This window comes from Ahaetulla prasina, chromosome 1, assembly GCF_028640845.1.
Source record: "Ahaetulla prasina isolate Xishuangbanna chromosome 1, ASM2864084v1, whole genome shotgun sequence".
NCBI classification, from domain to species: Eukaryota; Metazoa; Chordata; class Lepidosauria; order Squamata; family Colubridae; genus Ahaetulla; species Ahaetulla prasina.
In genome coordinates, this window is record NC_080539.1 from 30,042,930 (window position 1) to 30,187,108 (window position 144,179).

The 144,179-nt window shown below is 40.6% G+C and overlaps 1 protein-coding gene across 1 annotated transcript; it reads right to left on the minus strand.

The window, feature by feature from the left end:
- Positions 1 to 10,331: 10,331 nt before the first annotated feature.
- Positions 10,332 to 118,116, minus strand: DNMT3A (DNA methyltransferase 3 alpha). The gene is made up of 23 exons (XM_058164692.1): positions 117,879 to 118,116; positions 102,131 to 102,238; positions 81,872 to 82,130; positions 75,051 to 75,097; positions 70,518 to 70,664; positions 62,669 to 62,701; positions 32,257 to 32,469; positions 30,960 to 31,118; positions 28,068 to 28,175; positions 26,774 to 26,930; positions 26,336 to 26,485; positions 24,910 to 24,954; positions 24,363 to 24,442; positions 23,764 to 23,876; positions 21,694 to 21,877; positions 21,250 to 21,334; positions 21,013 to 21,158; positions 20,813 to 20,903; positions 19,881 to 20,029; positions 17,180 to 17,265; positions 15,168 to 15,237; positions 14,690 to 14,808; positions 10,332 to 14,018 (listed from the first exon to the last, which is right to left on the minus strand). Exons 1-23 carry the CDS (start codon positions 117,945 to 117,947, stop codon positions 13,877 to 13,879), a joined length of 2,760 nt encoding a protein of 919 aa, XP_058020675.1. The 5' UTR covers positions 117,948 to 118,116; the 3' UTR covers positions 10,332 to 13,876.
- Positions 118,117 to 144,179: the final 26,063 nt, after the last annotated feature.

A 144,179-nucleotide genomic window follows, 5' to 3' on the forward strand; every position in this document is an offset into this window, starting at 1 on the left:
TTATAAACCTAATCTTGCGTAGCTTCTTCTCCAAAAACACTACACTACTAACCAGAGCATATAAAACATTTGCTAGACCAATTCTTGAATACAGCTCGACTGTTTGGAACCCATACCACATTTCTGACATCAATACAATTGAACATGTCCAGAAATATTTTACAAGAAGAGTACTCTACTCCTCCGAATACAACAAAATACCTTATGCCACCAGACTTGAAATCCTGGGTTTAGAAAATTTAGAACTACGCCGCCTTCGACATGACCTGAGTTTAACTCATAGAATCATCTATTACAATGTCCTTCCTGTCAAAGACTACTTCAGCTTCAATTGCAACAATACACGAGCACACAATAGATTTAAGCTTAATGTTAACCGCTCCAATCTTGATTGCAGAAAAGATGACTTCAGTAACAGAGTTGTTAATGCTTGGAATACACTACCTGACTCTGTGTCTCTTCCCAAAATCCCCAAAGCTTCAACCAAAAACTATCTACCATTGACCTCACCCCATTCCTAAGAGGTCTGTAAGGGGCGTGAATAAGAGCACAATCGTGCCTACCATTCCTGTCCTATTGTTTCCTTTCATTATATCCAATTAATATAGTTATTACATACTCATACTCATATATATGCTTATATATTGTATAATTATTTCATGCTTATGCTTATATATACTGTGTGACAAAATAAATAAATAAAATAAATAAATAAATGTTGAACAAGAGTTGGTTCAAATACAACGTTATCTTTATTTTTTGTTTTCTACAACTGTGGTTAATATGGTAGCTTGGCCTGAATTGGAACCAGTTTTGTCACCTGTATTTCAGTGTTGATGGCTTTCTGTTCATTCTATATGAATGAATGAATCTGCATGTCCCAAAGCAATGATAATTTGGTGCTCTTTAGAGAAAGTGGGCAACACGTGAAGCCATTTTTTTATCCTTGTTATCACCTTCAAATCCTTTGCATCTCAGTCTCCCTGACCCTAACACATATAAAAGCAACAGCTGCATACCCCAGATTAAAGTAGACCACAAGCTATTACTCGATAAAATAGAAAAATGTGGGTTAGACAGCACCACCACCAGATGGATTCGTAACTGGCTGACCAACCTCACTCAACATGTAGTCCTCAATGGAACTGTATCTACATGGAGGGAAGTATGCAATGGAGTACCTCAAGGCTCTGTCTTAGGTCCAATACACTTCAATATTGTCATACATGATTTAGATGAGGGGATAGAAGGGGAACTCATCAAATTTGCAGACAACGCCAAGATGGCAGGAATAGCCAACATTCCAGAAGATACAGAAGGATCTTGACAGACTTGAACACTGGGCCCTATCTAAGAAATTGAAATTCAGTGGTGAGAAAAGTAAGGTTCTGCATTTAGGCAAGAAAAACCAAATGCACAGGTATGGAATAAGTGGTACCTGTCTCAATAGTAGTAACTGTGAGAGGGAGTCCTAGTGGACAACCACTAAAGTATGAGTCAGCAGTGTCCTGCAGCTACCAAAAAAGCCAACATAGTCCTAGGCTGCTTTAACAGAGGGATAGAATCAAGATCATATGAAGTGTTAGAATGATTATATAAGGCCTTGGTAAGACCACGCTTGGAATACTGCATCCAGTTTTGGTTGCCACAATATAAAAAAGATGTTGAGACTCTAGAAAGAGTGCAGAGAAGAGCAACAAAGATGATTAGGGGGCTGGAAGCTAAAACATATAAAGAACAGTTGCAGGAATTGTTTATGTCCATTTAATGAAAGGAATGACTGGGGTGACACAATAGAATTACCGTATATACTCGAGTATAAGCCGAGTTTTTCAGCACGTTTTTTGTGCTGAAAAACGTCCCCTCGGCTTATACTCGAGTATATACGGCTTATACTCGAGTTTTTTTTTCTTCTTTTTTTCACATTATACCGGATGGTGCAAACTTGGCGGGCTTTTGCATTAGCGCGGGGAAGCCCTGCCGGTGCAGTGAGAGGGCGGGGGGGGGGAGCCGCCAGCCTTCTCGGCTGAGGGAGGGAGGCTTTCCCTGACCGGTAGCTGCCTCATTTCCCTCCCTCGGCTTATACTCGAGTCCCCAGTTTACCCCAGTTTTTTGGGGTAAAATTGGGGACCTCGGCTTATACTCGGATCGGCTTATATTCGAGTATATACGGTATTCCATATGTAAGGGGCTGTTACAAAGAAGAGGGGGACATCCTATTCTTCAAAGCCCCTGAAGGCAGAACAAGAAGCAATGGATGGAAATTAATCAAAGAGAGAAGCAACTTAGAACTTAAGGAGAAATTTCCTAACAGTAAAAACAATTAGTGGAACAGCTTGCCTTCAAAAGTTGTGGATACCCCAACACTGGAGGTTTTTAAGAAGAGATTGGACAACCATTTGTCTGAAATGGTATAGAATTTCTTGCCTGAGCAGGGGGTTGGACTAGAAGACCTCCAAGGTACCTTCCAACTGTTATTAGTCTGATACATAGTAGCATTACCAGTACATGCCAAAAATGGAATTTCTAAGTTGGGAAAAAGTTTTTTTTATCTTCTGTTCACTTTGCATTATACTGAATTTATTAGATTTGTTATGACCATCCATTCCAGAATCCTCTGTGGCTATTGTTTTTTTTTTCTTGATTATGAATAATTATTCTCAGTAAATTTGTACTGGCTAATTGTCCTTTCAGAGAAAATTTATTTTTGTAAGCCAGAATTTAATAAACAAGACCCTCCAATATCATCACCTACCACTAATGCTAATCATTTTGTGAAAAAAAAATGCTAGAAATTTTAATCCATCCATTTGTGTCATGTCATCCTGCATTGTTCTTATTTCTGGTCATACGAATATTGCCAAAGAAATGGGATGGCTTTTTAAATGAATGAAATAAGAATGTATCAGCTATAGTGCAATGAGTGTCAGTTAGTTCCCAAATTCATTTTGAAATCTTATTGATGATCTTTAAAGTTTTTAGCATTTTAGGTCTACGAAAAATGAATCAAGTTCGTTTCTTGTGTGACAGTTCAGCTGCTAAGATTACCCTTGATCGAAGGCTTACTTAGGTGTTCCTAAATTTTGTTAAGTCATAGACAGGAACTATCTTGATATTTGTATTATGTGCCCTACATGTTTTCTCCTAATAGAAGAAGATACTTCTTAAGGGCAGATAGGCAGAAACAAATAAAAGTAACAGACATGGTAACAGTATTGATACGACAGTATTGCTGTCATGTGGCCCTTTATTTTATTCCACTGCTCTTCTGCCAATGTCGTGGTTTATGCTTTTTCTTTAATTTTATGCTGACCAAGTTTGCCATTTAATTTTAAAACATTTTAAAAGTTCTAACAGTGATTTTGAACTATTTTAAAGAACAGTATGGTATTATTGTTTTAAACTTTTTAATCTTACAGAAAAAAAGAAAGAAGGTTATGGAAAGCATCACCTGTGATATAATGAACCAGCAAAGATGATACAGCTCTATAATGAAGGTTAGAAACTTTTAAATATGCTTCAGAAAGGTCAGGCAGGAGAAAGCTCCAGGAGCCAACAAGGCACAAAAGTGGTATAAACTTGCATTCAAATACAAGGTTTTTTTGTAAAACAGTAGCAGTTGTTGCAATAATTGTTATCATCCTGATAGCACTTTTCAAAATTCAGGGTGTAAAAGTTGTGATAAATCAGGAGAGTTTAGGGGTTAAGAAATTGGATTGGGGATCACAAAGGGGAACAAGAGAAGTACAGGATGATGGCAGAACCAAGAAAGTCTAGTAGTCATTGAAAATGGAATCTTACACTAGAGCACCCTCTCCTGGGCAAAACCTCCCACTGCATCTCAATGCCATTAGTATATTGTAGAAAATATAACTTTTTAACAAATAGAGATAGAAAACATCCTGATCCAGACACTTGCATTCTTAAATCCATTGACTATGCACACAACATGCATGGCTTTTCTTGTTCTGTTTTCTCAGCCAGTAATACTGTACATTTTTCTGCTGCATGCGAGGAATATTAAGCAGAACTGGATTTTGAAAGCTGCCTGTCTATATATATATATACATATATATAAATATAGACAGGCAGCTTTCCTGTCTATAATCTGTCTATATATCTGCCTTGAGTCTTTAATATGATATAGCCCAAAATTCTGCCAGTAAAAATCAAAGTGATTTAATGGCTTATATTCTTGTTTGTTACTTGCTGTTGTATAAAGAGCTGTGATGTCTTGGTATACTTTTCTCAATTTAATAACATTCAGTAGAATGTACCATTAATCTGTTTCTCTGCCTCTGACACGTGCATGTGCACACATATATGCACATGCACCGTCACACAAAGGCATTTTCTATACCTGGTAAATCTAAAGGTAGCTTCAATAGTTAGTCCTTTTTCCTGATCAGCAACAAGGCAGAGGAGACAAACTAGTACCTTGGACAGCGAATGGAATGCTATGCACATTCACAGCATGAAACCTCTGCTTATATAAACTCAGTTCCTGCTGATTACTGGAAATCTCCTTTGCCAGAACCAATTTCCTTTAGTGTTGTGTAAATCCAACCACTATATTACCATGTTGCATGAACCTTTCATATTAAATCATCCTATAGTTTCAGTATGTGAATCCAACAGGTGAACACTGCATTCAAGGCTAAGAATTTTGAGCATTGTAGCACAGCAGTTTTCTTCCCAAACTCATACCATTAGTGCTAATTTAGCATGGTATAAACATTTCAAAATAAGTAAACCTTTCCTCAACTTTCACAAAAATCTTACTAAAGACTAGGGGACAAACGAAAAATATTCCTTGGCCCTGTCTGTCTTCTCAGAATGTAAGGAAACCTAGGATGAATGGAGCTTGCTTGAACAACCATTTGTCTGAAATGTTATAGGGCAGCGATGGCTAACCTTTTCCGGACCGAGTGCCCAAAGCGTGCAAATGCGCATGTGCATCCGAACCCTCAAAATGCAATGCATGTATGCCCCCCCCGCATGCACCCCGCCCCATGGCAGAGATGTAAAAATCAGCTGGCTGGTGGGAGGCGTGTGCACAGGCGCAGTGGAGCTGAACTGAGGCAACAGCTTATGTGCCATCAGAGAGGGCGCTGCGTGCCACCTCTGGCACACATGGCATAGGTTTGAGCAGGGGGTTGGACTAGAAGATCTTCAAGGTCCCTTCCAACTCTGTTATTCTGCTTGTGCCAGACAGCAGTTAGCTCAGATACTGATATACTGCAGTGGATTTCCTTAGAACTTGGGAAGAAATCCAAATATAGTTTACTACTATTTGATATATTTATTCAAGAACCAAAATAGCTGCTGCCTGTACTTTTTATAGAGAAGAGATGAGAAACAAATATTCCCATTGGTTAACGGTGTGTAAATACCATGTTTCCCCAAAAATAAGACCTCCCCCGAAAATAAGACCTCCCTGAAAATATTTAAATGCATGCGCAGCTGGTCCCCACCATTTCCTCTGGTTAGGGTTAGGGAGACAGAGCTGGAAATCAGGTAAGACGGCAAGTGCTTATTTCGGGGTTCAAAAAAATATAAGACAGGGTCTTATTTTCAGGGAAACATGGTATTAAGGGCAATCCTTATGATTTATATATTGATCATCAATTGTGTTGTAAATGTTGTACCTTGATGAACGTATCTTTTCTTTTATGTACACTGAGAGCATATGCACCAAGACAAATTCCTTGTGTGTCCAATCACACTTGGCCAATAAAATTCTATTCTATTCTATTCTATTCTATTAATATTTGGAACAATAAACTCAGGACCCAATTTGTTGTGTTTTGTAATTTTACTGAACTAGCTGGCTAAATTTTAGCATAATGTTATGTGAACTGTACTCTGTGGTTAGTTTGTGGTTCAATAAATTTGTTACTACTGAGTCATGAGTAAGCCTATCAAACAAACACAATTGAAAAACAGCATTAATTGAATTCAGGTAACAGTCTTATTTAGCATGCATAATTAAAAGCTAGGTTATACACTGATGGGAGTATGTGCTATCAAGTCAGTGTTGATTCTCAACAACCATGTAATCTTCTCTGGAGAGCTTATCCCCAGCTTGATCCTTTCGCCAATGAATCTGTAACATATAATTGAGTCCATCCTCTTTTCTTTCCACCTTTCCCAGCATTATAGATTTCCCTAGAGACTTAAGTCTTCTCATAGTACGTGCCATGTATAATTTTAGCCTGGTTGTTCGTGAGTGAGAATTCTGGGTTGATTTGTTTGATGGCCTGTTTGCTTGTTTTCTTGATTATGAGTAATAATGTAATAATGTAGTTGGATACAGGAACATTTTCCGTTTTATAACTGACCAAGAAATTAATGCCCGAAGTTTGAGGAAACTGCTTCTAATGAAGTGAATCCTTTTAGCGCTTTAAAATGTCTTTGTTTTTAGAATCTCATGTACATATTTGTGTAATCGTTCAGCCAAAAGTATTGCAATCTGAAGGGACCCTGAAGGAAATCTGCAATTGACAAATATTGTTCCAAAAAAGCCATTTTGCTATTATGAGACAGGAATGAAATGCAGAGCATAAAATCCCACTTGACAGACAGCCCTTGGGCTTGTTCATTGAAGTATTGGATAAAAGAATTACAGGGCTATTTTAATAGTGTTTCCGCGTACTTTTCAGTTCTTTCATAGTACTGGGCTATGTCCAACTGTAGCCTAACAAAGTGTCCACAATGCGTCTCGTGAAGCAGTTTGCACAATACAAGTAGTCGCCACTTAGTAAACAATTGGTCAGCAGGTGCTAAGTGAAAAATCATGACTACATTTATTTTATTTCAGTTTTCCTTTGTAGTATCAGAAGGATATGGACCTAAACAGCTGAGTGAACTGAAATAACAGAAAAGATTTCTAGAGCAAGATTCACAAGGAGGCCGAGTAAAGGAGCAAATCTTATAGCATGGGTCACTGACCCAGTCTTTGGACCAATACCAATCTGATTTCCACAGAATCGGTCCCTGGTGCCCAAAAGGTTGGGGGCCATTGTCTTATCCCCCCCTCCCGTCCGCCTTTGAAATGCTCTCTGTTGCTGGGATAATTAGCAAGATTTGTATTTATATTCACTGGGGAGAAAGGAATTACAAGAGAGTAAGTAGGTACACAATGCGGCATACACACTCAAAAGAATGCACTGCCAGCAGCTGTTAGGGCCTCTTGATTTACTACAATTCAGATTGTAATGTTGCTGTGGTAAGCAAAATTAAACAAATCATCATGGTTGTTAAGGAGACATCATGGAGACTGCAACGTGATCTTTCCTGCTGGCTTTCCTATTGACTTTGCATCTCAGAAGATCAAGCTATTTTCTAAAGCACCTGTAGGCCAGACAAGGAATAATGAATGGAAACTGAACAAGGAGAGATTTAACCTGAAATAAGAAGAAATTTTCTGACAGTGAGAACAATCAACCAGTGGAACAGAAGTTGCCTTCGAAAGTTGTGAGAGCTTTATCACTTGAGATTTTCAAGAAGAGATTGGATTACCATTTGTCAGAAATGATGTAGGGTCTCCTGCTTGGGCGGGGGTTTGGACTAGATGACCTACAAGGCAGGGGTGAAATCTACTTATCTTCTTTGCTGGTTCGGAAGTGCATGTGCCACGTGTGTGCATCACATGTGCACGCAGACCTTCTGTGCATGCTCAAAACCTGCGCATGCGCAAAAGGTAAAAAACACATTACTTCCTGGTTAAAAACAGTAACGACACCCGGGCGGTTGGGCGGAGCTTTGCTCCACCATCGCTACCAGATCACTGAAACACCAACCATGGGCACTAATGGATCGCTAGATCCAGTCAGAACCAGGAGCATTTCACCCCTGCTACAAGGTCCCTTCCAACTCTGTTAATCTCTTAAAATGGTTGGGAAGGTTGCAAATGGTGCCAACGTGATTGCAGGATGCTGCAATTGTCATAAGTATGAACCAGTTGTCAAGTACCTGGATTGCGAGACCATGAATGTGGGTACACTGACAGTCGTTAGTGTGAGGACCAGTCACAAGATTACTTGTGTGAAATTGATCATTAGGATCTTGTCAATTTCAGGAAGCAGCTATAAGCTGGTAAGAGAGATCTAACCATCTAATTAAGATCACAGAGCTGAGCCCGTTAACTTTCTCTTAACGTTTTAGGGAAACCTATGCTGTGGAGAAAAAAAGAGGTAAATTGTTTAGGCAATCTCCATTCTGTCAGGAGAGGAAAAAAGGCAAAAAAAAAAGTCAGGCACAGAAAGTATACTGACTAATAGTAAACAAGTAACAGATACTGTGAAGATTATTAATGTTGGCACTAGTCAAAGTCACCACTGTAACTGCAAACGGCAGTGTTTGAAGCACTCAGTATTTTATATACTAAAAATTATTTTATATTGTGCAAATCACAGTATAAATTTAATTACTAGCATATATGTTCATAAAATAAAGTGAAATCTTTAAAGTTCTGAGCTTGGTTGTTTGCTTGCAGACACTTTATTACCCAACTAGGCAATATCATCATTGCCCCATTTATGTTACCTTCTTGGGTAACAAAACATCTGCAAGCAATCGGCCAAGCTCAGAGAGCACCAGGTACCCCATAGTTCAACCTTGAGCTACATATATTCTCTTCTGTTGGATAAAAGAAAGTACATTATATATACTAGAAGAAATGAAAGCTGAACTATAATATACAGTAGCTTTAAATTGTTCAGATAGAACAGCTCAGAAAATATTCCTAGTGCATCATTTTTCAGACTCTATATACAATGCCACCCTCATCTTTCTAACACAAGTTCTATTCATAACTACAAATTCAAACTAGGGTTCATTGAACAACAATGAAGAACTACTATTTAACAGGCCATCTAGCTGCGTTCACAGAACTTGCCAGAACCATACTGGCAAAGATCTAGTGGCTGCATTTGTGCATGTTTAGTTATTGCTTCTGTTGGGTTAGTTTCTTTGGAGCTTAGCTTATTGTGCAAACCGTCAGTTTGATTACTTTATGGTCCATTGTGTTGGGCAATCCCCAAACCAGGATTAATTTAATAAGTTAATTGAATTGTGCAAACGCAATCTGTTTTAGAATGCCATTCTAAAGAGGCTTTGAAAAAAAAAGGTGTTGAAAGTATCCTTCTCAGAAATTAAATCCATAACTCTTATGCCTTCATATGAATTCTAGTTTCTCCCCCTACAGCAGCTATAAAAATTAAAGACAGCCACAATATTATTTTAGTTTCAGCTTAGCAACATTACTTCCAGATTTGTTATGTTCTTATTAGAAAATTGTGCACATTTATAATTAAAATGTTATTTCCAAATACATTTGTATTTTGAATTATAGTTTACCACTGTTATGTGCCATCAAGTCAGTGTCAACCCTTAGCAACCATATAGCTTTCCTCCATTATGTACCCATCTTCTATTATCTATTTTTTGTCAGTAGTTTTAACAGCACCTACTAACAGGTTCCTGTCAACGTCATGTATGTTTCCTAGAAGTATATTCCGTAGAGAAGTGCTTCTACAAATGCAGTGAGTAATTTCAAAATAGGAAGCAAACGCTCTAGCATTTTCTGTATTATATGTGACTTTTTATATGAATATAAAAAGTGAACTATATGAATCTGCAGCAATGTTATTTCCCTGTTGTAGTGGATGTTATTTTCCTGTTGATACTGTGTGCTGCCCATTTTATGCAGCTTGGATTCCTCGGGTACTACTTTAATCCCACCAGCACTGCCTCAGAGCACCTATAAACACTCACGGACACAGGGATACAAAAAGCACATGACAGCAGACAGCCTCCTTTTTCTTTTCTTTTTGCACAAAACAGAACATTTATTCAAGTGTTCTCCAGCACAAGTACATCAGCAAGGAGCCTTCCTTATTCGAGTGTTCTGAGCACAAAAGAAAAATGCAAAGGATGGGATGGAGGCGGAACGGACAGACTTTCTAACATCTGCTGCACCATTGACCTTTTTAATTAGTTTATAAAACAGCTATGTCACGAGCAATACTTACACAGAGATACAACAGCCTGCCCATAGGGATGAGGAGGTGGGCCTCCCCAACCCTGGCAAAGCAGAACCATACTCTGAAATGTACATTATTTATTTGTCAATAAATATAGAAGCAATCCTAAAAAAAAGCGTCTGAAAAGATGGGGCATCCCAAAATCATCCAAAAAGAAAAAGAAGAAGAAAAAGACGGAAGGGCTGGGAGAATGGAACTGAAAAAAGGAGAGGAAGGGCATCTGGGTTGAGCTGCATGGAATGTCAGATGGGAGGCGGCTGGAGAGCAGGGAACAGGGCTGAGCTCTTCCCAGGATCTCAACACAGTTTATTCTTCAGCATGAATACATGATTTCCCACAAACAGTAAAGCGTCTCAGCTACTTCAATGTCTAAGCTAAAACACATGAAATCTTTTCCTTTAGGTTTCAAGTACAAAGTTAAAATGCCTTTTTTTTTATAATAATATATAAGAGTAAAATAATAGAGCTCTTTTAAACTTCACTACAAGAAAAAACAAAACAGTCATTGTCCAGACAGCAGACTTAAGTTAATAGACATCTGTAATAAAACTTGTTTAGCACCTTGGTTGTCACCTTGTCCCTCTGCAAATGCCAAAGGAATTCAGGCAATGGGGGCAGGGGCCCGGTTGCTTTGCTTTTCAGTCTAGGGCTGTGCAACCTTGACAAAAGGCTCTTTATAAAAAGATCTGAGTCATACCAGTTTGTAAACTCAGTCTCCCCCCTTGCTCCCCACCACATTGGGAAAACAGCTGGATTCTGTGGTGGGCAGTGAAACAGGCCCAAGGCAAATACATCAGGAACGCTTGAAAGACAACACAAATAAAGGCTTCCCAAGAGGCCACTTCCAGTTTGGGGACAGAACTGGATGGGTGCAGTGCCCTGCTTGAAGAGAGGTTGGACTGTTCAGAACTAAAGTCTACTGGCAGTGCCATGAATGCACTGAGGATCCAGCTAAGCTGACATCCACTGGAACTGACTTTAGGAATTATGTGGCCAGCCCCATGTCTAAACTGAATATGCTGAAAGGAAGACTTTGGGGAGAAAAGGATGTAACTACTAAAGATATACCTTCCCCCCAAATAGATTCTTCTCTGAAGCATACAATTGAAAAACAAAAACAACAACCCATACCCCTTCCCACCGTTTGGGGAGATACCTAGAGCCTCCTCTCCTTCAACCAGCCCTTTGGCTCAGATTACTCTGGCTGGGAACCAGCCAATGACAAACTCACAGGAAGCTGCCTTATTTTCTGAATGATACCATAGATCCCTTAACCTAGTACTGTCAACCCTGAGTGAGAGGATCTCTACAAGGTTTCAGGCAGGAGTTTTTTTCCAGCACCACTTGGAAATGCCCGGGTTTGAATTTTTAAGATCTTCTCCATGGAAAAGATGTACTCTGTCGCTGAGCTACAGTCTCTTCCAATAAATACTTCCCATTTAGCACCAGTGAAACTAGACTACAAGAAACCCAGAGGGAATCTCTCCCCCTAGCTTTGTGGCAAATGGGTTGGGAAGAAAGGCTTGGAAATCCTGTAAGGAAAACCTCCCTTTGAAGAATTTTGCGCAGACAGGCAGTCACCGAACCAACGACCAAGGGGGTCAGAGGAAGAATGGAGTGTGAAGGAGACCGCCTGTCATGGAGGCAACAGGTGGTGGGGGGGCATATTTTGCCAGACAGCCCCGTCCGAAGAAACCACCGTTCTCCCTTCCCCATTCGGCCCTGAGCGAGACCCCAGCACCCTTCACAGTTTGAAGGGAAGTGAGCAGAGGCACCTACCTGCCACCCTAACTCCCCCAAATTTTAGCACCAAGACCAACAGCCTTCAACAGAGACCTTCCTTGTCTGCTGCCAACTGTTTCACCGCTCAAGTGGTTGCGTTGGGGAGTGTTCATGGGAAGGCAGAGGGAGATCTGCTATCTTCCACGAACATTCCCGCCTGCTCCTGAGTTTTGCCTCAGCATCTACTCCATTGCCTCCGAGAGCACCATGGACACAGGGAAGACAGGAGCAGAGGGGAGATGCTGTCCCCTGTGGAGGCACAGATGGAAAAGCTGCTGAGGCAAAAGCTGGTTGGTGGGGGAGTAGGGAAGAGATATCCCCATTAGCACCAAGAACTTTGGACCCTGTTGGGATCAGTCTCTGCAAGCAGAAGGGAGAAGCAGCCTCAAGTCCATGCACTGAGGATTGACCAGAGCCCAATGGTCATCCCTTATACATTGTGCATCACAGACTCATGGTGAAGGTCATTTATCCCCTTGCCCCAAAGAGTAAAGTGCACACAATTACCAAGATATACTCCAGGAAATTTTGGCTCCTCAGCCAGACCTTGCACATGAGAGTTCATCAGGTCCTGGAGAGACTCTCTTCACATGAGAACTGCCCACCTTTATTTTTGCCCCTCTGTACCCTCAACATGTGTGTGTGGGGGGGAGGAGAAAGGTAGCACAGCCAGAGTCTGATCAAGCAAAACAGGAAGTTATAATAATTTGTGTCAGCCACAAATAGAAAGGAGGAGGGGGGGGGAAGGAAGGCAGCAGGTGCTGACCTCCCAACACACAAATCACAAAGGAATGGGGCAGAAGGGTTACTGCAGCACAGGATGGCAGGGGCTCTTCTCTCTCTCTCTGTCTCTCTCTACCTCCCTATCCCCATAGTTATTCTGCAGCTGAATTTGTCTTTTAAAGGGGCAAACGTGGAGAAAAGGAGCAGAACCAAAAGATCTGATCAGGAACCTTACAGCCAGTGAGTTCAGAGATGACCAAAACAAGCACTGCTGGTCCTTGGGTGCCCTCTGCCTCTTGGTCTTGCAGCCAGGTTGGTGATGGGTGGAGCCCCAGGAGGACCCCAGAAAATGCCAATTTCAATAAAGCACCACTAACATTAGGGCCCCTGCCTGGAGCTCTGCAGGGGGAGGGGGGGAGGTTAGCCCCATCTAGCAAGTCCCAAGCCCCTGGCCTGAGGGAGGTTTGCCTTTTCAGGAAGAAAAGTATTATTGCATGCCACCCGGGGCGGAGAATGGTGCCCGTCAGCCTTCTCTCCCTTATAAGATGGGGCTGCAATCAGTTGGAAAAGCTCCCCCCACCATTCCTGCGGGCTAGCATGTGAAGCACCACGGAAGCTGCCTTCAGCCCCACCCTCTGTGGTTGTAGAAGCACCATTTTGAAAGTCAGTTGTACAGTAGTAACAGTACCTTTTATATATAGATATTTCTCTCACATAACTCTCACATATATATAAACTGTAAACAAGAGGTAAGAGCGGCTGTAGGAGCAGGGTGTATCAAGGTCTCCTGTGTGATAGGCACCCAAATACTCTAGTGTGTGGCTTGGGGGGACCAGGTAGGACTGGGAGCTTCCCAGCTTGCGCTGGGCCCAGGAATGGCGCTGATAGACGCAAGGCGGTCCCGTTGCACCTCATTTTGTGCTCCTAAACTGAGCTTGGGCAATAAAGCCCCAAGGCCCATTCAGCTTTGGGCTTGGCTGGAAATTTCTCTTTTGCGGGGCGTCAGTGGACAGCCCACGTTGCTGGGGGCTCAGCCGAGGAGCGGCAGAAACCAAACTAACAGGCAAACCCATCCAGAAAGAGCAGGAAATTAAAGGATTACCAACAGAAAGTGGGATTGGTTGGTTTGATTGGGGCATTTCAAATTGGGGAGAGGATAGGTGAAGTTTTGGGTGATGGGAGCTGCATATGTATGCGGGCTGTCCTCTCCCACCCTCTCACCCACCAGCCATTTCCTCCATTCTGGTGCCACTTCTCTTCTGTTCCTGGGGGTGGTTGTGTTTGAGACTCCTCCTCCGCTTTGCCAGTTTTGTGGTTACGTCTCTTTAAACACAGGCAAAGTACTCCTTTAAGGGGGCGAAGAGATGGCGGATCACTGGCACGCTCCAGGAACGACCCAGCAGTCTCTGCCTTGCCAGGCGGCTCATGTTGGACACATCCGTGTAGTGGACCGGAAAGCCAAAGACTCTGTAAGCACAGGATGCTAAATTAATACTAAGACCCTGACATAAAAGAGCTAACAAAAGGCTGCTGCACTTGAACAAGATTTCATCTGCAATTGTAATGTGTGCTGTTAGGATTGGGGTAAAATAAATGGTTGCTATAATTGCTATTGACCATCAGGAGGTACTAGGTGATTAATTTTGTCCTTACTGAGATTCACTAGCCCCAGCTAGTGTCCATATGCCAAACCCTTTACTGTGTTTTAGCCCTTTAAACTTAGATTAGTACAAAGATGGGGCTGATGAAGTAAAGACAAAACCAGTCCCATAGTGCCTTCTACTGGGCAATAGAAAAAACAGCACTGTTAAAATATAGAAATTCTGTTAAGGGAGGACTCTTGAAGCTTCTAATATGAAGCCCAAATAGCTCCGTTTAGTGTATAAGGCCCAGTCGCTATAAAGTCTGAAAACTCTATAACGCATAAAAACAAATTGTATTGTGCCAATGGAAAAAGGGGAAAAATAGATTGCACGACAAGAGAGGCCCTTCTAAGGGCGAGTGGGGTGTTTATAACCAAACATATAATTAGGTCACAACTAAGCCATATGGGGGACAGGTACAGAAAGGTTATGTGCTGCAAGTTCTTCAACTCATTCTTGAAAGAAGGCAAGCCCAGCCCCCCACACCATTCCCACCTCTCCATCTCGGTGCACCACAGGATGTCCTCCTTCTCATTCATAAAGACAGGGAAATGCTGGTCCTTGCCTTGCTTGATGGAGTTGGAACGTGTGGTGATGGTTCGTACTTTGCTGAACTACATTGGGAAGACAAGATAGACAAACAAAAAGTGATGCCCAGCAGGCATTCATACCATGCATAATAAAGCTACCTCTGAGCTAATTCTTTACATTAGCCTTTGGCTTGTGGGCAGTCTCTGTGCTATTTCCACTGCCTTCCATCAATGTGATGATTATCTCTTCCTAGCCTTAATTTCTGCATAGTATGAAAATGACTGTAAAACCAGGCCTCCTTAAGCTATTGCCAATCAATTGTGGGTTTTGTTTTCTTTCTTTGCCTCTTGAGTTATGAGAAGATGCTCTGTTTGATGTTCTCTTCCCAAACTCTTCCGTGAAGACTTATACATTGAAACTCATTTTGGTTTCTCATGCTCACCTTAGCTATCCGGCCATGTTCCAGACACTCTTGCAATTCCAACTTATCATTCATAGTTGAAGCCAGAGGCCTGTAGGAAAACCAGGTTCACATAATTAGCTCCTAGGAATCTCAGCTCTGAAATTCACTCTGAAAGTTCTCTTTTAAAGTATTTGTACAATAAGAACAGAAAGGGTTAGTTTGGATCATTACTATTTTATGAATCAGGACTACTTTATTGAATCATTTTTCTCAAGCTGAATAAAACTGGACAAATAGTTTTATTGAGGCCAAGAAAGTTCTTAAAATTGTCTGACCCAATTACCCTTTTCCCCAGTCTAGAATAATGTCACACACAAACACAAAACAGACTCCATTGTTTCACACAAGAAACATCACAGTGGCACAGTGGCAAACTAGATTCTTGTCTCACAATTAAGCAATTACAAATTGCTCCACTACCCCCACTCACCCAGGATATGCCAAAATTACTTCCTAGCAATTTCCCTTAATTTAAAAAACCATGGATATAAATGGACAATATTTATGAAGATATTTTTAGCCTGCCTTTATCACCACTTGTGGGTCTTCTAATGACTCATATCCTAATCAAATAAAGACCCTGAGGCAGGTTTTCTCAATGGTGCCCTCCTGCCCCCCCCCCATGCTAAGGGACATGTTACTGTGCCTTTTACTTTGTAAAAACACTTGCTACTGTTGTTACTATAGCATTTTTCTTTTTTTAAAAAGAGGACAAGTCTAACTTCATACTTTCTTCATTCTTGTTCCTCAATCCTTGAATTTCCTTCCTTGCTTTATCATTGTTATTCCATTACTTTTCCCCAGCACTGAAGAGATTAAGTATTTCAAATGGAGCTCATTATTGACTTTTACCTAACAAGTATACTCTTTTGCAAGTTTTCCTGTTTTTACTTCCAATCACATTCAAGCTGTTTGTTTAGTGCCTATATCTCAGTAAGTACAGTGAATCATTTTATTTAGCCATGTCGCTGCTGATTGCTGTTAATAGCTCAATCTCTTGACCACTCTTCAGAAAGCTTCCTCTGTCATTCTTTCTGGACTAGAGTTAGGGTTAGGATTGACCACACTGCTACCTCTATGAAAATTTATCAAAGGGGTAATGAATCAAGCTGTAGAGAGATGCCTGTGCAATACTTCCCCAATTCCCAAATTTTGTAATGTATCATTCCTTTTCCCTGCTGCAAATTTCCTTAATGTCTCCAAGGCACAGGATGTCCCCTTCTAGCTTGTCTTTCACAAGGCAGTAGAAGCAATCCCTTCTGTGATAAGCTTTCAAGGTAGATGACTGATCTGGATCCATCTTCATAAATTGTCATTTACACTTAAGGTTTTTTTTTTACTTGTGCTGTTATCAAAACTGCTCTGAATTGGTCAAAATATGACAGCATACCCACAACACCCATGTAACATATAAATTTTGCTAAATAAATAAATAAATAAAAATAAATAAGTTAGCTGATAAAATATTTGTTCAAACCTACAGAATTATCAGCAAAATATACCGTATTGAAGTTGATTTGAGGCTTGAGAAATCAAGCCTCAAATCAAGCTATCTTACCTAGTTGGGTACTCAAAGTCTACAAGCAAACAACCAAACTCAGAAAACACCAAGAACTCCACAGTTCAATCCTGAACTACAAATATTCTCTTTTATTAAAAATAATAAAACCATAGAAGAATCAAACTCGTGCAAATATAGACACTAGATTAGTGTTTCTCAACCTTATTTATTTTTATTTTTTAAATTTATTTGCCACTCATCTCACCACAAGGTGACCAACCTTAGTAGCTGGCTGGGGAATTCTGGGGATTGAAGTCCACACATGTTAAAGCTATTCAATAGATATGAGAAGGGTAATGAGCGAATCCAGCCAAGCAATTCTTCACACATTAAAGCATCAATAATTGAACAGGTTAACACTTTTAACAAAACAGTGACTCATCTGCTGGTAGTTGGTGCCTGTGTAGATAGCTTATGCTTATTAACTAACCTGTTCATGCCAGGCAGATTTCCCCAGAAGTACCGGGCTCTGTGGGCTGCAGAGACTTCTTTGGCATCGATCATCACTGGATTAGACTGTAAGAAGGAGAGAGGCAAGGGAAGTCACACTATAGGGTATCAGAATGAGACTACCTCTTGGAAGTTTGCAACAGGTGATTCGCCATCTGAACCTTTCCAAGATTTTCCCTGCTCTCAACCTATTCTGTTACTTCAGTCACAGTCCTGGCCATTATGGTTCCTTATAATCAGGGCTACAGCCAGTGGCGAAATTCAGCCGGTTCTATCTGGCTCAGGCGAACCAGTAGCAGCAGAGGCTCCACCCACCCGCACATCACATCCCATTTTTTATTCTCTGCACATGTGCAGAGGGCTCTGCGCGTGCATGGAGGAGGCGCAGGCGCACTCACATTTCTGAATCTGTAGTGAAGGTAAGTAAATTTTACCCCTGGCTACTATTTATCATCCTATGTATCGGGGTGAAATGCTCCCAGTTCGGACTGGATCGCCTGATCCGGTAGCGATGGTGGCGGCTGGTTAGGAGAACTGGTAGCAAAAATCCCCCCCCCCGCAATCATCAGGGTTGTTTTTTTTTACTTTTAAAAGCATTTTTCCCTGCCGAAAAATGCTTTTAAAAGTTAAAAAAAAGCTTCTGATGATCCCGCGGCTCAGCTGGGATCATCAGAGCCTTTTAAAAGCTTTTTTCCACAACCTCTTTGGCCGAAGAGGTTGTAGAAAAAATGCTTTTAAAAGTAAAAAAAAAAAGTTGGCCATGCCCACTCAGTCACATTACCCCCCACCAAGCCACTCACAGAACCAGTAGTAACAAATTTTACATTTCACCGCTGCTATGTATGTATATATATTGGAGTATATTTACATATATATACATACATACATTATACACTGGAGGAAAAATTTTTTAAAAATCCCAGAAGATGCTAATGGCTTCTATATTGTTCTATATACTGTTCTAAGAAAACAACATGAATTTGTACATGTTGTCATCAAATATTAAGCTTATATAAATGAACAGTTTATTATTATTAATAATATTAATATTATTACATAATATTATTACCTTGATGAACGTATCTTTTCTTTTATGTACACTGAGAGCATCACTCTGCTAAACAAATAATTCCCTCAACACTGTCAGACTATTTACTGAATCTGCACTACTATTAATCGTTTCATAGTTCCCATCACCAATCTCTTTCCACTTATGACTGTATGACTATAACTTGTTGCTAGCAATCCTTATGATTTATATTGATATATTGATCATCAATTGTGTTGTAAATGTTGTACCTTGATGAACGTATCTTTTCTTTTATGTACACTGAGAGCATATGCACCAAGACAAATTCCTTGTGTGTCCAATCACACTTGGCCAATAAAATTCTATTCTATTCTATTCTATTCTATTCTATTCTATTGTACCTGAGTAATAGCTTTAATCCCATTCCTTCCCAAATCCAGGGACCATAAGGTTAGGGCTGAATGATTTGGAGAGTGACTGACCAAGCTTACTGTGTAAAATGGTGAGGCGTAATATTCTTTTGAGGACAGTTTGAAGGGCCTCCCCATGTTGTTGTGCCATGTATGCGTATGATCAAAAGATGGGATAAGTGGTTTCATTCCAGAACCAATTGCTGAATGTACTTTCTCTGCGTGTCCATACATTATTCTCCAATGAGATCATACAGTCCTGAACAATGTGGGCTATGAATAGTATGGAGCTTTGTCAGCTGGGAAGGCCCATAAAGCTTAAAATGGATTATGTATTTTGATTCAGTCTTTACACAAGATAATGTGGTTTTGACTTTCTGCATTCATTTAAAAATGTAACTTTTCTAAAAATTTGCCTTCCCTCTTTATCTAGTGGTGTTAGTCTCACTGCAAAGCCCATAATTTTCTCCAGTGGCAGGAAGGACTGCCTAGACCTGGGAGATAAGATGATGTTCTGACCTAAGCTCCCTTAAAAAGCAGGAAGCAGAGTCTTTGTCAAAGCAAAACCTCTTTTATTTACACGACTGTGAATTACTTTCATTCACAGTCATCAAGGCCTGTCCAAACACACCTTATCTCACTTGGCACGTAACTTGTTTCCAAGCGCAGTACAAGGCAAAACTTGGCACAGAGTGTCTCAGAGTCATGGAACAAATGAATTGTTTCCTGCAAAAGACCACTCCCTGTTCACTCCTCTTTTGTTTCCTATGAGAGGGGCCAATTATCTCCAAGGTGTGGTTTTACTCTCAAGTCGACCCTGCTTTCTGAGTTGTTGTTGTCTTCTGGCAGCTCTGCGCATGTGCACACTGGGAACAGGCTCCAGCTGTTCCTCTGCCTCACTGCTGTCTAGCTCCCTCTCTGCCTCTGATGCAGAGCCTTTGTCAGAGCTTTCCTCAACCCCCAGGACTGGCCCATATTCCTCCCCAACCTCCTCACTGTCTGACTCTGCTGCCAGCTCTGCTGGCTGCCGACGGGCCACAACAGATGGCAGTAATGCAGATCTTTGCAGGAGGCAAGGGGAGCGTGTCACTAGAAGTGATGCTGCTTTGTCCAAGACCCATCCCATCTTTTGGGGCCATGGTCCCATTCCCCCATCCACATGGCAGACAAGGCTTGCTCTTCTACCCAGTAATATCCCAAGACTGGCTACGGGGAGAGCCCCTCACCTCACCTCACCTCACCTCTAGGAAGCGAGAGATGTCCCTTTTGTCGCTGACGCCCATGGCCACCACATTTTCAAACAGCCAGAAGAAAGGTCGCTCATCTCCCTCCTTGGGTCTGGCCTCATGAAGGAGACGATAGAATTCAAAGAAGAGTCGCCCTGTGCCCTCTGGGTTAGGAAAGCAAAGGCAGAGACAGGTGGATGCTTGCAAGAGGAATTGAGACGCAGGCCAACAGTTTTTTCTCTTGATAACCATTAAAAATCTGACTTGTAGAGTGTAGGGACTTTTTAAAGCGCCAAAGAGGATCTATCTGCTTCAGATATGACAATAAAAAGTAAAAGCAATGCCCTGATCATAGCTTTAACTTGATTTCTCAGTTGTAAAGGCTGCACATTACTCAATTACATCGATTTCTCATTTATATGACAAAGATGCATTCTGAAGCTCAAGAATTTTACCTCCATGGTTAACTGGCATCTTTTGAAATGCTAAAGTTTTGTTTGTGTAATCTCATTCTGTTTGTGTAATCTCAGCCTATCAGATACTATAAGTACTCAATGTGCTAAGGAGTAACATGCACATGGATTTCTTTTCCAATCTTCAGGGTATCTGAGATAGTAATACGAAAGAGAAATACTGTGTTTCCCCAAAAATAAGACCCTGTCTTATATTTTTTTGAACCCTGAAAGGCTTGGCCCTATTGCACTCACAAGCCCAATTGTGCTTATTATCAGGGGATGTCTTATTTTGGGGGAAACAGGGCATATTTTAATTTCCAGGTACTGTCGAACTATAATTCCCATTAATTGCAATCAACATGTCTATCAACAAAGGATGCTATGAGCTGTAGTTAAGTAGTTTCTGGAGGACCATGGTTCTTACCATGGATCAACTGCTTTAAAATAACATGTCCTGGGTAAACCACAGAAGGGATGGATGGTAGCACTTACCATAAAGGCCTTTCCTGGCCGGATTAACAATGGAGAGGTCGTTGCAGGGGCTCCCTCCAATCACTAAGTCGAAGGGACCCCATTCCTGTATCTGTAACATATGGAGATAATAGTCAGATGCAGGAGGAAAATACATCTGGGGCTCTGCCAGCCTCAGTTACACAAACCAAAGAAAGCCTCCCCATCAAAGCTCCACGTACATGTTTCTGAGTGACATTGCGGACGTCCCCAACATACATGATCTTGCCCTGGTGTCGGACCATCCCGACTGTGATAGAATCTTCACACACCTCAGATGCTATGTATCGATCCACCTGGATGCCCAAATCCTTTAGCACAAGGAGTCCTGGAAAATGAAAACCACACTGTTACTGTTGCTCCCACGTGGCATTCACGGTACCACTTCTTTTCCGATATTAGGAGGGGTCAGAACTCACCTGTGGCAATGCCATCAAAAAGTGACAGCACCCGAATGGGCTTTCTCTTTTCAGCAGGGACTGGGGGGTAAACCTTTGGTGGATCCTGCAAAAAGCAAAGGAGCAGCATGAAATGGTTGGGAGTGTAAGCTGTGGCCACAGTCGCCATAGGGAGATAGCAGAAGATTCCCGAGTTTCCCAAGAGTTGGTGCTCAACAGTAGTAGACCCACTGGCCGACTGGCCTACTAGGGCAGGGGTATGCAAACTTGGCTCTTTTAAGACTTGTGGACTTCAACTCGCAGAGTTGGTCCACAAGTCTTAAAAGAGCCAAGTTTGAAGACCCCTGTACTAGGGAGCTGCAAGCAACAAGAGAAACCTGAGAGTATTTGCAGATTTCTCTTGCCTTCTGATATCAAAAGCTTCTCTTTGTCCCCACCCCCACCTCCACTCCATGCTGAACTCACAAACTCTTGATCATGATTGTTGGCAAAGAACATCTGAAGGCGTGAGGGCCAGTCTTCTCGTCGCCGGAGCAAGCCATAGACACCCTTGTGGCCACACATGTAGCAGTTCCAAGGATCTTCCTTGATAGCTGCCTGAGCAGCCCCAGGACCCACCAATAAGTCCACACACTCTACACAAAAGCATCTGCAAACCAAAATAATTAATGCTAAGTGTGGAATGTGCTCAGCTCAGGATGCAACAGACAAACAATGGCTTTGATTTTAGGTAGTCTGGGCCCTTCTGGAATTCTAGCATATTCTCTTAGTTCCAGAATCACCCAGGCTTTGACTGGCTGAAAATACTGAGAAGTCAAGTCGAGCATACAAGCCACCTCATTCCAAATACATTTCCCCAATCCTTTGTTCTTAAGCCTGCCTTTAAACTGCCATGATCCTAGTTTTCTTTTCCTTTCCTAGGTTATAGGTAAAGGTAAAGGTTCCCCTAGCACATGTGCTAGTCATTCACGACTCTAGGGGGTGGTGCTCATCTCTGTTTCAAAGTTGAAGAGCCAGCGTTGTCCGAAGACGTCTCCGTGGTTATGTGGCCGGCATGACTAAATGCCAAAGGCGCACAGAACACTGTTACCTTCCCACCAAAGATGATCCCTATTTTTCTACTTGCATTTTTTAAGTGCTTTCAAACTGCTAGGTTGGCAGAAGCTGGGACAAGTAATGGGAGCTTCCGCTATTATGCAGCACTAGGGATTCAAACTGCTGAACTGCCAACCTTTCAATCGACAAGCTCAGCGCCTTAGTCAATGAGCCACCATGTCCCTTTTTCCTAAGGTTAGAGTTTTCCATTAATAGAAACTGAAAAGACAGACACAGGCTCTTCCCATGGGCGATTTTCCACAGAAAAGATGCAAAAGTTACATTAATTTTCTCTTGAATGCAAAACCTCAAGGGAGAGGAATTGACTAATGGTGACACTACCCTAAAAAGAGCCATGGGGGGGGGGGAACGGACTGACAGAGATGCAATCTTTGACTCACCTGCAACAATTGTTGTTCCCACACATAAGGACTTCACGGCCACCGCAGCAGATGGTGCAATATGATTGATAGCCATCATCATCATATTGATAGGCGCATTCCAAAAAGCAGTTCTAAGAAAAAAAAGGTGTGAGGGATATTTCTAAGCCCAAGAAATTAAGTTTCTCCCATCATAAAAGTATTTTATAACACGCTAACCACAAGTGTTCTTATCAATCTTATCTTACAGATGTAGAACAGAAAGCAATACAGTAGATGTTGCTAAATACACTCTAGACATCCATAGTGGAGGCAAATGTAGTACTTGCTCTGAGAAAAAAAAATATGTAACCATCAGACAAGAGCTAATCACAGAGCTGTTAACTGCTATGATCAGTTTTTGTCTGACAGGATTACAATTTCCTCCAAGGAAATTTGGAGGGATTTAAATTTTTTTTCTAGTAAGGGGTTTTCTTTCCTTTCCTAGGTTATAGGTAAAGGTAAAGGTTCCCCTAGCACATGTGCTAGTCATTCACGACTCTAGGGGTGGTGCTCATCTCTGTTTCAAAGTTGAAGAGCCAGCGTTGTCCGAAGACGTCTCCGTGGTTATGTGGCGGCATGACTCAATGCCAAAGGCACACAGAATGCTGTTACCTTCCCTTCAAAGATGGTCCCTATTTTTCTACTTGCATTTTTTAAGTGCTTTCAAACTGCTAGGTTGGCAGAAGCTGGGACAAGTAATGGGAGCTTCCGCTATTATGCAGCACTAGGGATTCAAACTGCTGAACTGCCAACCTTTCAATCGACAAGCTCAGCGCCTTAGTCAATGAGCCACCATGTCCCTTTTTCCTAAGGTTAGAGTTTTCCATTAATAGAAACTGAAAAGACAGACACAGGCTCTTCCCATGGGCGATTTTCCACAGAAAAGATGCAAAAGTTACATTAATTTTCTCTTGAATGCAAAACCTCAAGGGAGAGGAATTGACTAATGGTGACACTACCCTAAAAAGAGCCATGGGGGGGGGGGAACGGACTGACAGAGATGCAATCTTTGACTCACCTGCAACAATTGTTGTTCCCACACATAAGGACTTCACGGCCACCGCAGCAGATGGTGCAATATGATTGATAGCCATCATCATCATATTGATAGGCGCATTCCAAAAAGCAGTTCTAAGAAAAAAAAGGTGTGAGGGATATTTCTAAGCCCAAGAAATTAAGTTTCTCCCATCATAAAAGTATTTTATAACACGCTAACCACAAGTGTTCTTATCAATCTTATCTTACAGATGTAGAACAGAAAGCAATACAGTAGATGTTGCTAAATACACTCTAGACATCCATAGTGGAGGCAAATGTAGTACTTGCTCTGAGAAAAAAAAATATGTAACCATCAGACAAGAGCTAATCACAGAGCTGTTAACTGCTATGATCAGTTTTTGTCTGACAGGATTACAATTTCCTCCAAGGAAATTTGGAGGGATTTAAATTTTTTTTCTAGTAAGGGGTTTTCTTTCCTTTTGCCCTAATTGCCTTTGTCCTTTTGTAGTTCTACAGTCTCTACATAACAAGTTGACTGTCCCACCACTCCCGAAGTCACCCTTCCACCTCTATTCTTTCCCCACTGCCAGGTTGCTCCTGTGTCCTGTACATTCTTACCTTGCAGTTTTGGCACATTCCTCCAATGAAGAGAGGGTGTTCCAGGGTGACATTCAGGCTTCCACAGGAAATGCAGATATCTGAGAAGTGGTGTAGTTGTTGAGTGAGGAAAGAAAAGAGATGCATTACCCTGGGCTAGTGAGAAAGGTACCATTCTCTATCCCCTCTGACTCAAATGGCAGCATTCTCCTCTTTCAAAACCACACACAGCAATAGGCTCACTGAGCATGGATCAGCCTGGTCTTTTCCATTAAAGAGATGAGAGCATAGGAAAAGGCCTTTCCTATGCTCAACTATGAAAGTGCTGGGCAGATTTTGGAAAATTGTTATTAATGATTTTATTTGTGATGTTTCAAGCCTACTCAGAGACTACCAACTCTAATGGCAGAAGGCTCCATTTGCTAACTATTGAACTGCAGCTGTGATGATCACCTGGAATTTTAGAGACAAATACTTGCAGCAGAGTAGGGAGGAATCCAATTGGTTGTCATGCCCTATACATAATTTAATATGGGGAAGGACAAAGAATGCATTTGCTTAACCTCACCTTCAATATTCCTGCATTTCTGTCGAACCTCATAAACAAGACGTTCTAAAACAGCAAAAGAATTTGTTAAAATAGGGAATCAAGAAATGCCGCAGGATCAATAAATATAGTTGAAATTGAGGGCAATCAGAAAGGCTTAATCTGTGTCCATGAATCAAAGCCTTAACTTAGCACTTGCGGCAGAAAACCCTGGGGATGCGATATGATGATTTTAGACCTAAGGAATTGCATGAATTCCAATTAGAACAAGTTCTAATATTAAAGATGAAAAAGGGAAGGCAGTTTAGTTCACATCAATAAGACAATAGCTTAACTAGGCACAACTGGCATAATCATACAACATTTGTACAAGGTTAGTGTTAACTTTGATTGCCTTTTTTGTGCCTTGTACATGAATCTTGCTACTGTAATTAACTTATGGTTCTATGTACTGTACAACTTTGACAGTAAATCTATAATCAGGTTAAGTGGGTTGGGTGAACACAGCCAATATTCTGTTAATTTATATTAATTCAATGAGTCCAGTTCTGGAACTAGCAAAAACAAGGGAAAATATTGTCTTTGTGTTATAGAGTTAGACTAAATGTATTCTTGGAGAACGGGAGTCCCATCATTCTCCCCTTTTATCTATTCACATTTTTTTGGGTTCCACCCATTTTTAAATATAATTTTTGGCAAGCTGTATGAGGCCAATACGGAATTTGCCCTCTAGAAAGTTGCTCACCTCTGGTTTAGATCAGGATGAAATTCATGATTTATTTGTAGCGATATAATCCTACCCAAGAGCTACATTTTTATTTTTCTTACAAAGGCATGTTACTGCTTGTTTGTTATAGTCTGGAAACAGACTTCCAGAAAACCTCTGCATTACTATCTAATCATCATGGGATAGCGGCAGCATTTCCCCCTTCTCCTCCCAATATCGAAGTTCTCAAGTTAGAGAATGGATGGTGAGTCTTTTGAGCTTCAGAATGGGTTTTTATGATAATCCAGTGAAAGATAGGAAAAGAGAAGCAAACATGTGGGCTACAACATGGGGAAAGGAGAAGATGGAATTATAAGACTGAGGCATGGGAGAAAAGACCAATTATCCTGATAAGAATGGCATGCACGCGCCCCCCCTCCCCAAAACGGATGAACATAAGGAAGCCCTACACCTTGCTTTATGTAAAATGTGGATTTGTGAAAGGATTTTTTTATACTTCCAATTTTCTCTTTTCTGGGGGGGGGGGGGAACTATAGCATGCCCCAATGGTCCCACAAACAGCAGTAAGAAAGGATGTTGAGAGTTAGAAGTACGTAGTGCTTTTGACTACTTGTCTATCCTCAGATATAGTTTAGGATTTGGAAAAAAAGATAAAGTGGAGATTAGCTGGGATAAGCCAACAACCTCCAAGCTACCTATTCCATTCTGTCCCAGATATACCTCGGGTGCGCTCATCTATGATTTCCTTGACCTTAGGCTTCTCAGCTGTGCTTTTCCTTGGTTTTTTGGCAGGTGGAGGAGGGGCATAGGCAGCAGCTTCTGGTTCCCCCCACATCTCCGTGTAAACTTCTTTGTAGGGATTGCGTTCCTCTGAGATGGCAGAAAGAAGTATATCAGTGTGGCAGCAAGATAAGAAGGGTGGGAAATCAAGCTTTGGGTCTTTTGATCTGGAGGCTTGTCTGTCATCAGACTTTGTGATAGATGACAGTGCGCTAACCTCCAAAGAATTATCTGATTGTTCTTTGTCGTGTGGAATCCTGCTATCAGAATGAACAGGACTCTACCACACCTCAGAAACAAATGAGCCAAAAATACCCGTTATCCTATCTATGGAATAGGGGCTTTGGGGGCTGTGATGATTTAGCTCAATTTCATTACCTTCAGGAGGCTCCAATCCCTTTGGGCCAGATGGCTGGAACCCCCCTAAAGCCCATTCAATCATCTGTTTGTTCTGCATTTCGACCACTTTAGAAGTGTCAGTTTCATCATTCTCTGGACAGGATGGAAAGATCTTGCCTGTTCTGCTGCTGGCCACCTGGAGGGGAGACAGATGGACAGAAGGGTCAACTGATTTTGGAATGACTGGTGTTCAGCTTGTACAGATATTTTTCCTGAGCTCCATAATTTTTGCTTTTTTTTCTCAGAGTAAAGGTCACATCCATAGAATCTTCTTTAATGTAATCCCAACAGATAGATTGGTTCAGATAGGTTAAGCTGAGCGCCTTCCCTGAATTCCATGATCAAAATGGAACTTGAGTTTGGTTTCCTGTTCCTTGTCCAAGACTTTAACTACTATATTACATAAACAGAAATGACGTTCCCCAATCTCCACATATTATATTGGGCTTTCTTATATTCTTTTGAATCAGTGAAGTTATCCAAGACAACACAGGAGTGAAAACAGAATTTTATCTACGTAGGAAGCTATTTTTTCAAAAGCCAGATTGTTCATGTATCCAAAAAATAATTGTTGAGTTTTCCCTCCTTTCTCTTCTCTTCATTTTTATTACCTTCTCTTTTAATGCAGTTTTTCTTGCTTCTATGAACTCTCTCAAATTATTGAATGGCACGTGTTGCATAAGGATAGGTAACGGTAAAGGTTCCCCTGCACATATGTGCTAGTCATTCCTGACTCTAGGGAGCAGTGCTCATCTCCGTTTCAAAGCCAAAGAGCCAGCACTGTCCGAAGACGTCTCCGTGGTCAGGTGGCCAGCATGACTCGACGCCGAAGGCGCACAGAACACTGTTACCTTCCCACCAAAGATGGTCCCTATTTTTCTACTTGCATTTTTTACGTGCTTTCAAACTGCTAGGTTGGCAGAAGCTGGGACAAGTAATGGGAGCTTACCCTGTTACGAGGACTAGGGATTTGAATCGCTGAACTGCTGACCTCCTGATCGACAAGCTCAGCATCTTAGCCACTGAGCCATCGTGTCTGCTTGCATAAGGAAACAGTGAGCAATTCCTAATGAAAAGATATTCCTTTTTCATTCTCTGGGATAGCTAATCTGAGATGAGACAGGGATGATTCTGAAGGTTATTTCTATCCATCTATGAGCGGTCCATCTCATCTCCTGCAGACTTAGATATCCTAATACCACCATAGAAGTTAGTCTCTACAGGGGAAAAGACTGTCAGGGAAACAAGTCCCAACGACAAAGGTAGCACTTACCTGCAGTACTTCATAGATGGCCTTTCGATACATGGGCTGCTTGTTATATGTGGCCTGGTGAAAGGCGCTAGCAAAGGAGCTGAGCGGAAGCAGTTTCTCCACGCAGACCTGCCAGAACAAAGAGATCAGGGAAATAATACCAAGTTCTTTCTTCCCTATGGTTCTCGAAGGCTGGTTCCTCCATAGCCTCACAGAAGGCTTTGAAGTGGGAAACAGAATGGAAGACTGAGCAATAGAATGGAAGACTGAGCATCCTTTTTAAGAGGTTTCATTTATTTAAAAAATGTTTTGGAGTTGTGGATTTAAGGAGAAGGATGGGTATTGCGAAATGTGTACTGCATATACTTAATGCAATTATTTCATCTATCCTGAGCCCGTCGAGCACACACAGCATTCTCAATACTGCAGTCTTTTTCCCTGCCTGTCACACCAGACACGGTCAGATACTCCAAATAAATATTTCTCTCACACGTGTAAAGAAAAGGCAGATTTACCCCAACGCCTCCCTCTTCAGGAAGAAGCAGCTTTTGGGAGACTGCAGGCAGTTCTCTTGGGAAAGATAAAGAAGACAATGGAGGCAGAGAAAAAAGAGAAAGCTGGGACCATTCTCCTTTGGCACAAACTTAAACTTAAAACTTCTACAAAAGTCAAGAAGTTTAAATTCATTAAATCAGAAGGAGAAAAATCTGATTCAATGCTGTTTCTCTTTAAATCTTTGATTAGAATTGTGCTAAATTTAATCTTTGTTTACATATTGTAACTATATTTATTTTCTTCAGTACTGAATTTCTGTCTTCAGGGAATCTGTGTTGAGCTCTTAAAATTAGTTTTAAATTTGTCCGATCCTGTGACTGGCCATAACTTTTATATTTACTTTATATTTTCTGTTGGAACTTTTTAAAAATTCCATTGATTTGCAGTTGCTGGATTCCCAGATAAGAACAGAGCTATACTTTTATCTTTTCCAAAACAGATTATTTCCCACACTTTTTCAACTCAATGGAAATTTGACCCTTCTCTTCCTGGCCGGGGAGACATTTATTCAATATTTAGCTAATGGTTTTCACTAGCCCGATACTAATTCTTAATTCACAAGCTTGAGAAGATTGGGAAGTCAATTGGGTCGACGGGATATCCCATAACAGGGCAGTGGAGAAGCAGAGAAGGGAAGAAAGGGAAGGCAAGTTTGAGAGGACAGAAAGCTTGACTGGTGAGATAATCCACTCTAGCAGTTGATAAGAGGAGGATGGGAGTAAGTGCAGTGGCTACATAGCCTCATGGTCAAGTTACTTCATGGTCTCTGAAGGCTTTGTTTTGGTCAAAACCCAGAACAATAAAGTAAGTTCTAGGTTTTCTTTCTGCCAAACCATGGCTGATCCAGTAATATAGCAAAACAAGAGAACACAACATTTTTGCTTTTTTGGGGAAACAAAACACATTTCTGTTTTACACATCCATAATCATTTTGTTAAACAATCACAGAAATATTTATATTTTCCAGTGTAACATGCAACAACACATCAATAATCTGCAAAACGTATACAAATTAATAACATTCAAAATGTTTACCTTTTATTTTAAATATCTAGGATTTCAAAATATTTTTTTATGGAAACAAAAAAGCTAAAGATAAACCATCTATTTGTAGTGCTGATAAAAGTCAATAACGTCCTATTTGTGTGAGTCAGGGTTCCCTATAATTGCTGCTAAAAATAGAAATATCAATACAAAATAAATGAGGAATGAAAAATGACAGTGGCTGTTTTCAAAATAAAATTTAAATGAATTGTAAAGAGCAAGCAAGTTCATCATTACTTCCTATTAAAATACAGTTCAAATTTCATTTTTTTTATTTCCAGTGGAAAGGTTTTCCTTTATAAAGTTCTATCATCATTTTAATTGATACATACATTAAATGTAATTTTTAAAAGGAAGTAGTGTATTTATTTCTTGCTAGTTCTAACCACAATTAACTCATGTTTTACATTTTAGAGGGATTGCAGTATAGCAAAACTTGCAAATTCTTAGTATATATTGAAACAGTATTATGTTATATTATTATTTTGTAATTGTGGCACCACACATATCACAATTTTAGAAACAACAAAACCTAAAAATACTGCTGATTAATTTGGGACTCAGAAACTGGACTATACTTGCAGTTATGGAACAAAGTGCTGAATAAACAATGGCTGAATTCACACATTGTACTAAACCATAATGTGGTTACTTTCATTCTGGCTTAGCACACTGCATTAATCCAGGAAGCCCAGCTTGTAAACTAAAGCTTATGGCACAGATACACAACTTGAAGCCTCAGAATTGTATACAGTCCTTAACACTCCAAGGAGAGTCCTAAGAGACTCTTTAAGTTGTTAACCGGTTGTACTTTCTAATGTTCTAATAAACAATTGATCAGGCTTCTGAATTCAATGCACTGGTTTTAACCTCTGAAGCACTGTTTTTAATCTGTAGCATCACAGGTATAGGAGTCTATCTACGGTCTGAGACCTGCCTCTAAATAGGAATAAAGAAATGCGAGCGGGCACTCTGTAGTGATGCCAAGATATTATAATATCCAGCTAAAGAAAGTCCTTTTCGCCCCAAAGAAAAACTTCTTCAGTGGACAGTTTTATCTGCTAACTTTTAGCACAAAAATGAGCTGCTGTGCTACTTTCAGCTGAATTTTAAAATGTTTAATAATTATACAAGGATTGCTTTCAGTACTTGAAAGTTGGCATATAAATATTAGAAATAAAACAGATAAAATAATAAAATAAGAGCACAAGAAGGACTTTTCCTACGAAGAAGCAGGTTGGAGGAAGTCTTCCCACCCCCCATCCCTCAGTTTGGGACCTTTTCAGAAAACCCAGCTTGAGCTCAGTCACTTACCACAGAGAACTTCCCATCGCCAAACCACATGACCCAGCGGGTACCTTCAGCAGCTCGGCTCCTGCCAGTCATCCACCAGGAAACAATGCGGCCTGGCCACCAGGAGAATCCACGCAGTTTTCCCCACACCAGCTCCCCAATCCCAAACCCCCGGCCATCCTGCAGTTGAAAAAAAAAATAATAATAAGCAAATTGTTATAGCGACTGGAAAAACTGAAGAGAATCGCACATAAATACTAGCGGTGAAATCTGGCCGGATCTATCCGGTTCGCACAAACTGGTAGGGTCAGCGGCAGGAGGCTTCGCCCAACCACCGAGATGTCATTATGTTCCATTTTTGACCCTCTGCGCATGTACAGAAGAGGTGCGCATGCTCTCATTTCCAAACCGGTAGTGAAGGTAAGTGCATTTCACCACTGATAAAATACCCAATGAAGGCCAGGGTTTCTGCTAAAAGCTCTCATTTTGGATGATTTTTATGAAGGATGCAGCACAGTTGTTAATCCCATATGCATGATTCACAGAGAACATGCTGAAGAACAGAGAAGCCACATACAAATAAGGTGAGTAAGCAAGCTTTGGAAGAAACCTGAATGTGACATAGGAAACTGAAAAGGCAAGGAGATGAGCCTTGAAAAACCATAGGAGGAAAAAGCAGATGGGCAGGTATTTATTTTATTTATTTCTCATTTTTCTGAATCAGAACGAGATTCATCTGCTGGCTTTTCTAATGGTGCCAAAAGCTATTTTTCTGACAGCATCAACAGCTAAGTGAAAAGATCTGGATTTCTCATTAGCCTTCTGACTTTGATATGCTCTTATCTACACTCTAGTCTACAACTAACTGCCATCCTGTTTGTTTACCCACTCCACTTCAGCTTTCCCTACATCCAGACTTTTGCTTCTTTTTATTTCTTCCACATTTTTTTTTCTTTTCCTCTCCTCCTCACAACCCCATTCTTCTCTTCCATTTCCTTGCCCTTCATTATCATCATCATGTGTTCATTCAGGCTCTTCCATCTCTCTGCATTGCATATTCACTGCATCTAATACCTGGCTGTAGCTTCAGTCCATAAAAAGGAATCAGCAGGGGTGGCTTCTTCCACTAACATGGCACTTTTGATGGGTGGCACTTGCTAGCTTTCTTTTCCTTTAATCCAACTAGCAGTAATACAACCACAAATGCCGTTTGGAGACAGGAAAGACTAACTAGGGATGCCTCAAGAACAAGGTTTTCCAGGAGCTTAGAATGGTGGGAAAATAAACTTCTGGGAGCAGAACTCTGTCTCTCATTCACCTCATATTCCGGCTCATCGTCAGTTGACTTCGATATGCTCTTGTCTACAGCATCAGGCCCCACAGGCTCTGGGGTAGTAGCCACACTGGGAGAAGCAGGGTCAGTTGGCTGCTGTGAGGCTGGTGGGCTGGCCTCCTCTTCCTTCTGGGGCTCGCTCCGTGGTGTTTCTTCCACAGCATTCATTCCAGCAATTACCTTAGCTTTCTTTTCAGCCTGCAGAAACAACAGAGTTAAGAAGGTAGTCATGAGTCATGAGAATGTTATTGAATAATTTATTTCTGAGTTAAGTTTTTAAAGTTTTACTCTAATCCTTGATCTCTCAATAATTGTATTTTCATAATGTACTAAACTTGGTTATTGAATTAATCTTATTTTCTCCTTCCTCACAACACACTGAGTAATTAAATAACCAACAGGATTGGCATTACACATTATATTAAGCTGCCAAAACACTTATGTAGGTACAACTACAGGTATTCCTTGATTTACAACCATCCGTTTAGTAACTGTTCAAAGTTACAATGGCACTGGAAAAAAAAAGACTTAGGTTTTCACACTCACGACCACTGTAGCATCCCAATGAGCTGTAATTAAAATTCAGGCACTTAACAACTGACATGTATTTATAATGGTTGCAAGGGTCATGTGATCACCCTTTGTGACCTTCTGACAAGTGAAGTCAATGGGACACAATTGTGTTACTAACTTAATAACTGCAGTGATTCACTGAATAACTGTGGCAAGAAAGGTCATAAAATGGGGCAAAATTCACTTAACTGTTTTGTAGTCGTAAGTCAAGGACTACCTGTACTACGTATTCAAATCTCTGATTATGCATGTTGTGTGAATACAGGCATTATGACAAAAATATAGGTTCACTTAATCCCTCTAAGATTATGGAACACTTTTTTCTAAAGCAAATCTAGATGATTTGAATAATTGCATCGCTTTACATGTACCACATTGATTTTACATGTACCACATAGCACATGATTCTATAAGTACTCTAGAATTGAAGTATATCATATAAACTGCCAGATTTAGATAATGTTTTACCATAATGCAAGCCAACATCTTTCGAACAGGAGAGAATGAATTACATTACATTTTTAATTGATGGACAATTTAAAACAGTCTGCCCAGCCCCCATATCTTCCATATGTCATGTTTCTACTGCGCCATACTTGGCAAGCTTAAAAAAAAATCCGACAGTTGCTTTTACACAATGAAAATGTGTTGAGTATGTTGTGTGAATCCATCCTATATTTTATTGCTGGCTGAGGAATTCTGGGAGTTGAAGTTCATCTATATTAAAGTTGCCAAGTGCGAAAAACACTGGGCTAAAAAAATAACAAGTGCTGCATTTAAATGCCTTTGGAGAGCATCAGTTTATGGAAGTCTAACTCATCTTGCATTTGTCTTCAGAAAAACCAGAATGAAATCATTTGTATTCCCACAGTAAGGGAACTGTGATGGTAGAAGGGAGTGCTGGCTTGTTTCCTGTCTATGGCAGGAAATGAAAAACTTGAATCTATGACTGCCTGGGTGGAGACAGTTTGCCCCACTGGGACAATCCCACATTCCATAACAGAGCAGTACAAGACAGACAGACAAAAGAGTAAAAGCCCTAAAAACAGGAGAAAATCAGGGAGGGCAATCCTACTATGAAAAAAATAAAAATATGCCTTACAGTGTAGGAAAGCAGCTCTAATTATTGAACTACACTGCTTTGTACATAACCATAAAATACGTAAGTCAGTTAATTGCTTTTTCTCTGTTAGGAACATATTTGTGTTTCCATGAGAATGTAGGAGCTGTCAGTATTTTCTGGAATAGATGAATCAAGAATTATATTTGGGCAGTCAGAGACTACACTTAAGAGATTTTCAGTTGGATCAAACACCACAGTAGATGGGGGGGAAATGCAATATAGTCTAAGTTATGTTACACACCTGGCAGAACTATAATTACAGTAGAGAGTATTGGCTAATTAGGCTTTTTTTTTTGCTTTTTTATATTTATGTAAAATATTGCTATACCATCTGTTGTGTCAGACCTCTCATGGCAGCATACATGAAAACACATTTTGTCCAATTTCAAATAAGGCGAATGAAATATAAATATATTAAAACCTGTGAGACAAACCAGAAGCAAGAAAAACACAGAGGAGCATCAGGCTACAATATCATACATTAAACTGGTTTTAAAAAAAACATTCAGAATGTATTTAAGCTGCATTAAGCATATTTTATGGTTATGTTACAGATTTTTTGATTTCCTGCCTCAAAACAACAGGAAACTGATGATTTTCAGCAAACATACTGATGAAATTTGATAGCATAATCTGCATAGTCTCTGGAGGCTGCAAAAAATGATGTTTGAGATCGCAGGATGTCTTGATGCAGGGCTAAAGTGTCACATTAAATCCAAGCTGGGCACCGGGAATCCTGAACTCTGACCTCAGGTAGTGAGTTACATACCTCAGGCAAATTCCAAACAAAAATAACTGTGTAGAAGTAGCTTCTATCACACATTTAGAAATTAGAAATGAGCACAAAACTCTTACTAAATATGTATTATTATGACTATGCTTATCTCCAATTGCACTATTAGGAAGGTTTAACCCTAAAACCACCCCCCTTTTCTCTTTAAGAGATGAATATGTTCCAAGAAAGAGAAGAATGAAATTATCACATCAATGTCTGAAGAGGGAAACAGGCCTGAGCCAAAAGGAAATATTTTTCTTTAAGTTTTTTCATATCTTAAATGTCACAAATATTATAAAGGAAGGATAATTGGAAACTTTCCTATGGATTGCCAAATGTAAATACATCAAATGCTTATCAGTTCTGTTATTTTCCAATTCTTTGGCATCACAGTGGTCTCAAGAAGGATGACAGTAACAAGAGGGCATGGCAGAAATTAGTTCCTGCCTATATACATGCATGCATGTAAGAATTGCAATTAAAACAAACACTTATCTTCTTCACCTGGAGCTGCTCTAAACTGAATAGGATTTCCAGTCATTGCCAAGCATAAATCGCATTTTGAATTATGACCAGAGGTAACTGAACTGGATTTCTGTAGCCCTCATATGAAAATAGCTAAAGTGTTTTCCATACACAGAATAAAATGTTAAAATTAAAGGCATTTTCTTTACCAGACACTACTATATGCACAGGCACAGATGCACATCATATTTGATGACAGAAGCTGATGATCACTGCAACTCATAAATGGTCTAAACTTTTTAAACTGAGACAATGGCATCATCATAAAAATAAAGACACACTTAACAATCCTTATTATCCAAGTAAAATGTCTCCTTCTCTAAACTGACTTACTGATTAATTTTTTTCATTTATTGCATAATTTCTAAGAGTCGTAGTTTTCAGTTTGTACCAAAAGTGCTTTCTTCTGGACTTTCTGTTTTTTCTTTGAAGACGTTTCGCTTCTCATCTAAGAAGCTTCTTCAGCTCTGTTTGTACTTTCAGGTTGTACTTTCAATTCTGAAACATTCTTGCCTTGCATTGGAAAGATCTCTGGCAAAAACATAGCTATAAAAGACCCACAATGCAGACCTGGGGCCAGCATTAAAACATTTCCTCCCCCACCACACTCCCTTCACTGATTTAGATGGGCAATTCCCAGAACGATTAAGGGCAATTTCCAGAGTGATCAGGAGCCTTCTGTAGGTGCACTCAACCAGGAATTCTCTCTCCCCACAAAATATCTAGCATTTCTTTGATACTTTTTAGATGCTAAGTTATGTAAAATACCTCTTGCTTCATTATCTAACTTTTTTCACCAATGGTTTTTTCTATTCTTGCTCTGTTGATTGATTACTTTGAATAGATGCTTTTACAGAGCATTGTGAGCCTGCCTTTGCTTTGCCTTTATCTATACTGGCTAATGACTATTATGTATTGTATTATGATGTTTACTACTTCCCTTAGCAGTAATAAAAGTAATTATCAAAACATTTTAGTTTATTACTTCAGTTACTTTGTGAAGTATTTGCATAAGGAAGGCCTAAAATTTTTATTTTTAGCTTGCCACTTGAAACATAGTCATGGATAAGAGTTCTAGTCATGTATAAATTTTATGAACTAAACAATTTAAAAACGAAGCAGGTCTCTGTAAACATTTTATTTTTAAAAACAGGACCCAGAATTTAAAGTGTACATGGGTGAGAAATACATCCCTGCTTAACTTCCCAGCCAAATACTACTGTATTTGAACAATCAATGAAGCATAAACCAATCAAGTGGACCAGCATAACAACATGCTAAGCTATGAAAAAACCAACCAAATTAAAATTAAACTATCTAAATTGATCTGGTTTAGCCATGTCATGCAAACTAATGCTAGGATTCTTCATTTATTTTAGATACAGGACTTTTTTAAAATAACAAAACATGCATTACAGATTCTACTACTTAATTTTTGAATCATGAATATTTATGATGAATACTCAGGTGGGATCCTTGTGAATTTTCTCCAAGTACAGGATTAAGGAAACATTCCTCCTGAATATTATCATATTTCCTCCCTCAACAGGCATGCAGTTGAACTAATACAAAACAAAATAACGATAAAGGAAAATGGAAGGAGCTCAGAGTGTATTCAGAAAATGTGTCTTGAGCCTCACAAGTACAGTGCCTCTGTGCTGCTCATTAAAACAGCTCACCTTTTTTAGGCTTCTGAACAAAAACAAAATGCAGCTGGTTTAACAACTGCTTTGTGTAACAAGTTGATTCCATAATGCAGTGGCATCTTTTTTTAGTCTCATGAAAAAACAAAAAACAACAACAAAATAATAAAACTCAGGTCACTTTACTGTACAGATAGTCCTCGACTTGTATAACCATTTGTTGTTCTGTTTAGTAATGGAAATTTTGGGCTCAATTATAGCTGTAAGTCAAAGATTACCTGTTACAAATAAAACAACTTTTCCCATGTTGCTGCCAGATTACAAATTCCATCATCCTGAGCTGGTCCTACCAATTGAATGAAGGGTTACGGGACACATCCTTCCTTGTCTCCAGGAAATACAGTGGTGGGTGTTCTAGACCTGAACAGAATGTAGTCTAAAATATCCCCCAAAGTAATGTGCCTGCTTTCTGACATAAGGAATTCTTTGTTTTACACGCAAGAAATTTGAAATGACAAAGGTAAATAAGGATGAGACGTATCTGAAGAAAAGTGATGTTTTAATTGTTTGTATGTTTGTCTCTGAGTTAGGTATCATGGGTGTTGTAGGTAATCCCAAGTGGTTCTGGGGAAGGCTGACCTACAGGAAGAGAAGGAGGTATCAAGGAAGCCCACGGTGTACACTGTGCGCTATTTCTGGGCTGTAGTAGAGAAACATAGTGTCTGACTTTCTGAGAACTGAGCCTCTTCTAAAGTAAATGTGTTTCCGTTGCTTACTTGAAAAGGGGGGGGGATATAAGAGTTCAAGGAAAGATTTATGTGCCTGAGATTAAAAGTATAAAAAATAAAAGAGGGCTTCTGACCTAAAATAGGTCACAATGGGAAATCTCTAATAAAGGTAGATATTCTCTTGAATTCTGAAACTACAAGATTCTGCTGTTACCAGTAGTTTATTGTATTTATTCACTTTTAAGATTGATAAAGCTGCCCAACTGAACCACTGTGATTTTGGGCAGCATGCAGCAGAGAAGTAAACAATCAAAGAAAACCCCCATTTAATGAACAATATTGTAAATGTGAAATATAAAATGGTAACCAAGGAGGTAACAAAAGAATCACAAGGAGAGTCCTGCTCAACTAGCCCAGAATGCCTGGGGGAAGAGTTGGATCTTAACAGCTTTCCTAAAGAGCAGAGGCCTGTGGTATATTTGGGGGGGGGGGAGATCACTCCACATAACAGGCATAAGGTGACAAGATTTAAAAGAAGGAATCTGAAGCATGCCCTCCTAATGTTGCAACAGTTCACAGACATCTCAAAAGGGCTTTTTTCAAAAGGTAACTGAACAGTTTTTTCCTTGAGAGGAAGAAGACGTTCCACTTCTCATCCCAGAAGCTTCATCTGTTCAATAGAAAGCAGTTAGTTTAACTGCTTTAAATGTTTGTTAGTCCAATAGAAAGCAATTAGTTTAACTTTTGGCTGCATTCACATAACAGATTTAACACTGTTGTGGTATCTTCTGAGTCTGCATGATATATGGTAGCACACTAATCCTAAAAATGGGTTCGTTCAACCCATCAAGTTACAAAATATTAATTCAGGTAATATTAACTGTCGTTAGGGGATTCAAAAATTTTTTATTACTGGTTCTGTGGGTGTGACTTGGTTGGTGTGGCATTGCTTCTTGGGCAAGGCTTGGTGGACATGGCAGGGGAAGGATACTGTAAAATCTCCATTCCCTCCCCACTCCAAGGGAAGGATATTGTAAAATCTCCATTCCCTCACAATCAGCTGGGACTTGGGAGGCAGAGAATAGATGGGGGCGGGGCAAATCAGAATAGATGGGGCAGGGGCGGTTCTCTGAACTACTCAAAATTTCCGCTACCAGTTCTCCAGAACTGGTCAGAACCTGCTGAATACCACCTCTGGTTTAGACCCATTAGCTGTTTACCTCTCCTAATTAAGAGTGTTGTCAATGTGTTCATCCACTTATTAATTCTGTGATTCTATCAGTTTCTCATGGCTTGAAATCAAATGGCTTCTGCTAAATCCAAATACTGGTTTTGATCTTTATAACTCTTCAGTTCTTAGGATAATGCTATCTCAACCTGATATATAAAGTTTAACAGTAACTCTTCTTTAGTTATTCCTGTTTTGTGATAGCTACTCAGAAGATAAATGTCTTGGTACCAATACTCAATTCTAGGGAGACTTGTTTAGTACCTATTTTTTTGATAGAAGAGAATATTTATAGCTCAGGGTTGAACTATTGAAATTTATGCTCTTTCTTAGGCAATGTACAGAGACTCTCAATTTTATTCTCCTGATGTCAGAAAATTAGGTGAGGGGCCCTTGGTACTTTCTGAGCTCGTTTTTGTTGCAAACTCTGCAGTGCATTGCATGATATCACAACATCATCAGTACTAGTAGGGAGTGGGATTTGCTCTCAATTTATATTCTTAATGGCTTCCCTGTCAGTTTTGGTAGGAGTGGTCTTGGCTTCGTTTACCATGGTCAAAGTTTCCTAGTTGAAACTAATCTTAAGTCTGTCCATGTGTTGTGAAATTAAAGAATTAAATCATGTCTTCTAACTGCTAGTTGGTGTTCATGATGTTTTCTGCTAGTCTTCTGTTTGTCCTATGTAGTGGCTGTTGCAGTCTTTACATTGTATGTAATGATGTTACTTAGTTTGGTAATGAAACCTGCAAGAAAACAACCAAGCTCAGAGAGCACCAAGGGCCCCTCACCTAATTTTCTGACATCAGGAGAATAAAATCGAGAGTCCCTGTACATTGCCTAAGAAAGGGCATAAATTTTAAAATGAAAAAAATGGTCTGGTTTGTAATCATGCTTCTTTTAAAACGCAAACCCTGTTTAATTTTGTTTATTAAGTTGTACTTTAGTATTCGTCTATTTACCGGTAATTTTTAAATTATTTTACTTGTTGCATTTTGTACTCTATTTTTTTTTTGGTAATTTTAGAATTTTAAAAATAGGAGGAAAAGATTTCTTCTAAAATACTGAAAATGTTTGTGCTTGCCTCCAAGCCAGTGTTTGACTGGTGGCAACTGTCTGGATAAGCCCCTACATATTTTTTTGGGGGGGCGGGGCGAGTAGTTTGCTATTGACTCCTTCCTAGGGCTGAGAGGGAATGATTGGGCCAATGTCACCCAACCAGCTTCATGCTGAAGGAAAGACTAGAACTCATGGTCTTGGTATATAGCTCCGTCAAACCCCAACCATTATTTTAGCATATTATGAAAAACAAGATCACATATTGAGCCAAGGTTAAAAAACATCTTAGGTCCTGGGGACTACACAAATCATCCAAATTTCTTAACAATATGGAGCAATTTTCCACTGCTTCCTTTGGAAATGTTTTTTCCAACTTCATAACTTTCAGCCCTGGAATTTTCCCTTCCAGGTACTAAAAATGTATCCTGTTTAGCTTCTAAACCTGAATAAGGCTGCCCAAATACTTCCATCCAGTGACTCTATTTCTAAAACCACAACTGTATTTTGTTAATCCAGGTTAAAGATTAAGCAAACGATATGAATCTAATCACTCGCCTTCAATGCTTTCTGGGTTTGCACAAGGGAGTTTTTGTTAACTCAATGATTTCTGCATTAAGAAAAAACACTGTTTATATCTTTTGGTTTTGCAAAGCCAGCATGTTGTATGTAGAAACCAGAACAGCGAGTTTGAAAGAAAGACCCAGCTCTAAATCTTTACTGAGTTACAAAGCCTCTTGAGTGGGTCTGGAGCAAAATTCTCTACTTCACATGAACAATGGCTATGATATAATGCTAAAAAGCTACTTCTCTTGAAAACCTCAGAGAAAGGAGCAGGATACAAGTGTCTCCTGGTAAAATCCACTTAAGAATACAAGCACTTGTCCTTGTTTGCTAACTATAAAGCTGGATTTTCAGTCCTTGTACTCTATAGCTAAATCTAAATGGCTCACTCAGTAACACAGTGCCTACAGCCACTGCCCAGTCTTCTCCATGCAACTGATAAAGTCTTAATACACGAGCCTAGGGGATATTGGTAAATATCAGAAAATAACACTGTCAATCGGGTTTTTATTTCAGCATTTAGGAAAGATTCAGAGCTTTCTCTGTTTTCCTTAAAATGTGTGTGTTCCCAATACAGACTAAGCAATTGGGGAAACTGTAACTGTTAATAGTTTCATACATGGTTGAGAAATGTTCTGCTATTTGAGGTGCTGGAGGAGTTTCAAAGAAAAAAAATTCGACATTTTCAGGAATCCTCCTTTCCCTTGAAAACCATGATATTAAAGTGTTCTGACTGTATGTTTATAAAACAGGGTTTATCAGCAGATATCAAAAACACACTCAGCCACTAATGAGGAGGCTTCACTCTACAAGCCAAAGGAACTGGGAAGGAGGAAGGAAAGAAAGTGGTAAAAATGGAAATATTTAAGAGGCACATCTTACTAGTTATACTTCCACTGTTTACCTGTCCCTTAGGCAAGGCAGTAAACAACAGATTAGCTAACAATCAACATGGACACAGATAAAGGGTATTGTCTTTGGTTAAAAGACATTTTTTAAAGAACAAAAGTTTGCCAAACTCCATTTGGCAATGGTAAAAGTGGGATGGCCTTTATATTATGAGAAAATCTCAGAATTTCTTCTTTTAAGATTAAAAATTTCTTCTTTTAAACTGTAAAAGCAGGACCACGTAAAGGATCAATGAGGCTGTAACTTCCATTTCCATTGATATATACTTCACTTGCCATAAGATAGCTATTCCTGGGATGAGCACTCATTATTTTTTGGTCTAATAAGTGCCTATGGAGAAACAATTCCCTGCTTGACAGAAATAAAAAGATGCGAACAGGAACCAAGGGCTGCAGGAAGTGTTATGTTTTGTTTTAAAAGAAATAAACAGAAGGGTTTCTTGCTTATTCTATTACTGACTCTCATTTGGGAGGTCCACAACATGTCCTATTCTCCCATGAGACTGGCCAGGGCTGCAAGATTTTGCCTGTTGGTGGCTTCTTTCAGAGCTTTCGCTAGTCAGTGCTTTTTCACTTAAGCCAGAGGTCTTCAAACTTGGCAGCTTTAAGACTTGTGGACTTAAAGCAGAGCTGGCTGGATAATTCTGGGAGTTGAAGTCCACAAGTCTTAAAGCTGCCAAGTTTGAAGACCTCTGACTTAAGCCATCTGGACTGTTTTATTCAACCACTGACTCAACGGATCTTGTAAGCATTCCTTATTGGCATAATGCTCTTGCTGAAAGGTCACTAACTCCAAATACCCTGACTGCTCTAAGAAGAAGCCAATGTAGGTTCACATAGGGTGGAAGATTCATACTGGATGGTATTTGGAGGCTTCTGAATTATGAAATTAGTTTGTCCTTTTCTATGAATTAAATATATTTTATTCTTTAAAGTCACCCCGACAGGCCTTCTGAAGTTGCTATTTTCTTCCTAATAGTTTCATGGGCTGGTTAACAGTTGTAATAAAAAAATATTTGATTTAAATAGTTTCAAATATCTGCTGCACTAAAAATAATCACCTTATGAACCATCCTTACTATATACTTAGCAAGAACTGACAGTCCTGAAATAGTGAGGAACAGAAGCAAGTACAGGTTATACAATAGCAGACCATGGATTGAAACTCCCTGAAACTTTTGGGTCTTCATGTTATGTGAAGTAGGATTCACTGTGATTTATTTAGGCATGACATATTATGTGAATACATCAGCTTTGTTTTGTTAACCTGAGCCTATGGTTTAGTATGTTGTTCTTCATAATTCCTCTCCAATGAATAGCAAGTGGTCTTTGGAGTTTAAATTGTTCAAAAGAATCTTGAAGAAGTGGAGCAAATGGAGCTTAATCCCTGAGCTGTCGAGAAACAGGAAATGGAACAAGGCTGCAATCTAAAAGCAGCAGGAAGGCTAGAATGGAAGAAAAATAATGCATGCAGGGAGTTTTAGTTGGTTCTCTTTGACCAAAATTTATACCATATAAGCTTGTTGAAAGTATCTTCTAATGGAGCAGGATGGGGAATATCCCATTACTCCAGGACCAGATTGAACAGAAGGCTAAAAAATTTGAGGACTCGCAGTAAAGCATTCAATCGTATTTGCATTATATGAGACCTGGCCAAGATGACAAATGATTTTGCTTCTTGAATACTGGTTTAATTCTAAGCTTCTTGTAATTAGGGAATGTTATTTTTCTTGAATAAGATTTATTTCCAAGTGCAAATGGTTTCTGGTGAGAATGTGCATTGGAAATTCAGGCCCACATTCGAATAGAATAGAATAGAATAGAATAGAATTTTATTGGCCAAGTGTGATTGGACACACAAGGAATTTGTCTTGGTGCATATGCTCTCAGTGTATATAAAAGAAAAGATACCTTCATAAGGTACAACACTTACAACACTTAATGATAGTCATAGGGTACAAATTTAACACTTAATGATGAATCCAAATGCAGTTATGCTTTTACTGTTTTCCTTTAGCCAAAACCTCACACTTTTCCAATCTCAGTGGCCTCTTACTGTATCATATCATGAAGGAGCAGCCTTTTCCTCTGAGGTTTTTAAAGTGCTTGTAGGAAATAAGAAACAGCAGCAGCCTGGCTTCACGACCTTCCCCCCACCCAACTAATATCTACCAAACTGAGAATTTTGCCTCAGCTGTGTTGGGTGGGGAGAAGGGGGATCTGTTCTCCCGCCTCCAATATTCCTTCAAGGCAGACCGCCAGTACCATCTCTCTGCCTTTCTTCAAGTCAGTTCCAGTGCCTGTTTTCCCACCAGCCAGATCTTCACCTCAGCCTCCCTCCACCCAAGTCCACTTCCTCACATAATGCATAGTTGCTTCCAACAAGGGTTGGAGCAAGTGTCGGTCCAGGTAACCTAGCAGAACTATCATGCTGGCTGGGCATTCAAGGGGGCTCAGAGAAGGTTATCAGGAAAAATTCTTCTGTTTTCCTCTTTGTCCTTTCATTTGTCCCCTTTCCTCCCAAGAAAGGCTTTGGGGCCTGGCCAGTTTGGAAAAAGAAAAATGCTTAAGCACAGGGAAGTCTCTAAAATGGAGGGCTGACAGTTTGAAGGGAAGGAAGGAAATAGCTAAGAAGCCCCCATTCTTAAGTGATTGCTTTGTCCCACTATCTATCCCTAAGGAAGAAGGAGCCTTTCTAATCTCAAAGGTGGATTTGACCAAAATATATATATGAAGAGTCTGGAAACAATGAATCTCACTGCACCTTCTCTTGCCTTGCTTTTAAAAACTTTTTATAGAGAGCAGAGGCAAGCAGAGACTGCCTTCCCCCAGTCCTTCTTCCCACCCACAAAAGTTTTTGATGCCAGTTGCAGCCTGCTATCTTATCAAGTGACCAAGGCAGCCTCCCTAAAAAACTAAACAGAAAGACCATTGGCAAATATCGACTTTTTCTCCCCTCCCCTCGGTTTCTTAGTGCAGCCAATACATTCAAGTACTTATTAGCATCTCAGAACTTGACTTTTCCCCTTCTCAAAGATGCTCTCATTAAGTCCACTGCATCCTCTTCCAAAAATAGAACCCAAAGGAGAACTTCTGACCCACTACCCTTGGGGATGCACCCCCACTGCAAAAAAATAAAAAAAATAAAAAAAAATTGTCAAGTCCGACAAAAGTCTGTGCTGGCCAATTGGCCCCATCTTCACCCATATTTTCAATAAATCACTAGAGATGTGTTATGTTCCTTCTTGCTTCAAACGCCTACCATCATCCCAGTGCCAAGAAGCCCACCATCAAGGAACTGAATGACTACAGACCAGTTGCTTTAACATCTGTAGTCATGAAAACCTTTGAAAGGCTAGTGCTTTCCTACCTGAAAACCATCACAGATCCGCTGTTAGACCCCTTGCAATTTGCATACCGAGCAAATAGATCAACAGATGATGCTGTTAATATGGCTCTGCACTACATCCTACAACATCTTGAGTCTCCAAAGACCTATGCAAGGGTCCTTTTTGTAGACTTTAGTTCAGCATTCAATACCATCATTCCAGACATTCTTCTAACTAAGCTAAACCAGCTACAGGTACCGGAACAGACTTGTAAGTGGATCACAAGCTTCCTAACAAACAGGAAGCAGCAGGTGAAGCTAAGCAAGATCACATCAAATACCTGTACAATTAGCACAGGCACCCCCCAAGGCTGTGTGCTCTCCCCACTTCTCTCTGTATACCAATGACTGCATCTCCAATGATCCATCTGTTAAGCTACTGAAGTTCGCAGATGACACAACAGTGATTGGTCTCATTCGAGACAATGACGAATCCGCATATAGACGAGAGGTCGAACGACTAGCCTTGTGGTGCAACCAAAACAATCTGGAACTGAACACACTCAAAACCGTAGAAATGGTGGTAGACTTTAGGAGAAACCCTTCCATACTTCCACCTCTCACAATACTTGACAACACAGTATCAACAGTAGAAACCTTCAAATTTCTGGGTTCTATCATATCGCAAGATCTCAAATGGACAGCTAACATCAAAACATCATTAAAAAGGACAACAAAGAATGTTCTTTCTGCGCCAACTCAGTAAGCTCAAACTGCCCAAGGAGCTGCTGATCCAATTCTACAGAGGAATTATTGAGTCTGTCATTTGCACCTCTATAACTGTCTGGTTCGGTTCTGCAACCCAACAAGAAAAACACAGACTTCAGAGGATAATTAGAACTGCAGAAAAAACAATTGCTACCAACCTGCCTTCCATTGAGGACCTGTATACTGCACGAATCAAGAAGAGGGCCGTGAAAATATTTGCAGATCCCTCGCATCCTGGACATAAACTGTTTCAACCCCTACCCTCAAAACGACGCTATAGAGCACTGCACACCAGAACAACTAGACACAAGAACAGTTTTTTCCTGAAGGCCATCACTCTGCTAAACAAATAATTCCATCAACACTGTCAGACTATTTACTGAATCTGCACTACTATTAATCGTTTCATAGTTCCCATCACCAATCTCTTTCCACTTATGACTGTATGACTATAACTTGTTGCTGGCAATCCTTATGATTTATATTGATATATTGATCATCAATTGTGTTGTAAATGTTGTACCTTGATGAACGTATCTTTTCTTTTATGTACACTGAGAGCATATGCACCAAGACAAATTCCTTGTGTGTCCAATCACACTTGGCCAATAAAATTCTATTCTATTCTATTATTATTCTATTCTATTCTATTCTATTCTTATTTGCCCACATATTATTACAATACAGATTTGTAAGGTTTTTTTGGGGGGTAGGGAACTAGGATCTGTCTTTTGCATGTGTAATTCTATAAAGAAAACCAATAAGCAAACAAAGGCAATATTGAGTATGGTACAATATGTGAGTTCTAAGCCTTAGAAATGAAAACTGGCTGCGTGAATCTGAGCTAGTCATTCTTTCTCAATCCAACCCACATCCCAGAGTTGTGAAGAAAGTAGGAGGCAGGAATATTTGAATTATATATAAAAAGGGGGATAAAAATATTATAATAATATATTAAAGCACTATATTTATTTATTTAGTAAGTACTTTTACTAAATCCAAGCATCAAATTACACCTATCATGTCTCAACTTTCAATTATCATACAGCAGCAGTTATGAAAGTCTTGGCAATCCTATAGACTAAATTATTGGCAAGTGATGGCACTTCTCAATTCCAAACCTTTAGGAATATCTGTAAGAATCTGCTGGAAATCTTCAGAAGATGCCTTCTACTTTCTGCTTTACTGTATGCCTTCCATAAGCAATTACCGTATATACTCGAGTATAAGCCGACCCGAATATAAGCCGAGGCACCTAATTTTACCACAAAAAACTGGGAAAAACTATTGACTCGAGTATAAGCCGAGGGTGGGAAATGAGGCAGCTACTGGTCAATGTAAAAAATAAAGATAGAGCCAAGTAAAATAACATGAATATTTATTTGAACGAAAAACAATAAAAGTGCAAAAGGGGGAAGGAGGATTCCCAGCTCTAAACAAAGGGAAATCCCGGAATGCCAGCGCGAAAGGTGGTGCTCGCGTTCCTCCTCCCTTGCTCAAAAGCCCCAACATGATATTGGAATTGGATGCCATTATATACCTGCTGAGGGATAATTTGAATAACTTGAAAGATATAAAAGCTCTAAACATATTTGTTTAAAAATCTAAAATCTATACTTAAAATAAATGAATATAAAGTAATAAAGTTCTTTAAAGTTGTAATTCACTTTGCTGCTGAAAAGAAAGAAGCTTAACACCTTAAATGGTATTTATTAACTGAAATATCATCAAATCAAATATATAATGAGGTATATTATAATGACCTTTGTTTTCAGAAAGAAGCATGATGGAAGTTTTTCAATAAAGGGGAAATATAGAAAAACTTAGTGTCATGCTCATATATCATCTTTACAGATGTTGTTAACACTATACTATGGCAGCATATGATGGTACAATGTTTCAATCAATTTCAGGATGAAAAACTCATCAATGAGGAGGAGGTATAATTTGTGAACATTTATAGAAGGTGCAAATAGTATCTTTCATTTATAACAGAGCCATGTTTTCTCAAATTTTGTTTATATCCACCTTCCACACAAAAATAAGGGAGGGGAGACCAGTTTGTCTTGATTGGTAGCACTAGGAGCTGTCCATCAACATTCCCAGGTCTCGATCTCTTTTCAATCTATAGGCCCACAGTCATGTACAATCTTTGGCTCAACTACCATGAACTTAAATACAGAGAGTTGTACTTTCGTTTTACCATCTCTTCTTACTCCCATTGCTTACTCTCCTTTTTACCACCGTTCCATCTCCACAACCATCTCCACAACCCCCATCTCAGACACACCAACAACAGCCAAGCCTCCTACAACTGACCCCATTTCATTGGTTTCACAACCCCTAGTGATCACAGAAAAGGAAGTGCAGGACCTATTTCACAGACAAAAGCCAGGAAAAGCTCCAGGCCCAGACAAGATAACTCCTTCTTGCTTAAAAGTCTGTGCTGACCAATTGGCCCCCATCTTCACCCATATTTTCAATAAATCACTAGAGATGTGCTATGTTCCTTCTTGCTTCAAACGCTCTACCATCATCCCAGTGCCGAAGAAGCCCACCATCAAGGAACTGAATGACTACAGACCAGTTGCTTTAACATCTGTAGTCATGAAAACCTTTGAAAGGCTAGTGCTTTCCTACCTGAAAACCATCACAGATCCGCTGTTAGACCCCTTGCAATTTGCATACCGAGCAAATAGATCAACAGATGATGCTGTTAATATGGCTCTGCACTACATCCTACAACATCTTGAGTCTCCAAAGACCTATGCAAGGGTCCTTTTTGTAGACTTTAGTTCAGCATTCAATACCATCATTCCAGACATTCTTCTAACTAAGCTAAACCAGCTACAGATACGGAACAGACTTGTAAGTGGATCACAAGCTTCCTAACAAACAGGAAGCAGCAGGTGAAGCTAAGCAAGATCACATCAAATACCTGTACAATTAGCACAGGGGCCCCCCAAGGCTGTGTGCTCTCCCCACTTCTCTCTGTATACCAATGACTGCATCTCCAATGATCCATCTGTTAAGCTACTGAAGTTCGCAGATGACACAACAGTGATTGGTCTCATTCGAGACAATGACGAATCCGCATATAGACGAGAGGTCGAACGACTAGCCTTGTGGTGCAACCAAAACAATCTGGAACTGAACACACTCAAAACCGTAGAAATGGTGGTAGACTTTAGGAAAACCCTTCCATACTTCCACCTCTCACAATACTTGACAACACAGTATCAACAGTAGAAACCTTCAAATTTCTAGGTTCTATCATATCGCAAGATCTCAAATGGACAGCTAACATCAAAACATCATTAAAAAGGACAACAAAGAATGTTCTTTCTGCGCCAACTCAGTAAGCTCAAACTGCCCAAGGAGCTGCTGATCCAATTCTACAGAGGAATTATTGAGTCTGTCATTTGCACCTCTATAACTGTCTGGTTCGGTTCTGCAACCCAACAAGAAAAACACAGACTTCAGAGGATAATTAGAACTGCAGAAAAAATAATTGCTACCAACCTGCCTTCCATTGAGGACCTGTATACTGCACGAATCAAGAAGAGGGCCGTGAAAATATTTGCAGATCCCTCGCATCCTGGACATAAACTGTTTCAACTCCTACCCTCAAAACGACGCTATAGAGCACTGCACACCAGAACAACTAGACACAAGAACAGTTTTTTCCCGAAGGCCATCACTCTGCTAAACAAATAATTCCATCAACACTGTTAGACTATTTACTGAATCTGCACTACTATTAATCGTTTCATAGTTCCCATCACCAATCTCTTTCCACTTATGACTGTATGACTATAACTTGTTGCTGGCAATCCTTATGATTTATATTGATATATTGACCATCAATTGTGTTGTAAATGTCGTACCTTGATAAACGTATCTTTTCTTTTATGTACACTGAGAGCATATGCACCAAGACAAATTCCTTGTGTGTCCAATCACACTTGGCCAATAAAATTCTATTCTATTCTATTATTATTCTATTCTATTCTATTCTTATTTGCCCACATATTATTACAATACAGATTTGTAAGGTTTTTTTGGGGGGTAGGGAACTAGGATCTGTCTTTTGCATGTGTAATTCTATAAAGAAAACCAATAAGCAAACAAAGGCAATATTGAGTATGGTACAATATGTGAGTTCTAAGCCTTAGAAATGAAAACTGGCTGCGTGAATCTGAGCTAGTCATTCTTTCTCAATCCAACCCACATCCCAGAGTTGTGAAGAAAGTAGGAGGCAGGAATATTTGAATTATATATAAAAAGGGGGATAAAAATATTATAATAATATATTAAAGCACTATATTTATTTATTTAGTAAGTACTTTTACTAAATCCAAGCATCAAATTACACCTATCATGTCTCAACTTTCAATTATCATACAGCAGCAGTTATGAAAGTCTTGGCAATCCTATAGACTAAATTATTGGCAAGTGATGGCACTTCTCAATTCCAAACCTTTAGGAATATCTGTAAGAATCTGCTGGAAATCTTCAGAAGATGCCTTCTACTTTCTGCTTTACTGTATGCCTTCCATAAGCAATTAGTTCAACTTCTGGCTACAGCAACATTTATTTTTCTTAGCAGACCAGCCAGAGGAAATGGGGATGACAGAAAGAGGGGAGAGAGAGGCAGCTCAGGTGTGGATTTGGTCCTGCCCATTTCTGGTATGCACAGAGAAAGCAGCTATCAAATAGGGAGAAACAGCTGCCTACTACTACAATGTAAGGTAGTAGATTTCTGAAGCACAATGGCTTTAACAGGTAACAAATTCATAGCACTGAAATCAAAGCTCTGCATGAATATCTCTGTGGACGAAGTGCAGATGTGAGGAAATTTGGTCTTATAACAAGTATAGGCTGCTACAAGTGAACATTACTGGAGGGAAGAAATATTCTCTCTTCATCACACTGACACCTGATCAGCCTAGCTGGGAGAAAAGCAGAAACGACCAGTGCTCCCAAATACTTCTAACTAGGCTAGTACTTGCACAAACAGTTCATTTGTGTACACTTGGGAATACTTGTGCTCTATCACTTGCAAGACAAGCATCAGCAAGAAGGGGCAGGGGAATACATGCACAAGAGTTTCAGGGCAGTCAGCTTCCCTGAAATTTCATTTCCATTTTCTCTGTGTCAGTGGCTACCTCCTGCTCTGCAAGGGGGCATGAATGAAATGTCATCTTCTGCTTCTTCCCCTTTCAGGGGGATTTAGTTACAACATGCCTGCCTCATTCCACTGGAAAGGGAAAATCCAGCCTTGGAGGCCTGGAGCAACAGCAGTTACAGTTCAGAGCAAGTCAGAGAGTTGGGATATTTTTAGATGCACTTCCTTTAAGAAGGCAAGTGTCGTAGTATCAATAATGGTCCTGGTCTGGCCATTATTGATCATCTGACCTGGTTCTAGGATCCTCCCAAGTTTTTTGGCAGTCAAACTCAGCACATAATGAGCTTATATAAATTTAGGACAATATTCAGACAAATTCAAAAGTGAACTCTGTTTTTCTTAGACTGCCTTAATTTAGTCAGCAACTTTTCTTCCACAGATAAATATGAAAAAGTGCCTTTTCTCAGGCATAATAGAAGCAACAAACAAAATAGCTGCTAGGCTAGATGAGCACTGAGACAACACATACTCTAGTATTACCCAACATTGTTGGAAAGCAAAATCTCTTCTGAATCCATGAAGAAGAAAAGTATTTTCTTCTCCTTTATTCCCAGAACCCTTCTTCAAAAGAGACACAGGTCATTTATTTCCATTTCCTCCTTTTGCTAAAAAGCATTATGCTAATAGCTTTCCCCTTCCCTTATGTCCTAATCAACCTACACAGAATCAAATCACAGAATGTGCTGCAAGCATAAAATGGTCTATCTCAACAGGGATTTACAAGCAAATAAAACATTATGCTACAAAAAACTAACAAAGTGAACTTAATTTACTATAATACGCAAGTAGGAACAATAAGCAATCCTCTTAGAGAAACTTTATTTTGACATATTCACAGTGCTCAATGCCATGTTTTTAAAAGAGCAATTACTGTATTCCAAAATGGTAGACTCTTATTATCCATGTTCTTAAAGGAGCAAATATTCCAAAGTAATAAAATCTTATTTCTGCTTAGAAAGTAGAAACTCCTTCCTGTTCCTTTCTATTTATGAACCATAAATGCTCCATTATTTTACTTGCGTTGAAATATAAATGGACAGCTATCGTATGAGAAACAATACATACTATACTAATTGTTTACTATATTTCTTGATTGTAATTGGCCAATTACTTGTTTAAATATTCCTCCCTCCCACATCTCCTTTCATGTGGAAGACTAGCATGTCTGACACGCTGATTTTGTAATGCCAGGAGTTTGTATGAAAAAAATAATTAGATTACGCTATTTTTTAAAAAAAAAATAGCCTGGCAGTGTTCTGCTCAAAATGGCATATATAATTATGGCAATATAAAATATTCCCTTTCACTATTATCTTATCTCAATGTACATAGGAACATTGGCCCCTCAACCTCTATTGTACATAGACAATGACCCCTCAGCCACTAATACTTCCAAACTTGCAACTCAGGCTTCTTTTAACATACAGGAATATGATTTTTCCAGGCATAATCTTTGAATGAAAGCCAACACTGGGAACAAATAGATTATGCATGGTAGATTATGTGGAAGTCTCATGTAACCTCAGTTAAAAGGATCAGGTAGCAGCAGATGCAAAAGGCTTCTTTCTATCAGAAACCCAGGAACATTACTGCTGCCCATTATGGTACTTGCAAGTCTACTATATTTAGGTATGGCTCTTGCTGCCATTGCAACTCCCTTAGCCTGCTTTCTTAAACCTGGTGCTCTGCTTCCAATTCTGTTGAACTACTATTCTCATCTTCCTCAAATCTTTCGGCTAAGTAGTGTTGAGGCTATTGCAGTCAAATCCACATAGAAGGCACCAGATCTGGAAAGAAAACACTAGGATATTATTCATTACCTGCCACCCCTCCCTGCTTCTCTTTTATAGTACCGGAAGAAAGTGGTTTCTCCCATGCAAAGAATTGGTCTAAGTCGCTCTTCCCCATCACATTTGACCCATGGCCCTTCCTATGTTGACTATTTTGACCCTTCTCTGCTACAGATAGTCCTCAACTTACAACTGGTCACTTAGCATATTTAAAGTTATGATGGACCTCCCCAGAGCTACTTATGATCTGGTTCCAAAGTTCCAATAGCCACACCCCTCACAGTCACATGACTGAATGTTGGGCACTTGGCAACCAGCCTGTATTTACAAGTTTTTGAGGGCCCTTCAATCATGTGACCTTATTTAAGACAAATTTACTTTTGATTTTTGGCAAAAATGGCCCACAGTAAAAAAACAGTTTGCTTTAAAATTATAGCCTTCACTTTACAACCATGGCATTGTTGCAAATTTTTTTTAATAAAATCAAGTACCAAGTCATATGGGTGACACAATTTATGACCATACGACTTATGACCATAATGGGCAGGCTCCATTAAGATCATAAATCGAGGACTATATTGCACTGCAGAGCATTTATGATAGTTCTTTGCTACTGAACCTGGGTATTTATGAGGAACAGACCTTCTCCTAGCTGAAGGATAGCTTGGCATGGATTGTTCTGTCTTTCTCGTAACCTCTTCTGGATTATTGAGCCACATAAACAGGAGTCTGCAAAGCACCTTACTGAGGCCTCTGTTGCTCCAGAGAGATGTGGCTTCCATGGAGAGCTTCTCTATCTTGACTCAGGAGGCAGGGTACATCCCCTGCCTTATACTTGCTTACAGTGTGCCAGTGGCAAAAAGCTGCCAGGCAGCGCTATATTTAGAACAGCCAAGCTCAAGGGGACCTGTTGCTAGGGAGACGCAGTGGTTCAGCAGAAAGTACTGGGATGGAGAAAGGCAGGGAACAAAGCACAAGGTTGAGGGCTGGGATAGTGTAGCTCTGCCCATGTCAAAAGGCCTTCGCCAAATTGCCATCTTTTCCTGCCTCTTGCTGCAGCAAATGCTCATCCTTTGCAGATTTGCAGACACCAAGGGTCCTTCGTTCACACAGCCATTATATATGCATATATCAACAACTCCCAAATTGTCCACCTCCTGAGGGATTTATGTGCTGGATGCTTCTCAAGGCCTCCTGACTTGGACCCAGTGGTCCTGGTACGCACTGGCTTTTTGAGAAAGGCACCAGGGGGGAGACGACTTCCGGTGTCCAGGGGCAACGGTCGTCTGGAGGCTTCTCCTGCCCCCAGTGCCCGAATCCGGCCGCCGCCGAGGCCCCTAGGGGCCAGGTGTTCCGAAAAGGACACCTGCCGCACGGACGGCTCGCCAGGGGTCTCCCAGCCGACATACAGGACTGGGGGGACCGATGCTGGCGCGTCCTAGGCTCGGCGGGGTTTGGAGGCCACGGGCCACGGCCATTACTTTGGTCGTCGCCTGGGCCGCTGTGCCCGGTGACACCGGGGCTTTGGATTTATAACTGCAGCAGCCTGGTGGTGAACAGGAGCGGAGAAGAATTGAGGAATGGAGAAGGAAGGATATCGGTGGCGAGTGGAGTGCTCCGGAGTGCGGGGGGGTTTTTCTCCCCTGCAGCTGGAAGGAGCACGAGTCATTCTGGAGAGAGGAGAACTTAAAATAAGAAGATTACCGGTTTTGTGGAGCTCTGGAGAGAAGAGGTGATGGAGAAATTTAGGAGGGAGGGTTTGAGGCCCCCCCTCCCTCTGGGGAACAGTGGTGGCGTCCAGCTTCCGCCTTCACTATGAGAATCTTGATGACATCACTTCCCTTCGGCTTCCTGGTTGACTAACTGTACTCTGGACTCGTTGCTCCTGTGAGTGCCCCCTGGTGGATCCGGAGGAAATTACAAGGATACTGTGCTTGCCTGAGGATTTTGAATTTTTTTTAAATGGCAAAGGTCAGAGACCAACTGCTGGAGAGATGGAGAGAATTCTGGAAAAGTTATCCAATATGGACAAGAAACTGGATGATTTGCAAAGAGGCCAAACGGAAATAAGAGCAGAAATTGTGACTATCCAAAAGGATTTAAAGGATACTCAACAAGTCTCAGCAGAAAACAAGCAGAAAGTGGAAGGTCTGGAGGGTGAGATGCGGGCAGTGCAGAAAAGAGAGGAGCGACAGGCAATGCTGTGCTTGGACTACAGATGGATAAAATGTCTTATTTCCTTAGGTTTCAAAATTTGGAAGAAGTGGACCAAGAAGATTTGAGAGATGTTGTGACTAAATTGTTGGGAGAATTTCTTGGGAGAGGTGTTGATTTCATGAATTGGGATGTGGATCGAGTTTATAGAGTTAATTCACAATATGCACGCACGCATGCAGTTCCCAGAGAGGTTCATGTCAAATTTGTGAGAAGAGAGACGAGAGATGAAATTCTTAGAAAACATAGGAGTGGGGCACTGACTTATAGGGGCAGGGAGATAGCCATTCTGAGGCAGATTCCCAGACAGGTACGTGAAATGAGAAAGAAATATTACTTTTTGTCAAGCAAATTGTACCAGAAGGGAGTAGGCTTCAGATGGCTGATGCCAGAGGGATTGATGATTTTCCGGGAGGGCATTACGAAAAAATTAGTACAATTCACGGAGGCTACGGCCTACGTGGAGGAACACAAAGCCCTCCTGGAATCAGATGACCCAGGAATTGAAGAAGGGGAGGTTATAGACCATGGGGCGGAGGCGGCTGCCGCTGTTGCGGCCCTGGATTTGGGTCAGGCTGAACCCAGAGTTCTGAGATCCAAAACTAGGAAGTGATAAAGATATTTGGTATTGTGTTGGTTTTCCTTATTCTCTTTTGTATGATATTCTGTTTATTCTTGACCCTTCTTTATTGCGTATGTAAGATTTGTAAACTTAGCTACTTCGTGTCACCTGCTTGCCATATGGCTGTTGTATGTGTTAAAAAATTTGAGCAAAATTCTTATCTTGCATAAGAAAAATGAAAATTTACCATACCTGATATGTATTTGTATAAACTTTTTTTGACCAATAAAAACTTTTTGAACAAAAAAAAAAAGAGAAAGGCACCAGGGGCTGGGCTTGCCTATTCCAACAGAAGCATTTCTGACTGTAAAAGTGAGTCGGTGTGGAAGGGAAAAAAAACATTGAGCGCTATCTACTGATACTGTCTCAGAAGCTTCTTTTGGAAGTCACAAAAGAGTCTTGTGAGCCAGCTTGAACAAGCATCAATTGCAGTATCTTCCCAGGCACTTCTTAATAGCCCAAACTGTTCTTGAACAATAAGGAGTGACAATGTCAAAGGGAAAACCTGGTCCCAGAGAGGCAGCATGTGTTAAGAATTGTGACCCTCTTTCACCTTATTCTTTGCTCCTGGTATAACACAATGGTGGCTAATCCAATCCATTCCAACTGACATACTTCCAAATTTATTTTTAGTTCGGTTTTTAAATCCCCAGGGAGTCTGTTCTGCTGACAAATTGCTCCCATGTGTCTTTGACCATCACCCATGTGACTCTAGTGCAACATGTGCTCTCTCCACAGAAAAACACAAGGGCTATTTTCTCTGTACAGCTGCATCTACAGCCCCACCTCTGCTCTACTTGTGGCTTCTGACGACATTTAGCACTTCCTAGTCTTCTGCCCCTCCCATACTACAGACATTTTGGTTGGGGATACCTAAGGGGATAAAATATCAGCTGAATATGAAGTTACGTACTGGTAAACAAAGGAAGGATATGAGCATATTATTGCACATTTCTACTTTCACTGCAGAGTGTAGCAAATGGGAACAAAAGCTCCCTGGGTACTTCTTACTAATAGTAATACTATATAGATCTAAGAATGGTATTGACTGAAATTTAGCCACAAGTCAGACCTACACACTTGATCTTAGCCAAAAGGCCAAGAAGCAATCAATAAGCAACCCAGAAAAGCAACAGAAATACAGAAACAGAAGAGCAGTGATAAGCTAATTATGCACAGAAAAAAAAATGAAGCTTGGACTCCCGTATTATAATTCCTACACACTACGGATTTCCAGGATATCCTCTGCAGGGATTTACTGAAATATACAGAGTGCTTTGAATTTGGTTCCCAGAAGCTATTTTGGAATACACTAAGGAGTGAACATGGACCCTATCTTCATCTCTTTTAAGCAGTTTTGTCTTTTCCCAGGAGTTAATGGTAGCTGCATAACGCAAGAGTCATTCATATGAACAGGGCCTCTGGTGGCTCAACAGACTAATGCAGTCTGTTATTAACAGCAGCTGCTTGCAATTACTGCAGGTTCAAGTCCCACCAGGCCCAAGGTTGACTCAGCCTTCCATCCTTTATAAGGTAGGTAAAATGAGGACCCAGATTGTTGGGGGCAATAAATTGACTTTGTATATAATATACAAATGGATGAAAACTATTGCTTGACATAGTGTAAGCCGCCCTGAGTCTTTGGAGAAGGGCGGGATATAAATGCAAACAAAAAAAAACCAAAAACCACTCCCCTACTCCCCATGGCATCTGGAAACATGTTGCTGTGAGGTGCTCACATTTTGTTTGTGGTTTTTGGTTCATGTTTTCTTTTTATTTTATTGCACGTCGGGTGGTCATAACTGGGGGCTGCAGATGGGAAGTGGTGGTGGTTATGACCTTTGTTGGCATCCTGGAAGCCCTTGGAATTGCTCCTCAGGTATGTAGACTCTGGAGAGCAACAGTGAAGACAGAGCGGAGCAAGATATCTTGGAACCAGAGGCAATAAAATCTCTGGCAGCTGCACCTGGAGCGTGAGGCCAGAGGCAGCATTAGTTATTAGAAAACATCTGGCTGAAGGTCAAGGCTTGGATCACCACAGGAAGGTCTCTGGGAAAGAGTCCTGTGGTTTGACATGGTGTGGTTTTTCTTGTTGGCTGGATGTGCTGGTGAGATTAGGCTGGCAACTGGCAAATTGAGGTGGTCAGCTAATGAGATCTTTCTGGATGTGCACTACATTCTTCGCTTCCCATCCCCAGTGCCAGAGTTGGGTATTGTGTGTGAATTAGGGTGATGCCAATCTGAAACATTTACATATAGCTTCTTGATTTTGAATGCTAGGTCTGCCTGTAATAAATCTATTTTCATCTATAGTATGATTTCATAATGAATAAATGCTGATCTGGCATTAATAATCGAGACCTGAGTGGACCTGGAGGATGGAGTTCCCCTCTTGGAGATATATTTTGGGTTTGGCATGGGGAGCTTTTGTAATCCCTGATTCGTGATTTGTAATCTGTCATCTGTGATTCGTTGAGGCTCTATGGCACATATAATAATCTGCAAACTGGGCTTTTGGGATTGCTATTTGCACACCACCATCTCTGATGCACAGCATGATCCTTGTTTGAAATTTCTGGACTTCATTGCCACACTGGCTACAGAGAGCCCAAAATTCTTAGTTATCGAGGATTTCAATTTGCCACTAGATGACATTGAGTTTATGGCCTCCATAACAACCATAAACCTTTCCAAAGTCATCAACAAAAATATACACTGATGCTCATCTTCAATACTCCTTCCCAGGCAGTTCCAATGTGATCCAAAAGTGGAGGATTACTGCTGTAAATTTGTGATTGCTTTGTGGATTGCTGGTGTGACCCACCCTGCAAGGACACAGGGTCTACTGATTGGCCTGCTCCAGGCAACTATGGACCCTTTCAGGTTTCTGGGGTAGTTTCCCTGAGGACCTGATGGGTAGTTCACCTGAGGCCTTGGTTGCAAACTGAAATGAGTGGATGACTGAAGCCTCTCCCTGTGTACCAATTCTGAGGATTTTCAGGAAAAGAAGTGTCAAAAGAGATGCCTGGAACACCATTGAAGGAAGACAAAGGGGGAGGAGTCTGACCAAACACAAGAGAGAGTTCATATTTAGACAAAAAATGGTAAAGGTTTCCCTTGTCCAGTCATATCCAAGTCTAGGAGGTGGTGCTCATCTCCGTTTCTTAGGTGAAGGAGCCTGTTGTGACTCGTCCTCCTTCCTCTCCTCAGCCAGACGCCTCCCGTCTCCAACCGGGCCTGTTATCAGACTCCGAGTCTGATAATGAAGATGAATGGCCTGTCATGCCTCCAGCCTCCGGCCCTGGCCCCATGCCCGGAGACGATTCCAGGAGTGAAAGGAGTAGCCCGATAAATCTCACTCATACAGCATGTGTTCCTTTGGCTCAGCCATCAGAGCAGGAAGCCAGACAGGTATTGGAATTGCTCGGGCCTACTCCTTCTGACCCCTCCCTTTCCCAGACAGCAGATCCAGCTGAAGACAATTCAAAGTGGGAGGATTCTCGCTTCTGGAGATCTGAGAGGTGACGCCAGCAGAAGGAAGGGAGGGGCAGGCCTGGATAAATGCTGAGTCATGGAGCCACACCTCACAGCCTATATAAAGGACCTGTTTTTGGCATTCCAACCTTGAGTCAAGCAAAGTCTTATCGAGTTTGCTGATACGGACCCTATAGCTGAAGTCACAACTTGGATTCCTGCCTGCCCTGATAAACCTCGAAGGAACTTGGCACGCTGCAGAGGCTTCGTTGCCAAGTTTGTTATGGACTTCCTTGACTCGTTCATCGGAGTGGGGGGTGGGACATGACAGAGCCAGCATTGTCCAAAGACACTTCTGTGGTCATGTGGCCAGCATGACTGTATACTGAGCGGCACGGAATATTTCCCACCGAAGTAGTACCTATTTATCAATTTGCATTTGCATGCTTTCAAACTGCTAGATGGGCAGGAATGGGGCAAGTATTGGGAGCTCATCCCATCGCACAGCACTCAGGTCTCAAATCTGGACTGCAAGCTCTCCAGCTTCAATGACTCTGGCCACTAAGCCATCATGCCCATTATATATTTAGATGACATTGCAGCATTAAGAGCGCCACAACAGTGTGATTTCTCTGACTTTACTGCATCCATTAATAGCTGCGCATTAGTCCTATTCAAGTGACTTGCTCCTTGCTAGGAAAGGACAAGTCACAGAGGTTTCTATTGGGGTGCTGTGTTGAATATTCTAGTTATTTGGTGGCTAAAGGTGGCCAGATTCACTCAGAGTTGGGATTCCAAGTGGGCAGGTCCAGATGAGATGCCTGGAACATGGTCTTGTGCATTTACCTTCCTGTAAACATCTACATGGATTTGCTGGGTGAGACCACCCATTGGTTCAGACTTTGGTATCATCAATGTGAATAATGATACCCAGTGGTACATTCAAGCCTGCACTTTCCAAGTGTTCCTGTTGAAGTGTCCTAGAATCTGGATGCTATATGGATCTGGAGGGACAGACGTTGACTTAGACTAATCCTGATAAGGCTTATTTGTTGGGGATATTTGGTCCCCCTGGCCTTGACCTCTATCAGGGCCTCAAAGCATGCCTTCTCTGTTGCATTTTTTGGAACACTATTCTTCCACAATGTTGTATGGCTCTTACCCTGATGATATTCTGAAAGAGATGAAAAAGATGACTATTCTTCTAATCCTTGTTTGTAAACTCCTGTTAAATTCTATTTTGTTAAGTTTTATATTCTTTTGTATGGTTTTTCTAGAGTTCTGTCATCAGTTTCTTTATTTTAATTATTGCTCAGGCTTTCTGTTAGGTAATGTGCCCAGATTCAGTTGAAGTTGGGCATTCTTTAAATCAATGTAAATAAATAGGCCGTTTTAAAAGGTTACAGATAGGTGCAATATTCACATTCACATGCACACTGAAGAAACTTTTGGGAGTCAAATCTGAAGCATTGTACATAATCATGAATGATGGCAAATGAAGACATTGCACATACTCTAAATTAATACAGGTAAATTAGATGATAGCTGTGAATGATTTTCATTATTAAAATTAATTAGTATCTTTCTTTTAGTTGAATAATCCAATCAACTAATTAGAACATTTAATAATATTTTCCTCAACTTTAACTCAATCTCTTGGCAACTATATGAATATTTCCATGCAGTTTTATTAATAATGGTATGGGATTTGTTTGCCACTTCTTCAAAGATGTTTTTCTGACTTTCTAATCTAGATATCAGCTTTGGGATATCATGGTGTTTTTCTATCCATCCTTGAGGTAAGCCAAGGTTGACAGGTACTACCACCTGCAGAGAACAAACAAGCTTAGGAATCACAATTTTTCAAAGAAAGGTTCTTTTTGAGAATTATGCAAAAAAGATCACTTTTGAGGATTTTTGAAATATTTTTCAGTGGCACATCAGTAACACACCAGCATCAAAAAGCAAATTCAGTAAGTGTTATGAAACATCCAGAGATGTTTGAAAGAGATGACTTTTTCATCGGGTATCCAATCTAATCCAGTTTGCTATTACCAATAGTGATCATCTAAAAGATTTTGGAGTTCACTGGGCAAGGTCTTGATCATCTTGAGCCTCATCTTACTCTTGTCCCGTAACACTGCATTCAGAGGTAGACTGTTTCTACTATGAAAACTCAGTCTAACTACTGAAGTTTATAGTATAGTATAGAAGTTTATAGTAACTGATAGCCCTATTCTGTTTTAGAAGAATCAAGATGTATCAGGGTTGAGAACACGAAGGGTCCATTTCAAGCTTCAACAAGCTTGTCTACTTTCCCAATCTGCAAAGACTGAAGTATCACTGTCAGATGCAAGGTCAAATTCTATATGAGACTGAGAAACATAGTAGGGCATAAGATTTCAAGGGCTAAACGGCCACCAAGCTACTAAAGCCTTTGTGCTATCAAGCCTCCCCTAGGAGCAAGTAGTATTAATTCCATTGGAGCAAAAGTGCCTTGTAGGATCTTAAAAACTGATATATCACTGTGCTGCAAGATTCCCTGCTACCTTTGGAACAGAAAATAATCCCTTTGTAAACTGGAAGAGCAGATATTTCAGCTACATCCACTGACTAAACAATCAACCTGGAATTCACACTGGACTGAACACAAGCAATTTTATCTTCAACGTACCGTGCAAATTGGTCATAGTAAGCTACTAAAAGTTAATAAGGGAACTAAGATGGAATGGTCATTATTCCATCTACCCTCACCCACAAATATTGGATGCCATAGTAGCAAGGGATTACTTTGCCAGTTCTATCCCAAAGCAATGGTCTCTATCCTATTTTGTTAGATTCACTGATGCATTCATGTAACATATAATACTTGACCAAGCTAAAACATGTTTGTGTAGTTTATAGCTCAGCTCACTATATAAGCCTACCATTGCCCAAGCATATTATATGAACTAGGCAATCACACTATGTTATGTTAAAATAAGGTTAGAGTGTAGAATATTAAGTGGACCTACTACTGAGGAGCTTGTCCCATTACTCTTGCCTATAACTGTCATTTCCTAGGACCAAGCCCCCCCCCCCAAAAAAAACCCCACAGTGCTTACCTGGCTCTAGCAAGTAGAAGAGGGCAAATAGAAGGAATTATTCACAATAAGGACTTTGACGGGATTGGCAGATTTGGAATCAGAGATTTCCTTGGAACGGTCAGAAAACCATCTGGAATTCCATCTAGAATTTTATAACTTCCTGCCCCATAATTATGAACTTTGAAAGCTCTCATTTGAAGTTCATAATTATGAAACTGAAGGCAATGTGTAGCTCGTTTATCTTAGTGCTACCTATTCTGACTAGAGACATTTTAGGAAAAGAGTTATTTCCCTGTTTTGTGGTTTCCTGGGTTATGTTTCAACTGTTTATGTCTTGCTAAATATGAATTTTCCCAGACTATGAGCTCTCAATCTTAGATCTGATGATATAAGAGCATCCTGGGCATCTAATGAACATTTGAATATTTGAAACACAAACCTCAAAGTTGGCTTTGGGTGCATGAAAGAGAGAAAGAAGGAGAGCGAAGAAGAGAGAGTGGAGAAAAGGAGGAGAGAGCAAGAGTGGGGCAATGGAGAAAGCTATCCTAGAAAAAGGGTCATACATATTTAACAGTCCAGCAGCAACACCCACCCCCATAACAGTTTCAAAACCACATTGTACAGAAGCAAAGCATGTCTGGAGGTGTGCATGAGCAAATACAACTCTATGGCAGCGGGCACACGCATGGGAGGATGTGAATGCATGTCCGCGTGTGCACATCCACACGCTTAGCACACAAGCCTGGTATGAAGGCCACATGAGAGACAAGCCGCCTCCCCCCAAAACCCCAAAGGTGTGCCACGAACCTTGTCAAGCTGAGCTGCCGCTGGGTTATCAGTCTGTGGGAGAAAGGTAAAGGAGAGGAGGGAGTTAGCACACACAACCACAGCAATCAGCACCTCAGACGCCATCCACCACCTGCCCCAGGTGCAACAGGGCAAATCTGGTGGGCTACCAAAAGGCAAAGCTTTATGGTGCCCCTTGTTCTGCTTGAGAAAGAAACCCTAATCCATCTCCTTTGCTTCCAGATGATGGGTGACAGGATTATAATGCAACTCACTCATGGCTCTTCAGATGTATGCTATGTTTGTCCATCACAATAGATGTGAGGTGTTTGCACTGGGTGGAGCTGTTTGAAGTTCAACACATAACTATTGTGCTAAGTGTCACTGTATTTCTGCTTTTAATCATTGCTGAAACATTTTCTAATCTGATTTTTTTAAAGAAAGAAAGGTAGACTGTAGAGAATAACACTGTTATGATAACTTTTTAAAAATACCAACTCTCCCATCATTTCCTTTTTTCAACAGTTAAAAAAACCTGAATTGTATAGTCATGTTACAGAACTATTAACACCATAATACAAATATTAACATTATACACTATGATGCTACGTCCTATGTCTCCACAAATTTTCTCTAAAGAAAAGGTAACACTAGATTGCAGTGTTACATCTGTAATGTTTGTATTTCAGCACTAATAGTGTGCTAATATATTCACACAATCGTGCTAATTTTAAAAACGTAATCTTTTTAGATACTGCCATTTTGACTACGATTAAAAGGGATTTCTGGATTATTATTTTTTTTGAATGGAACCTTATAGAATTGCAGCGCTATTGTACTAATGCTCTCATTCAGAAAAAAAGTAGCCAGGAAATAATTAAAACATTAATTAAGAGAACAGAGCCATCTAGTAGCACCCCTTTTAAACGGTTATAATAAATGTGTTAGGCTGGGTTTTTTCTAATTCACTGCTGTCTGTACCAAATCCCCTTAACAATAAGAAAGGCAAATGAGTAGACTAAAACACACCTACAAAGATTACGTTCCATTTGCATTTAACTGAAAGAACGCAAGCTTTTCTAAAATTCAAGAAAACACAAAGAATTATGAGGAAAAGATAGAATGAGGGTAACAGGATGATGGCGCCTTGCTGATCTGTCCTAAACTCAACCCAAATAAGTATGCAAGATCCCTAAGCCTAACTATTGCCCTCTCAATGGAAGCCTTTCCACATTTTGCTCTGGCTATGTCAGGGGTCTCCAACCTTGGCAACTTTAAGACTTGTGGACTTCAACTTCCAGAGTTCCTCAGCCAACTTTGCTGGCTGAGGAAATCCGGGAGTTGAAGTCCACAAGTCTTAAAGTTGCCAAGGTTGGAGACCCCTGGGCTCTGTGACTCAGGTGATCTCAGAAGACCAGGCCATTAGGTCAGAAACCAGCTTGAATTTATCCTGCAGTCTTGTTTAAGGACTGATGATGTGACAGTTATTCATGGCTTATGAGCCAAGAGCTACAGCTCAAATTACTATTCGTCTAAGAATGCACTTCCATCTCAATGTGCCCTGCAGCAAGACAATTATTTTGGAGCACAGCAACGTCTTCTGGAGGAGAGTCACTTTTGCTGACTGCTCCTTTAAATCAAAGACATTCTGTGAGGGCTTACTGAAAAAAGCCAGTTGAATTTGTATTAAACAATAGCCTTGAACAGAGTTGCATTGTCATACTATTAAAAAATAACACAAATGGACCTCTGGAAGGATAGAAACACATTGAGAATAAAAAAGAAATAAGAAAAATGGATATAGAGGAACAAGTATTTTGTGCTACCTGTGATGCAAGTCTCAGAACAATCAACGAAGGACCATTTTTATCTGTGGTGGGCCTTATCCATCTGGGAGTTGAAGTCCACAAGTCTTAAAGTTGCCAAGGTTGGAGACCCCTGCTCTACTAAGTATCCTTTGTGGACTCCATATGCAATGATTTCTAGAAAGTTCCCCCCGTCCCCAATCTTTCCATGTTTTCATAAGTAAGCTTTTTAACATGCTATCAACCTATGCACTTTAGGCTGCATGATCCAATGGTGGACTTTCTTTGAGTTAATATTGAGTTAAACAACTGGTCAACTCATCACTTCTCATGGAAAATATACATTATGATCATTCAAGAAAGAAAAACTATATAATACATACATACTTTTCTATGAACCTTAATGCAAAATGTCAGGATATTTATTTATCTATGAGCCTCGGTGGCACAGTGGTTAGAATGGGCTAATTCTGCTGACTGCCAGCAGTTTGATACTAACCGGCTCAAGGTTGACTCAGCCTTCTATCCTTCCGAGGTCGGAAAAAATCAGGACCCAAATTGTTGGGGGAAATATGCTGACTATGTAAGCCACTTAGAGAGGGCTGTAAAGCAGTATGAAGTGTATATGAATAAATCTAAGTGTTAAGTGCTATATCTATTTATTTATTAAATTTATATGCCACCCATCTCACAGTTTGAGGTGATTCCAATGTCCAACAAGCTTGGGGAATGTACATACCTCAAACATTGTGTACATTCTTTGGAGAATAAGCATATTCTGCAGTCAATGCACGCAATTATCATAAAGTTCATTTTTAATTTTGCTCTGAAGAGGGAAACTTTTGCTCCATAGGTCCTACACTTTGCTATATTCTCTCCCACCCATCCTTCTAATCCAGCACACAAATAGGAGGATCTGCTTTCCAACTGTTCACTTTCCCCTGATGAACAGCCTTGGGGGTTGTTCATCCAGCCTTGGGGTTCCCTTCCTCTGATCAAATAAGTAATGGAAAAAAGAGAAGCTGTAGCAGCTTTATTTTTCTGTTGCTCATCCATTCTAAAAATCTAGCACTGGGGGTATGATTGGTGGTGGAATTACCACCAATTAGATTAGATTAGCCCCTTTTTTGCACTGCTTCCCATCGCTTTTAAGCTTAGGAAAATATCCGTTCCTTTTCTTCTCCCCTCCACATCACTCAACAGAATGGCAGGGAACAGTAATCAGTGTTGGAGAATTTGGGGGGGGGGTTATAACTTAACTGAAGTTTGTTCTGTCCCCCCACTGTTCAGCTGCTCCCTGTCCATTAACTGAGCAGTGGAGGAGGAGATTAACCCTCTCCTCTCCTCACCTCTCATGCTTCTGTTTAATTTTTTGTCTTAAGTTTTATAGCAGTGTGTGAAGAATGAAGGAGAGTAATTTTAACAGGATTGTGAGGAGAACATACATTCAAAATGCAACCGAAACATTTATAGTCCCCAAAGCCTGTGGACACTGTATAAACAATCTCCATGAGGCAGAATAACCAATTATCATATACATTAAATTGTTGACTGTGTGTGTTTGTGTGTGTGTTTTATGTGTACATGTGTATAAAATATAAGGCTGTACAAACATGTGTAAAAAATATATGCCTGTACAAACATACCCAGGAGGACACTAGATCAGAAAACAGTCCAGTTTGGTGTAGTGGTTAACATGCTAGCCTAGAAACAGGAGACTGAGTTCTAGTCCCAGTTTAAACATGAAAGTTAGCTGGGTGACTCTGGGCCAATCACATCCTCTCAGCCCAACTGACCTCACAGGGTTGTGCTTGTGGGAAAAACAGGAGGAGGGAGTAGTAGTAGTAATGTTCGCCGCCTTGAGTTACTTATAAAGTAATAAAGATAGGATAAAAATCCAATAAATAAATAAAACCAAATGGGAAATTTGCTGTTAGAATATGGTGAATAAGAGTCAAGCGCATCATTGGAGCAAGTTCAGAAAACAAACAAATAATTTGGAAATATGTGCCCTGAGGGTTATAATGCCCATCAAGATTGTTATTTCTAGTATGAAGCTCTAAATTTAGAACTGCCAAAAGTGCCAGAACTAAGTTATGATTTTGCACAAGCAGTAGCTAGTGGTATTTTCTGGAACTGATCCACAAGTGATGGAAAGGAAGATAGATAAGAAAAAGCAAAGAAAAAACAGTCTGGATATTAGCATTTAGCTAAAAATGAATCTCGAGCCTCAATATTTTAATCTGTGAGACCAAGTTTTCATGGATGAAAAAAACTCAGGAAGCCCTTGAAGGACAAGAGTCTGGACCAGCTCCTGTGAAAAGAAATGTCAAAATAGCACATGCTATTAGGAAAGATGCAAGACGGTTAGTTGAGTGAGAGCTTTTAAAAATGCAGCTTAGATTCAAAGACTATTTTCTATTCATCCCAATGTATCACCTAATTTTGACCTACCTCTGCACAACCACTAATAATTCAGTTGGGTACTCCAACAGGATAAGAAAAAGCTTCCCTACTGGTTTATAGCAACTCAATGCTTCTACATCAAGTGGCTTCTGCTGGCTGGGTAGAGAACTGATCCATTTAACTAGTTTCATGTTTAATTTTTACAAGTGATGGAAAGGTTTTCTGGTTACTGCCTCCATGAAGGGTTACAGTGAAACCAAGAGTTTAAAGAAACACATGCAAACACATAGAGCAGAGAGATAAGAAACCATAGCCTCCCAGCATACCAGAATCCTTTGGAAGGCCAAACAACAGAGTCTCATAAATTAATAATGTGCTCATTCATTATGAAGGATCGTTCATTTCTCCTCAGTCAGCATGTTTCTGAAAATTGGAGGATTCTTTGACGCAGACCATATGTCATGGCCCTTGCCCTCATTCTACCTCTGCAGCAAGAATAAAAGTGACTAAAATTGACGTGCAGATATGTATTATGTCCATAATATGAATCTAAACATTTCACATATTCTCTAGTTCAGGGGTCTCCAACCTTGGCAACTTTAAGCCTGGTGGACTTCAACTCCCAAATTCCCCAGCAAAGCTGGCTGGGGAATTCTGGGAGTTGAAGTCCACCAGGCTTAAAGTTGCCATGGTTGGAGACCCCTGCTCTAGTTTGTCTCTCAGTGATAACCACCTGCTTTATTAGCTGAACTCTCCAGATGAAAAGATGCTGAGAAAGGCTATTCCTTTCTTGTGATACTGGAGGGCTGCTGCCAAAGCAGACAGAGTTTAACTAGGTGGACTACTGATTTTGCTCAAAATAAGGCAGGTACCACAATTCCAATCTGTACTTGAGAAATCAGTCTCCACATATCCACCATAACCAGAAATCACATAGTGAAAGTGTTTTCAACAATTCTTGGTGAAGAATTATAGATAACTGTCTAATTCACAAGTGGCTATTTTGGTAAACTGCAGAGCTTCTTGCCTTCTGAAGAGAAAGTTCTCCATGCTGATGAGTGTACTTCCCTCTGGAGCCCCTTCCTAAGAAGACTGCAAAACTCTTTTCAAAAGTTATTTGTCTCTCTCGCAAGCAACCCTTGAGAAATAAGCTGTAGCTGTTTTAGAGAAGAATGAGGTTACATGGCATCAGAATATTACTTTCTATACAACTACTAGGGGATCAGCTGAGAAAAGAATCTTATCAGCAGCAAACAGGGTTGACAAGCAAATGGGTGAAAAACAAGAATGTCACCAGGTCTTCAGGAGGAGGCCTACAACCCAATTCTAACTAAAAAACTAGCAATAAATGCCCTCGTATATTCCAAAATCCATCTGTTCCAACCTGGCAATGACAAAACCTGGACTGGGAATTGCTTGTAATGCATACCAAACTGGTTTAAATTAAGCTGTGAATTTTTTTAAAACCATAGGTTTTAGTGTTGTTATATTCCTCATAATTTTGACACAAGCATCCAAAGAAAAGTGGGAGCAAATCCTTGCAACAACTGAGAGAGAAGATTGTACCCCCAATTTAGAGCCTAAACTGGATGCTGTCTAAAACTACCCTTCCTTGAATACAAACTGCTAATGAAATTTAGGCATCTTAGACATTTCATTTTAGCCTACTTTCAACTGTTTATATGTACAATGGACAGCAAGTTTGGACTAGTGGTTAAGGAATGAGACAAAAAATTGGGAACCTGTGAGTTCTAGTGCCACCTGAGGAAGGATGTCAGCTGGGTGACTTTGGGCCAGTCACTCTGTCTCAACCTTAGAAAGAAGCTAATGGCAAGCCATTTCCAAAAATCTTGTCCAGAAAACTGCATGGATTTGTTCAAGCAGTTGTCAGGAGTCAAGATTGACTTGAAGGCGCACATAGACATACACAAAAAATACAATTAAATGAAGCACAATAAAATCCAAGCCAAAATTTAAAATTAGGGAGAAGGTAGCAAAGCTGGGAAAACGTGCATCAGAATACTGAATTACAGACAAGCCTGCTTGCACTCTTTTGTTTACTTAGCCCAGTTTTCTACTAGGTAACATCCAAAGGGGTCTAGCTTTAATGTTATCATTCCTGACAATTGCAGGAGAGGACAGACCAGTATGGTCTAAATATTTATTTGGGTAGATACATATTGCCTTAGATAGGAGCCATGGTGCAGGCTACTTCTGCTGACTGTCGATTGTTAGCAGTTCGAATCTCACCAGGCTCAAGGTTGACTCAGCCTTTCATCCTTTCAAGGTGGGTAAAATGAGGACCCAAATTGTTGGAGGCAATATGCTGACTCTGTAAACTGCTTAGAGAGGGCTGTAAAGCACTGTGAAGTGGTATATAAATCTAAGTGCTATTGCTATTAGGTCAGGACCACAAACAAATATGGAAGGCAAACTCTGCAGAACAGAAGTACATGAGAAAAGAAGGTCTATGACTCACCAGGATAACCTGTAGAGTAGATAAGGACGGCTTCCAGTAAGAAAAAGAGTGGAAGAAATTTCCACCACACCACCCAGCTCATCACGCTAAATTATCAAAGTCCGCCCACCCACAAATCTACCTGCTCACCTATTCTACAATAATTATTCTCATTTACTGTACATGCAAACAACTGGGACCAATAACATCTATGAGATCTGCCTCTATGCCAGATTTCCTCAGAAGCTCCCTTGCTCCCAAGTAGCATATTAAAGTGCCCCATTACACTGTTGAATAATTACTATATTTTGTAAAACTAATGTTAGGCAGATACTAGAACCCTCCTAATGCTTTTCCCTCTATAGCCAACTTAGCCCTGTCCCTACATTCTTGGGAGACACACATACTACCAGCTCTTTATAAATGACACCTATAATAATATCTCACATTCCAAGTATCTTTTCAGCAAATGCTCAAGACAATCCCTATCCCAGAGCCAACCTTATTGCACAAAATGGCTTCCCACTTTATTGTCCAAATCTGAGGGAAGTCACTCACAATTCTAGCTGTTTTCCTATGCCTCAAACACAACCCTTCATTGTACTATACGTGTAGAATCATATTATTGTTTCTTTCCACTACAGTGTTGCTCCATAGGTTGGTCTCCTTTAAACCACCACCATGGCTTCCCCCACAGAAATAAATAAGCTCTAATATGAGGAAGAAAATGTACTTTCATACAAAGTTGGAAATTCCCTATCAAGGGAAGAGGATGGTTTACTCTGTCATCTTCTTATCTCATTCAGCTGACCCAACTATTTCACTCACCAAGCCATACAATGAGGAAGCAACTGTCTACAAGTCTTAAATCTCTAAAGTTTTATGTATAATCCTGTCTCACCCAGTTAGTATCCATTTGTTACAAAGATTTTTTAAAAAAATCTTCCATGGAGAATCCTGGAACTGTTCAGAAAACAACCTTGGCATTCTCAAACTATCCATAGGTCAACACCAAGTCCTTACATAGCTCTAACTCTTCTAATAATTGTGTATTTTAATATTACAAAAAAAATTACATATCCATTAGTATGAAACAGAAGTAACTTCTCAGGAGGTGATGCTGGGGAAAAGTTAAGATCTAATTGGCATTTGGAGGTTTTTCTTCATAGCTAAGGACATTTACACCGATGCGCCTCCTCACCTCCCTCTTCCACCTGGCCAGCCACTCATCCCGCTTCCTCTTGCTGATGTAGTAAGGATCTCCAGCTTGGAAGGTCAGACGCTGCACTGGCCTCGGGCGAAGGATGGACTCACAACCCAGTCCTCCACGCAGACGGCCACGAGATCCCTAAGAGAAGGAGGGAGATATAAAGAATGGCTACTTCAAGGCATGGACGCATGTGTAGGAAAAAAATATTTTGTGGTAATTAAGAAAGATGCACCTGCTATTTTGCTTCCACTGGTCATGAGGAATGATCTTAGTGAACCCTGAAGATACAGCTCTGAGGAAAGTCTTGCTTTATTTACTACTGACCTAGGATTGTTTACAGGTGCCAAACTTCTCTAAACCAGGGGTTTCCAACCTTGGCAACTAGAAGACTTGTGGAGACAAGCCTTCAAATTGCCAAGGTTGGAGACTCCCACTCTAAACAGTCCAAAGAACCAATAATTACTTTTACTAAGCCAAAATGACAAGCTAAGATTCCCATACTATAATTCATTTGATGTTTCTGGATTTCCAATTCAGAGTATGTGATCCAAGGATAGAAATAAATCAAGTCTTAACTGCATTCATTCTGTATAACGAAGAACAGCTATGGTAATGGTTTCCATCAAGGACAGCAAACAAGCGATCAGTTTCAAATCTTACCTATTTTTGGCTGTGTTTATACAATGCACTAGAGTAATTTTAAATGGGTTGGGTGTTAATTTGTGGCTCTATGAGATGTAAAACACAAGTATTATGTTATGTTGATTTACTAATCCTGATTTAGTATTTAGTGTGTTGTATAAATGCATCACTTTCTTAGCCTCTCTTCAAATTTCAAATGTGATTGATAATTTCAGTGTTACCTCAGAGCATTGAATGGAAGACTAGATTTTTAACTCATTTAGTCTTATAACCTCATACAGCCCTCTTCTACCTGATATTCCTGAATAAATACAAAAGCAACTTTAGTAAGCACTTTAAGTGGGATATTTAAGCTGGATATTTCAGCAGCAGGAGAAGCAAATGCAGCATCTGCACAAATCATGTTTTAGTCTGAAAATTCCAAGTTCTCTGAAGAATTAAGATTAGAAAAAATGGCTCTATAGAAGCACCTTTTTTTTTTTTGTTTACATTTATACCCCGCCCTTCTCCGAAGACTCAGGGCGGCTTACAATGTATAAGGCAATAGTCTCATTCTATTTGTATATTTTTTTTACATTCTATTTGTATATTTTTGACTGGCCTGCCTGGAGCAGATACTTCACAATAACCCAGGGATGTCCAAACTTGGCCCCTTGAAGAGTGGTGGACTTCAACTCCCAGAATTCCCCAGCCAGCAACTTGCTCATATTTATAGCTCACGCAGGCTGGGGAATTCTGGGAGTTGAAGTCCACCACTCTTCAAGGGGCCAAGTTTGGACACCCCTGCAATAACCCTTCCCTACCATTTTCAGGAGCAGATTTTCAAGGTTAAGTTGATTTTATTGAAGAATTGATTATAGGTAGTCCTCGAATTACAATCATTTGTTCAGCGATGGTTCAAAATTACAATGGCACTGAATAAAATGATTTACAATCAGCCCTTGCACTTACGACCACTGCGGCATCCCCATGGTCAATATTCAGGCACTTGGCAACTGGCATATTTATGACACACTGTGGTAATATAATTGCCATTTGTAATCTTCCAAGCTGGCTTCCAACAAGCAAAGTCAATGTGGGGGGGATGGGATTCACTTAACAACTGCCTGATTCACTTAACTGTGGCAAAAAAGGTGGTAAAATTGGGTGCAACTCACTTAACTGCCTTCCTTAGCAATAGAAATTCTGATCCCAATTGTGGTCGCAAGTTGAAGACTACCTGATTATTGATTATTTATGTGGTGAAAGTACTGAATGAATGAACACAACAGCCTCAACCAGATCTGTACAATGTACAGTGTACAATGTAATCACTGCTTTTGTGCAAGATGAGGTTTGGTTGGTCTTTAAGCTCTAAAAGATTGTCAATATTCAGAAAATGGTTAATTCAGTAACCAGGTTAAATATATTACATGATTGAACCTGTGGTTGTAATTACTTTTGGGGGGTGTCATTCTTTTCTATAAATATGAAGCTTGGTGTATTGTGTGAATACAGAGGTATTCCTTGACTTATAACCATCATTGAGCCCACAATTTCAGTTATAAGTCATCACAGTTGTAAAGCAGATCATCGCATGACCAGACCCAATTTTACAATCTTTTCTACGGGGCCTGTTAAGTGAATCCATTGTTGGCTGTGGGGCAGTGCTGAAACTGGAAGTGAACACCATTTCTGGCAAAAATATTGTAAATTGTGGTAAAGTGATTGCAGAGTGCTACAAATAGTTGTAAATGCTGCCAATTTCCAGTCAAAAATCAAGGACTACCTGTAAGCTAATTTTTTAGGGATGCAGAGCTTATAGGCCTATTAGAGGAGGTACTTGCAGGGTGATATGTCTGATCAGTTGCCTATCGAATACCAGAGCAAAAGGGGAAAAGAGGCAGATTTTACTTTGCTTTGGTGCACTAGGTCATAATGATATGACATGTTTTACCACAACTGATCTACAGTCCATTTATGTTTGCAGTGCCATTTCCTGAAGTCCAGTTTCATAATTTCTTCTAGACTAAATGAACGAACATTGTTCATGTAGTAGACAGGCAGCTGGTTGTGTTTATACAGTATATTTGGTTAAATGTGATTAATTGTAGGATGGCTTATCATGTATATATCCAGCCCATTTGGTTAATATAAGAATACTTCCAAAAGTGCTTTTTTTTCCTTCAGGTTTTTAAACTTTTCAGGTTTAGCTTTTTAGGTAGCTAAACTTTCTGAAAAGTTCTGAAATGCACCCATTTTTGATCCAGGATGTTTTCACTACAAATTTATTCTTTTCTTCCTATATGCACAGTAACACAAAATGAGCAGAATAAAATAACAACAGAGCAGCAAAGAACTGCTTATTCTATGCTGCTTGTTTTGTTTTTTGTTCTCTCCTAAAAGGTAAAGGTTCCCCTCACACATATGTGCTAGCTGTTCATCTCTGTTTCAAAGCCGAAGAGCCAGAGCTGTCCGAAGACGTCTCCGTGGTCATGTGGCCGGCATGACTAAACGCCAAAGGCTGATGGAACGCTGTTTCCTTCACACCAAAAGTGATCCCTATTTTTCTACTTGCATTTTTTATGTGCTTTCAAACTGCTAGGTTGGCAGAAGCTGAGACGTAATGGGAGCTCATCCTGTTACGCCGCACTAGGGATTCAAACCACTGAACTGCCAACCTTTCTGACAAGCTCAGTGTCCACCACCTCCCTTTGTTTCTTTCCTACAACCTATCAATTTTGAGGGGAAAAGCAATTGTCTTAAAACAGAAGTTTCAGGTTTTGTAACTTATACAGATCTATCAATACTTCAGAAATATACAGTTTGTTTTTTTATAAATGTGTTATAGCCACCCAACCCTGATGGACTTTTGCACATGTTATGACATCGTTTGATGAAAAGGGGCCTCATTTCCCATTAAAACAGGGCTCTTTCTCTGTTTGCAAGGGCTCTGTCCAATTTGCTGTGCAAACCCAGAAAATGATGAACGTTGAAAGAAACATAAATTGTTCTCAGCAGCTGCCTGCATCCCTTCTCTTTCAAAGTCAAAGAGAACATTCTGGAAGTATTACAAAGGCATTCTATTTGCCAAAGGAAGGGTGAGGCTTTCGTGTTTATCTATCCTTGGATACTGACAGGATTCAAGACTATTCTTGTTTCACTGTTGCACAGCACAAACTCAGGAGTGAAGATACCTATAAATATGAGCATGTGAAGAATATCCTGAACCCTGCCCATTTGGCCATTTTTATGAGCGGTGGCTAAGATGCTGAGCTTGTCGATCGAAAGGTCGGCAGTTCAGCGGTTGGAATCCCTAGTGCCATGTAACAGGGTGAGCTCCTGTTACTTGTCCCAACTTCTGCTAACCTAGCAGTTCAAAAGTACATAAAAAATGCAAGTAGAAAAATAGGGACCACCTTTGGTGTGAAGGTAACAGTGTTCCGTGCGCCTTTGGCGTTTAGTCATGCCGGCCACATGACCACGGAGACATCTTTGGACAGCACTGGCTCTTCGGCTTTGAAACAGAGATGAGCACTGCCCCCTAGAGTCGGGAACGACTAGCACATTTGTGCGAGGGGAACCTTTACCTTTACAACAAGACTTGGAGCAAACAAATGGTTTAGCCTTCACCAAAATAATGTCTCATAGGAAGAACCCTGCTTCCCTGCTTTCACTGAATTAAGAAGGCAACTGGGACCAGCACACTACAAAATTGAGCTTCTGGGGTCACTATGTGATCTATGTCCATTAAGGGCAGACATAGTTAAAGAATGCTAATTTCTATAACTATTGCATAAATGTGCAATTCAACTTATGACTTATTTTCCCATAAAACAACTGCTGTCTTGGGAATAGAAGTAACTTTATTCTCAACTGATGAAATTCTCACACAATACTTGCCTCCATTTTCAGTGAGTTGTAGTGGTTTTCTTCCTTGTCATCTTTGCCTAAAAACACAGAAAGAGAGAATTAGTATGGGGCCCTACAAAGAGCCAAACATATGGTTTCTATTGTGATCAAATGTACTTAGAGCACTTTACCTCCAACACAGGATCTCTTGGCCATATCACACGATAGATAATATGGGACTACCTGCATATTAAACTCCTTTGAGCATCAGAGGCAGTTTTCCCAAATATTGGTGAGTGGAGTAGAGAATAAGTAATACAGTGTTTCAGAGTTAACACTGAAATACAATACTATATGTACTGTAGTCTACACAATCATTTACTTTGGCCAAGATTTTCATATCAAATATACTCAAAACATCCATTTAGCAAAGACTCTCAGCAATGTGCATTAAAATGTTTCTTCTTGAAAGTTCAACTTTTATTTGCATTTATTATTAGATTTCATCCCATCTTAATTTTTTTTTTACAACTCAACATGATGCACATAATTCTCCTGTCTCTTCGAATCTAAGCAACTAGACAAAGTCACCCAGCCAGCTTTCATGTTGAAGAAACTACTGGCTCTCTTAGGAAAATCTGATGATGAATTTCTCCCATAGCCTGATTGTCAGTTTCTGCTTCTCAGGCATATAAAGTCTGGGGTAATGTAAGATGGTGGCCAGCTAGCATGAAACAGAGCCAAGCTCAGTTCCTACCCCATTTAAAAATATTATTGTGTGAATAGTTTATATGACCACAGCAAGGAAGAATCGGGGCTTTCTGAGCTTGTGGGGCTTTGAGAAGAGCCTTGATGTGTATGCTGAGCCTGTTCTGGCTATGTGTGTGTTAATAAGTGAGCCTTAAGTACTGTGCATAATATTCCAGGAAAAATATAATGTTTCTTCATACTTGTAGGAATATAAATTGATACTGGAACAATTAAGGATACTATGGAAAGCAAACTGAGCAAGACAATTAAGAAAACATTCCCCATTCTTGTCTAGTGGGTACAGAATGCTAAACTAGATTCATACTTTTGGAATTAGAAGGATATTGATCGTTCTTTTCTACATATAGTGTTTTTCTTTGACCTGCCACCTCTCCACTCTCCTCTTCCTGGAAAATCCTGGAAAACTAGGATGCTGTTTCAGTAGATATGCTCCTGCTCTGGAATGTCTTCCCCAGAAGACATTCCCACTTGATTGTCTTTAGCCTCAGTGAAGATTCTTTGTCCCAAAAGTTTTTAAGTCTTTTTATGTTGAAACCTGTCCTTGTTCTTTTTAGATTATTCCAGGTTGTGAGCTTTCATTCTGCAGTATTATTTTAATGAGTTTACTGCAAGTTTTATTGCATTACATTATGGGAATAAAGTAATTTGCAATTTTAGTCATTGGGCAATAAAGTCAAGGTAGTCTTCTTAAAGTCCAGCTGAATCCTAATGATTTCACAGTTTCCTTGGCAACAGTTATATAAGGGACTGCCATTGCTGTCTTTTGGGGGTTTTTTTCTACTCTAGCCTACAACTGGGATATCCAGAGGTTCTCCTATCCAATTAATTAATAAGTGGAACGACTTGCCTTCAGAAGTTGTGAATGCTCCAACACTGGAAATTTTTAAGAAAATGTTGGATAACCATCTGACTGAGATGGTGTAGGGTTTCCTGCCTGGGCAGGGGGTTGGACTAGAAGGCCTCCAAGGTCCCTTCCAACTCTGATGTTATGTTATGTTATGTTATGTTAAATACTAAAGAGGTCCAAGCCTATTTAATTTCTCAGCCCAAGCAAGATAATCTGGGTTCTACCACCTGATAAGACTTGTTGGGTAGTATACAGATTAAAAAAGAAAGAAAATAGTAATAAATAAAGTTGCAAATAAATAGATCGTATCAATTAAAGTAGGCAATGAAAACTATAAAACAAAAACCTTGTAGGCATTTTGAAAAGCCACCAGATGTGCAGAAGGAAAGGAGAAAAACAGAGCTGATAAGGTCAATCAATGACGTGGTTAGAAACTGTAAGAGTAGAAGAGATCATCTCACAACAGGCTGTTACAGCAGTTGTAATTTTGAATGGTTGCTAAATGAAAGGTGGTGATCCCTTGTATAGCCACTGCCTATGTCAGCTAAAAATAAGGGGAACTAAGGATTGAAAGGAAGGTTAAGGAAGGAAGCTAAGTTTCCTTTCATTTCCTTTACAAATCACTGAAACATCCCAAATCCCCCTTAATCAGCCAAGTATAGAACCCATTCTGTTGAAGAAACTACTAATCATAAATAATAGAAGCATCCAGATCACAACTTTTCTGACTTTAATGCTGTCATCTCTCTATTCTGGCATCAGTCAAAAGGATTTGAATGGTGGCGCAGTGGTTAGAAGGCTGTATTACAGGCTAGCTCTGCCGTAGTTTGATCATGACCAGCTCAAGGTTGACTCAGCCTTCCATCCTTCTGAGGTTGGAAAAATAAGGACCCAGATTGTTGGGGGCAATATGCTGATTCTGTAAACCACTTAGAGGGGGCTGTAAAGCACTGTGAAATGGTATATAAATCTAAGTGCTATTGTTATTTTTATGTCATGAAACCGTCTGACACTTAGGCAGACCTGTCAAACTGGCAGCACATGGGCTGGATATGTCATGCGCAGGCCACGTCCACCCCAGTTCTGCAAAGGCAAAAAAAGTCCCGATACATCATACGACGCAATTGAGTTTGACACCCGTGCCTCAGGGAGAGGCCCTCTCAGAGAGAATTTTTTCTTGCAGTGCTGCAGGACATTCTCCAAATTCAAAATAATCCAAATTCAAAACAATTAATAATAATATTAATTGTTAATTGATGTTAGGATTCATTTTAGCAATCTTCATAGTTTACAATTCCTAAAATTCTTTTTAACTTTTTTAACGTTTGCAAATTGAATAGAATGTTTGCTATACAAAAAGATAAAGTATAATTTACTAAACAAATGAAGTCAATAAAAGGCTGACAACATTCATTCCAGAGAGCTGAAGAGCTAGGAAACAGCTCCCTTTACCTGCTGGGGAGCCTCTTGAAGACTTGGAGAAATGCAGGTGAGCACTAAAGAGAAGCCCAGCAGGCAAATCAGGTCTGAGGCTTGTACAAGCTGGCAAATGCGATCTAATGTGGGGAGGAGAAGAGGAAAGAGCACCATTCTGTCTCCTTTGTCCTGTGGTGAGTCGGCTTGGCCTCTTCTGTTCATCTCTTGCTATAAGAGCGTCTATTTTTTTTCTTATGCAAACTCACCTCCTTGCAGGTTTATATCAAAGTACCACAGCATCCAATGTACTATTTTGGCTATGGGGAGGAAGGGACAGAATGGAAAGCAAACTTGAGGGGCCTCAGAAAGGGAGGAAAAAGCCATGCAGCAACCAAAACACATAGATTATTCAAAGCTGCATAAAAGATGCAGGTGGAAACAGGGGGATGGCAATGACTTAATGAGTCTTGCCAACTCTATGATTTTATTATCTGAAAACCGAGATTGAGTCTGGATGGAAATTAGTGATGTCCACCAGATGTGAATTTCTTAGATTCCAGAATCAAATACTTTTCTGTTCCTGTGCTAGGGAGATGCACTTTATTTTTAATTGATGCCACTTCAGTATTAGCATTTTAACTGGGGATTGTGATGAGTTCCCTTCCCTCTTTTCAGTTTTAAATAAAGAGCTTGTTGGACTTTTGAATTATTACATCTGCATTTTAAATGCTATTTTACTTTATTTTACTCTGCTTTAAGATGTCTCACTTTCAAAGTAATGCAAAAACTCCTTTAATTAATCAAGCTGCACTATAACCACAACTTCAGCATGTCTACCCGGTTTGGGCCAGCAAGCTCCACACAGAGAATCTCACTTTATTCAGATCAGGCCAAGCAACACTGCAGCAAAAGCTTCGAGTTTCTGGAGACTAAGCAATGCAGCCAAGCCAAGCACTGCCGAGATGACATATAAGCAGCCAATAAGCCAATTGGCAAAATGCCTTGACCATACTCTACGGTCCTGCTTTATTATTTTTCCTACGTCTAAAATATTCGAGTGTATAAAAGACTGTTGTTCATCTTTTCTTATTTTTAAAACTAGACATTAGGTTATTTTTGCCTTATTGAAATACAATACATTCGCTGCCCTTGGTCATCTTTAGCTTTGCCATGTCTTTAAATATCTTAACAGCATCAACATTTCACAACTTTCAAACAGCTATCCTTTATTCCATAGAAGTGCCTCCCATCCTCTCTCCTCCCCCATTCTTTGAAAGTCCCCTCCCTTTTCTTATCACTTTTTTTTTTTGAATACTGGGATGCCTGGGGCTGACTTTGCAGAACTCAATACTCTAGGGGACAAAGACATTCTGGAGACACACCCCAAAACAATTCTGGCATCATTGGGTAGTTCTGACCTGCCACTCGCACTCTCCCCCTTTGGGATCCTCTGCTTTCAGAGTTTGCATTTGGCAAAGACTCAGCCTGAAGGAGGCCCCTTCCCAACAAATGCTCTTGGCAGGGCAGCAGTCAAGAAGACCCCTCCCCTTTACAGGCCTCCTGCCAGCAGGAAACGTAAGCTCCCTGGGAACATGGAATTCGCCACTCTCATCCACTCCACAAAGGCCTTCCCTTGGATTTTTGGGGGCAGGCTCATCCAAAAAAGAGCAGGGAGGCAATAAAAAAAACAGACTGGAAAGGCAAAGCAAATTTTCTTAGAAAGTTTGGAGAAAAGTGAAGAGAGAAGAAGACAAGATTTGTTTAGCCCATTCCTAGCAGGTAGCCTCACCTTGAGAAAAAGTGGGCTGGCCTCCTCAAGGACAGATTTGGGGTTTATTAAGAGGTATAAAAGAAGAGATGGGATAGACAGATAGAACAATCCACCACCACTAATTTATCCTTCCTAAGTTCCTCTGTAACAAATCTAATCAATTGGAAGCTAAAGGAGAGGAGCAACCTAGACTGGAAACTTTTGCTAGAAACACTCTAAGAGAAACATTGGCTTTTCAAGACAACCTATTGGATGGGACAAAGAAGCTCTTGGATTAGTGATGACACACTATCAGCAGAAGGAGAAATGTTGATTTGGGGATCTCACAGGCAATCCAGTACTCAATCCTACAAAGAGAAGTCCCATTCAGCATTTATTTCAATAGGGATCACAGACAAAAACACTTTCATTCCTATAAGAATGCTTAACTCAGACCTGCTTTTTTGGCCTGAACAATTAAGCAAGAAGGAATTCAAGCATTCATATTTAAGCTCTTTTGCACAGGATAAACCTGGCTTTCTAATTTGAATGACACCTGTAAAATATCTGCACATCAGACATTGGCTCAGAAATCAGTCCCGCCCTTTCCTTGCTTCAAGGGAACTGCATGCCTTCCTTTATCTTTTTAAAAAAGCTTCACACATATGTTGATCTGTCCATTCATTACCTTATTTTAAAAAAGAAAGCAACATCTTTTTAAACTGCACAATTGCTTTGGGGGCTTCATAGTGATTTCACAAGACCTTATCAGTCAATACTGCTAACAGGAAAGTTCTTGTGCAAGTTGCAGAACCTTGAACACTGACAGAAAAAGATACAAAATGCAACAAAAATGTTCCACAGCTTTAAGATATGTGACATATCGTCAAGCTAAAACTCTGTGACATATCTACAAGACAAGAGAATCAGAGGTGGGTTTCAGCAGGTTCTGACCAGTTCTGGAGAACTGGTAGCAGAAATTTTAAGTAATACAGAGAACTGGTAGTAAAAATTCTGACTGGCCCCCACCCCATCTATTCTCTGCCTCCCAAGTCCCATCTGAGGAAATGGGGATTTTGTAGTAACCTCCCCCTGGATTGGGGAGGAAATGGAGATTTTACAGTATCCTGACCCTGCCATGCCCACCGAGCCATGCCATGCCCACCAAGCCACACCCACAACACTGGTAGTAAAAATTTTTGAAACCCACCACTGAAGAGAATATATGTAGCTTGGGGTTGAAGTGTGAAGCTCTTGGTGATCTCTGAGGTTGGCAGCTTGGTGCTGACGTTTTTTTACCAGACTAAGTAACATTATCAGTGCATTAGCTTGGAAATGAAATTTCTGCACACAAACAACCAAGGTCTCTACACATCTACAAGACTCCACGTCTATTTCATTTCTTTCTTTGCCAAAGGTAGTCTCACCTAAACCTCCTCTGCACTCTACACTTAGTTTCTAGGATGCGAGAGTCTGACTAATCCTATACAGGTAGTCCTTGACTTACAACAATTCACTTAGTGACCATTCAAAGTTACAACGGCACTGAAAAAAGTGACTTACGACCATTTTTCACACTTATGACCACTGCAGCATCCCCGTCGACACATGATCGAAATTCAGATGCAAATTCACATTTATGACGGTGGCCGTGTCCCTGGGTCTTTTGATCCCCTTTTGCAACCTTCTGACAAGCAAAGTCAAAGGGGAAACCAGATTCACTTTACAAATGTTACTTTACTAAACCGTGTTACTAATTTAACTACTACAGTGATTCACTTAACAAATGTGCCAAGAAAAGTCATAAAATAGAGCAAAACCCACTTAATAAATTTCTCACTTAGCAACATAAATTTTGGGCTGAATTGTGGTCGTAAGATGAGAACTACCTGTTCCTTAGTTATCCTTGATACCTTAAACCAGGGGTCTCCAACCTTGGTCACTTTAAGACTTGTGGACTTCAACTCCCAGAGCTGTTATTCTAGAAGTTGAAGTCCACAAGTCTTAAAGTGGCCAAGGTTGGAGACCCCTGCCTTAAACTCCTTCTTGCTTAGGCTACAAAAGGCTGATCTGACACTATCTATTCACCTTCACTAGCAGGTGGATCAGGACTGTCCTTGGGGGTGCAGCGCCCATTTTCCAGGGCCCGTCCCATCTCTCCTTCTGGCGGGCCACTGGGTTCGTTTTCGCTTCGCTGCCTGCCCTTCAGATCGGTGATAGTGCAATTCTCAGAAGCTCCCATCTCAGCATCTCCATTGGGCACTTGCTCCATAGGGCTGGTGTTGTGGGTAGGTGGGGGGCACTTGGGTGCTGAAGCTGTGTCTTTGGGGATTTCACTGGTCTCCACCTGCAAAAGGGACAAAAGCAGGAAAGAAAAAAGGTGTGAAAAATATTTGAAGTCATTCACAGCTATATCTGGAAGAAGACCACAGGACAAAGGAAGCCAGCAAACTTCTATAAATCCCAACTAACCTTGACAGATACCTGTGAAGGAAGTCCTGCTGTCTAATGAGAAAACATTTGCTTCCTATCTAAACAAGAACAAATTCTTCTTGCACCACAAAAAGTAACAAACCGTAGCAGATGCTTTTGCAGAACAAACCCCCACCATTAATTGCATGGAATGTTATCCTGAGTTTTCAAATAAACTCACACAATGTAAGGAGAATAGGAAAAAAAACTATTGCTAGCTGTGAGATCTGAGGAAAAGAAATGCAGGAAAAAGAGACAGCATATTTATATGACAATTGCATTAAGGATTAAATGTAAGAAAGTTGTAATAATCAGTAAAGTGCTGCCAATAAATAATTGGCATTGATAAATGGAAACAAGGTGTATTTTGAATTACATTTGAGGTGAATAAAGATTTCCCATGGGTTAAAATATGTAGAAAGAGAGTACTTTTTAATCACTTTTTATCAAATCTTAATGATAAATTATCTACAAACCTGCTTTGGCCCCATGCATTGATGATTTCCATTTTAAGATCTTTAAGATCAATTGCACTAGGTTCCAGTCTGTTTGGGGATTTTAAAGAACACGTAGTCCTTGACTTACAACAGTTCGTTTAGTGACTGTTCGAAGTTACAACGGTACTGAAAAAAGTGACTTATGACCATTTTTCACCCTTATGACTGTTGCAGCATCCCCACAGTCATATGATCAAAATTCAGATGTTTGGCAACTGGTTCATATTTATGACACTTGCCGTGTCCTGGGGTCATGTGATCATCTTTTGTGACCTTCTGAGAAGCAAGGTCAATGGGTAAGCCAGATTCACTTAACAACCGTATTACTAACTTAATAACTGCAGTGATCCACTTAGCAATTGTGGCAAGAAAAGTCTTAAAATGGGACAAAATTCACTTAACAAGTATCTCGCTTAGCAACATAAATTTTGGGGTCAGCTGTGGTCGTAAGTTGAGGACCACCTGTACAGAGATTTCTTTTCAGCAACCACTACCAAATCTTTTTTAAAAAATGGGTATTTTATATTTGTTTACCATGATAGAGAATAATGACGGGGAATGCCCACATTTCATAAATTAATGAGCGATGGATAAAACTTAAGACTTTTCCTCTGTTACTGCCTTTGGTTCTGAAACACTGCAAAAAACTTCATCACTTCGAAGTAAACGGTCTCGGCAGTCTTTAAACTAAATAGGCCCAGTTTAAGCCCTTATTGGGCAAAAACAATAAGTATGGTAGTTCTTCCATTATTATGGAAGGAAGAATACAGTCTAGATCCATTGTAATTAAGAGAGGAACAGGATTTTGCAAGGCGCAGACATAGCAGTGTCTTGTCAGCCCAAAGGCATTGCTTCCTATCAGAATGGGACCATTGGAAAAAGAAAGGAAATGGGACATGTTATGAAGTGTTATTCTTAGAGGGCGCTTTGACAACTCTTTTTATCACTAACCATTTGTTCCTTTCTCTTAAACTTGTTTTCCTTTGGATCTAAACTAGATCTTATGAGGAAATAAACCATTTGGTGTGACTTGGTGTTTGGTGTCAAGAGCCAAATGGGATTCTTCACTCAGCTTTGCTGGCTGAGGGACTCAGGAGTTGAAGTCCACAAGTCTTAAAGGGACCAAGGTTGGAGACCCCTGCCATGGGCTGCCTTCTTCTCTCAATCATCTTTCCTTAGGCCAATGAATTAAGATCATCTCAGAATCACATTTTCCTGCTGCTAGTCACAGATTCGTCTTGCACAAACATCACTTGCACACTGTCATTCTGGATCAGCCCGAATGCCTTCCTGGAGGCCTTCTCTTGCTTCTTCCCATTCACTTGGTAACTGCTAAAGCTATTAGGCTTCCAGAGATGAATCTTGGCAGAAATGGCAATATTTTATCCCACCTTTATATCAATTTGGTACACAGCTTATATTCCTTCCTCCACTTATTTTTCCCACAACAACAACCCCTATGAGGCAAGTCAGGCTGAGAGTGTGAGAGAGAAAGTCACCAGCCGGCTTTCATGCCTAACTGGCAACTAAAACTCATGGCCTCCTGGTTTCTTGCCCGATGCCTTAACCACTAGATAGGAATTAAATAGGATTCTATGAATTAGAAGATACATTCATCTAGTCCAGGGGTCTGCAAACTTGGCTCTTTTAAGACTTGTGGACTTCAACTCCCAGAGTTCCTTTGCTGGCTGAGGAACTCTGGGAGTTGAAGTCCACAAGTCTTAAAAGAGCCAAGTTTGCAGACCCCTGATCTAGTCTAACCCTTTGCTTAATATTTTGGGATAGAGGACTAAGCTAGCTATTCACTTCTTGAATACCACCAGTGAAGGGGAAGATATCATGACATGTGTCAAATGGTTGATATTTCTCAAAGTCAGGAAGTTTTTCCTAACATATAACCTGAATCTATGTAATAGAATGACTTTGAAGGCCCCTAGGAAATGATCAGGTAAGAGAGGGAGGATCTCACAATTGCTTAATGGTCAGAGAAAGAAAGTTAGGAAGGGTCCACCCAAATTGATTAGACAGTTAAAATAGTGATAATAAGTTGCACCTTCAGTTTTGCAAGATTTGTTAATGTAGCCTTATTACAAAGAAGATTTAGTTCATCTAGTCATGCTTCTTGCCTGGTTTACCCAGGAGAGCTAGCAATTCATTAGCTTCAACCCATTGGTTCTGGTTTTATCCTCTAAGACAGTGGTTCTCAACCTTTATAGTGCTGCGACCCCTTTAATACAATTCCCCACGATGTGGCGACCCCAACCATAAAATTATTTTCGTTTTGAGTTTATCGCGCCTGAAGCCGTATTGGCTAGCAATCTGAACTGCTTGCGATTGCCTTGAGGACGGAGGCATTAAAGCGGAGACTCCTCCCCTATTAAGTTTATAGCGCCTGAAGCCAGATTAGGCTAGTGATTGGGAGTGATTGCAGCTGGCTTGAGAGGGAGACATCAGAGCAAAGATTTCTCTCTTTTTTAATTCATCGCGCCTGAAGCCGAATTCAGCTAGCGATTTGAAGAGCCTGCAGCTGGCTTGTGGAGTCAACCATTGGAGCGCGATTCTTTGACTCGCAAGTATACTTCCCATATTTTCGATGGTCTTAGGCGACCCTTGGCAAATCGTCATTCGACCCCCAACGGGGTCCCGACCCACAGGTTGAGAACCGCTGCTCTAAGATAACAGAGAAAACATTCTCCTTTACATGACATTCCTTTAGATATCCTTCTGCTAACTGGTAATAAAGCAGAACTACTACAATTTTTATTTTGATTCAATCCTTTCAAAGAGGATATGCACCCCACCTAACAATGGAGAAGAGCAAAATCCAACTTGTGCTTGACAGAAACCCAATTAAGAAACATCTATTGATATCAATACCCAAAAAAAATCTAGTGATTTTATTAAATGTTTTCATTGTATCCTGAAAACAATGTAGTGATCACAGAATGTTAGCATGGATTTATCCAGATTAACCATGTCCTTTCTTGACTAGATAACTTTCTTAGGAGATCATGGGAATACTGTAGAGACAGTGTATTTTAATTTCAGCAAAGCATGTCACAAAATACTCCATGACTTTCTGATCTGCAAGCTAGTATGAGCTGGATGGCATATCTATTTGGTGATTCCCCAGTGGGCATGAAAACCATACTCAAAGATGTCCGAATCATTTTTCATCACACTGGAGAGAGGTGTCAAGGTGGGCGCAATGGTGTTTGATCCTCAAACTTGTAATCTTCAACATGCCCATTAATCTTGAATAAAGCGGTAGAGAGAATGTTTATCAAGTCCACAGATATGGCTAGGATAGAGGAAATACTCTTGAATACTAAACAAAATTCAAAAAATTGTTAAGTCAGGGAGGGGGACTGAAAATAACAATGAAATTTAGCAGAAATAAATATAATGTTATTTAAATGGGGAAAAAAACAAATAAAATCCATTGGTATAGGATGAGAGACTCTTAACTGGTTGAAAAGATATGTGAAAGTTGACACGGTGAGGTGGAAAGGGACAGATGGCAAAATGCTTCAAGGTTAGTAAATGAACAGCTACACTTCCGCAGACTCAAAAAATGGGGACAGACCCAAGAAGCCAAATCTCAAAAGTTGCCAAGAAAACTGCATGGATTCCTCTACGTAATTGCCAGAGTCAAAACTGACTCAAAGGAACGAACGTGTACATATATTCAGTAACATATACATTGGGCAGGATTCCTAAATTAGACTGAGCACCTCTTGTATGTACGAGTCTCTCATTGTTGGCAATTAATTTACTTATCTAACCTTCTTGAGTCTGCTTGGGTGTGAAGAACAAAGAGAAAAAATGCTTACCTAATACGAAGCCTGATAACTGATTTTTAGATGCATCAGTAAAATCAGAGACAGAGTTTGGCAGAAATGAAATCAAGAATACTTGTTCTTCTGTTTCAGATTTTTTTACACAATAAGATCCTTGAGTAATTTTGGGGGGCAGGTAGAACAGATGCTGCTATGCAGCATCTCCATTTTGTCTTATGTCAGCAGCTCCCATATGCCACCAATTTTACCAACAACTTTCCTTCCCAGTATGATATATCCCATTGCCCTCTCCCCAATTTCCCCTCTTCCCTTTCACACCAAGGTTGCCACCACCAATAATCCTAGCACCTTCCTTGTCTCCCTTTGAGCATTGACAATGTCTTTAGATTTTTCTCATTATCTCCACCACTCATGAAACAACATTCTGATTCATATCCAGGACAAACAGGTCAAAACAATCCCATTTCATTTCTTACGTAGATCCAAGCACTGAAAACATGAGCATTTTGGTTTGGGCATGGTCTTCCCAAAACCAGCTGTTTAATGAATGGAATGGTTTTTGCACAGAACGCTTTATAAATCCCTAGAAGCAAGTATGCTTAGCCTTATGAAGCAATTACTGAGGATAGATCTGCTGTGGAAAATGATCACATTTAAGTGCCTTAAAGAATATCATAAAGGATATTAGTGCAGAGTGCAGAGCATGGATTAATTATCTTCAAATACAAGAGGAAGGCAGATTGTTGTTGCCTAGTACAGAAAACTTCCTAATTATAAAAGCAATTCAGTGGTGGAAACAGTTCCATACAGAGGTGGGAGCATCCATTGATTGGAGAGACTGGAATGTCATTTTTTAGGAATGCTTTCCTTTCTATTTCTATAGAGATTGGAGTTAGGCTCAATGTGTAATTCACCCCTTTCCAAGAGCTCTTTCTCAAAGCCATCTTATAGAATAGAATAGAATAGAATTTTTATTGGCCAAGTGTGATTGGACACACAAGGAATTTGTCTTGGTGCATATGCTCTCAGTGTACATAAAAGAAAAGATACGTTCATCAATGTACAACATTTACAACACAATTGATGATCAATATATCAATATAAATCATAAGGATTGCCAGCAACAAGTTATAGTCATACAGTCATAAGTGGAAAGAGATTGGTGATGGGAACTATGAAACGATTAATAGTAGTGAAGATTCAGTAAATAGTCTGACAGTGTTGAGGGAATTATTTGTTTAGCAGAGTGATGGCCTTCGGGAAAAAACTGTTCTTGTGTCTAGTTGTTCTGGTGTGCAGTGCTCTATAGCTGCTTTGAGGGTAGGAGTTGAAACAGTTTATGTCCAGGATGCGAGGGATCTGCAAATATTTTCACGGCCCTCTTCTTGATTCGTGCAGTATACAGGTCCTCAATGGAAGGCAAGTTGGTAGCAATTATTTTTCTGCAGTTCTAATTATCCTCTGAAGTCTGTGTTTTTCTTGTTGGGTTGCAGAACCGAACCAGACAGTTATAGAGGTGCAAATGACAGACTCAATAATTCCTCTGTAGAATTGGATCAGCAGCTCCTTGGGCAGTTTGAGCTTACTGAGTTGGCGCAGAAAGAACATTCTTTGTTGTCCTTTTTTAATGATGTTTTTGATGTTAGCTGTCCATTTGAGATCTTGTGATATGATAGAACCCAGAAATTTGAAGGTTTCTACTGTTGATACTGTGTTGTCAAGTATTGTGAGAGGTGGAAGTATGGAAGGGTTTTTCCTAAAGTCTACCACCATTTCTACGGTTTTGAGTGTGTTCAGTTCCAGATTGTTTTGGTTGCACCACAAGGCTAGTCGTTCGAACTCTCGTCTATATGCAGATTCGTCATTGTCTCGAATGAGACCAATCACTGTTGTGTCATCTGCGAACTTCAGTAGCTTAACAAATGGATCATTGGAGATGCAGTCATTGGTATACAGAGAGAAGAGAAGTGGGGAGAGCACACAGCCTTGGGGGGTCCCTGTGCTAATTGTACAGGTATTTGATGTGATCTTGCTTAGCTTCACCTGCTGCTTCCTGTTTGTTAGGAAGCTTGTGATCCACTTACAAGTCTGTTCCGGTACCTGTAGCTGGTTTAGCTTAGTTAGAAGAATGTCTGGAATGATGGTATTGAATGCTGAACTAAAGTCTACAAAAAGGACCCTTGCATAGGTCTTTGGAGACTCAAGATGTTGTAGGATGTAGTGCAGAGCCATATTAACAGCATCATCTGTTGATCTATTTGCTCGGTATGCAAATTGCAAGGGGTCTAAGAGCGGATTCGTGATGGTTTTCAGGTAGGAAAGCACTAGCCTTTCAAAGGTTTTCATGACTACAGATGTTAGAGCAACTGGTCTGTAGTCATTCAGTTCCTTGATGGTGGGCTTCTTGGCACTGGGATGATGGTAGAGCGTTTGAAGCAAGAAGGAACATAGCACATCTCTAGTGATTTATTGAAAATATGGGTGAAGATGGGGCCAATTGGTCAGCACAGACTTTTAAGCAAGAAGGAGTTATCTTGTCTGGGCCTGGAGCTTTTCCTGGCTTTTGTCTGTGAAATAGGTCCTGCACTTCCTTTTCTGTGATCACTAGGGGTGTGAACCCAATGAAATGGGGTCAGTTGTAGGAGGCTTGGCTGTTGTTGGTGTGTCTGAGATGGGGGTTGTGGAGATAGGTGGCTGTAGTTTCCTTTCAAACCTGCAGTAAAACTCATTCAGGTCATCTGCCAGTTGTTGATTACCTTCAGCCTGGGAAGGAGGTTTGCCATAGCCGGTGATATTTTTAAGAGTTTTCCACATGTTTGCTGGTTCATTTGCTGAAAATTGATTCTTTAGCTTTTCAGAGTAGCTTCTTTTTGCTGCTCTTATCTCCCTTGTTAGTGCATTTCTGGCCTGATTGTACAGCATTTTATCACCTTTTCTGTAGGCTTCCTCTTTGGAATGTCGTAGCTGCTTAAGTTTAGGTGTAAACCAAGGTTTGTTATTACTGTGTATTCGCAAGTTCCTTGTAGGTACACATAGGTCTTCACAGAAGCTGACATATGATGTTACAGTATCTGTGAGTTCATCCAGGTCTGCAGAGGTATCTTTAAAATATTCCAATCAGTGCAGTCAAAACATGCCTGTAGCTTTAATTCTGATTCCTCCGTCCAGGTTTTCACTGATTTAATTATTGGTTTTATGGCTTTAAGTCTTTGCCTGTAAGCAGGTACAAGGTGAATCATGCAATGATCAGAGTGTCCTACAGCTGCCCGTGGTAAAGACCGATAGGCATCTTTTAGTGTTGTGTAGCAGTGGTCTAGAGTATTCTTGCCTCTGGTGGGACAATTGACATGCTGAAAGTATTTTGGTAGTTCTTTCCTTAAGTTTGCCTTGTTTAGATCTCCCAAAACAATGGCCAGTGAATCAGGGTGTTTGGCTTCAGCCTCCATGATTTGGTCAGCTAGAGTTCGTAATGCCTCATTTACACAGGCTTGTGGTGGGACATAAACAGCAATTAGAAGAAATGAGGAAAATTCACGAGGCGAATAGTAAGGTTTGCAGTTGATAATTAGAGTCTCTAAATTGTTGTCACAGAATTTGTAAATTATGTTAAAATCTTGACACCAGGTTGAATTAATATATAGGCATAAGCCTCCTCCTTTCTTCTTACCAGATGTTTCTGGAATCCTGTCTGATCGTTCAATTTGAAATCCTGGAATGTTCAGGCTGCTATTTTCAATTGATTCATTTAACCAGGTTTCAGAGAAGCATAGGACTGCTGAATTGCGAAAATCAGAATAGTATTTGTTTAAGAGGAGTATTTCATCCATCTTATTTGCAAGTGAGCGTATATTTGTTAGGAAAATTGAAGGCAGAGGAGTTTTAGTGCGAGTTCTTAGCTTGATTAAGATCCCAGATCGTTTACCTCGTTTCCTTCGTTTCCGTCGTTTGGTTTTTTTAGTAATCCATGGCTCCGTGGGAATTGCCTCCTCCTGTGTTAGAATCTCCTCCGTGTTTGTAAAGACAGGCGGGGGTGAGATTAAAGAAAGCTGCTCCTTAAAGAAATGTTCCTTAATTTTTAGCAGATGGTCTCGTGAGTAGGAAATCCGTAGTGAGTCACAGAGAACAATTAGAAATAAAGAAACAATTAGAGAGCATTTCACCGAGGCAGCCTTCGTCGGCGCCATCTTAGGATCATCCTAAGATGATACCTCATATCTTATGATACCATAAGATCTAATGGTCGTTTAGGCTGATCTAAGCCTTCGTGCTGGGGATCAGCTCAGCAATCGAATGGATGCGGGGGAAAGCAAGAGTTGAAATAATTGGCTTCCCAATGCGGAAAGGTCTAGAAGACAGTGCATAGGTGGCAGAGGCAGAAGACAGTACCACAGACTGAAGTGGGCAAACCAAGCTGATCTCAACCTTAGGTGTTATTTCTCTGTGATACTGATTAAATGGCTATTAAAATACCTCAGATAACAACTAAGGCAAAACTGCCATAGCCTGATGCCTGCTTAAAGAAGAAAACTGTACCTTAAAATCAAAAGAACTAATTTTAAGCTGCCTCAGGTTAAAGATGAAACAAATGCAACTTCATGACTACATAGTAGGAAAAAGAAGTTACTGGGACTTGCTCATGCTATGGCTAGGAACAAGTGGGGAAAGTCCCAAATTTTACAATTCTGTGACTTTGTAAGAATATGCTCCTCTTTGTCTTTTGGGCAGGCTTCCAGTATCTTCAAATAACTTCCATGCTTTTGAAGCTCTCTTGCCCTCATTTCCTTTCCTTGTTGTTCAACTCCAATTGTTATCTTAAATTTAGTGTAAGGGGAAGGAGATATCCTCTCCAACACAAGACAACACAACTCATAACAAGCACTGAAAGAGGTTCCGTGGTTAACAGTTATTTGGCCCATCTTCTAACAACATAAAGGGTGATAAACTCTTAACAATTGTTAACCAGTGAATTCATTAAGTATATGCCCATCAGCATAGTCTTGCTGCAAAACAACCTGCCTCTTCAGAGATACCATAATAATCTCTAACTTTACATTCTATCTATCTATCTATCTATCTATCTATCTATCTATCTATCTATCTATCTATCTATCTATCTATCTAACAACCATTAAAACAATGTTAACAAAGAGTTTAAAAACTACAATGGTCACCAAGGATAAACCCAGACATAACAATCAACAAAGACCTCTAAATGAGCCTTCTATCCTCCAGACCCCCAGGTCTTGATACATATCTAGGTCTTCAAAGCTTTACAAAAGGCCAGTCAGGACTGGGACAATCTAATCTCAGGGGCTATGGTGTTCCAGAGAGCAGTCAGTGCAAAAGAAAAGGCATGCTTCTGAAGTCCCAAAAGTTTAATTGAAGGGACCTGGAATGTGCCCTTCTTGTCAGATCTAGTAGGATGGATAGAAACAATTAACAGCAGGCAGTCCTACAAATAACGCAGTCCCATGACATGAAGGGCTTTGTAGGTGACAATCAGTACCTTGAATTTCACCTAGAAGCACATTAAGAGACAGCACTGTTTTACAGAGCAGTGTATCAAATTGTGCCTATAATCCCTTGTGTTGCTGCATTCTGGAAAGCCACAGTGTCTGGATGGTCTTCAAGAGTAGTTCCATGTAAAGTGTGTTGCATATTCCACTTGGGAGGTGGAGCGTAAGTGACTGCAAGCAGTTCTTTCTGGTCCACAAAAGGGTGCAAGTAGCGCACAAAACAAAATTGTAAAAAATTTCTCCTGGCCACATTTGCTAGCTGTTTTTAGAATAGGAGTTATGAGTTCAGGAGGATCCTCAAGTGATACAGTGGTGCAACTCTCTCCAGAACCCAAGATGAAAAGATCCTGGATCCAGGGGATCCTAAAACCCAGGGAAGCTCAATCTTGCTAGGGTTGAGCTGAAGCCTGTTCTTTCCCATCTAGAGCCCCCCACCCCCCAAGAAAGAACTACTACAGCATTACTTAACCTGGGGCAATGATGTAAAACGGGGTATCATCAGCATACTGAAGATATCTCACCCATGATATCAGATGACTTGATCCAATGGCTCCTTGTAGATAATAAACAGGAATGAGGAGAACATCAAGCCCTGAAGGATCTTCCTACCACCCCCACCCCACAAAACTGACTAGAACCAGCCCCAGAGAAAGGAGAAGAACCAGTGTAAAAGTGTACCTCCTAATTCCTGGAACCAGGCCAGGAGGATACCATGATTGATAATATCAGAAACCACTGACAGATCAAGAGTCAGGCTGCATACACAACCTCCAGCCTCTTCCACCATCCACAAATATAGTTAATGCTGTTCCAGTCGCATGTCTAGGTCTGAAACTGGTCTGAAAAGGAACCAGATAATCTACTTCCTATGGGATTTCCTGAAGCTGCTGTGCAACCACCACTTATACACCACTTATACAATGATAGTTAACCAAAATCATTGCCTTAAGCAATGGCTTTTTGAGGGAGGGATAACCAAATGCCTCTAAAGCAAGGATGGAACTACCACCCCTCTCTCAAGAATGAATTCACCACTGTCAAGATCCGACAACATGACACCTCCAAGGAAACCTTAGCTAACCAGGAGAAACCTGGGTCCAACACAGGCGGCTGAGCTAATATTTTCAAAAATCATGTCTATTTCATCATGACTAACAGGATCCAAGGCACGGGTGTCAAACTCAATTGCGTCATGTGACATATTGTGACTTTTTTTGCCTTTGTGGAGCAGGGGTGGGCGTAGCCTGTGTGTAACGCATCTGGCCCATGGGCTGCCAGTTTGACAGGCCTGATCCAAGGCATCCAAATAATCAGGCCACACTGAGCTTCAATCACCTTCATGGGTTCTACCTTAAGGCTATGTTAAAATGTTTTTAGCAATCTTATCCTATCTTTGTGAGGAGGGAGAAGCAACACTAAGTCTGAATACTAAGAAGCAATAATTGCACCATGAATGTTTAAGCATATTAATATGGACAAAGTAGTAGAGACTGAGGTGGTGAATTCCCAACATGCACCTATTAATGGCAACTATACAACACCACTCACCACAGCTTACAGAGATCTTGCAAGGGAATTTCCCCTGCTCGCTCCATCAGTCTAATGAGATAAACAGATTAAGGCCTAAAAAAGCATATTCTTCTAGAGAGAAATGTAGGCCTTACCCCAAGTATGGTGGCTTAGGGCGAGTGAGAGACCACAAAAGGATTTTGGATATTACAACCATTGCAATTTGGCTGACAGCAACTGTTCAACTTCCTATCTATATAATACCTATCCCTTTTACAGGAAGGGAAAACAATGCTGAGAGAAGCTGACACACAGTCATAAAGGGTTTCAAACATATACCCAGTCCAGCATTTTGTGTTCACAGTAGCAAACAGGCAAATTTATGCATTCACACTGGGCTCTCTGGGCCTTGAGTGACAACATCTGAAGAATAGAACAGCACTCCACCAATCTCATCAGTTTCAACTTGCAGTGATCCAGGATAAATTGAAGCTCACGTTAACAAGCTAACAAACTTCCTTGAAGAATTGCAACAAATATTATCTGTCACTCCCACTCCCATAGGAACTAGGATTTTTTAAACCACCACCTTGTATTCACAGGCAAGAGGTGTGCCCTGACTGGCATCCAATGGGGGCAAAATGCAATGGCAAACTTAGTCAACTATATAACCCAATAACAGATTTCATTAAATTTGAGCCAAAACTGTGTGCAAAAACCCAGCATGCATTCTGTCAAGGACTGAGAACGAGATGAGGGGCTGGGAACAGGGTGAGGCAGAGGGCATAGCTCAACATTGCTCCAAGTGAGACCAACATACTTGCTAAGCCTAGGAATATGATCCTGCCTCTGCAAGTCAGCTTTTATCCATAAAATGAAGGAACAGCAATAGGAAAGATGGACCCATATTTGATTACTGCTAGGCACACATGGAGGCCCAAATGGGTCTATCAGGTTTTCACCTAGATCTAGCAGAGGGGCAGTTCTGGAACTAGACCTAAGGATCAGGCTATGATTCATAAGCAACTTATACATGTCCTGTGTCCTTATTACTACTTAATAGTATTAAGCAGGGTTGTTTTTTTTCACCAATCCTGTTCCACTCAGTTGCACTAGAACTGCTTGTAGCCTTAAGCTTTTTGTGATGCTACTCTAGCTGCACCCAAAAATCTTCCTATTCCCAACACAATGCAAACTATACAAGGTGCAGGAGAATCAATGTAGACTAGGGTGATGGGAAAAAAGCTGGCAGTCCCGAATTCTAGGCCATCTTCAGCCATTGTCACATTTGGCCGGTCATTCTTTCAATTCAACCTCCCTCACAGTCTTGTTATAGGGAAAATAAGAGGAGAGAGGCTTGGCTGCTACCTGGAGCTCCTGAACGAAAGGCAAGCTATATATTAATAAAGCCTTGTGCCTTGCTCTAGTGACAAATGAGTGTGTGCGAGGTAATTGCTTCCTTATGATCTTTAAAATCTTGCTAGTGCGCCTTATTTAATCTGAGAATGAAGCCTCCACAAGCTCAAGAAGACTGTCAGTGTATCTTACCCGGCAGCAGCCCTTGGGGTTTCTCCCTCCAGCCAGAAGGAAAAGAAAAGGTTCTGCACACCACCTGTCCACACCAGCTCCTGGCAGTGCAAGTTTCCTGTCCTGTTCTGCAGAGGAACCAGCCCCCTCCTTATCGAAGACACACTTCCTCAGAAACAGAAACAAACACGCAAGCCCCAAAACACAGCAGGCCCCAGAGGAACTTCAAAACTGCCATGCAGCACAGATAATATCCAAACCAAAGCTCAATTTTAATTGTGGATGGCCTTAAAACCCAGCACATCTGCTATTGTTTTTCTTCTTTTATAAACAAGGAACTGTGAATCACAAAAACGCCAAGAATTTCAACTCAGGTAATAAACCTAAAATCGGCTAGGTTGTGTTTCAGTTGTGTTATAGGGATCTGGACATTGTGACCACAATCAATTTTGTTTAGGTGTAGCAGCTTAAATGAACAAGAGCAACTTGCTTTGTGAATCCAGGTTTGGCGTGTTGTGGGAAGTTAGCCACAGAGTGTGAAATGAAATTGACCCAATAGACACTTTATAGAGTTTATGGAAAAATAAGGATGGATGTGGGGGGGGGTTCCCTTTTAACACTGACCAAAGAGGCATTTTCAAACAGGGAAGAGAAATTAAACATATGTTGACTGCGAGGGGAGAGAATCACTCCCGTGTGTGCAATTCTGTAGGTGATGAATAGAGGAAGGACTAAAATAAATTTCAGAAAGCACAGATTGATTCATGGTGACTCAGTAAATGCAGGCGAGCTGAAATTCATCTCTAAATGCCTTCCTATGAGCCAATAGTTAAACAAATGAGCTGAGTGGGAGAAACCCATCAGTCCATACTTGTGAAGTCAATGGACTACAGATAGTCCTCAACTTAAAACCATTCATTTGATGACCATTCAAAGTTACAATGGCACTGAGACAAGTGACTTATGACCAGTTTTCACACTTACGACCGTTGTAGCAACCACACAGTCAGGTAATCAAACTTTGGGTATTTGGCAACTGGCATGTATTTACGGTGGCTGCAGCATCCTGAAGTCCTAGGGAGCTTCCTACGAGCAAAGTCAATCAGGAAAGCTAGATTTGCTTAACAATTGCATGATTCACTTAGCAACGGTAGTTACTTGCTTAAAAAACATGGCCAAAAAGGCCATAATGGGGGCATGATTCACTTTATTGTCTTAGCAACAGAAATTTTGGGCTCAATTATGGTGATAAGTCAAGGACTACCTGAATATGTGGCTGTCATTTATGAGAATGTAGACTTGATTCTGGATCAGTTCCACAAATCTTGCTCCCCCTTGCATGATTAACCTGCTTTCTCTGAAAGTTACAATTAGATGAAATTTTTCTCAATTTTTTTTTATTAGACTGCATCAGTGTTTTTGAAGGAGAAGGCTTGGGTCCATATTATATGATAAAGCAAGATGAACACAGTTCTTCAGCCAAACACAAGCGGCCCATTTGAGTGGCAAAAACTCTTTCTTTTTCTGCCACTGGTCTACAACTTCAAAAATCATAGGTAACATGATAGCAGATGAACCCCAAGATATCCCAAACCAAGTCTCATGCAGTCTATATGGTTTGGTGGATCATAAATTGTGTAGCCTGGGATGAAGTGAAGTGCCCAACCACGTCCGTCTTAGAAACAGGGATAGACTTCAACTCTTGCACAGGATCCCCTATTATGCCTATATTGGTAGTCCTCTACTTATGACCACGATTGAGCCCAAAATTTCTGTTGTTAAGGGAGACATTTGTTAAGTGAATTTTATGACCTTTCTTGCCACAATTGTTAAGTGAAACAGTGCAGCTGATAAGTTAGTAACCCAGTTGTTAAGTGAATCTGGCTTTCCGGTTGACTTTGCTTGTCAGAAGGTCTCAAAAGGTATCACATGACCCTGGGACACACCAATGGTCATAAATATGAACCGGTTGCGAAGCATCTGAATCTTGATCATATGATCATGGAGATGCTGCAGTGGACATACCTTTAAAAAACAGTGATAAGTCACATTTTCCAGTGCTGTTGTAATTTTGAACAATCACTAGACCAATGATTGTAAGTTGAGGACTACCTGTACATTACTCAAATAATGAAGCACAGGTACTTGCTATTAATAGGAGGAAAACTCCTGCCATCTTTTAACAATTTTTATAACTGTAAAGTAATAGCAATGTTATCCCCACTTCCAAATGGAAAGGTACAATACTGAAAACTTATTAAAATGGAACTCAAGGAAATATCCATAGAAATTTACCAGCCCACATTCTTGCACAGGTGAAAGATGGGAAATTCACATCTCATATAAATGCAAGAACAGGAACTGGTTTAACTGACATTTTTTCCCATGTAAACCTTGGTACCACAGAGACACCAGCGATTGTGTGCAGTGATCTAGCTCTGTCTAGGGGTGGTAGAAGTGGATAGGCCACGTGAACGTAGCCTAGACATGGTCTAGGACAGGGGTCTCCAACCTTGGCAACTTTCAGACTTGTGGACTTCAACTCTCAGCAAAGCTGGCTGAGGAACTCTATGAGTTGAAGTCCACAAGTCTGAAAGTTGCCAAGGTTGGAGACCCCTGGTCTAGGACATATGGTCTATTTCTACAAGCTGTAGCCTAGACATGGTCTATGTTACTTTTGTTGCTGCTGTCTCTGCTTTTTGCTTGGGTAGGATACAGAAGCTCAAGTGACTGAGGCTTGGTAGGCCAAGAAGCTGCCTAAAATTTGGAGCAACACAACCGAAAGTTAGCCAACGTAAAAGGGCAGCAAGAAGAGGCAATCAAAGGGCCATTTCCAATGTTCAAGTTGAAGCTGCAGAAAAGTGGCTTATCCTCAAGCTCAAAAGATCTTCAACAGTTCCTAGAATTAGTTCTACTGCCAATTTTTCAAGTACTCTGTGCCTGCCAGCCTACAGAGACAGTTGATGCCCCTGTTTCTGCTGGACAGAAAAAGCTGAGCCAAGATTAGAACCTTTCCCCACTGTTAAATTAGAAGTGCTCTCCAGCCATTTTTGAGTTGCAGAAAATTATACTGGTATGAAATTTGTTGCCCCATTATCGTCCCTGTCCCTCCTATTGCATCTATTCCAAGTCACCACTAAAGGGAACTGCTTTGGATAACATCTGTGAACTGCAGAAATAAAGATGATTAACTGATTCCTTGGCCTTTACTCTCCCTCTTTGGCACATCATCTATGGGCAGGATTGATCTGCCGGTAAATGATCTATCTGCAAATCATAGTATTACACTTCCAGATTCCTCAAGTTCTATTTGGAGACAATGAGAGTGGAGCTAATCTCATATTGTCCCCGATGTAAATATTTTTCACCCTTCCTTCTAAACTTCTGGCAGCTGAAATCTCCCCACACTTCTCAACATTTAAATAATTTTATCCAGCAAATGAATTCTCGCTTTCATATAGTGTTAAGTTTCTAGCAACCCATGTGATTTTCTTAACTTTTCATTGAATTATTTTCCTATTTTATCAACAACATTCCCAAACAACTGGTGCCTCCCATGCTATGGCAATAAGCACACATATTGCTGCCATGCTGTAGAGTCTGTTGTGGAAGTAAGGGTTTTTTTAAAAGTCCTTTTGAATCGATTTTGACTCCTGCCGACTCCCTGGACAAGTCCCTGCAGTTTCTTAGCAAGATTTTTCAGAAGTAATTTACCATTGCCTCCTTCTTAGGGCTGAGAGGGAGTAATTGGTCCAAGATTGTCCAGCCAGCTTTGTGTCTAAAGTGGGACTAAAACTCACGGTTTCCTGGTTTCTAGCCTGATGCCTTAACCATTATATCAAACTCGCTCTGTGAAAGTGTTGGAAGCCAGATTCTTGAAAAGTGAAAATGTGGAACATTAGAATGTTGGATTTTGTGTCAAAAGTATCAGGTTCTTTGTCAATCACAAGACTTCCCTTCACTTACCCTTTATATTGGATGGTTTTGGTGTAAGAATGTGAAATAGGGCAGGCTACTCTAGATACTTCACCTGCCCCACGTTTGGCCTCCCAAAACATTTTCATGCTGGCCCTTTAAATACAGTTTCAGATCCAACCAAGCAGACACATCCATTCCAGTTTCTGCCTCTGGCAGCATAGAGACAGCAGTCTGGCTATCATCCAGCTCTCCTCCTCGTCCTTTCCAAGCCTTGCAGCAACCTTGCTTTCCCCCCTGCCATGTCCATAGCAATTTCCCCACCCAGGCTGATCCTATTTTGGGAAGCTGCCAGCAGCATAGCAGCAGAAGCAGCTCTTCTCTGAGTGGCCCAGCATGTGGCTGGTGGCCAGCTTCCTTCCCTGGCCCTGGCAGCAGTGCCAGAGATCAGGTTGCAGCTGTGCAAGGCAGAGAACTAGAGCAAAGTGAAGGAGTCTGCAGAAAGCCCATGGTTAAAAGGGCGAGCCATTCCCACGGCCCAATTGGCAAAGCAGCCTTCTGGGAAACAAATCTGCACAAGTCCCAGCTGGATCAGGAATTCTCAAACCAGAGGTGGGAAGGAAATCCCATGCACAGGATAAAAATATTAGAAACCTTAATGAGATTCTGCCAACTTAGGTTCCAAAGTCAGGGTGGAATTCTCTGTGACATTAGACAAAAGGAAAACACCAGCCAGACTGCCTGCCTCCCTTCTGGATTTTACTGTATTATACCAGCATGTTCCTTTATCACCATGAAGCTTAGTTTGCTTGCTTGAGAAACCGGGAGCACTTGATTCTTCTCTAGTTGACGTTCATGGGAGGATGAAGAAGGACCAGGGGGAGTAGACACTCCTGCATCACAACCATCCCACCCCTCTCCAGGGATAGCACTATATTCTTCAGGGTCAGTTAAAGATCTAAACAGCTGCATTTGCACACATGAAAAGCTTAACTAGTTTTAACTGGAGGAATTGTAGTTTAGCATAGTGGAAAACCTAGCTTGCTTGGTTAGTTTATGGTCTAATGGATTAATGGATTAATTAGCAACTCTATTAAATGGAATGCAGTCAAGAGTGTTTTGCTTGTACTTGATCCTGAAAGATACATTTCACCAACGCTTTTTTTCTGTCCATTACTGCTTATGGTCTGAGCCAGAAAGCTCTGATCAATTGATGAGGCAATAATCAATCACTACATGGATCAGGTCACAAGCAACATATGAAAAAGTGGAAGCATGCTTCATCAAGAGCTACATTTATGCCCCTGGAGTTCAATAAATCAATAGACATAATAACGTTATAAATAGCAGAAGAGGGCATAAAACCACAGTAGATCCAACATAAACCTTACAAGCAGCAGCAAAAATCAATCCCATTAAAAATGTAATGTATGAAGAAGTAAAATTGATTTGACTGGGCACAGACAGCTAAATTAGGTTCATATGAGGTGAACACTGGAGAAAGGGGGAATTGTTGGTGTGTTCACACAACATCCTTAGGCTGGTTACAATGTTACCATTTCCTGGCTTTGCACAAAGAGTGAACAATGAATCAAATATATGAGAAGGGTTCAGACAGTATCCTAAGGTACTTTCCTGTACATATGCATACAGGACAGGTACAATCTAACCAAGGTTAAACTAATCAAGTTTATCATGTTGTACGAATTATAGAATCATCAGGCTGGAAACAACCTTATAAGTCCTCTAGTCCAGGGGTGTCAAACTCATCATGTGATGTATCACAACTTTTTCTCCCTTCGCTAAACTGGGCATGGACGTGGCCAGTGCATGACACATCCAGCCTGCGGGCCACAAGTTTAACAGCCCTGTTCTAGTCCAACCCCCATGCAGTTCTAGGCAACTATCCTAGTCAATCATGTTTTGGTAAACACAGCCTATCAGTAGGGGAGGTTCTATTCCAAGTTTCAACAGAAATAGCATCTCTCATAGGTACAGTGCTAATCCCAAAAGGGCATCTACAGAAGTTTCAACATCTTGGCAAATTTGATCACTTTACCCAATCTGAGACTCAGATATGTTGAAATTCTACTCCCCTTATCTCCAACTTATACAGGGAGCCAATCACTGGACAGCAGTTTAAGAAACTTGTGTGCACAGAGATATGCATACATCTATTGCTATTTTCAGCCAACTTCTTGGCTGAAGCTTGGTTAGTTTTAACCTTGGTTTTGTTTTGGTTTGTGTGTTGTGCATGTGCAACTTGTGTTTGTGATCCGACTTACTGTCCAAATCCAGAAAATGTGTTAGGTCAGCAAATTGCTCAAACTTAGCCAGCGTCAGTGATGCATCAGTTTATAAGCCAAGAACATCAACCCTTTTACTAGAAATAGCTGAACCGTCCAAAATAGTTATTTGCAATTTTCCTGGAGGAGTTTTGTTTCTAATAAAAGCAGCTGGGTGCTTTGCCAAATGTCATAGGTGTGTCCACACAATACCCAGCCAAGAGCAGATTGAAGCTGCATGTATTCAATCAATCAAAATAGAGCTGGAAGGGGCCTTGGAGGTTTTCTAGTTCAACTCCCTGCTCAAGCAGGAGACCCTATACAATTTGAGACAAGTAACTGTCCAGTCTCTTCTTAAAATCTCCAGTGATGAAGCACCCACAACTTCTGCAGGCAAGCTGTCACACTGGTTAATTGTTCCCCACTGTTAAGAGGTTTCTCCTTAATTCAAGATTGCTTCTCTTCTTGATTGGTTTCTATGTAATATGAATAGAATTACGAATGGAATGGAGTTACAGGCATCAGTGACAGCATATTATATTTGTGTGAGTGCATATGGAATTGTGGCTTTTGTGTATGAAAAACCATATAGAGCTTCCCAACCGATTGGTTTCCTGTAGTTTTTCTCCTCCAACAAAGGCCACACAGCTATTCCTAGAAATTGCTGACCTTAGAAACTCCAGCTTTAGAGAGAAAGCAGTGAGAATTTGACCCAACTCTCCCTGATCTGGTTCTCCTATTTAAAAGCCTCAGTCAAGAGTAGCTTCCTGCCCACACCCTGGGTGACTGATCTTGCAATTCTGGACATGCAATGGCTTCCACTCACCACTGGCTGTTTCCGTTTTCTACCAGGTCGCCCCACTTTCCTCACAGGGATTCCTGGATCTGGCTTCTCCTCCTTGTTCCGATTCTCCTCAGGATCTTCTTCTCCCTGCTTTCAGGAAAAAAAAAGATAAGAGAGAAAATATTTTTCTTAGCTCTTGAGTCAGGAGGCACTTCAGCATTCCCTGTGCAAGTTTGGGGAAAAAGCCTTTTTTTCCAAAGGAGTGTCTCGTTTTTAAAGAAAATATTGTGTTCCTTTCCACCAGCCTCACTAGGGGCCTGTTTCATTTAGAACACAAGAAATCCTGAGTTTAAACTTCTTTTAAAGCCACACAAATTGGTGTCGTCATGTCGTTTTCTGCTAGTGACTCTGTTTAACTTTGTACTATGTAAGAAACATCACAGACAAATAAGGACTCTCTTTCAACCTAATCTACCTCATGGGGTTATTGTGGGGGTAAATTAGGGAAATTCGATGTACACCACTTTAATAGGGTAATAGAATACTCCTGTCACTGGATTTCAACAATAATGTCCTATATGCTAAGTCACTTTTTTATCCTTTAATTCCATTCCTGATTTCATTTGGTGGCTTTGATTTCTCTTTTCTTCACCTGTCTCCCATGGCTTCCATGGTCTCATCTCTCCCATGAAATTTACAGCAAATAAGTCTACAACACACTGTGTCAAATTCCTAAACATCTGGTCCAGGGAGGGCAATGAAATGGCGAACAAGGCAAAAATGTGCATTAGGAAAACTTATGGACGATGGCCAAGGTAAAATCTTAAGGATTTACAGTTGACTGGAGCTGTCTAGGCTTCAGTTACCCAGGAAGCACAGGGTAAGTTCATGAGGCCCAGAGATGCAGCTAACACATTTATTTTTTGTTCTCTTTCATGTCACAGTTTAAGGTCTTTCTGGGGCAATTATAGAAGGCTGGTGATCAACTGATGAATACCTTATTACTATTGTTGTTAGCTTCTCCTAGATTAACCTCTATTGTTACACAGCTATACCCTCTTTCTTTGCATTATCTTATATATACATATTAATTTCTCCATCGATTGATCCCCAGATTGCTTTGCTAAATTTTACTTGGATGCTTCCAAACTGGCAGTTTAATTCATTTTAAGTTTCATTTCAATCAATTCGTCACCCTTTAGTCATAATACACACACTCCCAATATGTTCTATCCATGCTTGGGAAAATTACAAAACAGTGTAGGATGTGGAAGCTCAGTTCACACATTATATTTAATAATCTATTTTTAACATTTGCCTTATGGTATTGGTAAGGCATAATTTATTTAATTTATTGCATATGCATACTATAACAATTGTATTATAACAATACAATATTGTATCATATCATATGATAAAATATGAATGAAACAATAACCTACAGCTATTAAGACGCTGCCAATCTAAACAGCAGTAAGACAGTATATTTTACACATTTATTAAATGTGCTGTATACATCTGGTTGAGTATGATATCATTAACTTTAAAAATATATTTAAGTGTTTGTAGAAATATATTAATTCTCAGGGTTATCATTTGTGTTATATTACTCTTATTAGTTCCAAAAACCAAACAATGTGCTAGAGCCTTTGAAGTAAGGGGTTTTATGAATTCTAAAACTAAATGAAAAAGTACATTTTTTCTGATGATCAGAAAACAACACAACAGTTAAAAAATACCAGTCTAAAGGATCAGAATGGGATGGGGAAAGGGTATAATGAATAGGGGGAAAAATTGGAAATTGTGGTGTCTGGAGAGTTTGTTTTGTAATCTGTCCATTAAAAACATCCTTCTTGGCAATGACAGAAAGTCATGCTAAGAAAAAACTGCCTTCACTGCTTTAATGGATACTCTTGTGATTTGAAAAAAGATAGAAGCAGCATGGGAAACACTCAGAATAACATTCTGATCATGTGCAGATACCCTGTAAAAAAAATAAAATCACATGAACAGAAGCCTGGCTATCCTATAATGGGGTAGTATTTAGGAGGAGAAAAAACACTTCTACCAGTAGCTTTTCTGCCTTAGTTGATTTTTTCATGAAATGAAAAAAAAATTCTTTGGTGCCAACACCAATCATCTTGCCTGCCAAAGCTCTGCCCTTACTTATAAATTCCCACCCCACTATTTATTTATTTTTTATTCTTTTGAGTCAAGATCAACTTCTGGGGACAGGAACAAGGTAATATAGTCATACAGACAGTGTTTTCAGAAGTTCCTTCTTTTGTTGCCTTCTTCCTAGGGCAGAGAGAGAAAACGATTGAGACTCAACTAGCATTTTGTGTCTCAGGTTTCCCTACTACTAATCCAGCACCTTAACCAAGCCACTAAACCCAACCTGATCCCCCGTCCCCAAAAAAGAACAGCATAAATCTGTCCCTTGCAGATACCAGTAGTTTTACTTACCAAGCTTCCTCCTTGAAGCCACAACTACTGCAAATTTATTTATATTTCTGTAAGCTGAGTTTTGCAGTTTCAGCAATGAAAGGTTGCAGGCTCTTGCTGCATTGCTACTTTTAAAGATATGCTGAATTTGCTTTAATAGTTATCCTCACCTTCTTCAATAGAGTGTAGTTGTTCCCTAGAGATGTTTGACAGCTTTCTTCATCCCCAGCCCAGAGGTTGGGAAAGGGCAATGTAACCTCATGTACCTACACTTCTATAGCTATATAATGAGGTTTTGTCATTTTGATTAGAAAAGAAAGTTGACAGAGAAGACAGAAAGATAAGATATGCATACTGGAATATATCAATCTTATTCTAGTATTATTTCTTGCAAGTAGAATCCTTTATTGGCCAAGTGTGAGTAAACACACAAGAAATTTGTCTCTGGTGCAAAAACTCTCAGTGTACATGCAAAACAGCAAACTAATAATAATCATAATAACAAAGGATAAAAATGATACCAATGTTTTAATTAAGTGCTTATACAATTCTTTATAGGCCACAATGTAACAACTCCTTCCCTGGATACAAGGCAAGGGCAAAACACTATTTATTAACAATATTTTTGCAATATTTGATTATAAAAAATAAGATTAATTAAGGAAAAACTGCTTTGGCTATAAAAACTGCTTTGGCTATAAAATGGTAATTGGTAATTAAAGTGAACAGGAAGCCATTGATTAAAGGAATAGAAATTGTGTTAAGTCTCTGGGAAAGGAACAAGGTGGAATCTGTTAGTTAGCAGCACTGTAGCAATAAAAAGCTTCAAAAGGCCATTGCCAGTTGGCATGGAGAGACGGGGCTGCAGCTGTGTTTTAGGGCAAGAACAGCAGAAATCAAGTCTATGAAAAGATGGAAAGGCAGAAAAGAAAAAACTCTAAAGTGCAACATTTTGACAAGCCACTCTACTGCATACTGTGGCTATGTTAACACAACCTGCTTCATCAAACATATTACAAACCTAGTAGTTGCACTCAGGCAACATGCTAAATTTGTTCAGAGTTAGACAATCAACCCTTGTCCTGAAATATAGTAAAGATCAGCCAAGGAGGCAGGGCAATGTATGTTGAGATAATTTTTGCCAGTCAAGAATGGGGTAAATGCAAGGTAACACAGCCAGGAGGAAATGTCCCTGAATTCTAGTACTATGTGCCACAGAGATTCTAATCTGCATGTTTAATTCCCTCCACTCCAAATGCAGCAAGGTTGGCTACAAAATTGTCAATACCTTATTATTTCCCCACCCCAGCTCACAGGGGCATTTTATATGTAATAAGGAATGGTGGCCAAGCATGTTGGACGATTCCCTTTCTTACGCCAAGAGACTGTAATGCTGTTTGCACTCTCCTTTTCTCATCTGGAGGAAACCTCTCTCCATGTACTTTGACTTTAAAGATTGGCTGAAGTGAAAATAATTTGTGTGTTAGTTTGAAAAAGCATTGGAGCTATGAAGCTGTGGACGTGCCCTAAGGCAGGGGTCTCCAACCTTGGTCCCTTTAAGACTTGTGGACTTCAACTCCCAGAGTCCCTCAGCCAGCAAAGCTGGCTGAGGAACTCTGGGAGTTGAAGTCCACAAGTCTTAAAGGGACCAAGGTTGGAGACCCCTGCCCTAAGGTACTGTTCTTAGTTCTTAGATTAAAAGTCCAAGATTCTCAATAAAGCCCTTTCTTAAACAGAGCACCATTTGCTCAATCATCCAAAGCTGGACAACCTCTCAAGGGGATCCCTCCAACCACAAATACACAACAGGGGTCGCCCATAAACTATGGAAGGTAGGTTGGTGTGATTTCAAAACAAGAAGGACAAGCATCCATTCTCTTTTCTTTTCCACTATTGTGTGACATTTCCTTCCAGATGGATCTGTGACTCATCCATACCTAAATCATTAGCTCCACTTGTGATTCAGCTTTAATGAATGGCTCGATTATCTTCTCTAGGAGTCCTCCCTCCCTTTCTTCTTCCATCTTGCTGTCATTACCAAATAATCTTACAACACACCTATACTCCCTTGGTGCAACTATTAAGAAATAGCTTTGCTCAGAAGTGAACTTGTACAAGTCAGAACATCATGAAGCGGGGTTCTTATCATTTATTCATCCCTTTAGAAACCCAAAGCTCCAATTTTATTCTTTACTATTTTTCTGTCGATAGGGAATGTGATCTATTTCTGTTTCCCTCTTTAAACTAAGAAAAACCACACCACTAGTGTTTAAGAAATGGTCAATTTCTCACGCCATGATTGGGGGTGCGGGTGGATTCAGGGATCACAAAGTTCTGCATACTTGCTTGAAGGATCTCCTCTTCCTATATCAAACTGCCCATTCAGAGCCAGCAGCAAAAAAAGCTGCCCGCTTCAGCTGTGCGGATAGAAAAATGGTGCAGACCTAGGCTGTTGTAAACCATAGCATAGTTGTTTAGCAATTCTCTGTTAGTCTTTCACACCCAAAAGTCTGATCTGTTCTGACAGGATTTTGCCTTGCCAAAGTAATGAATTCTCAATGCTGACTTCATTTCGTTCCCCCTGTGGAAATAAGTGCATAATTTACATTCTTTTAATTATTGCTTTTGCTAAATATTTTTGTATTTGTATTAATTTTTCTATTATTTCACTCAGATGCCTCAAGCAACGTGTAGCTGGAAAGTAGAATAAATGTTCCTTGAAGGAATAAATAAAATAATCTTGCAATTTTATGGTTGTAATCCTAATTACTAACCCCATTTTGGAATTCTCGTGAATCAAGGAAAGCAGATAATTTCTATTCAACTTTTGGAAAGCATAGAGGAAATGCTCCCAATAATGCTTTAACACAAGTATTTGATGTATTCAGCAAGTCATACATGGAACTGACTTTGAAAGGCAGCCAAAAATTGTTTCAGAAAATGTCATGCAAATTATGACTACTGTCTGCAACATCTGCCTCCAGATTTGACTCAACTTCCTATATTTTTCCAACAACCATTTGAAGTGTGATACTTATCTAAACCAAGAAGGACATCTCAAGGTCCACTTGCTATCTTTTCAATATCATGCAGGATAGCCATTCTTCAGGCCTTCCCATTGAGTGAGTTTGAGCTGGTGCTAATTGAGAATCAAGTCCTTCTTCCAGTGGCAATCCGGCTTTGCAAATACCATAAAATGGTATTTTATTTTATAATTTGAAACAATTGGACTTGTGCAAGCCCACCAAATTGAAAATAATTTATTTGATAAGGGGTACAAAAAGTATATGACCTCATAGCTTCAACTTTGAAAGGTATTTTCTACATTTATTTCAATGAGGGTTCTTCCAGGATATGATAGTGAAATTACTTTGTTTGCTTTGCTAATAATTTTTATTGAAAATTAGTTGGGAGGAGTTCAGTCCTGCTAGCTGTCTTGAAACTCTTAGCAGTTTTCAATACCATCAATCATGGGATCAACCACGGGATTCCACTGAGCCATCTAATGAGAACTGGACTTCTAGAGCTCTAGGGTTCTGCAGTGGTTACAGTCCTTCCAGTTTGGATGCACATAGAAGGCAGGACTAGTGGTCTACAATTCAGCACCTATATCATTATTCCTTGGGAGTATATCTTGTTTTTTAGGCTATTTACCAGTAATTACTAAGGAAGGACATTATTATGTTGATGGCACCCAGCTATACTGCTTCCTATTTTTTAACTCCAAAGAAGCAACTGATAGCCTTGAATATTTCCTAGTATAAATAATGCATTAGGTGGAGAAAATGTGAAATTAAATCTAACTAAGCAACCCAGAGTCATTTTGGATATCAAGATGGGCAACATATAAATTTAATAAGTAAATAAATAAGACAAAGTTGTTGCTGATAAGAGAAAAAACTGAACTTTAGGATTGAGAGGGAGCCTATTCTAGCCAGAATTTCACTCTGCCAGAAGTTTGAAGTACTCCCTAATCCCCAGTTGGCACTATATTTGTAGGTGATGGCTTTGATAATGTACATAATTACATCTAGTATACCAATTATCACCCTTCTTAAGCAACAGTTATCTATGTCCTGGGTATAACATGACTATCACTATGTGCTTTACATGTGTCTACTCTTGAAAAATGTCCAGAAATTGCAACCAGTGCAAAATACAAATTGAAACTAGTATAAGGATCATATCTTGCCTGTAATAGAAGATCTACATTAACTATCAATTGGCTGTTGGGCACTATTTAGGATACTGGTAGCTTTCGTTATGTGCCTTCCCTGAGTGTTAGCATCAGCTGTCTTACTCTTATCAATCGACTGAAGTGATAACTCATTCTTCCTACTGACTTACTTACCCCATTCTGTGTTGTGTTCAGAACTTTTCCTCTCTGATCTGCAGTGAAATTGATATGGGCAAGAAAAACTTTTTTTTTTTTTTATTCAAAAAGTTTTTATTAGTCAAAAAAGGTTTATACAAATACATATCAGGTATGGTAAATTTTCATTTTTCTTATCTAAAATAAGAATTTTACTCAAATTTTTTAACACATACAACAGCCATAAGGCAAGCAGGTGACACGAAGTAGCTAAGTTTGCAAATTTTAAATACGTAATAAAGAAGAGTCAAGAATAAACAGAATATCGTACAAAAGAGAATAAGGAAAACCAACACAATCCCAAATATCTTTATCACTTCCTAGTTTTGGATCTCAGAACTCTGGGTTCAGCCTGACCCAACTCCAGGGCCGCAACAGCGGCAGCCGCTTCAGCCCCATGATCTATAACCTCCCCTTCTTCAATTCCTGGGTCATCTGATTCCAGGAAGGCTTTGTGTTCCTCCACATAGGCCGTAGCCTCCGCAATTGTACTGATTTTTTTCGTAATGCCCTCCCGGAAAATCATCAATCCCTCTGGCATCAGCCATCTGAAGCCCACTCCCTTCTGGTACAATTTGCTTGACAAAAAATAATATTTCTTTCTTTTTTCACGTACCTGTCTGGGAATCTGCCTCAGAATGGCTATCTCCCTGCCCCTGTAAATCAGTGCCCCACTCCTATGTTTTCTAAAAATTTCATCTCTCGTCTCTCTTCTCACAAATTTGACATGAACCTCTCTGGGAACTGCATGCGTGCGTGCATATTGCGAATTAACTCTATAAACTCGATCCACATCCCAATTCATGAAATCAACACCTCTCCCAAGAAATTCTCCCAACAATTTAGTCACAACATCTCTCAAGTCTTCTTGGTCCACTTCTTCCAAATTTTGAAACCTAAGGAAATAAGACATTTTATCCATCTGTAGTCCAAGCACAGCATTGCCTGTCGTCTCCTCTCTTTTCTGCACTGCCGCATCTCACCCTCAAACCTTCCACTTTCTGCTTGTTTTCTGCTGAAACTTGTTGAGTATCCTTTAAATCCTTTTGGATAGTCACAATTTCTGCTCTTATTTCATCAATTTCTTGTCCATATTAGATAACTTTTCCAAAATTCTCTCCATCTCTCCAGCAGTTGGTCTCTGACCTTTGCCATTAAGGAAAAAAATACAAAATCCTCAGGCAGGCACAGTATCCTTGTAATTTCCTCCGGATCCACCAGGGGCACTCACAGGAGCAACGAGTCCAGAGTACAGTTAGTCAACCAGGAAGCCGAAGGAAGTGATGTCATCAAAATTCTCATAGTGAAGGCGGAAGCTGGGCGCCACCACTGTTCCCCAGAAGGAGGGGGCCTCAAACCTTCCCTCCTAAATTTCTCCATCACCTCTTCTCTCCAGAGCTGATATGGGCAAGAAAAACTTGATCAGTGTTACCAATGCATCTTTGGACTCCTATTAATTACTATGACTGATATTCTCTTAAGAAATATATATTTGAGGAGAAACTAGAGAATTTTCTGAAAATTATGTATAAACTTGTCAGACAGAAAAGAAAGCAGTATCGGGTGAGGGAGCTCTGGATGTTGATAGGGATCAATAGCAATAGCACTTAAGACTTATATACCACTTCACGGTGCTCTCTAGGGTTGTAAAGTTTACAGAGTCAGCATATTGCTCCCAACATTCTGGGTCCTCATTTTACTGACCTCGGAAGGATGGAAGGCTGAATCAATCTTGAGCCGGTCAGAATCGAACTCCTGGAGTGAGCAGTGAGTTAGCTTGCAATATTGCAGTCTAACCACTGCGCCACCATGGCTCAAACAGCTATTTCAATCAGAATAGAGGATGAAATGTGAGGAAGGTCAGGATTTGCAGATCTTTACCAAAACAATACGAGAAATGATACAACAAGTCTATCCACAGATCATTCTAAAAACTTAGGAAGGCTGAAATTCTGTTATGTTCTGTTAAACTATCTTCCAGAGCAAAAGTTTAATTGTTTTAAAAAGCATTACTTTTAAAGTTTTTGAAATGGGCACCCCATATTTGACATAATCACAAGACACAGAAAAATCAGAAATACCTTAATGATGTCTGGAATTAAACAAAGATCCAGCAATTAAATAATTAAAGCAGGTATAGGAGGGAAGCTAATTTAATCAGAAAAAAATATATAAAAGGCATAACTGATGATGTTCTCTAGTTTGGGTAATTAAAAAAACGTCTGCAAGAAAACAGCCAAGCTGAGAGAGCACCAGGAACCTCTGAGTTACAAATATTCTTTTATTAGTACTCTATCACTTATACCCTACTTACATCTGAAATCTACTTGATCACTCTATTTCCTCATGACAGCTAAGCTATGAACATAAGTGTCTACAAATCTGAGTCCTGCAACTTCTCCCCCCAAATTCTGGTTCTCCATGTTTAACACTGTTTAAGAGGATCGTCACAAGTAATCAAAGCACAGGTAAGTTCTTAGTAAGCAAACTTCCATTAAGCAGCAAAAGTGCCAGGTTCACAAAATGGATTAAAAATAGCAGATTTTGCATGTGTATAATACAAGTTGATTTAGTGAAAATAGAGATAATTTAAGATATCGCTTGAGAAAAGATTTTAGTTACTACAGTGAATAACATGAAAATCAGAAAATCAGAAATTGCTTGATGCTTAACATTGCTTCAATTAGTGCAGAATTTGGAAATTAATATTCCAAATTTGTTTTATTTAGTTCTGTACTTATAACATTTATAAATCTTATCTTCTTCTTATATTATTCTGCTAGAATAATAGGCAATGTACATATCATTAAAATTTCGTACAATACTAAGAAATGGAGGAGCAAATATTACAGTATAGTATTTAAGAACATTTATCAGGAGGTTTATTATCTTTATAGCCAATATAATCTCCCTCAGTAGAAAATTCCTCAAGTAAAATGCCACTACCGGAAAGCTTTGTCTTGAATACACACTAGTTTATTCCTTTCAAATAGCAGAACATAAAACACACCTTTATATAAGAGGTAATAATTTATGAACACATTCAAATGAAAAATGGTCGAGTTATTTTACAGTCAAACCATTTTATTTTATTTTTTATTTTATTTTATTATTATTTTATTATTTTATTTCCCATTTTGTTTCAAGGCGACTTTTTAGGGATCACTTTTTAGAGAGCTGTAGGCCAAACTCAGAATTATAAATCGTGCCCAGAAGCAAACATTCATTCCAGTACATCAAGCCTGCACAACATGCAGACTATAGGCTGCATGTGGCCCACCAAACAAACTTGTATTGGCATTTTTTAAAAATGCAATAAATCCACTGCCCCCTCCGCAAATGATGCTGCAGCCCTAAAGAACAGGCTGCTGACTTTACTCAGAAGACACCTCCACACCTCACTGACATGATCAGTTCATCGCTGTGCTGAGCACCTAGTCAACAGCTGATCAGCACACCAGCTATTCCTTTGCAGCCTGCAATTATTTTCAATGCATAAACATGGCCTTTTCCCCTCGACAAGTTGTGCAGGCCTGCAGTACATTATAATAACCCCCCAGGACACCCCAACAAGATATCTAGATTTTAACTAGCTGTTATTTCTCAATACTGTTCACGGGCAGCTTGATATAGCGTGTATCACAATAATCTAAAATATAATACTGGCCAGATTTTCTTTCTATTATTATTATTTTATTTACACAAAATGACAGTATACACAGCAAACGAGGTAACTATGCTGGATTTCGTATCACAGATCACTAGTAGAACACTTCCCAAGTGTTTAGGACTGCATGATGTATCAACGAATTATGCGAGCAGATCCCAGTAAGGTGGCCTTCTGCAGCTGACCAATGGTGATCTTGTCAGAGCCAACTGCTTTTAAGTGCTTGCCTAGGTCTTTAGGCACAACTCCCAGTGTGCCAAGTACCACTGGAACCACCTGCACTGGTTTATGCCAGAGTCTCTGCAATTCGATTCTCAAATCTTGATATCTGGTGACTTTCAAGATGATGATGATGATGATGATGATTTGTACATTTTTCTTTAACATATGTAAGTATTTAATAAACAGGGTATTGTCTGGGTCATTTTACATATACATAGTAATAGTGATGGCAATATTCTTTGCTTGTATGTAATAGTATTTTTCCAATTTCTAATTTCTATTTGTAAAACAAATCCCATGTTAAAATCCTAAGATTTTCCATGCCCAAAAGCATAGCTGGCACACCAAATGGAACTTCAGCTGGGACACAAGTATTTCTCACCACTCTTGCTGCTTTCCTTTCTTTTCAAAAGAACCGAGATATTAAAAAAAAAAACCCAAACAGACCACGTGATATTTTAAAACAAGTTAAAATTATTTGAGGATGATTAGAGGGACTATGTCTCCCCAATGATATCTGCTCCTCATATCAGGTCTAGCAGAAGAGACTTATTGTAGGTTCTGTCTACTGGAGAATATCATCTGGTGGGAGTCAGGTGGAGGGTCTTTTTTGCTACTGAAGCTGCCCTACATCATTCCCCCCAAGGTAAGCCTAGTCGCGACCTTGGCAGCCTTCCAGAAAGTCATGAGGATTTTGCTTTGCCATCTGACCTGAGGATAAAAGAGTGGTTGGATAAAATGGATAAAAGAACCCATTAAATGGTTGTACTTTCATGAATTACTGTATTGTATGGGTTTAATTATTTTAATGTTTTGTATTGTTCGCATTCTGTGTTTTCTGGTATTGTGTATGTTTTAACTGTAAGTCATCTGCAGTCACAAATATGAGATGGGTAGTTAAATAAATTAAATAAACAAACAAACAAATAAATGCTATCTGTTTAAGGACATTTAATCATTCATCATTTTCACAATCTCCATGCCATCAGTTGAAAAAGACCAAGGCCAAATGCAACATGTGAGACATATCCTAACATTTCAGATAATCTTTCCCATAACACTGCATATAGATGTTAAGGAACATTTATGAGACAAAACAGTTCCTTGTAAAATTTCACACCCCAGAGGCTAAATAACATTCCACAAGTATTGCATCCTTGGACTGCTCAAGGAAAGAAAAAAGTAAAGCCATCTTAAAGTTGACTGTTGATGACTTACACCAATACACATCCATCTACTGTTGCCTCCTAGGTTACTTTTTGAACTTCTCAATCTAGCTTGCAACCCTGGAATTCTCAATTTACTCCCTTATCCAAGTATTAAAAGTGTTCAGTTTTCTAGTTCTGCCAAGATCACATTTTAGTTGCCACCTGCTACTATAGTATCCCAAACCACAAGTACGTTCAGCAAAGCCAACTGGAATACAATCTCCCTATTACATTCCAACATAGGGCTACTATTACGGCATCAAGGCAGTTTCCACTCTTAAACTGGGCCTGAATCCAAATAAAAAGTTATGCAGATTTCATAATTCTTTAAAGAATTGTGCTTATTATAAGCCTATTTATATTTTGAATGAATGTAAGAGGTCTGGATCAACTTTTAATAATTACAAAAATACACTGGAAAGAGAGGTATTTTCCATTCCAACCTGTCTTTTGTCAGCAACCACAGACATCTTGTCTACATAGAGCAGGGGTCTCCAAACTTTGCTACTGAAGCTGCCCTACATCATTCCCCCCAAGGTAAGCCTAGTCGCGACCTTGGCAGCCTTCCAGAAAGTCATGAGGATTTTGCTTTGCCATCTGACCTGAGGATAAAAGAGTGGTTGGATAAAATGGATAAAAGAACCCATTAAATGGTTGTACTTTCATGAATTACTGTATTGTATGGGTTTAATTATTTTAATGTTTTGTATTGTTCGCATTCTGTGTTTTCTGGTATTGTGTATGTTTTAACTGTAAGTCATCTGCAGTCACAAATATGAGATGGGTAGTTAAATAAATTAAATAAACAAACAAACAAATAAATGCTATCTGTTTAAGGACATTTAATCATTCATCATTTTCACAATCTCCATGCCATCAGTTGAAAAAGACCAAGGCCAAATGCAACATGTGAGACATATCCTAACATTTCAGATAATCTTTCCCATAACACTGCATATAGATGTTAAGGAACATTTATGAGACAAAACAGTTCCTTGTAAAATTTCACACCCCAGAGGCTAAATAACATTCCACAAGTATTGCATCCTTGGACTGCTCAAGGAAAGAAAAAAGTAAAGCCATCTTAAAGTTGACTGTTGATGACTTACACCAATACACATCCATCTACTGTTGCCTCCTAGGTTACTTTTTGAACTTCTCAATCTAGCTTGCAACCCTGGAATTCTCAATTTACTCCCTTATCCAAGTATTAAAAGTGTTCAGTTTTCTAGTTCTGCCAAGATCACATTTTAGTTGCCACCTGCTACTATAGTATCCCAAACCACAAGTACGTTCAGCAAAGCCAACTGGAATACAATCTCCCTATTACATTCCAACATAGGGCTACTATTACGGCATCAAGGCAGTTTCCACTCTTAAACTGGGCCTGAATCCAAATAAAAAGTTATGCAGATTTCATAATTCTTTAAAGAATTGTGCTTATTATAAGCCTATTTATATTTTGAATGAATGTAAGAGGTCTGGATCAACTTTTAATAATTACAAAAATACACTGGAAAGAGAGGTATTTTCCATTCCAACCTGTCTTTTGTCAGCAACCACAGACATCTTGTCTACATAGAGCAGGGGTCTCCAAACTTGGCAACTTTAAGACTTATGGACTTCAAAAGTTCACAAGTCTTGAAGTCCACAAGCCTTAAAGTTGCCAAGTTTGGAGACCCCTGACATAGAGGGCTGAGGACCTTTAGAGGTAGAACCTCTGACTTTGGAATGTTTTTCCTCATGAAACTTGGCTGGCCCAGATATTAGGCTCATTTTCATCCTTTATTTGATAATTTATTTATTTACCCAGGAAACCAAAGCAACATCATTGTACCTCCTCCTCCAATTTTTCTAATGACAACTCTCAGAGGTAGACAACTGGCCAAAGCCATCTAGTGGTTTCCAAGGCTGACAGTAGACAGGTACTAGTCCAGTATCTCACCCTTTGTATCACATCAGCTTTCTGGCAGCAACTTCAGTGAGATAAATCCTATTTGTCAAGATTTCTGTCTCTCTGATTTATATTGATGGGGTTTAATACACTGGGATGAACAATAATGTATAAAAGCAAATATATAAAAAAGTTAGGTTGATGACACCCTTCCAATAAATCCTGCTTCTGGCAACCTCTGTTTCTTTCCTGGAGCTGTCTGAATCATAGCTTCAGCAGCCGTAATTACATGCAGTCTCCTAGGCAAACTTAGTGGGATAAAGTGATGGCAACCCGGTCAACCACAGGCCATACAGTGTAAGAAGTGGTGACTCACAGCGCCACTGAATGCTACTAGTTCAAGGCCCTACAGGTTTATGGGCTGGAGTAATCTAAAGGACCCTGAACTGTGCCATGTTCAGGTACTTGGCTGGGAATCCCATTTCCATCATATCTCCTTACTAGGCTATTTCTAGATTGCTATACTAACAGCTTGTTTCCCCAGCACCACCTCTGGACAACAGCAATTTAAAAAAACTTCCTTTAGCTTAGATACACTGCAGTCTGGGTCAGAACCCCACAATCTGAAGTTCTTATAGCGATTCCAGGTGCTTTTATTTCTTTTATTTCCATCTTAGACCTCCCATCTCCATGTGTATTTGAGGTTAATTGCTCTACGTGCAACAGTATTCCTCCCATCATGCTCCCTGTTAGCAAATCCTTTCAGCTATAATGCAACCTGACACAAAGACAGTTCTCACAACCACTTCACCATGTCTCCAGTCCCACAAGCAATAACTGAGATTGTTTTATGTTCCTCAAGGGACAAACGTCTAATTGATTCTCACAATCTGCATCCACTGCTTTCAATTTACTGGTGTCATCAGAGATCAAAGCAGGACATCTAAGTCAATACATACTGCAGGCCTTACCCAAGGTTTTCTTCATGTTTATACTGCATGTTGGATTCCATAATTGGCTTTACTCTGCCCCTATGTCAGCAATCACAGAGTTGAAACAAACTGCTTACTTTAAACACCCCTTTCACCCAACACATGCTACTTTGCTGTGTGGTGCACTCATTTCCTTGCAAATAAAGCACACATCAGTGCCAACTCCTACATTAGGATAAGCCTAATTATCCTCTCTTACTCTTTCACTAGCCTATAGTCCTCAACTCAGTCTGGCTGAAACAGGCTTATCTTCATTAATTAATCTTTGCAAACCCATTCTCTGATGACTGAGCTCTTCCTTCACTTTCCTGGCCTACATGATTGACAATGGAACTTGTATGGATCATCCTGAAAGATCAACAGGCAGGTCTTCTCACTCAACATGCTTGCCCTAAGCATGCTTAGAGGATGTTCGTTTCATCACACTTTTCCTTGTCTCTGAAGCATCAAACAGGGGTATAAAAAAATCCAAGTGCATCATCAAGGGTGAATTCTCTTCTTCCTCCTATTCTGCACCATCTGTTCTATAATTCTCATCTGTTTAATGGATATGGAAATTAATTACAGCAGAAAGTTCTGTCCCTAATATTTGGATTAAACAGGTGCCAAACATTTAGCAGTTTAGTCAGAGCAATATGCAGATGGTGCATGTGCTACCTGTGCTATACAGTTTTGCACAGACGAGTAAATAAATTCTGCAACAATTCCCAATCACAAATTGGACTCACTTAAAACTCTTGACATGCTTAATTAAATCCAATTTATGTATTTATGGAACATTCTTAGCATAAACAATTGAAGCATATTAACGTGATAACATAACTTGCTAAGACAATTGTGGGATTCCCACACTATGCTGAGCCACAGAATACTTTATCCTGCTTAGCCTGTTGTGTGAACCATGATTAAACCTGAAGGAGACATATGGGCCATCTAGCCATAGGAGAGAGGACCAGCAGTGACCCCAGCCTTCACCTGAAATTTGCTTACCTTGTGAGCATCAACTGTCTCCCGGTCCGCAGAAGGACTGCTGGTGTCAACTGGCCCATTAGATGGCATTGTGGGGAAACTGGGGCAGAGGCAGCTGCTACAAATTTTTGCTTCTGGGGCTTAATTTTCAGAAGATTCCAAACTTTACCCCAAACTGAAGAGGGATAATGGAAAAGTAGCCAAGGCAATAATCCGATGCCCCCCTCTGTTGATGGTTCTGCTCTGGTTTTCCTGCCACCTGCAACAGGAAAAGAGAAAGACGAAGGTGAGGCCCAGGCACACAATGCATGCACGGAAAGTCACTTTTGAGGGCCTCTCCCCACTTTCAGGCAATCATTAACAAGCCACAGCCTTGACTCAGCCAAGCTGGGCCCCCAGTTCTTCAGCCCATACAGTCTCAGCTCAGCAACAGAAGATACACCCTTCTTTTTCAACTTCCCTCAATCCAGAAACCTTCCTCCCTCCTCTGTAATCCCAACTATACTTCCCTTTCCCTGCGCAGCAGCACCCATTGCTCCAGGGGATGTTACAAATCCAGAAGAAGCCTTCTAGTTGCAGCCTCCTCTGGTGAGAACTCTTACAACTTCTTTTGAGAAACGAAAGTAGCGCCAACATGGTGGGGAAGAAAGGGAAGAGGACAAAATGGGGTGGAACTGCACTCCAACAGAACTTTCATCTTGTGCGCTAGGTTCAAGCAGTGGCGCTTTCTGCAAGTCACTCTCTCCAGATCCCCGGCAAACAAACACAAAACAAGTCAGTGCACAAGATAAGGTAGCTTATCATAGCGCACACAGGAGGCCCTGAGTTTATGTCTTGTGGTAACTTTGCTTTTTGCCAAACAAACTAGGCAATTGTCTAGCACCAAAGAGGCAACAATCTTGGCATAAGGCCCCAAGATCGCATCACACTGGGCACCCTCTGCTCCAAGCGGTCCATTTTATTGGAATCTGCCTGAGTTTAGATGCCTCCTGCCTCCTAAGAAAGTTCCCTTGCTTTGATTGCCTCTGTGTAAATGGAGATTCTGCTCTGAAACCTTTTGCCGTATCTAAGACTCATCCTCCCAGGCAACATGAATCTACAATCCTTTCTCCAACACTTCTCAGAAAATTATACCGACACCCAGTAACACAGAGATTAATATATTCATACACAGTGAAATATGCCGTGTATTCCAGCCTGCACTCATTTTTACTCAATACACTTAGATGCTATAAACTATCAAGGAAATTCCTCCTCTCTGAAATGCCATTGTGTGCAAACAGAACTGTAAGACTCAACATTTAATCAAAGGAAATGTTGAAGCTGGCACAGGCGGTCCTTGACCTCTGTAATATTTACCTTTGCCTTCCCAGACTGCTCTTTAGCACATTTTCACCATTTGTCTACCTGACAGTACTATTTATGGGATCTATGAATATGGGTATCTCTGGTCCATGCTTAGCAGCCAGTTGCCTCCCAGCCAAAGCTGATGATGGGCAGGGAGGAAAGGAGGACACCTTATTACAAGAAAGAGAACAATACCAGCCAAGGTTTTCCCAGCCAAAGGATTTGTCTCTTCCTTCTATTTTAATGGCATCTGAAACACATGCTTTCTCTAAAACACACACACACTAATATGCCCACCTATGTGCACACACATTTGGTGTTTTCCAGGGTCCATTGCATGTTTTGTCTCTTCCCCCATGAGCCTATTCCATGCAAAAGACCAGCATGGTTCCCTCCAAACAATTACTTGTTATTATCAATTTTTAATTAATTTTTATCAAAACATAAGATACAAAGTAAACTAAAAGGTAATGGAAAACTAGGGGAAGGAAAAAGGGAAAATGTGGGGTGGGAAGGGGCAAGGAAAAAAAAAAGATGTTGACTTCCAACTCTCTTTGGCACAGTAGAAGTTGTTAACATGACAATCTCAATTTTTTATTTTTATGCCTTAGTAGATAATTAGCCACTTCTGTAACAACAAAACTATGTAATCAACAAAAACAAAGTCAAAATTTCAGTTTTTTCCCTATAAAATTCTACAATTTCTACAAATAGAGTCTATGTACCCTCCATCCACCAAGCCACAGAAGGAGAAAGGCCACCAAAGCTGCATTACTGCTGCAGCAGGAAACACAGCAGCAGTTAAATCCCTCTATGCTACAGGAAAGGTCCAAAGAGAATAATCGTTTACTCATCTACTGTTCTGAAAGCGCAACACCTTTTTACAAAACAGGCATAAATGAAGAAGCAGCCGCTATCTGTTCTGGAGGAGTTACTGTATCATTCATTTCCCTTTTCTCAGCCCAATTGCCATCACAGTGAAACCTGCACAGATTTCCACCCTGGAAAAAGCAGCAGAGCTGCGTACTGATCTCCATCCAACAAGAGGTGCTAAAAATAATCAGGCACAGATCAAATCCCGTAAAGAAAGGGAAGGCTGGACAGAAGAGGTCAGGTCCACCCAGAAACTCTTCCCAGAAAACCCTTCTGTGGGCCTTGCTGCCAGCCACCCATTAGCAAGAAAGGAGATGACTGCTGCCCCCTCCTATAGCTGTCCTTCAAGTAGCATTGGAGCTGATAGCAAGCCTCAAAATCTTACCACACTTCTTTCCCTTCTGGACTGCTCTGCTCCTTGCTGTCTGCAGTGCGGTATTCTTCCAGAATCTACCCACAGTTCTGTCATAAGCCCCCTCTTGCCTAGCCATGGTCTTCTTCCCACTCCTGCTCACTCACCAGAACCCACTCACCAGAGCCCGCATAAGAGGAGGGGCTGTTGCCCAGACAGCTCAGCTTAGTGAGCTGGAGTAGGGAAGGGCTCCTTCCCTGCACGACTTGCTCCCACACAGAAGACACCTTGCCAATCACTCCAAAGCAGGCTCTAAGGACATGGAAGGGACATGCAGGAGGAGCATGCCCAGCTGTTCTAGCTGCAGAGGCTGCACAAGGGTAGTTATTTTTAACAGCCACATGGAAAGCAGAAAGTGCTTGACAGGCCCTTGCACCTGCTAGCTCTCCCCCAACTGCTCTCCGGTAGCCAACTAATGCAGAGAGGCTCAAAAGCAAGGCAACTGATCATTCAGGTTCCGCTGGGAGGGCCTGCTAAGAACTTTGCCTATTGAATGCAGAACAAGGGACATTTTTAGTACTTAAGGGAGTTTGTTTTATACACAGAAATGCCTTCTCATAGGTAAACCAGCATACTCAATGGGGTACTGTGGTGAGGCAGTGCGGAAGAATGCAGCTTTGGGATACGTTCAGTGCCTGAGTGACTGTGATTGCAGATTGAAATCATGTACCTGCTCTTTCTATTCAATGAATTAATAATAGCGTTTTCATATTCTACTATTGTTTGCGACTGAATAGCACCACGGAAGTCAGAAACTGAGGAAAATGTTCAAGCAGAGGCATGTTTTCTCCTTCTGTGATGATCATGCTACTATGCACTGATGTTTCAATGGAACCGTTTCTATGCAAGGCTACTTGCTTTTATAATTTAAAGGGGCCAGTTTTATTTCAGCTGGTTAAAAATCCATTTTGCAGATGCAGTCTATTTTATAAATTGAATAAGGCTTCCCACTGGAAAGTATGCATTAAACTGAAGCCATTCTTATTATAGTTCTAATAAGTGAAATATATATATTACAGCTGTTTGGTGAGACTTACAGTGTTATTGTTATTGTGCATCTACAGGTATGGGCATGCTTACACGCACAGCACAATGTCAAAATGAACATCTGCACTTGGGCAGATTTCTTAGTTTAAAACAGCAAGGCAAAATGAATGTTAGGGTAGGCAAACAACCCCCCCCCACTTAGATCCAGCACCCTTACTGGAAACATGAAACACTAGGATTTTGAGGGCACTGTAGGGGGTATTGTAGGAAAGACAATGGTGGCAAAAAATAAAAACACATCTGGTAACAGCTCTTCTGGCTAACAAATGTTATTAAAATGCATTAGATCATCAGATGCATAGAGTTGCTGCTCACAAACATTTATGCCTCTTAAGAAAAACTCTTACGTTGGAAAAAGTGCTACCAGACTCCTTTTTGGTTCTTGAGGTAATGCTTGAAAACAAAACAGACCCAAGACCCTCTTCTTAAGTCACCCAATGGCTGTGCAAAGGAGCAAAAAATTAGTGGCACCAGCAATCCATAGCAAGAAACAAATTAAAAACCTTGTCTGATGCAACTTTGGCATTGAAGCAAACATGATTTCAATCCTGCTGATCTGATAAGTAAGACAGGTTCAAACAGGGGCCAATTCTTATCACTTCCCTTCAGCACTGAAAATTTGGAAGTAACTAACCCTGACCTAAAGATTCCTTTTAGCTATGGTGTCACACTTCGTCTTTTCAAACTCCATTCTCTCTTTAAAGCCATCATACCAAGTGCGTAACGTTTTATGGCAGTGTAGAATATATTGTTAATTATATAAAGGGTGAAGAAATACTCCTTCTTTTGATCCATCATAAATCTATTGCCACTTCATCAAGACTTGAAAAAGAAGCACTCAACCTAAGGGACCTCTCCCAAATTATCTAGTGCAGCCACATATCTTCAACTAGTCTCGATTTTATGGTCTCTTGATGTGCATCCGGTAACAAATAGCTTTTCAAGCCATAAATGGATCCAGAATATGCTAATCCATCTCCACAAGTAGGAAAGAGTACTCTGGCTGTTCTGAGCACCAGGAACACCAAAATAGGCCTTTTTAAACCCATTTCTGATGGGGATACATATACAAATGTTCAGGTTGTGGTTGGCATTTAATTCCCTCAATCTTCTCTATTGGCCATGGTTTAACAAACAGGGTGGGTTTATAAAGATTTGCGGGACATAAATGTTATTGTTCAGCTTTCATCAATATAATTTGTAAGCTCCCCATGAAAGTATTTGGTTAAACATTTTGAAAACTTGGAACTTGTTCCATATGCTATTCTTACTTTTGTTCTTTTTACCATTTGAGCTAGTTTTAAAATATTATTATTTTGGTCTATTGATTTCCCTTTCAAGGAAACAGTCAGGATATGAAAATTTTATCCTAATAGATGGGGAGATATGCAGACCAATAGCGAAGAAATGAAATCACAGTTCAAAAACTTAAAGATATGCCAGAAGTCCAGGGCCACATCTTCTATAGCCACGCATTCTTGTAGCGTTTTGTTTCTTTCACCATCTCTCTCACCTTAAAAATTTTAGAATAACCAAGGGGGTTTAAATCACCTTATTAAATGTTACATATGCTAGTCCACCACATTTTACTGCAGGTCCGTGTCAAAACACACACTATCTAGTATATATGCCAAATCCAAGTCACGTGTGCTGCACAGGTTGTTAAGCTTTCAAAAGTCACAAATGGGGTAGATTTATCCAGGCCTAGCTCAACGGTACCACCCAGACTGGCAAAGAACCATTTCCACACAGGCCATTTGGGGAGAAGAGCTTTTTGTTTTATTTTTCAAATTTAGAAGCCGCCCATCTCCCTCACAGTGGGATGATTCCACAGGTTGCAGAAGTACATTGGTCTGTAAAGGATGTTTATGTACTCCTTAATTAGGCCCAACAGGATTTGAGCATGCTGCATCCCATGGGAACCTGAGCTGAATGTTATTTTAAAAAGGAGGGGAAAATACACGAGAGTAGCAGCAGCAGCAGCATGAAGCCAGATCCTTGAGCAAAGAGGTATGAGGTACCAAAACCAATGCCATGTTAGGCACCCATGGGTTTTCTCAAATAGCTTTTTAACTTACCTTGTAAAACAACAGCAAAGGCAGTGAGAGATCATTTTTTTTAAGGCTGCAAATAGAAGCTGCAGTTGTACTTGGCAGCTTGCTTCACCAAATTGCCTCTGCACCACACGAGGGCACAAAAATGAGTTGACTCTCCTCAATAAAGTAACACCAAAGAAAGAGAAGGGGGTGAGGAGGAAAATCAGTCTGCTGAAGCCCACAACTCCTGGCAAGAGTCTGAACCATAAAGAAAAAGCCATCTAATTCCCTTCTTGTTCAGGGTTTCAAAATGAGGGAAAGGGTTTTTTTTTCTCTCCATCCTCCAGAAACTGTTACTTATCACACACTATATAAAAAAGAACTTCTATCCTTGAAGATGACAGGATGCAGAAAATGTGAACCAGAGAGCGCTATACAAGCTGCAGCAAAACTTTACAGGAGAGCAGGTAAATAAAAAGTTCTTACAAATGAAGGTGAATATATGTGTCCCAGGATAATGTTGCAGGATGGGCCAGAATAGTTAGAGAGAAGTTTCCTGAAGATGGGCTCCAGCATGAGTCCCAAAGCTCGGAAGACTAAACCTCTGGTCTCGGTGACTGACCCAGGTGGGATCCTGCTAAAAAGGTTTCCTTTCCCTTCTCCATCCAATTCCAGCTCCCACCAATTGCTGTCCCAGTTGGAGGGTACAGCTACATCGTGACACATGGTCCTTTTTATATGTAAAAGAAGTGAGTGGGCATCTCCATATTTCTGCAATTAGAGTGATCAATTAGATATAAGATGCTCTTGAAAAGGACTTCATTTTGAGAACCCAGAATCAACTGCCAATTGTTTTCAAATTCAGAAGTGAATTTAATTTGAGATGTAAAGCTCTGTAGGATAAGTACATCTCTCAGAGGGAGCCAGGAACCATGGCTCCTTCAGCTCCACTCAGAAGCAAAACAGCATGAGGAAAAAGACCATGGGGAGCAAGGGCCCTGTGGACCATTGCAAGAAACAGACGTGACCGCTTTATGGAAGGCAAGATATAGACTTCATATGGTAAAGTAACAAATTTGTGGAACTTCTTCTCATAGTGCTAAGCATAGACAAGTGCTAGACAAAAGTAAAGGAATAGGAGCAGAACCAAATGACTTCACATAATTCATCCATAAGATGTAGTCCATGTACAGTTTTTATCTGTACAGTTAGCCATTGAAAAGTCCATCCCAGTTCATCCTCTTTTCATCCCAGCATAAGCTGAGGATCCCATAATCATCCGGAGGAAGAGCAGCGATAACTCTAGAGGATTGAGAACAAGCATAGATTGACTTGTCCTGCAAGAGAATGACTCACAACTCAACAAAAGAAAGCCCACTCAAATGTCTGGCTTGCCAGCGAAGAGTAGAAAAACTGTCTGCTGAATGACAAAAGGCAGCCATTCATCCTGACGCAGAGAACAGGTAAAACAAAGCGGAAGTGACTCTTCTACAGCATATCATGTGCTGTAAAAGCCGCTGCCTGTATTTTAAAAGATGACCCATTATTGCAGCTCAGTCTTTCTTTCCCTTCCTGCTTTCATGAGTCAGAGATGAATATCTCACACTGAGAAGCAGAATATACAGAGCTCCCATACGACAGTGCTGAAGAGCCAGCCGCAGCAATTCAGAGGAAGCACTGGAGTCACATACCCTCTTCTGCAGGCAGTGCACTCAGCTAATAAGGATTAAGAAAATTCTGTCAGTGGAGTCCCAGCTCAATCCTCCCATAGGCAGTCTTGTTGAGCTAAGGAGCATCATTACCTCCAACTTGCTGAGTATGAGACCTGCCCAAGGCAAGACCAATATGAAAGGGAGGTAGTGTCACCCAAGTCTCTGGGATGAGAGAGACATGACCATCTCATTATCGCTCCTGATATATACTGTATGTGTAATAAATTTACAGCTACAACCAATTAAAAATGTTGACTCCATCCTGCAAAACAAATTTTATTAACTGCAATCATCTGTGATCCATGACTCAGACAAACATCCCAAAAGCTGTATGCCCCCTTCTGGTACAAAAAAGCATACCTTTGCAATGTGGTTCCCTCTCACCAAGTAAGACAGCGCCCCTCCAGATTAGTAGAGTACCCCCACCCTCTCCAGGAATAAAAAGGTAGGCACAGTGTTCTGGAGATGTGGCAACACATCGGGTGGGTGGCAGAAAAAAGAGCCCGGCAGAGACAAAGGGTAGCAAGTTGGGCATATTAAATAATAAAATGTGCATAATAAAATGTGCATTGTGATAACACACAAGATCAATCCTGTTACATGTGCATACTCAATATTGCAACACGAGTACAAAAGGAATGGGTTTTGTGTTGTCGTGTTGCAACACACATTTCATTGTTTGCCTCTATGTGGATGTCCAAGGCAGCAAGTCAAGTTACTCCAGGATTTGGTATCCAGCATGATACACACCATATTTTCAGGAAGTCTGGGAATGGTGAAGACATATACATGCACATATTTTTTCATACCCAAATTGCCCCTAGAAGCATCTGCTCCCAAGTACTGAAAAATAATAATGGCAATTGTAACTATAAAATTTCTGAGGAAAACTTGTGGCACAGGGCTTTTGTTTATCATGAATAAATAAATAAATAAATAAATAAATAAATAAATAAATAAATAAATAAATAAATAAATAACATACATACATACATACATACATACATACATACATACATACAAACATGAAAGTCTTTCTAAACCTTGTAGGAAGATGCTTGAGGATGTATAGACCTCTCTTTGTCCCCTTTCATTTATTTTCATTGTATAACTGGTTTCATGTAGGAAAAAGGAATTTTCCTACTGCTGCTTCCAAAAAGGAACATCCGGCACTACAAATAACAATGTGGGTCATGGCATTTCTGAAGCAAACAACCTTTCCAACGGTATAGTCAAGGATTCCAACATACACACTGAGCAAACTTTATATAAACTCATTTGATTAATGACATTTACACATCTATTTACCGCTGTTCCTGCATTGTTCATGCAAAATTGCATGCATGCATGTATTAGAGTATCCAGCCACACCGAAAACCTGAGGTTTGAATCAATTAATTCCAAAATCAAATCAGGTACTTCATCAAACATAGGTTTAAAGTACGGACAGCATTGTTCTGTGCCCACTTGCACAGTGTAATGTTCTTGTCTCCATTTTAAATAATGTGCTAGATAAACATTTATTTGTTTGTTATTCTCTCATAAGAAAGTACTATTACGATCAAGAAATTATATTAGAACTGCACAATAAACAATTTAAATGGAAATTAAATGACTAAGAAACTAGATAGTAAGTTATACCCAGATGTTAAATTATCTTGTTAAGATCTTGCCCTAAAATTGGTGCAAATCAAGTTTCAGTTGGAGTACTGTATGTTCATTTCCCTTCAAGCAAGGGGACCATAAAATTAATCTTAATCATCAGACTGAATTTGTTGCAAGCAAATGTTTACATCAGACTTTTAGATTTTGTTAGAGATGATGTCAAACTACTCTGTCCTCAGCACATTTTTTATGGGGGGGGGGAACTATCTGAAAGAATGAATGGCCTCTCAATGACATCATTCATTGTGGAGTTTTAAAGGCCTCACTAGGACTGGCATCCTAGCTACAAATATCCTTTGATCCCTGAGTCAATTTCCTTGCTCTCTCCTACTCCAACTTCAGTCTCAATAGAAGAGAACATTTGTAGTGCACAGTTGAGTTATGGACTTCTTGGTGCTTTCTGAACTTGGTTGTTTGTTTGCAAACATGTCATTACCCAACTAGGGAACATCATCTCTTTTGCAACTTCAGCCCAGAGTGTCTCCAAAGTCCTTTCTCAAGGCCTATTGCCCTGGATGGGAAGAAGTCATAGCCAGAACAGGGCAAACAACTTCTTTGTCACAAGTGGAAAGGTCAGGAGATCTGTGCACTGGTCATAGCCTGTCTGCCCACTGCCTACTTGGGGCTGAGAAACACTGTAAAGATTTGTGAAAATAGTCTCCACACACACATGCACTTTTCAGATGAGATCTATTTTCAGTGAACTTCAGAGTAAAAATAACCAAGCAGGCGATGCCTGTAAGGGCTAGAGGCACAGATTGTTCACGACACTGGAGAATTCTGCATGTTCTCCCATGAAAAAACCGACATCCCTGGGGGCTTCAATCATTGCAAGCCACTGGAGGAAGAGAGAATAGTAGCAAGGCAGAACTGAAACGTAGCAGTTTGCCAAGTTTCTAAATGCAAACATTCCTTTTGTATATCTCTCCCCACCCCTTCCTCCCTTTCTCATGACAATCAAATTTGGTTCCCTCTGAAACGCGAAGAAATTTAGAGATTATCTAACCAAGAGGCAGTCTCACTCCAGAATCTAATCTTGCTTTCCTTGAAGGGGTGAAGATAAAAAGCCCCTCTCCCAACTCTTCACCAGAGTGTATTCTAGACAAGCCACATCATTTATCCCTGCAAATGTTTTTAGACATTTAATTGGAAGGAAAAAAGACTCCTGCAAGGATGTTTCCAGCTGACCCAGCATGTGAGGGGTTATTGAGTACATTCCCCCTCGCTAAAATCCCCAACTCACAAAAGGTCATCCCTTCTCCCCTTATTGTCCGGACCTTTCAAAAGCACTGGGCCTGAAGAATTGGCTTTGAGGTTTCTAGGGATAAACTACCCTCACTCCAAACTAGAAAGGAAGGAAGCTCAAGATAGGTAGGCAGAGATGACAGACCTTTCCCAGTCACATCAGGCATGGCAAAACAGACAGCAGGCAGCAAATTTGGGGGGTTTCCAACAGGAACAGGAATAGGTCTATGTACAGGCAGTTTGGTATTAAGAAAGTCACAAATAGCATACATAAAAGCAAGAAACATTATTTCACTCTGTGCATGGAGCAAACATGTGCTTTAGAAGTTGGCCAACATAATCTAGCCAAAGCAAAATCCAGATAGTTTTTTAGACTGATCCATCCACAACCGCCTTTCATTCTGGAACAGCTCTACCAAAACAACATGCTCTGGATCCATGCACTAACTAAATAGCCATGCTCTAGCTCTAAGGCACAGATGAGGCATGTGTGCTATAATCTGTGTACAGACCAATCTATACTGCCTGATTCATGCATGGATACATACGTAACACCCATTATGCTATTTTATTTCAGAGTAAGCATTATATAGACTGCAGAAAGAGAATAAAGTAAACCCAAAGAAATAAAAGCATGAGTTAAGAAAAAAGGAAATGTAGCTAAACTTAGTTGACACCAGTATCTTTCACTGTATCTTTTCATACATCTTACTCCTTGAAAGCCATTCTTGTTTCCAACACATCTTTACATCACTTCCTATACTCTTTGTTGTTCTTTAAATTTGGAACTTCTTTCTTTCTCAGAATCTCACCAACTTCATCTAACTATAGTTTTTTTCAATCTTCCACTTTATTTTCACTCTTTCCTCCTATGTTTTACAACATGATCATTCATTCATTCTCTTTAATGCTCAAACCCTCAATGTATGTTTTTTGTATTCAATCCACATATATTCAGCATCCACATATTCACGACTTTACCTCTTCTTTTTTCACCATACAACATTATTTATGTTGTGTTTATGTTTTTCCTGACATTGTTTTAACTTCCAAATAACCAAGTAGGAATTCTAATATATAGTCATTTCCATTTCTTTTGCCAAATTTCATTCCTACCCACATATTACCTTATTTTCCCAAATTTACACATGTGAATAATACACATAAATCCATCTACTTTTTCCTCATCCATCTGTAACTTGCAACCATTCACTCCTTTTTCTTGTCAAACACACTACCTTGATCTTTGATATATTAATTTTAGATCCATTATTCTCATTGCATTCTACAATCTATTCAATATTCTCTATGAATCCGGTTTACTGGTTGTCAGTCAACAGAGTGACACTATTTGCATAGAAATGTACATCCTTTCACATTAAAAAACAACACATCCCTAAAGTAACCACAAATATTCCTTACACAATTATCCATAAATGGATAATTCAATTGGAAGTGCTTTTTAAACCTTCTTTGCTCATTCATTTCCAAAGCAATTTTTAAACTTTTCATCAAATGATTGTTTTGCTTCTTTTAATGTTGACTCTTACTTGCTCTTAGTAATTCTTTCTCTCATCCTCATTTTCGCAATAGTCTCTTACATTCATTTTTTTCCTCATCCAGTCTCTTTTGCTTCATCTTTGCACCCAGCATGCTTGCTCATTTTCCATTAGTGTAACTGTATACATTTATTTTCATTCTGTTACAGGCAGCTTCCCCATCTAGTTTCCATTCATTTTACTTGAAAAACTAATCTATCTTCTATTACTTTTTATATAAGACTCATGTTTTTTTCCTCAAGTCCTACTTTCACTTTTTTTCTTTTCCTCCATGCCAACTTCCCCCAGTATCTGCTGCTGAACACTATCAAAATGTCCTCTGTTCAAAACTCCTCATCATTCTTGTATCCTTCAGTAATTCTCTCAGTTATTCATCATACACAATCTAACACATCATGCTTTTAGATTTATGTTCATTCTTTTGTCATGTGTGTACATGAATAGATTTATGCTTACACCATAAGCATATATTCACCAGCCACCATTCTCAGGTTGATGAATAGTCAAATCATTTTTCTGTACTGTCTCGTCTTATTCCCACCACCCATTCATATCACCTAACAGAATAATATTTTCTCCTGAACTGCGTTCATTCAAAAACTCATCTCTAACTCTTCCATTATCACCATTCACTGGAGTGTAACAGGTATAACAAAACTATGAATTCCTGCTTCAAAATAAACAACTTAATCACACCAATTCACATTTTATTATTTATGTTAGCCCAGTCATACTTCAACCCACTTTCACTTGTCTGCATGAATCATCCACTCCAGTCCACAAGATGATTACCTTCATTCAGATTTTATTATTTATTTATGTATTATATTCTTCCCATTCTCTTAGCTTCACTGACATGTAATTTGTTTTTCTTTTGTTTCATTCATTTTTTCAAAGGGTTTAACATTTACAGTTCTTACATTCCAAGTTGCAATTTTCCATATGGCATGATCATCATTTGAGGGACCCTGTTGACCAAAGCCATGATATGTATTAGGCCAGTTAGCTTTGGTCAATTGAGGTCTTCACATAATGCTGTTTAACTAGGTTACACTGGCCTTAGTCTTACCTGTGCCACATACAACATCCTCTGTTAATGAGTGCCAGTTAGTTTTGATACATTTTGACCAGTGCGAGTAACCAGAGCCCAGTATTACTCCAAATACGCTCATGGTATTTCTATGCAAAATGAGATATCTAATCTAAAGACTATCTTGCAAGTCAACATTATCCTGCCAACTTGGGGGAATTGCAGTGTAGTGCCATATCTGCAGAACAATTTATATAATATCTAAATACAATGGCAAAAATGAACACGTGAGCATTAAATGTGTTCAACTGATGGGAATGCTAGAAAATGAGCATGCCACAGTAGCTTTGCCCTGAGCCCTCCAGCTGCTCCTGGTGGGACAGATTCCCCAAGCTCTTCACTATGGGGAGATAATCTGGAGTTTGCCAGATCATAAAGAGCAAAAGAAACATAATGCGGGTGAGGGGGGAGCAATAGGGTCTCCCCTCTGGAGCTAATCACAACTGAGCAAAAACGGAGAGGTTTGTAGTACAAGAGATCAAGCAAAGGGAATCTCAAAAGAAGCAACAGTTCAGGGTCTCCTCCCCACAGCTGGGCTTCAGCCATATTTTTCCCAAAGAGTGACAAACTCTAAACGACTCTCCCACTTGATGATGATGATGAAGAAGAAGAAGAAGCACATCCCCCTGCACCAAGTCCTATATACATACATATTCCCTTCCTTTGCCCTTCTTTTACTCTTCTCTACACCTGGCCCTTGGTTCAACGGGTCAGCTAATGCAGGGCAGACAAGGGAACTGAAGCCCCCCCCCCCTCACTCAGCCCTGGAAGGGAGGAGGAGACATCCGCGGAGGGAGGAGGAGCCAGGGAGCCTGGCACAGTGCCAGTCTGAAGCTGCGAAGCACGCAAGGAAAGGAGGGGGACTGGCAGTGGCAGACATGGAAAACCGGCGGGAGGGGCCGCTGCGCTGGGAGTGGGGGGGGGGAGGAAGCACACCCAGGAGGAGGCCCTTGCCCACTTCACGTATCTGTTCTGCTAGGGAAAAAATTGAACCCGGCAGAGAACCCCCCCACACACACACCCGGCTTGCCCTTCACCGGCAACACTGCAAAGCTTTCAAGGACACAGCTGCGCTCTCCCCCCCCTGCACAGAACAGTGACAGCCAGCGCCTCCCCCCCCCCCGCCTCCGAACCTGCACCAAGCAACGGAGCCTCCCGCAACTGGACAGGCTGTTCAAGGGGGGGGGGGCTCGGGAGGTGAATGCAAAGTGCCTGGAAAACAAGCGCCTGCTCTCTGTGAATCATTTCCCCCCCCTCCATTTTACAATCGGAAGGGGGGGCAGAGACTTAAGCCAGCGAAGGGTAGCAGAAGAGGCTGGATCGTCGCACGAGCCTCCGCCCCCCCTCCCCCCCCCCCACGGGTGCCCGGTCCCAGCTCTACAGGTGTGCGCGCGGAAAGGCGAGCAGCAGGGCGATGCCCCCAACGCCCAGCCGTGCCCCGCAGAGCCTCCGAAGAATCCTTCCCCCCACCCCACCCCGTGAGCCCCACAGAATCTCTCCTTGCCTGTTCCGCTTCCCAAAATATATATATATATATATTTTTATCCCGATCGCTCAACGCCTCCCTTCGCGCAGGGATTAACGGGGGGGATGACACGGGGCCCCCTTCGGTCATGCCAGGCTGCCATTTTTGCCGCTTCGCCCTCTCCTCCGTTCGCGAGAGAGCGCAAAAGCATTCCGCTTTGCAGGAGAATTTCCTACAGGGGAGGGAGGTGTGGAGGGGGGGAGAATGGAAAACCCCGACAGCTTCCCCCACCCCGATCTTCGCGCGTGTCTCTTTTGTGCTTGCAAAAAAAAACAAAAAAAACCCCGATGCATCTTTGCAAAATAAATAAATAATTGAACGCTATAGAGCAGGCTCGGGCGAGACACGTCTGCAAGAAAATGAAAAATAATAATAGAAGCTCTCCCCCCCCCCATGCGCACGTATATTTACCGACAGACAGACACACAAACACACGCAGGCATGCATACATATATACACACACACACAAGCAAACATTGCAAAGCCTGCCTGCACAAACGCGCTTGGGGGCAGCGCAGTCGCACTTTCCCCCCCCCCACGCCAAGCTGCTTTCCTCTCCCCCTTCTTAAGGTACGTGAAGTTCAAGTTCGCCGAAATCCAGGGGTGGGGTGGGGGTAGGGGAGCATTTAAGGCTGGGCCAATCCTTACGGGGGAGGGGTCACCCCCTGTCATCTCTCTCTCTCTCTCTCTCTGCTTTTCCTCATCTGGTGCCAAGAGTGAGTCCCTCAAACTTGAAGGGGGGGTGGGGGATGGAGAGGAACTGAAGCCGTGCCAGCAGCCCCCCCAGTTCAGAAAGGCGAAATTTCTGAGCATGAAAGGAAATGCAACAAGCGCCCGGTAGGGGAGGATTGCTGCTGCAATTTTGGCATGCCTGTAAAAAAACACAAGCGGGGAATGGGGGGGGAGGGAGAGAGAAACATCCGCCAGCCTCTCTCTGCACCAGCCTCTTCATGTCAAAGCAAATTACCCTCCCCGGGGCGGAAATACGGGAGGGCATGATGACCCTCCGTGCAAAGTGTCATCGGGACCCCCGGCCTGCTCGGGGTTTTACCTTGAACCCCGGTGTTCCTCCTGCAGCTGCTGCTTCCTTCCCGGGAGGGGGGGGGATCCTCCTCCTCCTCCTCCTCCTCTTTCCGCGCTCCTTGCCTTGCCCAGCCTGTGGAGGAGGCCTCGCCCGCCGTCTCCACTGCAGCAAGAATCGGATCCGACCGGCTCGGATCGGACGCACTCGGCCCGCAGGGCCACTGGAGGACGAGAGAGGGAGCTCGGGAGTACCCGCTGCGAGACAGGCAGACGGGCCAGCCGAGCTGGCCGGCCAGGTCCTAGCGCTAGCAAGGCTCTCTCTGGTGTTACCTTGCCTGCTGCCAAAGAACGCGCCGAGGCCCTGAGCAAAAAGCTCTGGTTCCTTCGAGGCAGCCTCTTTCGTCTCTCCGAGAGCCGCCACCGGTTGCTGCCTAGATCTCAAGGGCTGCCGGCCTGTGTTTAGATAAACGGGTTCTTACTGACTGATGGGCAAGGGAAGGACTGTCATCCCAGCACAGGTGCCAAAAGAATTGCTCATAAATAAAACCTTTGGAGGGGGGGGAGAGGAAGAGCCTTCCTTTCATCCAGATCTATTGCTACCCGGTTAGTAGTCTGTTGTAAAGCTGCCAAAAGCACACTTTGAAATTCGGGGAAATAATCACCTTTTGGTTACTAATTGATTACCATTTGTTTCCGAGAAACACCCCAATGGACACCGGTCCTTGTTCATTGGAAAAGCCAACTGAGATCTCCCTCTTCCTTTTGCTTGCTTTGCATGCATCAAATATGACAATTTTTGCTGCCAGAGACGTGACACGGAGTTCCACAGTTTGTGTGGCATAATGCTTAAATAACAGATTTAACAGATTAATAGAATTGGAAAGGACCTTGTAGGTCATCTAAGTCCAACCCTTCACCCAAGCAGGAGACCCTTCATCAGGGCTGTCAAACTCCTGGCCTGTGGGCCACATATGTCATGTGCTGGCCATGCCCATGCACAGTTTAGCAAAGGTGGGGGGAGTCCCAATATGTCACATGATGCCGCTGTGATGATGTAAGTTTGACACCCCTGCCCTACATAATTTCTGACAGATGGCAGTCCAGTCTTTTCTTGAAAGCTTCCAGTGCTGAAGCTCCCACAACTTCCGAAGGCAACTTCTGTCCCATTGGTTGATTGTTCTCACTGTCAGAAAATTTCTCCTTATTTCTAGGTTGAATTTCTCCTTGAGCAGTTTCCATCCATTATTTCTTGTCTGGTCTTTGGGGGCTTTGGAAAACAGCTTGACCCCCTCCTCTCTGTTGCAGCCCTTCAGATATTGGAACACTGCTAACATGTCTCCCCCTGGTCCTTCTCTTCACTAGACTAATCCAGTTCCTGTAACTGTTCTTCATATGTTTTAGTCTCCAGTCCCTAATCAACTTTGTTGCTCTTCTCCTGAATGTACCAGTAGTGTGGACTCAATTAAAGGTGATCTCAGTTGGGGCCAGTGGAACTGTGAGCAATGTGATGTCCTGGAAGGCAGGCACAGCTATGGAAAAATTATGCTTCCTGAGTCCCATTAGATCAGTGGTCCCCAACTTTTCTGGCTTGGCAGCCTGGGGGGTGGAGGGGGAAATGGGATAGTTCCCTGTGAGTGACAGGCGGGTGTGCACAAGTGGCGGGTGCCTGCCACTTGCATGAAGGGATCATTTTGCACGAGCGCAAGAAGCAGCTGCTCACGTAAGGGGAGCTTTGCATGCGCTCGCTCACCCCTTGCATGGCCCGGTTCCAAACAGGCCGCAGCCCAGTAGTTGGCCATGGCCCAGGAGTTGGGGACCTCTGCATTAGATGTCCTTTCCTAAAGGATGGGACACTCCTGGCTAATATAAACAGAAACCATAGAAAAGATGGTTCCTCAAATACCCTGTCCTCTTTCTCTCCTACCTCAAAATGCAGGTTTTTCTGTCAACATTTTGCCAAACTACTGCAGCACAGCATGTGAGATTGGTTTTGAAACTGCAGTTGGTCCAAACTGCAGCAGCCCAGCTGGTAACTGGCATAAATAAATTGAGCAGTATATCAAGCATAGCAGTATGAATCGGTCTCGTTGCTGTTTAACAGCAATTTCCTGGTTCAGTTCCAAGTGCTGATATTAGCTATCTATGTGGTCACTAAGAGTCAGTGCTGACCCAATGGTAAATATTCAATCAATCAATTTGCTGAGTTCACTTCTATCTTTCTTCTAAGAGTTTGGGTGGTAAGTATAGCACTTCCATTTCCCCCTACAACTATATTTGAATGTGAGAAACTGAGACGATAACAGGCCCAAAATTACTCAGTGAGTTTTTGAAGCTGAAGTAAGACTTAAATGTGCAATCACCTAATCAGCCTATGATTTTAACCAACTAAGGCAGGGGTCTCCAACCTTGGCAACTACTTCAGAAGTAGTTTTCTAAGAAAGTAAAAGTAGTCTTCATTTAGTGACAATTAGTACCAGCAGCTTGGTTGCTAAGCAAAGTGGTTGCTAGTGAAACCACTTAATGTTTATGATCTTATTTCAGATTTCCTTTGGTTTATGATCCGGCAAAGGTCATAAATGCAAGGATTGGTACTAGAGTTACATTGTCATCATTGTCATAATTGTGAACAGTCGCTATATGAGGCAGTTGCTAAACAGGAATTACAGAGGTGGTATTCAGCAGGTTCTGACCAGTTCTGGAGAACCAGTAGCGGAAATTTTGGGTAGTTCGGAGAACTGGTAAATACCACCTCTGACTGGCCCCACCCCCATTTTTTCTCTGCCTCCCAAGTCCCAGCTGATCGGGAAGAAATGGGGATTTTGCAGTAACCTTCCCCTGGAGTGGGGTGGGAATGGAGATTTTACAGTATCCTTCCCCTGCCATGCCCACCAAGTCACGCCCACAGAACCAGTCGTAAAAAAATTTGAATCTCACCACTGAGGAATTGTCGCCAAAGCATCCCCACCAAACAATGGGGATGGGGATAAAGTGAGGGTTACAGTGCAGTGGGTGCCTCTGTGTTGTTCTATGTGACATTCAGCTTCTCTGATCTTGTGAAGTCCCCAGAAGGATTCAGTTTAGGTTTATTCCCAAACCCCTATTCAAGTTGGCAGCAGGAATTACTTTTCAGGATAGGAAGGAACGGTTTCCACCTCCTTCATTTTTGGCATAGACGTAGAGAGAATGGCCTTCAGGGACAGAGGAAGAACCGCTGCCAAGATCCAGGGCAAGAATTAACATTAAATTTGACATTAAACAGTAAAACTCTCAGACAAACCCCTCCCTAGTGCACATGAAGAGAAAAGGAGGAAGCACATTCAGACTTGCAAGATTTTATTACTGTAACTTTACAATAAAAGTAGCATTGGCCTACATAACTTTGGTTTCTTAGTCTGGTCTACCTTGATGGGCTGAGAGAAGAGCTCTCAGAGCCCCTTCCAAAATTTCAGCTGAATTTGTATCTTTTCTAATGTGAACACATCCCCATCAGGTTCATAAGAAGGGCTCCTCATTGTTAATATTGACATTGATGGGGGGGGTGTTCTTTGCATTGCCTACCTCCTTTCTGGGCTGCAGCCCTCAGCATGCTGTCTAAAGACCTCATAGCCTCAAAAAGGGTTATGAGAAGCACTGGGCAAGCTAATCGGGCTTGTGAGTGGTTTCCTTTGGCTGAATTAGGAAGACGGTGTTTTTTCCCCCCCAGAACATACTCCCTGGGGGATCCTTAAAAGGCAGACCATGACAATTCTTCTTTCAGCAATTGTTGTTTTGTTGTTAGTCGCCGGAAGTCGTGTCCAACCCATCACGACCCCATGGACAAGGTTCCTCCAGGCCTTCCTGTCTTCTATCATCCTCTGGAGTCCATTTAAGCTCACACCTACTGCTTCAGTGACTCCATCCAGCCACCTCATTCTCTGTTGTCTCGTTCTTCTTTTGCCCTCAATCATTCCCAGCTTTACGCTCATCTCCAGTGAGTCCTTCCTTCTCATTAGGTGGCCAAAGTATTTCAGTTTCATCTTCAGGATCTGGCCTTCTAAAGAGCAGTTGGGGTTGATCTCCTCTAGGACTGACTGGTTTGATCGCCTTGCAGTCCAAGGGACTCGCAGGAGTCTTCTCCAGCACCAGAGTTCATTCCAGCAACAGTGTTTGTCAAATAGGCCATGCTGGGAAAAATAGGGCTGGAGGGTTTTCCAGAAGGGCTGTTGAATATGACCGGGGGGGGGGGGGGTGTAGATCATGAAGCCCAGCCCTCAATGTCTCTGGCCATTTCCTCAGTAATGATTTATAATACCCTCTATCTATTGCCTTGCCAACACTACAATAATGAAGAGAGGCATAATTTTTGTCACAAGGGTTGGGTGACATTATTGGTCACTTTTAAGAAGCCTCTGAGGAAATGGCCTCTCTTGGATTTTCAAAATTTGGCAGTTGAAAGGTGTAGTGCACACGTAAACACACACACACACACACACACTTACATCATAGGAAAACATTGCCGCTGGAATTGGAGTGTTTTTTTTTTATTTCATTTTGTCACAACAATATACATAAACATCGACATAAAAAAAAACAACACATCATAAAAGAAATATATATATAAGTAAAGGTATGCAACAGCTATGTTAATTTGATATAATGAAGGGAACAATAGGACAGGAACGGTAGGCACTTTTGTGCTCTTATGCACGCCCCTTATAGTCCTCTTAGGAATGGGGTGAGGTCAATAGTAGACAGTTTTTGTTAGCCCCAGCCAGCAAAAGAAAGAGTTTGCCTGAATAGCCTCTGAAAAACCATGATGCTGTCTCATATCAGTGAAGACAATGATTGATTTGAGTCAAGCATCGTAACTGAAAACAAGCAGTGGTGAGCTCCAGGCCAGAGACCTTCCTTCCATCCCACATTATGGAAGTGATGAGGGATCCAAACTTGGAGTTGGCAGAGAGAGTCAGAAAGAAAGTCAGAAACACAGCAGAAAGAAAGAAAGAAAATATATTAATAGAATTAAATAAGCCAAGAAGAGAATTTTTACAGTATTTAATATGCTATATATATCAGTAGTAAGTTAAGAATAGACAAATAATGAATATGGCTGTAAATTGTAAATGTTATTGCACAAGACATTTGTAACCAGATGACACACTGTTTAATGGAAGATGGATTGTTTGTATTAAAATAAAATAATTAAAATTAAAATTAAAAAAAAGAAACACAGCAGAAAGGAGAAGAGTCCCCAGTTCTTTCTCCTGATCCTCATTGCCCTGACAGCAACAGTAGAAATGACCACCCTTGCCTTTCTATTTGTTGTTAGTTGCAAAGTTGTATCCGACCCATTACGACCCCATGGGCAACGTTCCTCCAGGCCTTCCTGTCCTCTAGCATCCTCTGGAGTCCATTTAAGCTCAGGCCTACTGCTTCAGTGACTCCATCCAGCCACCTCATTCTCTGTGCCTTTCTATAGGAGCAGATAATTTGTTGGCCTTGTATTTTAATAAGGCAATAGAGCCACAGTGGGAGCAAAAGTTTTAATTCACCTCCCATCTCCAGGACTGGAGGAAAGCACATTGCTGAGGTCATGGGGAAGATTGTAAAAGAAGGGCTTTCCCTTGCTCAGTCCAGAAATCCATATGAAAATAACTCCTGACAGATAGCTGCCAGCTTCTCCTTGAACACATCCAATTAGGAGTGGAGCCCACCCACCCTCTGCCTAATTTGTTTGCTTATATGATTTCCAGGGCTTTCTAACTTCTGCTATTCTGGGTGATTAACAATAATTAAAACCACAGTGATCAAATTCCCCAAATCAGATAACAATAACTACAAAATTCATGTTAATTCAATGCCGCTAAAATCATGGAAAAAAATTATATCCTTCAACTATACAACAATACTGCTGGTTTCACCTTAAACCCAGCATCATGCTTAAGGAAATAACCATAGAGCAGGTTAACCATAACCATAGAGCAGGGGTCTCCAACCTTGGCAACTTTAAGCCTGACGGACTTCAACTCCCAGAATTCCAATTGAAGTCCGTCAGGCTTAAAGTTGCCAAGGTTGGAGACCCCTGTTCTAGAGCTTTTTGGACTCCAAGATCTGGGAAGGGAGAGGGTATCTGAATCCTGACATCAGACTTCTCTTACTTTTGGGAAGTTGGTTGATCCAGTTAGGATAGCATGTAGTATGAGCTCAGCCAGTGAGATGAGAAAGAAAAAAAACGACATATCTAAATTAAGGTTGGCTTCTCAGAGTTGGTTTTCTCCAACACATCTCTCAGATGATTTATTCCTTCCTGCTCTGTTGCTAGTGACAAAATTTCTTCTGCCTACATAATTCTTCAGATGACTCTCCACCAAAGTTTGCAAATATCTGTTTGTGGGCTGCTTGTTCCTTGCTGCTCTGCTTTGAGATCCCAACATGCTCAATTCAATGACTAATAATGACCCCACTTAGATAACACTTATCATTTGCTAACTAAATAACCCAATTATTTGCTGACACACACCTCCTCCGCCCCCCACTCCATCCTGTTGAGTCATTCACTTCTGGAAGCACCCACCAGCAGCAGCAACAACTACCTCTTGTTGCTGTAGTTGTCATCCTTTAAGACTTCCAAGGGAATTGAAGGCCAGAAGAGTTGGCAGCAAATAGGTGCCTTTTTGGTAGGGGCTGGGATTTGAGGTGGCTTGGTTGATGATACCTGAAGGATTGTTCTGATGAAGACAGGTTAAGGAATGGGGTTGGCCTTTTTTTTTTTTTACAGTTGATGACTTGATTCACTTGCTTAATTCTACAGATCAGCATTGCTAATATTCTGCAGATCATCTTCTGTCAATTCTTGGCTTTCCAAATTGCCCTAGAAAGCAGGAGAAGTTGCAAGAGTACATTACATGTAAATATCCCTTTGTCATTCCAGCAATCAGGATGATAGGCTGAAAAGGACATTGTTCTTCTTTCCAGCAGACGTGTCTTATGTTGATGGTATTCAATACCTGATGGACTTTTGCTTATGATTTTATTAAGACTGGAACCAGTGTCTACAACCAGGCTCTATTAGAGCCTCTCGGCCCTTCCCCTAATCTGATCCTATTTTACTGTCTGTTGATATCTTTTGGAGGGGAAATTGGTCTTCATTCAAAGCAAATGTCTAAAAAGTATGCTGCCCAGTATCTGCTTTGGAAAGTGACCTTGAGGTGGACATCCTATGTTTGCCTTGTGCAACTATAATATAGTTCATGTCCCAAGGGTTATTTCAAAAGGCAACTGGACTTCTTTTTTGTCTTGAAGACATTTTTGCTTCTCATCCAAGAAATGTCTTCTGTTCTTGGATGAGAAATGAAACATCTTCAAGGAAAAAAAACAGGAAGTCCAGTTGCCTTTGGAAAAACTCCTTTGGGACATAATCAGTAGTGGGATTCAAATAATTTAACAACCGGTTCTCTGCCCTAATGATTTCTTCCAACAACCAGTTCACCAAACTACTCAGAAAGTTAACAACCGGTTCTCCCAAAGTGGTGCGATACTGGCTGAATCCCACCACTGGACATAATGCATGGTGGTTTCAATGTTTTGCATCAGAGATCTCAAATCTGCTTTTGGCACTATACAAATATATTTTACTTACTTTGATATTATAGTTCCCATCTTATACAGCAGAACTGAATGGTCTAGCTCTAGGAGAACATTGTTGGGAGACTGCTTAAGGGACTTGCTAAAGGTTGAAATTTCAAAAATCTATCTTACATCCCCAATGTTATGCCTGGAAACACCAATTGACCAGCTGAATATTGTTTGGCATCTACCAGGTTCTCTGCCTCTACATCTCACTACACAGAATTCAAGATGTAGATATAAAGAAAGTGAGCTGAAAATGGTGGGCCAAGTTTAACCACCTCAAAAGCAAACTGGAACAGAAGTTCCACTGCAACATACAAACCTGTTCTCAGATTTGGAAACCCTTCCAAAAACATCAGGCAGTCTCTCCAACATCTTCTCAGAAGAAAAAATGAATCGTCCTTTACTTCCAGGGGTAATCATCCCTGAGCTGGCTCTTGTTGCACATTCATTAAGTTTTACTAGGGTTAGACCTACCATTTGGGAGAGTCACGTTTATTTTGGTTTTCTTGAAAATGTGTCTAATTGTTTTCTCACTTATTTAATTTGCTATTTATTGTGCATTTATTCTCAGGGATGGGAAGAAATATGTGAGAATTTTCTGTCTAGGGTGCCAAAATCATTTGGCTGACCTTGGACACTGTGCTTTAGGTAGTTGAGGGTGATGGGGGAAGTGTCTGTTGGGTTTTATGCCTCAGGCAGCAAAATAAGTTGAATCAACTTTGGGAAACAGCAAAGCTGGTTTTGGGCAACATTCTGCAAAACCCTATATTCTGCCTGTTAGAAAGATGCAAACTAAAACTCTGTAGGTGTAAAAGGATGGAAACTAAAATGGCTTGAAATAGGTGTGAGAAGGGTGGAAGCTGAAATTATTCCATTATCATGAAAGGTTAGGGAACTGGTTAATTGCCCACTATCAACACCATCATAACACTTCCCTGGTCAATTATTTGGGAAACACAACTGATCAGGTGAAATTCCTTTTATCTTTTTTAAAAATAAGGCTGTCTAAACCTAAAATTAACCTTCTGAGATTTACTTGATTGAATCAGTTGGCCAGCTTAGAGTATTTAACGTGGCATGCTAACCTATCATGTTAACCCAATTAAATGTGGAAAGCACTTCCAAAAGTTCTTGGAAATTTACACTGAGGTTTCTTGGATAAAACTGGAACAACAAATCAAAGAATTTCTCTCATCCACAATTAACCAAGTCACTTCTGCACATTCATCATACATGTATAGTTCAACATTCTGCTGAATTGTTCTTGAAATGAATTTGTCACAGTCTGGGAGCAGGTGACTCTCTTTAGGCACCAATTTTTACCTAATGCTCAGTGTATCTTTTCAATAATTGTGTTTGTACATTGTTCCAAGCCATGATTATTGTACATTAAGAATGCTTGAATTACTAAGCCAGGGTTGGCTGAATACAGCGCCATAAATTCTGGTTTACAAACCACATTAGCTGGGTTCACTCAATGTACTAAACTAAATCATAATAAATAGTATTATAGTTTTGTGCCATGGGTGGCAATGCTCAGAAACATAACAAATAGAGACAACATGTTTATGAGGTCCAAAGTACATAAGCTAAATATTGTTATCTAAAATAGTGAGCCTACATTTATTTTATTTTATTCTTTTTAGAAAAGCAGTTTCGAGAAGAGGTGAACCTTGGAATCCAGGCCGAGAAGAAAAGAGAAGAACTCCCCAAGTTTCTTTTCTTGCATAAACAAGATGTAGGACAGGGCTCTCCAATCTTGGCAACTTTACGACTTGTGGACTTCAGCTCCCAGAATTCCTCAACCAGCAAATTCTGGGAGATCTGAGAGTTTGAAGTCCACAAGTCATAAAGTTGCCAAGGTTGGAGACCCCTGAGGTAGGAGAATTTATGACACATGCTATCCCATAATGCATTGCACATCTTTAAGAATCTGCCAAAAGCCCCCAGTGATGGGGAAGGAAGATCTCCTGAGCAGCAAATATCTTCTTAAGCCTCCCTGCCTCTTCCTGATACATTAAATGCTGGCCTTTGAATATAATTTTTATTGCAGCTGGACTCAGGCTGGGAGCTTCTTGCTCAGAATCTGGGCACACCAGAGATGGGTAATAAGCAATATCTGAGTCCTATCAGTTCATCCTTACTCAATTCACATAACAGTACACATCTTTTTCAGGATCTAGAAGGAAGCATTCCTAGGCTCATTGGCTGGGATATGTACACGCACTACTAGATTAAGCTAAAGTGAGTTTGCATAGATCAAGTTAAGGGAAATCAACTTTGTCTTATTGTTTGAGGATGAAATGTGAACCCAGTCTCCTTGCTTCAAATGCCATAGATAGGCATCTTTGTTCCTCTCCTGAAAAGTCAATTGGAACTTGTATCCATGTGGAAGACATGGCCCTGTGAATAAACTGTATATAAGTTATTGGATTTTGTAGCAATCTTTCATAAAATCTTGTCTTCTCACATTTCCTGCTCTTCCCCAGAAAAACTTTTCAGCCGCTGTTTCCCAGAGGCTCTAGGATTACCTGCTGATTTTGTCTGGATAACACCACTGCATTCCTAGGTCATCAATCATTAATGCACAGGGCAGAGAGGAAGGTCCCTGAGTGGGAAAGGGAAGTGGGCAGGTCATCTTCACAGCTTGGAATTGAAGGAAGAATTCATTTTATGATGATGGATGGGCGCTAAGGAACAAGATACAGCCACCTCAGCCCATTAAAGGGGATAGACAAGGCAGAGGCCCATTAGCTCTGCCCTGGGTCACTAGTTCAGGAAATTTCCCAGCTCAACATCACAGGGGAGATAATGGTGGTCATAGAAAAGGCCCCTGGTGGCCACTGCTGAGCTTTCTTAAGGGGGCTCATGTTCAGGCTATTGAGAAATCATTCTATGGCAGATAGAGCAACTGCATGTTTCTCTCCAAGATGGTAGAACAGATAGTGGTATTGGCTTCCCTTTGTTTAGATATTGTCTTTTATAAAATGGCTCAAGACTTTCAGTTAAATAACTTATCTAAAGTAACTAAATATATATACTCTGTCTTCAGGCTTGGAGTTTGTTTTATTTAGAAAAAATCCATATTGCCCCAGCTATTCATCTGTTCTTGGTTGGTTCTTCCTTACCACCTAAGCTATTAATTCCTTCTTGTTTGGTTCACAGAATAAACTCACA

Bases quoted from the DNA above. Each gene is read 5' to 3' on its own strand.
- DNMT3A (XM_058164692.1), bottom strand. From the start codon at position 117,947: ATGCCATCTAATGGGCCAGTTGACACCAGCAGTCCTTCTGCGGACCGG. The intron at 17,266-19,880 runs GTGAGGTGAGGT...TCCTTCTTACAG, and splicing joins ACATCTCTCGCTTCCTAGAG to TCTAATCCAGTGATGATCGA. The intron at 14,019-14,689 runs GTGGGAATGGTG...CTGTGCTTACAG, and splicing joins TGGTGCACCGAGATGGAGAG to AGTCTTTGGCTTTCCGGTCC.